General features: G+C 42.6%; 6 protein-coding genes across 12 annotated transcripts; 5 read left to right on the forward strand and 1 right to left on the reverse strand.

Annotated features, from left to right (window-relative positions):
• The first annotated feature begins 13,764 nt into the window (after positions 1–13,764).
• On the forward strand, positions 13,765–46,999 carry LOC108936991 (FYVE, RhoGEF and PH domain-containing protein 5-like). 3 transcript variants are annotated; one of them, XM_018756693.2, is made up of 21 exons: positions 13,765–13,964; positions 17,899–20,689; positions 27,849–27,978; positions 29,551–29,609; positions 29,857–29,887; positions 31,332–31,483; positions 31,717–31,873; positions 35,593–35,677; positions 35,861–35,911; positions 36,400–36,458; positions 37,123–37,194; positions 39,135–39,203; positions 41,364–41,447; positions 41,674–41,753; positions 41,842–41,938; positions 42,060–42,197; positions 42,348–42,450; positions 42,560–42,696; positions 43,044–43,145; positions 43,946–44,100; positions 44,689–46,999. In XM_018756693.2, the coding sequence occupies exons 2-21, from the start codon at positions 17,973–17,975 to the stop codon at positions 44,723–44,725; spliced, it is 4,515 nt and encodes a 1,504-aa protein (XP_018612209.1). In that variant the 5' UTR covers positions 13,765–13,964; positions 17,899–17,972; the 3' UTR covers positions 44,726–46,999. The 3 variants fall into 3 exon arrangements, with proteins under 3 accessions (XP_018612209.1, XP_018612208.1, XP_018612210.1); XM_018756692.2 differs by lacking the exon at positions 13,765–13,964 and adding an exon at positions 13,971–14,069; XM_018756694.2 differs by lacking the exon at positions 13,765–13,964 and adding an exon at positions 15,913–15,994.
• An 8,365-nt stretch (positions 47,000–55,364) lies between these two features.
• On the forward strand, positions 55,365–82,026 carry LOC108936999 (protein kinase C delta type-like). 3 transcript variants are annotated; one of them, XM_018756723.2, is made up of 18 exons: positions 55,365–55,463; positions 69,040–69,171; positions 69,552–69,751; positions 69,859–69,925; positions 72,352–72,511; positions 73,561–73,592; positions 73,825–73,910; positions 74,501–74,630; positions 74,887–74,987; positions 76,077–76,155; positions 76,497–76,627; positions 76,733–76,906; positions 76,995–77,086; positions 78,412–78,474; positions 79,037–79,175; positions 79,538–79,726; positions 79,935–80,063; positions 80,307–82,026. In XM_018756723.2, the coding sequence occupies exons 2-18, from the start codon at positions 69,063–69,065 to the stop codon at positions 80,463–80,465; spliced, it is 2,040 nt and encodes a 679-aa protein (XP_018612239.1). In that variant the 5' UTR covers positions 55,365–55,463; positions 69,040–69,062; the 3' UTR covers positions 80,466–82,026. The 3 variants fall into 3 exon arrangements, with proteins under 3 accessions (XP_018612239.1, XP_018612240.1, XP_018612241.1); XM_018756724.2 differs by having other exon boundaries at positions 69,043–69,171; XM_018756725.2 differs by lacking the exon at positions 55,365–55,463 and adding an exon at positions 57,431–57,491.
• A 7,537-nt stretch (positions 82,027–89,563) lies between these two features.
• Positions 89,564–111,101, forward strand: sfmbt1 (Scm like with four mbt domains 1). 3 transcript variants are annotated; one of them, XM_018756663.2, is made up of 21 exons: positions 89,564–89,615; positions 98,328–98,460; positions 98,714–98,808; positions 99,498–99,741; positions 100,184–100,272; positions 100,762–101,014; positions 101,172–101,269; positions 101,687–101,788; positions 103,520–103,667; positions 103,975–104,057; positions 105,168–105,294; positions 105,498–105,611; positions 106,292–106,334; positions 106,438–106,508; positions 106,691–106,830; positions 106,978–107,087; positions 107,278–107,453; positions 108,808–108,983; positions 109,182–109,403; positions 109,804–109,932; positions 110,036–111,101. In XM_018756663.2, exons 2-21 carry the CDS (start codon positions 98,436–98,438, stop codon positions 110,174–110,176), a joined length of 2,586 nt encoding a protein of 861 aa, XP_018612179.1. In that variant the 5' UTR covers positions 89,564–89,615; positions 98,328–98,435; the 3' UTR covers positions 110,177–111,101. The 3 variants fall into 3 exon arrangements, with proteins under 3 accessions (XP_018612179.1, XP_018612176.1, XP_018612178.1); XM_018756660.2 differs by lacking the exon at positions 89,564–89,615 and adding an exon at positions 91,933–92,043; XM_018756662.2 differs by lacking the exon at positions 89,564–89,615 and adding an exon at positions 97,652–98,130.
• A 1,895-nt stretch (positions 111,102–112,996) lies between these two features.
• On the forward strand, positions 112,997–124,776 carry stimate (STIM activating enhance). The gene is made up of 8 exons (XM_018756664.2): positions 112,997–113,629; positions 119,307–119,355; positions 119,700–119,795; positions 119,929–120,050; positions 120,652–120,764; positions 121,318–121,395; positions 121,755–121,904; positions 122,038–124,776. Exons 1-8 carry the CDS (start codon positions 113,416–113,418, stop codon positions 122,152–122,154), a joined length of 939 nt encoding a protein of 312 aa, XP_018612180.1. The 5' UTR covers positions 112,997–113,415; the 3' UTR covers positions 122,155–124,776.
• Positions 124,777–125,026: 250 nt separating this feature from the next.
• Positions 125,027–126,363, forward strand: LOC108936981 (musculoskeletal embryonic nuclear protein 1-like). Its single transcript, XM_018756665.2, has 3 exons — positions 125,027–125,201; positions 125,428–125,563; positions 126,040–126,363. Exons 1-3 carry the CDS (start codon positions 125,193–125,195, stop codon positions 126,129–126,131), a joined length of 237 nt encoding a protein of 78 aa, XP_018612181.1. The 5' UTR covers positions 125,027–125,192; the 3' UTR covers positions 126,132–126,363.
• Positions 126,364–126,648: 285 nt separating this feature from the next.
• Positions 126,649–131,739, reverse strand: ruvbl1 (RuvB-like AAA ATPase 1). The gene is made up of 11 exons (XM_018756584.2): positions 131,450–131,739; positions 130,888–130,974; positions 130,572–130,704; positions 129,879–130,030; positions 129,648–129,737; positions 128,264–128,413; positions 127,878–127,941; positions 127,472–127,670; positions 127,273–127,375; positions 127,091–127,182; positions 126,649–126,984 (listed from the first exon to the last, which is right to left on the reverse strand). Exons 1-11 carry the CDS (start codon positions 131,588–131,590, stop codon positions 126,825–126,827), a joined length of 1,371 nt encoding a protein of 456 aa, XP_018612100.1. The 5' UTR covers positions 131,591–131,739; the 3' UTR covers positions 126,649–126,824.
• Positions 131,740–142,292: the final 10,553 nt, after the last annotated feature.

Below are 142,292 nucleotides of genomic sequence, written 5' to 3' on the forward strand. Positions count from 1 at the left end.
CTACTGTTTTAAAAAGTGATCTCTATTTATGTTTTCTACATTACCAAAAACTTTGATGGCTGGAGGCTTTTACGGAGTTGCCCCACTTTAACAAAACAAGGAGCAAGAAACATTTGTTCATCTATACCATTCTTGTTCATCTTATAAATCAAGATGAAATAATCTGGTATATTTCAGCAAAGAAGGAAACTCGTTTTGTGAAAAAACATGTTTCAGATTCTATTGCTCTCCTGTAGAATAAATCTTCTAGAAGTTTGAAATCTCAGCTTTGTCTCTTTCCCCAGATCACGCTCTGTATGCTGTGTGCTGCAGCCATTATCTGCTGGACACACTACTTACAAAGGGTCACTCATCCATGCATCAGTGGAACACACTCTCTCTGTTGCTCACAGACTGTGGAGGAACCTGAACAGCATGTCTTTGGACTGTGGGAGGAAACCCCTGCAGATACGGGGAGAACATTCAGACTCCACACAGACTGAGTGGGGATGGAACCCATGTCCTCTCGTACCACCCAGACGCTGTGAGACAGCAGTGCTATCGCTGTGCCACCATGCCGCCCTTAGTCTGTTAGTTCTAGTCGCGATTGTTTATCTTGTTCCCACTAGTGGCGTAAATCAAGACAGCCGAACAGAATATTCATACTGTAAAGGCTAATCTATGAGGCATGAAGTTCAGATAAATGGCCAATAAAAATTTCATAGAGGTGTCTTTTCTTGTGTCATGCTGAGAATAATATTCAACTTGTATATGCAAGAAAAGTTAATAAAATTTCTTCTGCCATGCTATCTTAAAGTAAAACAGCTGTATATCAGTTGATATTAGCCATGATTGTTATGGACCCTGCAGTGGCCAGCTGTAGATATCTCATTCCCATATCCTACTTCAGTATCTCAGACCCACTGAAGCTGTCTGCAGTTTCATGAAATGGCCTTTGTGCATTGCTTGTTTGGTAAACTGACCTTCTACCTGATATGTTTAATTTAGCAGAATTTTCTAAGAAAACACTTTTTTCTGCTGCATTTTCTATGTTATTGCAGAAACGGTGCCATGCTTTTAGTATTACGAGAACAGCGTAAGCAGGAGAACTGAAATCATAACTCCCCTATAACAAAGTACTGTACCAGAGATGTTTAAAAATCACGTTACCCTGCTTGCACAGTGTCAAACTTTTTTTCTTGCTAAAACACTAACATCAATACAGACATCGAAAATAGGTTTATTATACGGCCAAATCAAAGCAAATGTAACCACAATAGGAATTCGATTCTGGGTTTGCCTCCCAGGCAATATATATCCATTTTATGGGCTGCTCTTCTCCTTTGTTTGATGGGGAGATCAGAGGAATGCTGAGCCACGTCGGTCTGCATGCTCATAATGGACTCATAAATCCCACTGTAGTAAAAACAGAGAGATCCCCGCGAGCGAAGGCCTGTGTCAGCTTGTGTTGCGGGTGCGACACTGCCTCCGTCGTTTTAATTGCCCAATGTGCTCACACTGAGCACGCTCAAGCTCCGCTTAAATCATGTAGGAGGAATGGCAAAATTCCAACCGGTCACGCAAACATTACAAGTACTTCTCGGGGAGAAAAATGATGACGTTTCTTTTTCGGTACAGCAGTTTTGCCTGATTGAGCATTTGCGTCAGTTGTCTCATACATAAACTGATGTTTTTTTTTCGTGCAGTGGTGGTCTGTCAGTGAAAGCACATTTTCATTTACTGTCACCTGATGTTTAGAAGTCATTTATCAAACCACATAGCTTAGCTGGGACATAGAACACTTACCCACCTTCTGTTTTTCATTGCATTGCATCATTTCCTTATATGCGGTCCGTAAAACCTGGTACACAAATCACGGCCTGGCTAGAGTCTGGTTTTAAGAAAGTGACAGTCAAGCAAATATCAGTGACTGACTGGCATATACATTTGGTCTGCAAAGACTGTACTTCTCTGGAAACTTCATTGCAAAGTGGATTAGTTGAACAGGGCGAACCAAGGCAGGGAGAAATATTAGAAAGTAAGAAAGAAGGAAGTTAAGACTGAATCTTCTGGGAGACTTTGATGTTATTCCTCCCAGGCTAAAGATAAGCATTTGCTGTATTGATTTCCACACCGCTATCACAGCTTTAGTGTAGAAAGCATTTGATTGTCTTCCCACGGACAATTCATGAGATTAAAAAAACACCTCAACCACTTCTCTGCTGTCTCGCTCACATTCTCTCGCATTCTCTTTCCCTGTGATTTCCAAATGAAAACACAGAAGCGAAATCTTTTCCTTTGCGAGTGTATTTTTGACTTTTTTGCGTGAATCATAAACATGTCTTTCTATGAATATTTAGAGCCCTCCATGTTCAATAAATTGCAGAAATTCAGACACCAAATGTGTGATAAGTACAACTATTGTCAAGGTCTGATACACTATAATTCTGCAGTTGCCTCCTTACTGAAACTGTAACTCTCAGTATGGCTTAAAACCTCTCTTTTGGACCTCAGTGTTCATTTTTACATGATTTAGCTCAAGTTAAATTGTGGAGCAAGCTTCTATTTTTAATGCACTTTTTCAAGTCATGCGAAGTTATTAGTCTTTTCATTGCTGCTTTGTTGAAATAATCAGTGTTAATTAGCTTGGCAGTGCAGCAAGGTCAATTGAACGATTCTGAAACTCTGAGAACACTAAACTATTAATGACCAGGTCAGATATTCTGTTGAGCAGGACTTTGTAGAGTGGCTGATCACTGAAACACAGTAGACATTGTGAGTGAGGACTGAACCGACCATAATGCTGAAAGCTGCTTGGTTTGTATTTTGCTAGTCCTCCAGAATAAAGGGGACAGTTTGGAGGAACTCAAGGACTAAAATTTAAGTGATGGCCATTAAGTTATCCACAGTCACACTGGCTGAATCCGCTTGTATTGAGCAGGGTCGTGGCAAGCCGGAGCCCAACCCAGCAACACAGGGTGCAGGGCTGGAGGGGGAGGGGACATGTGCATGGTGGCGCAGCGGGTTTGGCTGGTGCTTGCTCTGTGGTGGGTCTGGGGTTTGGGTCCTGCTTGGGGTAGCTTGTGATGGACTGGCATCCTGTCCTGGGTGCATCCAGCCCTGCGCCTTGTGTTGCTGGGTTTGGCTCCAGTTTGCCATGACCTTGCTTAGGACAAGCGGTTTCAGACAGTGTGTGTTTGTGTGTGTGTGTGTGTGTGTGTGTGAAATCCATCTGCAGTAAATAGTTACAAAATAATTCATACTTGATCCATTGTGACTCTGGGCCTAGTCATTTATAAATAATGCAATGTACAAATAAACACATTAAATAATAAAATGTGCTGTAGCCTATGCAATATTACAATTTGAACTGAACACTCATCTTCAGTAACTAATGTAAAGTAATGTCAGACCATTCTGAAAGCACACTGCTGGGCTTTGATCATTAGGATTAAAAGAGAACGTAAAATAACAACTTAATAGCATCTGAATGAGGTCATTAAAGGCCAGTTAATGTAGAGTTATATATGAAACTTCCACTCAGTTTAACTGGTGCATGCCTATTATTTTATAGTAGACAATTATAACATAAGAGGAATACATTTATTACTAAATTTATTAATATGAGCTGCAAGACATTTGGCTCAAAGTGAGTACATACACTGCATTATTTATTCAATGAGTCACTGTTGTAAAATAATAAAATTGTATTTTCAGATTTTCAGTGATTCTGGGGTTTTTGTTTTTTATGAGGATGTGGTAAAGGTTTTTCCACATGCATAAAAACAATATATAAATCACACAGTTTAATGAGAGCCACTTTATTCTTCAAATAAGGAACATGCAGAAAATCTCAGAATTTTACGAAGCTCCCGGTAAGCGTTGTGTTCATGTGGCTCTGTCTGCCTTGTCTCAGTGGAATTTCTTTTACCAATGAAAAGCAAGAGAAAAACTGTGTGTTTTCAGTAGGTCGGAAACAAGTTCATCATGTTACATTTAGATTTACATTTATTCATTGAGCAGATGCTTTTCTCCAAAGCGACGTACATCTCAGCAAAAACAGAATTTGTGCATTACATTAAGTGAAAGAGACATAGCTGCAAACATGTGATTCTTAAGTAAACCTGGTTTGTTACTTTCCACTTAATGCACCCATGTTTGTCAATCGAGAAGGTGCATAAAATGCAGGATAGATGAATCCTGATGACCTCCTAGCAAAAAAATTTTATTTTTTTAAGAATAAGGTACACAAACAAACAATCATACGTCACATGTATTACATGTTAATCACATGTTACAATTTACAGTATACAAGTTACAGTCACATGTTAATATCAAGGTGCTGGGTTTAGGCTGAGTACACCCTACACAGCATAAATAATGCTATTTTAAGAAATCCAAGAGGCAAAGCTGTTCATTGAGACTCCCGCATAGATTTAAGTGATATCACCATTAAATAGCATGCTTGATATTCGTGTTTTCAAAAACAGTCAGACAAGTGGTTCGTGAATGCTTACATCAAGATGTTGGCAGACCGACACAGAAAACATTGTGCCCAGAGGATTCCAAGTATCAATATCTTCTGACCTTTCAAAACATAAATAACCCTTGATTATTAAATATGAAGATATCCAAGAATACTGAGACCAAAAAATGAATGGTTACTTGAATTTTTCTTCACCATATCAGATTCAGACGTAGGAATGATCTTGGCGCAACAAACTATATTGAGCCGAAGACCCTGAAAAAAACTGTTCGGGAATCATCATCATATGAAGGAGTTTTCTAAGTCTGAGCAGTTTAGTACACACACACACACACACATTTTCAGAACCGCTTGTCCCTTACGGGGTCACGGGGAACCGGAGCCTACCCGGCAACACAGGGCGTAAGGCCAGAGGGGGAAGGGGACACACCCAGGACGGGACGCCAGTCCGTCACAAGGCACCCCAAGCGGGACTCGAACCCCAGACCCACTGGAGAGTAGGACTGCGGTCCAACCCACTGCGCCACCGCACCCCTGCAGTTTAGTATTTTCATGAATTAATATAGTTATCTTCTCCATAATGTTTAAATAATTCAGTGTTTTAAAGAGAATTTTCAAACTGATCATTCGTCTTATTTTTATTCGCAGATGTAGGTTACAGTTCCCTGTAAAGCATTATATACCCTATATACCCCTGTCAGTTTAAACAACTACGTTTTGCAGCGGCTTCATGTGTCTCTTTGTATTTCTCTATTTCTGCTTTGTGTAGCCTGCAAGTTAGATGGTGTCATTTCTATTTGTATTATTTTTATTTCAGGAACTGTTCTTCTGTAATAATATTTCATAAATCAGACACTCTAGGGAGAGGCCTGATGGTCCTTGTGCTGTCACTCCTGACAAGGGGGCTTTAGAGAACGGAAGCCCCCATTCTAAGCGGCCAAGAACTTGAGCATTCACAAGAGAAGACAAAAACAGTGGGTCACAATCATTGTACAGAGGTCAGGCAGGTCTGCCTTAAGAACCAAAACAACGACCATCTGTGTTTTTTCCCGTCACCGCGATGTGAAAATCAGCTGAGAAATTATACTTAGCAACTTATGTCACGATAAGAGCTCACTCAGCGGTCACTCATTCTTCTCTGCCAGTCTTTCTGTGCACAACAGTCCACGCAGGGGAGCTGTGCACTGGCACTGTGACATTCAGCTTCATTTCCTGTTGGGTTCTGACAGAACAAACATGTTTTCTTTTTGTTGTGATGTTTTTGTCACTGCTTCGTTGCATAAATATTTATTGTTTTTTTCAGCTCAATGAAAATGAACACAATGGATGCGATGACAGAAAATACTATGTTTATACACCCCTTAAGTTAATGTGCTCTCGTGCCATTTACGCACAACAGGAATCAGTGCAAGATTGGATCGAACTCTGTTTAGAACTCAAGTGCAGTTTCTGCAGCTTTAACCTTTTGAACCTGTCAAAAGGTCTGAAAACAAAGTATGTGTTTTCCATATGTGTCTTTAATGTAGTCATTTTATCTTTTACATTTAATGCAGCAGGGGGTGCGGTAGTGCAGTGGGTTTGGCTGGGTCCCGCTCTCCGGTGGGTCTGGGGTTTGAGTCCCGCTTGGGGTGCCTTGTGATGGACCGGCATCCCATCCTGGGTGTGTCCCCTCCCCCTCCAGCTTTGCACCCTGCCGCGACCCCCGCCTGGGACAAGTGGTTTCAGACTCTGTGTATGTGTGTTGACACCTGTATTATTGACTGTCTGTTCATAGCCAATATATTAAATTAGGTACATCTTAATCTCGCTATTTGAAATGCAATTATAGCAGGTGAAAATTACTTTTTATTTAAGGACCATAGACTAAGAATGACATAAAATAATCAGTGAGTAATGAATGTATGGTGAAAGACAACATTTGGAGGAGAACTGTTGCACCTAGTCTTGCCCATGTCCATCTGTCAATCCCAGAATGGCTATAAAAACCGAAGAAACTTTCATGCTCCCACTTGTTCTACATCCAACAACCCACCACCATTCCACCTCCACCTTTCTCTGTTCAATGGTGTCCCATGCAGGGGGGGGGGGGTCAAGAATCTCGCTCTACAGCAGGTATAAATCCTCCAATTAAATACAAACCCCAATGGAATTTAGACTTAGCATTCACCTCAAAATATTTTCACAGTTTTTCTTGTCTGAATATATGTTTTGAGTCATTCTGATCTTGAATTAGCCTTTTGAAGAATACTGCAGGTTATAAAGCACATTGAAGCCACAACTTGGACCTGCAGAAACATCCTGCATAACATCCGTATGTTCCATCCCTATCTAACAACAGACTCTGCGCAACTACTTGTCCAGGCCATGGTGATATGTTGCCCTGACTACTGCAACTCTCTCCTGTCTGGTCTTCCAGCTACTGCCATCAAACCTCTGCAGCTGATACAGAATGCTGCTGCACGATTTGTGTTTCACTTGCCGAAGTGTTCCCACGTATCTCCCCTCCTTTTTTCTCTGCACTGACTTCCTATAGCTACCACTCTGGTTATGGTCTATAAAAGCATAAATAGAACAGCTCTCAGATGTCTATAAGACCTGAGCATCCACTACACCAACACCAACCAGACTGTTGCGCTCCTCCACCTCTGCCCGCTTGATGGACCCATGTACAAAAGATCCAAAAGCAGAAGCACAAAGGTTCTTAGTTTTGGCTCCAATGTGGTGGACTGTCCCCTCTCACTCAAAACTGCTGAATCTCTGTCAACATTTAAAAAGGTCTTAAAACTCACCTTTTCCAGACTCACTTCTTCTATGATCTCTTAAGTTCATGTAACATGTAAATGTTCATGCTCTATAACTTTGAGATCATAACTGCTGAACAACAGATAAGCCTCCTTGCAGCTACTCATGTAATGTAATGTAAACTTTAAAAAACATTAGGAATGTGATTAGGAATTTTCAATACTTGGATAAATTTTTATGCAGCTACTCGTGTGATGTACATTGGTTCATATGGTGAAAAGTAACAATCTAACCGTACAATACTTTAGAATCAGGAGTCTGCATCTAATTCTCGCCTTTCTGTTGATGTAATGCATACATTGTATTTTCTATGAGATGTACGTCACTTTGGAGAAAAGGGTATGCTAAATGAGTAAATGTAAATGCAAACGTAAATAAAGAAGGGACAACCCTGGACAGCTACATTCATAGAGTGACAATTTAGTCAAGAATTCCTCAGAATAACATGTCTTTTAAATGCAGTAGATTAGCACAATTTGCATGGACAGCGGGAAGCATGGTGGTTAGCGCTACTGTCTTTAGATCCAAGGGTTGTGGGTTTAATCCCCACCTCTGGCTTTAGTACCCTTGAGCAAGGTATTTACCCTAAATTGCTCCAGTAAAATTACCCAACTGTATAAACAGGTTAATAATTGTAAACTTGTAATAACTGTAACCTTAACATTGTAAGTCGCTTTGGAGAAAGGTGTAGACTAAATGAATAAATGTAAACTGGAGTACCTGTGTTAAATTTACATCAATACAACAACCCAGATTAAATTTTAGCCTGCCACCCTGAGAAATCTTTTTAGATAAATACAACCCTTGTTAGAAATAGACTGTGTATGTCCTGACAAGGCAAGACACATGCATTTTAAGTAGTCTGTGTAGTCTGTGTCGGTAACTGTGTTGTTTTATGTAGCACCATGGTCCTGGAGGAACCTTGTTTCGTTTCACTGTGTACTGTACCAGCTGTATATAGTTGAAATGAAAATAAAACCTCTCTTGACTTGACTCTTGACTTGACTATGCTAATGTTGAAACATAGTGGCAAACATCTGTGATAAATGCAAAATGATATTTATGTTTGCATTCTGCTCTTTGCCAGTCTGTGTACTTCTCTTGACAGTTTTTAAATTGTTTTTTTTTTATTTCAACATCCTATTGTTTCCTTTGGTTTCCATCCACACAGAGAATCAGGCTACATGGATCATCAAAGCTTCTGCAGAAAAAGCATCACAATACTCACAACCCTCCAATTATGTTTCCAAAATGTGGAAATAATGTAAAAGATTCCATTTCATCATTTGACAGTTGCTTGTATTAGCATGCATAACATTGCATGAGGAGTTTACCGATCTACAGTGTTTGTAATAAAGTTGTGGCACAGGGAGATGTCTGGTATGGTCAATGACCAGGTGAGGGGTTGAAAAACATGGAAGTATGCTTTTTTTACTGTATTTTTAAACTGTAATGACAGTCCTAATCAAAACAAAATTCAGTATAAATAAATAATTAACCAAAATTAAATGGTTTTTCAGCTGCAATGCAACAAAACAAGAAAAAAAAACAGAAATGTATGCGGTACTGACTAAACTAGAAAGGCAAAAGCAGCTATAGAAACTCAGGACTTCATTCAATATAAAGTTTCACAGCCTCAAATTCCATCACATCCCAACCTCTTTCACACTGAAACTGTCTGCCTAACACCCTCTTTAGTGCTATATCTAAAGCTATATTTTATAGCTATATATTCATCCATAATTTAATAAAATACATTAAAAGTGTAACTCTGAACATTACCGCTGTAAAAATAAATCCAAGAGTTGTTTTTTTTTTTTTTTTTTTTTTTTGGTGTACCAAGGAGAATGGGTTATCTTAAGAATAACTGTCGTGGAACTTTTAAAGCTTGCCTTTAAACTTGAAGTACAACAGAACAATGAGAAAAAAAAAATCACATTTAAAAAACAGAAAAATTATTTCCATTCTCTCTAATTAGCTTGGCTCATTCTAATATTATTTTGTATTATGGATAATCCCAGAGAATTCCAGAGGGGCCACAGTTAGTGTATCTAGTAACACCTTTCAAACAGTTGAGGTGACCTGGTTCTACAGACAGTTTCTGGGCCACAGAAAAGCCATGGAGGTGATAACAGGCATTTATCTCATAAAGAGCCAAAGCCCACAACTCCTGTGTGTTGAGAAAAGGCTACAGTATTGATTGGTTTTCAAGGTTGAGCTCCATTGAGAATTCTGCCTTTCCCTGCTGATCTTTAAAAAAAACTGCTTTTTTTAGGCCATTCCTTTATGGTGGCATAGAATATGGAAAAGAATATGGTTCATTAGTGCTCTTACAGCTTTGTCACCTTTTGTCTCTTTTCTTTAAAAAACATGGCGATTTAATTCAAATTTCATTACTGCTGCTTACTGTACTCATTCACATACCTTATACTACAGTACACATAGTAAATGTAAGTTAATTCCAAAGTCCTGTTTAGGCAGCCATTTACCTAAAGAGTTTATTTTATTCTTTTTTTAATTTAATCTGAAATGAAAAAGTTAAGGAACTGCTGCTTTTACAGCCAGTGTAAGTCTAGAGGAACCACACAGGTGTTTTAGCTGTTATTTGTCACTAATATTTAGCCGACACCTTTGTCTAAGGTCATTTACACTCTTTAATATATTATACATACTATGCTACTTAAAATCATTTACCAATTGATACAGAAAAAGAATACTTAGGATAGCAAAATACCTAGGCTCAAAGATGTCTCTGGGCAGCAGGCAGAAACCCATGAAAAAACAGGAAGAACATGCAAACTCCAAGTCGAACCCACAAACTAAGTGACATACAACTCAGTACATTTCAGAACTACCCACTGTGCCATCTTGAAAGACATTTGGAGACACCGTCTCTTGCCTTTCAGTCAAAATGGTTTTGTTTTGAGGCTTTGCTAATATCACAATGATGTTTTTCACGCAAGTCTACCAAAACACTGCTCCAGATCTGAGGTCACTTATTGACCTTCTCTCAGGTCAGTTTCCTTTTTGTGTGTATGGGCACGAGTGGAATGGTAGCAAAGGGTTGTTTTACAATAGTTTGTTTCCCCATATTGAGAGTGAAACAACTGTTTCTTGTAGTTTAGACATATCAGTCCAGAAATATGTTTTTTCAATCTTCCATGCATTGCAATAAATTTAACCATAAAGTCTTTTTCTCTTCAACATTAAAATGTGATTTGACTACCATACACGTAAAACTATGAAAACGGTTGAAATTACGACTGTCAACATTCTTGTGACAAAGGTGCACTGAGTTTATTATGAAGAGAAAAACTTACTGTAATATTACATTTACATTTATTTATTTAGCAGACATTTTTTCTCCAAAGCAACTTCCAATGAACTCTATGTAGTGTTACGAGCCCACAACACCTTTTTCACCAAGGTGACTTACACTGCTAGATACATTACTTACAATGGGGCACTCATCCGTACATCAGTGGAACACACTTTTGCTGTCACTCACACACTATGGGTGAACCTGAACAGCATGTCTTTGGACTGTGGGAGGAAACCAGAGCACCCGGAAGAAACCCACCCGGACATGGGGAGAACATGCAAACTCCATATTAAATTGATTACTCTGAGCACAAATACTTACGTTAATAAAACCTAAGAAAAAAGTAAACTTGTATTCAACAGCTCAAAATAAATACTGTGAGAGATTATTGAAAATTAGGAAATTCTCCTGGCAGCACTGTGGCACAGCAGATAAAGCTGGTGCCCCACTGCGACTGGGCTGTTTGAATGTAGGTTCTCACAACTCTCCCTGTGTCTGTGTGGGTTGGCTCTGGTTTGCTCCCACATGCATTTCAGGTTAATTGATGATTCTAACCTTTCCTATACTGTGTGCATGTGTGGCTACCCTGCGATGCACTGCTGTACTGTCGAAGGTGTACTCCTCCCCACCTAACACCCAGTGATTCCATAGGCTCCAGACTGCTGAAAACCTGACAAGGACAAGCCATTAACATATAGAAAACCATCTTTTGATTCACTTTTACTATCATAGTTATAATATGCATTAACATTATTTCTTAACATACACTCACTCCCTTTTTGTGAAGTGTGCATGAAATTGCTGTACATATTTTATAATTATTTTGTAGTTAAAAGCATTTACAGAGTTTGTGAGAGTTACAAAATGTAACCGCTGAGAATCAGGTGCATGTAGCTTCAACAAGCAAGAGCAAAAAGAGAAGGGTGCTCATGGATCACATTCTGTGCCCTAGCTGTTCATATTTCTCATGCTGCTTTAAATTAATTTTAGGGACTTCTTTGTAAAACCCCGTGACAGTGTCCACTGAACCCCTGTAAAAGCTAATTCTGTAAGAGATACCTATGGGTCTAATTCTTCTTTTACTTATCAAGTTATTTGCTGCTGTAATCTTTACGCTAGTTATGACTAAATGATTTTTTAAATACTTTCCACAAAAAAAATCCACATATTTCAGTGATGTATTGGCATCATTTTCCTGGTCATGTGACTCTTCTCGGACAAAAGAGAGCACTTAACTGATGTGTTTCAGAAACTTTCTTTAAATATGGCATTGAATTATTTCCTTCAGTTTACAGATTGTAATGACCTTTTTCAAAGCTTGAGCCAACAATACCAGGTAAAAACTACAGTCTGCTTGCAGATCTGGTTCACTTGTCTCCATGGGACAGTTTAGACTTAGAAACTTCTTCTTTACTGAAGCAATGGAAGGTTGTGTGTTTTTTTTTTTTGTTTGTTTTGTTATTTGAAAAATCTCTGAGATGAGGGGTCTTAATTGAATTAGGGCATGTACAAATAAAAGTAGCAGAGTCAGTAAATTCTGTTCTGGTGATAATTTACAATAGGCGATATGAGGATTCTAGGGGGCGCGGTGGTGCAGCGGGTTTCACCAGGTTTCTGGCGGGTCTGGGGTTCGAGTCCCTCTTGGAGGGTGTCCCATCCTGAGTGTGTCCCCTCCTCTTCCAGCCTTACGCCCTGTGTTGCCGGGTTAGGCTCCGGCTCGCTGCAACCTCGCTTGGGATAAGCGGTTTCAGTCAATGTGTGTGTGTGTGTGTGTGTGTGTGTGTGTGTGTGTATATGAGGATTCTAATGGGTTAACACATCCATCAGTTGCTAAGGAAGAGGAGCCTGCAGTGCAGGAAATGGAGACCAGTTTCCTGTTATGGCAAAAGGTTTTAAAGGGCTACTTTCCACCAATCAGTAAAGGCAGGAAACCTGTTCTCCTCTGGTATTTGCAATGTGGGTTTTAGCAAGTTTTTTATATTCCCAGGATAATGGGAAGGTTTTGGTGGCTATAGAAATATCTTGAGGTAATTTAATGGCTAATGATTGTGAATGAATCAGAATTTCCCTCCTGGGATGAAGGAAGTACCATCTATTCCAGTTTTATCCTATCCTATCCTATCCTATCTTTATTTACTTTCACACATGGATGCAGGGGGAAATGATCTAATTTTGTAAAAAATGGTAAATGCATCATACAGTAACATGGTGGCCATACCAAAAGAAATAAACACCTTAAAATTGATTAATTTGTTGGTCTTATGATAGAGAACTGAGGAAATATACTAGATTGTTTTGTATATGCATTTATATACATTTTAAATTTTGATTGAAATGGCATTCATAATGGGATCTGATTAATTTTCGGTGGCTGTGCAGATGTGCACCACCATGCTATTCTGCCTCTTATTGCATTATATAAGTGCATATGAGTTGCCCCTCAGCCAGGACAGCAGTTACAGTCCTTTTCATGCTACTTACATGTCAGCTTTGGGAAAAGGATTTTCTTCAATTATTAAAAGTAGAAATTAGAACAAGAGCTGTAGTTTCAATATAAATTGATTTGTTACTTCAGTACTTTATTATCTTCATACAATTAATGTTGAAATAGCAGTGTTGTATTATACAACACTGCTATTTCAACAAATACAATATATTTTCTGTACAATTGCTCTTACAGCTGAGATGACATCTGTACTATATATTTTAATGCAGCGAGTACTTGTAGGTGTCAATGCATTTATGTGATTGGTGGCGATCCTACAGTTGTTGCTCTGCTTTTTGTGTCTTTCCAACATGACTACATAATCCGTTACTGCTCAGAATAAACTGAAGCTATAAAACACAAAGGAGTTGTGTATACCTCCATTGAGTAACCATTCATCATTTGCTAACATTTTTAGTCCCTACGATACCTGAGTCAGTGTCACGTTTTATACTGACTGTTGTGGAACATAACGCCAATATATTTGTTAAAGATTTACATGTTATCTAATAATATTGTTCTATTGTTTGGGCCCCTGGTACAATAAAGGCTGTTTTTGTATTTATGCGACTACGTTTGGTCAACAATCCCTGACTGAGCAAAAGCGCTTCCTCCTCAGGAAACGAGTGGAGATACCGCCCGCATACAACTACAGCTCGCGCCCCCGCACGACAAATCCCAGCGCGCCAAAAGCCTCGCGCGCCAAAGCGTAGCGCACCTCTCGCGCCAACCAGTGTCCGTGCGCGTTCCATTGCGAACGGAGGGAGCTCGCGGAGTGGTGGAAGCAGCGTGGAGTGACGACGAAGAGGTAAAGAGTTCAGTGAGAGGGAAGTGTGCATCGCCGTCGCCGCGTGATCCCGTCTCAGTCCACTGGATTTCTTCTCCACGGAGTAAGTTTTCACCTGGATCCGAATGTCACTGATTAAGTCCATATACAGTTTAGGGCGGCCAGGGAACCGTCATCATGCCATGGCCAGGGAACATGAACACAGCAGGTAGGTCGGAGGAGGAGGTGTATCTGTTAAACTTGTCTTAGTAGTTCAAGTGAAATTATGAATTCAATTCCCACGCGCTCAATCCATTACCTTACTTTTATACACCCAAACGAAATCAATCCATGATCCTGTCGTAAAAAAATGCTATTATTTTAACCAGAACAATTCTTAGCTGCTTTCAAACCTGGCTGAGTGAGGACTGACGACTAAGTAGGTTCAGCGAGAATACCGTACTGATAATAATAATTGTTATTTTTATTATTTGAAGGAAAATGGTGTTTGCAGCTTCCAAGGTTTATTTATTTATTTTATTATTTATATTTTTGTACTGTAACTGTTATCGGTTTTCTCTTTTGATCTTTTTGTCTATTTTTTTTTTTTTTTGTGTTCTGGCACCTTAAAACATTCGTCTGTTGTATGGTAATATTTAAACCAAAGAATAAATCCAAATTAAAATTTCGTGCACACTTTTTCAGTAACAAAAACGTTGTGGGACCTAGAGGTGTACATTCAGGACAAAACCAGTGAGTACAGCGGCGGGTGCTCAACTGTTTGGTTGATTTTAAACTTTACGTTGTCCCAGAGGTTCGAGAAATTTCATCGTAAGGAAAATGACGTCATTTGCGACGAGCTCGTCGTTTATTGACTGTGGTAATGCGGGTAAGATACACGATGAGCACGTGGTGCAGTAGTAGGAGAAAGCGGACCCCCAAGGGCGCACCGGCGCTCCGAGATTCCATGATTGCGCGTTCAACGGATATGCACCGGTTGCCTCGTAGGATCGAGGCTATGCTTTAAAATCTTGTTGAACGTCTTCTCTAGGTAGGTATGGGAAACCTTATACGTCATATAAAAAGCCCAGTTAGGTTTTTATTATGACGATAAATTGTTGCTTAAGTCCCATAAATAAGAGTATAAGTACGGTCACTGTCAGTCATTGGTCGTCGGGTGGTACCAGCAGGATAGAGAGTCCATTGAAATGTCAGGAAACGGCAGATAATACACAATTTAAACTTCCACTGACAATATTTTCTATGTTTCCATAGAAAATTAAAATATTCCCATTACATTTTCCTCTCACTGTATTTTGCTATTTAAAACTACTTCTGTTTCATATAGTCTCAAAAGAGGGAGTGGTGTAATTACAACAGTAGAAGAATTTAGAGTTTAACCCATAGTCAGTGAAGTGAGCTAATAAAAAGTCAATAACAGCTGTCAAATTTCACTGCCCTTCAATGTATTGGGCACTCTACACTGCTACATGTAAACACTGCTGAAAAGACACTCTTGATTCATTAGTGTTGATTAAACAAATCAGATTAGTTATTTCAGACTTGCTACACCTTACAGTACACAAGTGATTTCAGGTGCAAAACATCACATGGGGTAGTCGACTTTAGCCGTAAAGCAGTTTCCGTGCCTTTTTCCATTCCCACATTTTTCTGCATATGACAAGGCTGTGAAATGGAATCGATAATACATAAGCAATCACCAAAGTGTTGTTAAAAGGCTTTACCCTATTTAGGGGAATATTTTAGTAAAAGTTTTGTGCGAGATTGCGATTTGAGTCTACATGCAGGTTGTCCCCAGTATAGTCACAGAAGCTAACCCTAGCTTAGCTAACATATGGCTGGGAAATGAGAAGACCCGTGGTATGTGTTCTTTGTTTGGGAAGTCGGTGATGATGATTCCTTGCAAGAACAACATGGGGGCATGTTGTTGCACCACACGGTAAGGGCAAGTGTCATGATGATGAAAGCCTCACTGAGATTATTGATAATGCGGTTCGGGGCTTTGCCTTCAGCACAGAAAATTAGAATACCGTTCTTTCTACAGACTACGTTGGCGTGGAATATAAACATGTGCCTGGCAGTTCTACAGACCAACAGGAAATTGCACATGTGGACGCTCAGTGATAATCTGATGTAAGAGCACCTTGGGGTATGTGGACAAAAAGGGGTAGTTTCACAGTATTAGAGGCCTTAGTCTGTTGGTGCCTGCTGCGTGGGAGATTAGATTTCAGTTTACCACAGTCTGTCCCCTGAGAAGCTGATAGAGTATATTATGTGGCCATGTCATTTTATAGCCCAAGGCACGTGCCGTGACAAAGGTAAATATAGTTTGTCTTTGTAAACACATCATTTGAGAGATGAAAGATAATCCATAATTTAGAAAAAGTAACAGTAATATTATTACTATTAGTACAATTGTTACTGTAAAAAGCATTAGTTGCCTCTTACACCCATAGGTTTTCACAAAAACAGTACAGCATTTACAAAAATAAAACTGGCAAGAGCTGTAGAATCATAAACTGATGCAAAATGAATTTTAATTGTCTACATGAATGCCAGTACATATTATATACCTCAGTTGTCCTGTGCCTTATACAGTCTTTCTGACGCTCAGCTTTCTTCTGAATAAAACAGCCATATCGTGTTTATTCTGTGGGTGGTGTTGCACAATTTTTTTCTTAGAGTTCAGCTTTGAAATTCATTCACATTTTTTACTTTTGTTAAATTCTTCTTTTTGTATCGGGTAACATGCAAAGGTTTGTGAGGAAAAAAAACTTTTGCTGTTCCTCTATAATATTATTCTTTATTATTACACATTGACAAATGATTCTAGCCATAAAAGGGGATTTTAAGAGAACTTCTTCAAGGTGAATCACAGGAAGGGTCACAGGGAAGTCTATCGGTGTTGTAACATTGTGCTTCTGAGCGACTGTATTAAATGCAAGCCTCTGTTTCTAACATCCTTCCTCTGTGCCTTTCCTGCATGAAGCTTGTTAATGTGGAGCCTGCTGAACTAGTTAAGACTAAAAACAACAAGTCAGCTGAAAATTTGGAAATTAAAGGTTTTTAAAACATACAAAAAGCTGCATTACTTCAGGAGTTTTTGTAAACCGAAAGGATGAAAACTGGAACAATCCACTGCTTGGAATCATTCAGAACTTATTATTAAAATCCTTTTTTAATGAAATAAATAAATTTAATTTATAATTTAAGAAATTTAATTATTTTAATAAGTGAAAATATCTTTTTGTGTTTTATTCCAATTAAATTGGTTTTCAAAGCTGGAAACATTTGCTGCCCAAAGAACAAAATATACTTTTACACACATTTAAAGAAATTGAAGGCATAAAGCACTTTTATCACATATTAGAACATTTTGATTGATGACCAATATTTGTTCGGTCATGCAGTTGACTTTTTTCTTGAGTGACATTTATTTTAAAAAAAAAAAAACAGATTTTAAAAAATAATAAGAAAAAGACTGCACTAGTATTTGCAACCCTGGTACAGGAGTCTGTTTTTATTTTGTCAATTACCGTAAATAACATCCACAAAACTAAAATGAAAATTTTGATTTTAATTTAAATTTTATCAGTGATCACTCCAGAATTAAGTACATATATAAACAATATGTTGACTATTGGGGTTCATAGTATTTATGAGTCATTATGGAGTGGAAAGCAGCTCTGTCATTATCTCAAATGTTAATAGCTTAGGTGATGCATGTCACAAGATAATTAAATAAAGTATGTACATTTTAAATAACATTAACGGTTTTTCAAAACCATTACTCACTGTGCTTGCGGTGGCGCAGTGGGTTGGACCGCAGTCCTGCTCTCCTGTGGGTCTGGGGTTCGAGTCCCGCTTGGGGTGCCTTGCGACGGACTGGCGTCCCGTCCTGGGTGTGTCCCCTCCCCCTCCGGCCTTACGCCCTGTGTTACCGGGTAGGCTCCGGTTCCCCGTGACCCTGTATGGGACAAGCGGTTCTGAAAATGTGTGTGTGTGTGTGTACTCACTGTGCTTCTCTTTCTTTTTAGAGTATAAGCATTCATCTCTAAGTCCAAAACCAAAGATTCTCCTTAAGTTCACTTTTAAGCTGCCTACATCCCTGATGTCAAGACCTTGCTCCTCTGCCCGGGGTCCCAAGCCTCCTATTGCACCCAAACCCAGACTGCTGCATGAGCCAGAAGAAAAGTCTTGCTTGAATACTAGAAACAGTCTGCACCAGTGTAGCAATGGAGGCCAGATATTTTCTGAGGAAGAGCTGGACCAAGATAATGAACCAGGTGGCTTACTAGGTGAGAGTACAGAGGTTGCACCGGAACCTTATTTCAACTGCAATAACAATGGAAATGAGGAAGAGGAGAATGAACAAGAATTCAAGGACAAAATAACTGCCACCATTTGCACAGAAGTTGCTAATTCTGATGGCATGCAAAAAATTTTTGACATTGAATGTAACCCTGAGTTAACTGATGTTGTGGAGACATCTGATATTGAATGCATGCTCGACATCGAGCCAGATAGCTGTGGGGCTGGTGAAGCACTTGCGGACACTGACGGACTGTCAGAGTTTGACATCGCCTGTGACAATGAGATAGCAGACCAATACCCATGTGCTCCTCAGCACAAGAACGACCCTGTAGATCTGGGGATGAATGAGGACAGCCCACCTCAAGAAACTGACACAGCTCAAGAGCAAAACGAAGGCCACTGGTATGCTGACAAAAGCCATACATGTGAGTGTTTTCACCAGCAAGTGCACTTTCCACAGAGCCTTGAATCCGTGGATTCCTTTGCTGATGCTTCATCCCTATACAAAGACTGTCAGCAAAATTTGAATAGGCTTTCTTGCACCTTGTGTAAACCTTCAGAGAATTTGGATGACCAGCAAGTTATCAGTTGTGTAGGTGATGGGGAGTTACAGAACATTACAGACTCATCTGATCTTCTCCAGCATGCAGAGGAGACTGGAGATTTTTTTAAGTTTTATCCTGTCTCTGATGCAGAGTGTACTACAGAGGTGGTTAATGATGTGGACACTGAAGCTCAGAATGAGTTTAGCAGCAACAGCTGCATGGGGGGTCAATCCATTGGTTTTGAGGGGCAAGTGGCTGTGAAATCCAGCACCAGCCCAAAACCCTTCTGTGTCTTATCAGATAAAGTTGATGATGACATTAGTGAAGCTCATCCAAAGGAGGTTGTTTTTAATGAAAATCTGGGGTTTGAAAACCCCAAGACAGAACAATCCTGTATAATGGATGAAAAACATACTGGTGCCAACTATGGTGACATAGACAACGACTCTCTCTGTCAAGACACAGAGGATTTACACCAACTTGAATGTGTGTCATCTGAAGACTATGTTGAAATAGGTGAGGAAGATGATCCAGATAAAATAGGAACACCTCAGAAAAGTATTGTGAAAGACAGCAAATGTAAAAGCAAATGTGCTGATGCCTCTTTCCAGCCGTTAAATAGCAAGCCTTGCTTTAGACTGTGCTCAATCACCATGCCTGTGGACATGGATATGAGTACGACATCAGAACTCACCGACACGCTGGTATTTACAGACAGTGCAGATGTGTTTGGGAATGACATTGATATTGAAGGCCATATTGTACCTTTCTTGGAAGAAACAGATACAGATCAAGACAATATTAGTGATGAGCATGTCTATGAGGAGGCTGGACTTGATTCAGAGGGCGAAAACTTTTTGTCAATGGACAGAAAGAGTATTGTAACACGTTCACGGTCTCTCTCTGGAAAAGTGCCTGGTTACGTTCCAGAAACTGTTCCAGAAGAAACTGGAACTGAATACCAAACTAATGAGTACTGCACTGTAGCCTTAGAAAAAAACAGTCAGAGTGAGGGCAAACAGTTAGAGATAAACCAAATCCTCCCCTCTTCTAAGTCAAGGCATTTTTTTTTCTATCCTCGCTCCTTCTCTGTTGAAGGAGGAGACACAACTATGTCACTTTATGAAGAAAATGACTGTTCAGTGGGAGAAGACAGAATTAAAAGAAACGAAGACAACAGATCACTGCCATGTTTCGCAGGATCATCAGGGAGTTTCTCCCAGAGAAGTCACCTGCCCTCTAGTGGTATGTCCACCCCCACCTCAGTGGTTGATATTCCACCTCCTTTTGAGCTGGCCTACATCACCAAGAAACCCATCACCAAAAGCTCCCCATCTCTTTTGCTTGAAAATGATTCCTTTGACAAGCAGAAGAAGAAGAAGTCCTCCTTTAAGCGTTTTTTTACCTTGAAATTCAGAAGGAAACGAGAGAACAAGATGCATTTGGATGTCAATGTCTCGTCTTCCAGATCATCCTCTGAGTCCAGCCACCATGGGCCTGTACGAGTCCTGGAGATAGACAGAAGGAGTTTGGGAAGCTCCCCACAGCCAATTTTGCGATCTGGTAAACCACAGCGTGCATCAGACTCACCCACCACCTTCCTCTTCTACAAGGACAGCAAGAGAAAAAGTCCCCCCAAGCCTTTTAGCAACAGATGTGTTTCCCGTGTGGAGTCATTCGAGGACCGATCCAGACCTCCTTTCATGCCTTTACCACTCACCAAACCTAGGTCCATATCTTTTCCCAATGCAGACATGTCTGATTATGAGAACATTCCAGCAATCAGTTCAGATTATGAGAACATTCAGATTCCGTCAAGGAGACCCACACGGGGGCCCATGTTTGCAGAGTTCCATGATGACCCCAGTCGTACGCTTTCATCTGCCAATGAGAATGATGGCTATGTGGATATGAGCAGCTTTGTGGGATTTGAAAGCAAAGCACAGACACCTCAACTGGAACCTGAAAGGTACTGTAATTTCTTATTGTTAGAATTTTAATATTTCTGCATTAACATTTACCTTGTAATGAGGGCAAAATGAATGCCTTGGTTTCTCTATCTGAGCATTCTGACCATATTTACACAAAAAAAATATATTTTCTAAAGGCTGTTCCACTATGGGGGGGGCGCATGGTGGTGCAGCGGGTTTGGCTGGGTCCTATTCTGGTTGGTCTGGGGTTTGAGTTCTGCCTGGGGTGCCTTTTGACGGATTGGCGTCCCGTCCTGGATGTGTCCCCTCCCCTCCATCCTTACACCTTCTGTTGCCAGGCTAGGCTCCGGTTTGCTGTGACCCCACTTGGGACAATCAGTTTCAGCCAGTGTGTGTGTGTGTGTGTGTGTGTGTGTTCCACTATATGGACTCTGTCCAGTCAAATTGTTCACATACTTTGTAAAAGAAAACTACTAAAAAGATTTCTCAGCAAGATTCAAAACACTATAATAAAGATTTGATTTCTTGTTGAAAGGCAATGTGGTACAGTCTAACTTATGTAAATTAGTTACAAACTGAGGCATCTAGTATACATAGTATACATAGTAAACTTAAATAAAAATCAAAAAAATAAATGCTAGTTCTTAAATGTGAACAAGTTCAGGTTTGGAGGCTGGCCCCTAATGGAGGAACTTTTTTGTACAGAGATCTGTATTGTAGCCAGTGAAGCTTTTATTAAATTATACATTTCTGCAGTGTTCAGACATTGTGTTTTCTCATGAAATGACTGGTTTGTGTTTTAGTTCAGCATTTCTTGTTTGATGGAAAATGCAGTATGTAATAAAAATCAATTATGGGCTATGATTGTCTTTATGGCCTCTTTAGAGATTAATACAAATGAGCCAAATCTAGAAGACCAATAGCTTTTGGACATGAGCTGGTCTGACTTGGTGTGAGGGAGCAACAGGGGTCAGAACAGATACTGCTGTTGTCTTTTTTGCTATAATTTCTGTCACCACAGTGATTTGCAATGTATTACTAATGTATAGTTTTTGATTGTTTGCCATTGTTTCTGTTTACTATTTGATTTAACAATCTTCCTGGGAAAAAAACAAGACATTTCTCATCTTTAGCACTACTAGTATACTGTAGCTGATCAGAATGCTTGTGCTTTCAAGCGAACTGCAGTTCAGTGCAACTGTGGAAGCGAGTGGAAAGAGAACCGGAGATGAATAAAAGATAACAGTGATTTAATATCTTACAATAAATAAAAACTATCCATTAATGGTAATGGCTTTAGTTGTTGGCCTCTTACATTTCATTTTTTCCAATGTCACTCAATTTGAGCAGTTTCTATTTCCTTTCAAACTATTTATTGTACTGTTCTTTCGGACATTTATAAGGATGTTACTCAATAATCAAATGAATGGTTTATGGACTCAGGTAATGTCATAAGCAGCTAAATATCCCTTTTTTATTTTTTTAAACCTTTATATATGCATCGTTTTACTTAAACATTTTCAGCACTGGATAGGTTTCATCAGCTTGGTAGTTTTGTCATTAACTAAGACTGGGTACTCTATCAAAATAATAAAGTGTAATGCTTAATTAAACAACTAGGTTTATAGTACGCCATGGGCAGGGTGGCGCAGTGGGTTTGACCTGTGTCTGCTCTCTGGTGGGTTTGGGGTTCAAGTCCTGCTTGGGGTGCCTTGTGACGGACTGACATTGTATCCTGGGTGTGTCCCCTCCCTCCCAGCCTTGTGCCCTGTGTTGCCAGGTTAGGCTCTGGTTTGCCGTGACCCTGCTTGAGACAAATATGCAATAGTACTGTACTGTATATTAGCCTGCTGCAGAAAATCACAATAGCTGATAGTGGCAAAACTTCAGCAGTGATGCTTTGGCAAGTATTGTCCTTCTTATTTTACACTAACAGATTGTAAGACTTGTGTGATGAGTAGCTTTTGGCATATAAAGTATGTAATGCATTTTTGACAATGACTAATGGGGCAACTATAAATGAAATGCGCTGTTTTCAGAAATTAAAATTCTTTTAGAAAGTCAAGCTAATTTCTCCTTTATTTTGTGGTTTTATCTATTAAAACAATTATTGTTTATTCCCTAATGAAAAGAGACCAGTGCAACTTTTTTAAAGGAGATCTCATAATTTTCTCTGGATGTCATTATCTTTATTACCTGGTTTGAGAAGCTTTTGTCAGCTTCAGAATACATCCTTCTTCATTGGAGGTGTTTCATGGAAGCACTGGGCTGTTTCTTCCTTTTTCCAAGTGCGCTGATGACCAGGACTGGCTTACTTTCAGTGTAGAGTCGACATTGCCCTTGTCCTAAGCACCTGACTTACTGATTTATTGTGACTGCATCTGGATTTCATTGCTTTTCACTCCATTCAGCTGGAGGGAAGATTTTGCTTTAGAAATATTCTTTGTGTTAGTTGGCTTTGTAACTAAAGGCACCAAAACCCTATGGAGATCGAAGGTAAATTTTATTTTTAAATATTTAAGGTTTTCTTCTTAATAGTATACAAAAAACATTGTAATGGTTCTTTATCTCATTTTAGCTGTTTGTTTTTTAGAATCGGATTACCAAATATGGATGTGGTGAAATATAGAATTTATGGAGGGAGGTTATGATTGTAATGCTAAATTGCCCGTATTGCTTGATTGGGTGACTGAGTGTGTGACTGTGTATCTACCATGCGATGGACTGACATCCTGTCCAGGGTGTACCTCACCTCTGCCTTGTGCCTAATGCTTCTGAGCTCCAGTTCACCACAATCTTGCTCAGCACAAGCAGTTATTGGTATTGGATGGATGGATGGATGGATGGATGGATGGATGGTTAACATTTCTACATATTGGCTCTAATGTACTCAACTGTTGTACTTGTTTTCTGGAAAAGATTCAAGCTCCAGACTGGGTGTTGACTGAGGAACAAGTCTGAGCTCTAGACATTGCCTTAACAATGGTTGGCTGCTCCTTGTTGCTAGCTGGATGGTTGCCTGGGGTGGGGCTGCTGAGGGTCAGCCACGATGAGGTCACTGCCAGGGCACATCTGCAGAGCAACTCTCCTGTCCATATACCAGTTATATGTAGGTTACTGGGAAATGCAAGAAAAGGGCTCTGGGGTGCAAAGATGGACATGTCACACTCAGAGTGTGAGTTTCCCAGGCTTACACTCTAAAGAACACTAAAGAAAGCCATGTCTTTAACAACCTGCTCCAGAGCACATTTACTGATTGTTGTAGTGTCTTTCCTAGGATACGAGATAACGATGTGTGATGTTAGTGTGCCGTGTACTCTTTACATTCGAACATGCCAGTTGTTACATTGTCGTTCATCCAGGTGTATGTATGAGCCTTCCCAGCTTGCCAGAGGGAGAGCCTGTCTTCCCCCTTACCATCCTGCTCCCCATTTTCACTATTGTTGCTGTTACTGCTATCACCAGCGTGGCTATAGGTCCAAGGTATGCTAAATAGGAGTGAGAGACGGTCCACTCTGCCGCTCTGTTCACATTCCAAAAACCCTTGCTGCTGCCTCCCTCTGGGCAGTTTTTCTCCTCAGTTAATGAAAGAATCCATCTGAGGTGCAGGACTCTAAGACAACCCCTGTACTGGGATGTCCAGCCCCAGTGACTTGTACAGGTTGCTGACATTTACATCACATTTATTCATTTAGTTGCCGCTTTTCTACAAAATGACTTCCAACTCAGAGTAAAAAAAGTGCATCAACAGACAGAGCGATAAAGATGGAAGCATGCAGTTCTTTAAATGTAGTCACTTGAAGTCCAGTACCACTATTTTTTCTGTACACATTACAGGAATAGTTGTATACAGAATTGATCAGAAGCCTCTTGCCAACTTCGGGTCACATTCAGCTTATCAACTGTTCTTAGCCTTCTTTAGGTGGCTTTAATACTGGCTCATGATTTTTCCATAAGTAAAACAAAATTCGAATTTACTGAAGTAATAAAAGCATTAAACTGAATAATATGAGTGTATGGGGGTCTGAACACTTTACGTCTATCTGCACAAACAGAGCTAATTTTTTTGTGGTCAAAATGCTTAACAGAACAGTCATAAATTAGATTTACTCTATGTGGGGACGGAGGCGCAGCGGGTTTGGTCAGGTCCCACTCTCTGGCTTGTCTGGGGTTCGAGTCCTGCTTGGGGTGCCTTGTGATGGATTGGTGTCCTGTTCAGGGTGTGTCCCCTCCCCCTCCAGCCTTGTGCCCTGTGTTGCTGAGTTAGGCTCTGGTTCACCGCGACCCTGCTCGGAACAAGCAGTTTCAGCCAGTGTATGTGTTGCAGAGATTAATTCTGATCCACTTGGCCAACCGGGTTTGTAAACTTCCATTAGTTCAAAAAAATGTAAAAATTGCTCATCAGATAAAAAGTATTCCTATCTCAAACATGCAGATTTGAGTTAAAAATAGCAATGAAAACCACACCTTATTATTTCCTTCTCCATGTTTCCACTGACATTTTAGCAGTTTTTTTAATTAGACATGTGCTTATATGAACTGTGGCATTAACAGAGGAGTGGGAAAAGCTCTGTTGTATTTCAGTCAGGAACTGAGGGATATTTATTTGCCGAAGCAGGTCTATATGCAGTATATGTGCATGTTGTGTGTTCCTGGGGATACAGGAATATTGGCCAGATGTAGTCCATTAAACTGGAAAAGCATGGCTTGCTGTTGGTGGGATTTCACACTGATTCACAGAGATCCTATGATATGAGAATAACATTGGTGTACTCAGTGAGATTCCCCACAGAGCAACATCTGGGCTTTAAATGGAATGTCACTTCAGAGTTCTTTCTAATGCTGACATTTTGATTGCTGTTTCATATCTCTTCTTTGTATTATATGTTCTGAAGCACAGCCAAGCAATTACTTTAATGGTTTAACAGAGACAGGTATAAAATAAGAGCAACCATTTGTGTTTATTATGTATCACACAGATAAAGTTTTACGAAGAGACTGAAGAAACTGATGCTGGGAACTGAGCAAGATAGGATAGGCAAATAAAATGTCTAGATGTTGGAGTCCATAGATAGTATCTTGCAGCATTGCCCTTGAAGTTTAGTTGTTCTTCTCCAAACAAAGCTTTTTTTTAATCTCAGAGGGGAGGTAGGCAAGGGCCTGCAATTTTATTACAGATTTATCACCAAAGGACCTAACTGGCTGAAAATTTGGAAAATAAAGCAGATCAGTTCCTGTTCTTTTTTCTTATCGCAGGAAGGTGGCTAGCAGTGGCTGATAAGAGTGGCACTTATAGGTATTGCACAAGCTGCATCTTTTTGCAAATGTCTCAAGTGTGCATGATTTAAAGCTTACTTACACTCAACCCCTAAACATGACCTCTCTTATTTCATGGACTTGGGTGGCTGCCCACTAGAAATGATATTGCTCAATAATCATAGTCGTAAAGTGTCTTTATTTTCTTATTGATGTGAGAGTTTTACTTCTTCTTCTCTGCTGACCAAGTTCTTTAGCTTGACCACAGATTATCAATGCATTTAATTAGATTGTCTTGAATATAAATATGCTGTAACTGTGTATGTCATGTGTAAGATGTATAGTATCAGAAAAAAGACTTCAGTATTGATGCCATATAGAGGAATACCACACCTTTGTTTTGAGGAACTGTGGAGGTCATGTAAGCCCCTCAATTCACATGTATTGATATAAATTACTGGCACTAGAGAAACTCAAAAAAACTTCAGCACAGAAACAGCAAATGACCCTGGATGTTTTGAGACAAAATCAAATGATGGCAACAAACAAACGTGAAATCAGTCTGAGAATTGCTTGGAATGCTACTGAGAAAAGGAGCCCTTTTTCAATAAAATTATTGTTTGATAAAGTGTTGTTACTAATGAGTTTTCTAGGGGGTATCTTTGAATTGAACACTTCTAATCTCCTACTACCCGAGAAGGTGATTAGGTAGTAGGGAAATTGTTATTGTGCAAATTAGGAACAAAGGTAGCTAGAAGGAGATGTACTGTACACCATACATACTTGTGGTTATATTGGATCAGTAATTGTATTATAGTGCCCCCATTCCACAAACGTTACAATTTGACAAAAGATCAAAATTTTGAAAGTAGATCAACAGTGCAGAACTCATTATGAGCATCAACCACTTCAAGGGACAGACAGTGGTAGCGAATTTGGAAGGAGTGTCAGTATCTCTTGTGACTAGAGAAAAGGGCTTATACTAGTCCTCATTTCTCTTTTGCTGCCTGCACCATGAGGGCTGAAGCTTTCTGTATATGGCCGTCAACCCAGTGCCAATATCCTATGCCATTCAGCAGGGCCAGTACTGGCTTAGGTCGCATTGCATTTTCTCTGCTGCCTCCCTTCAGGAAGAGAGGACTGCAAAAATCCACCGGATAACTTCAAGAAAGTTGTGTCATGCAAGATTCCTGTCTTTAGCGACTATGATCTCTCCCCGAACCCTGTGTTGCAGAGGTATATCTGTGATGCCATTGACTGAATAGAATAGCTACCTCCGGGCTTCCTGTATCCCTATAGGGGCCCCTGTGCAACTGTAGCATGGCCAAACAGACACTTCCATTTAGACTCTTAATGTCTCCACAATCTGGCCCCAGTCATCCGTGTTATAACAGGGAAAAGAAGGAGAAGAAAATAGCAGAGGCAGGAGGATGGGCTAACGTGGAAGGGATGGCGGGGACAAGAGCAGGGGCAGCACAATAGAGAGAGAAGACAGTGTAGAAAAGTATAGATGAGACAAAATGTTTTTCTAAGGAAAATATCTGTCTCTTTCTGATGCTAATTTTTGATTGTATATTTAATTATGAGATCCTCCTCTTAAAAAGAGCACCGTATCTGTGCTGCATTGCAAAGTGAATTATTTGATACTCCGGTCAGCAATTCGTGTCAACAGTACTTGTCTAGTTTAACTTCTGTTTCCTTGGACGCTCTTTGTGACAGTTCAGTGTATGGTTATAATGTGGAAAATATGAAACAGTAAATTAATGTCACAATTTAACATCTAAAGATCATCTAATTTGCGACTATATGTGCAGTATATGCAATTCCAAAATTTTTTGTTTTACTTAATGCGTCCTTTGTCCTTAATGTAGATCTCTTGTTTCTTGGTGTATGATTTGTTGTCAGACTGTCTTGTTTTTGTCTATCTTTCCTTGGCTACAGAGTCCACACGCAGCCAGAGACGATGGTCCCTGTGTCTGTAGGATTACCAGGAAAGCCTGAGATTGAAGATGACCAGGGCCGCACATCAGAGGAGGAGGATGGAGGTGCAGAATACACTCAAGACAAACAGGTGAGTGTCAAAGAAGCTGAGAATAAGTCAGTGGCAGCTCTTGGGATACAACACAGCAGCTCACACAGGAGACTGCCCAAAGTGGATTTTGAAATACAGAACCATAGACTGAAGTTTCTTCACTCATTCTATGGATACTTCTTTTAGAAGACACTTGCAAACCTTTCTTACTGACATTATGACACGTTTTGCTGTACATGTACAGTTGCTTTGACTTGACTGGTAATGATATAAGGCGGCATTATTGTACTGCATGTTGATAAAATATTTCAGAAATGTATGGCGAGAAGAGACCTATGACTGGTATAGTGAACTCCAAACTGTAGAGTCTGCTTTCACACGTATATTCGCGGACCTGTAGCCTATGCCAGTCTAATCGAGACCCAAAACACTTGTGTCTGGCTGCTGGAGATACTGCTGTGTGGCATTGTCTCAGACTTCAGGGTTCACCCTGTGGTTATACAAACAGCCATTTAGCAGCAACACAGAAAAAGGACCCCACCCAGGCCCTCCATCTCAGGGATATCAGGCAGACAGGGTCATGTGACTCCCACTTCCTGCTTTTCTTTTTTCCGTGAAAAATATTCAAGGGCAAAAATACTTGAGCCCATCCCAGGAAAGTCCTCAAAAAATTTTAACATTTTGTTCACAAGATGAAACACTTGGGACAAACATTTTTGTTAGGCCTTATTTTGTTTAATAGAGAGTGTGGAATGTTTTGTTACAAATGTGGTATCATTGTGTAATGGAAATATTTATAGTCTCAGCGTATTTCTGTGCTGGGTGTGTGACGTACACATTTATGGTGTTTTCGTCGTGATCACGATATGTATTTCAAAGTAATCTGGGCATGGACTACAAAAACCAGCAATACTCTGTAGTGGTCCACTAGATTTCTGCATGGCATGGGGGGGCTGACAAACTCCAATAGTGTACTGGTGATACCAAACGGGAGCATTTGTTGGGTCAACAAATGCAGCACTCCTGTCTTCCTTTATGCTGTATAAAAGGTCTATAATGTGTTACTTACTGCAGACCTGTAAACACCCAGTGACAAGTTTTTTGGTATAGTTCAAGTCTGGGCAACATATACAAAAATGTGTCATGCATAGCTATAAGTTATACGTTCTTTAGACAGTTGTGTGCTCTGTACTCTTAACAGTACAGCCTGAATATTCAGTTACATAACAGACAATCATGTTCAATCCACTTATTTTGTACTCATGAGGCCTACTTTGAAAGACGATTTCGGTCTTTAGTTGCTTTCATTTAGCTATTATGGCTCATATCAAAAATAGGCCTTATTTGAATACTATCCATGTTGATATCAGTGTATAAGTGTCCTTGTCTTTTGTTGCATTAAGTAGAGCACTGGGGAGCATCAGTAAACACACACTGATGTGAACATCCTGATCTACAGATACCAATACAAACAGTGCACAGTAACAGAAATGAAGAATTAATGCCTGCACTGGAAATACAAACACACTCATACACTGATATCAGTCTGGACAGTATACAAATAATACCCAATACATCTGTACACTGTACAATAATAATATTCTTTCACAGACTGATGGAAGATCCAGAGCTTTCTACATTGCAAAAGACCTGGTCGATTCAGAGAAAGTGTAAGTGCCCTTAATGTTTAAATACACTTTTGTGTACTTTGCAGTGCTCTGTGTTACTGTGCAGGCCTGATTATGCTGAAATTTAATAATGTTTTTTTCTTAGTGAGTCCATATAAATTTCTGTACATTCTTTTTTGTGTTTCATCTACATATTTTCAGTCTGCCAATGCTGAAATATGTTTTCAGTATTATGATCTTGATTGTTTGTTAGAGAGCTAAAGAGAATCTCTTTGCAACTTTTTTACAGACACATAAAAGGACTGAAACTGCTACAGGAGGTAGGACTGTACACACATTAATCTAGCAGATACATTCCCTTCTACCAGTTGTCAAGATAAAGTGTTGGGGCAATAGAATTGGGCTGATTTATATCTTTTTTTTAAGTGTGTACATACAAATACCATGGCTTGTGACTAAAACAATGGGGTTGTGTGACCTTTTGAAAAGCAATTTATCTCTCTGTAGATGATGTTATAGGCCCTTTCAATATAGTGTTCCACTACTTTCTGTGGTTACCATACCTTGGGCACCTTACTGAGGCCTTCTTATATACCAGGCCGCAAGAGTTTTTGTACAATTGCGGTAATGTAGAAGTCTATTTGTTGGTAACACATATACGTCACTCACTTTCTTGGCATACTTGTGATGATTTTAACACAGAGTTAGAAGGGGAGAGATGGTAGTGTAGAGGTTAGAGCTGCTGCCTTTGGACCTAGGTTCAAATCGCACTTCCAGCTGTAGTACTCTTGAGCAAGATGCTTACCTTAAAATTGTTCCACTAAAATTACCCAGCTGCATACATGGGTAAATAATTGTAAGTAGCTTAACATTCTAAGTCACTTTGGAGAGAAGCATGACATGTGTAAAGCAATGTATGTTGTGCAAATGTGTATTTAGGAACCTCACTGAGAGGGGTTAGCAATGATGTGAAAAGCCAGAAAGGTAGATAGTCTCCATCAGGCCACATTGTGCTGTGCACTGCTAGGTTTGCAACTGATGTTGGTTGGTGCACAGCATAACTATGGTTATTCTTGCATCCTTCTTTTTTTAATACTTTAACACTTAAACTACTTTGCACCAGCCAGAATGATCAAGCCCAACGAATGCTGGTGTCAGTGAGACCATATAAAGAGGTTCCGTGAACCAGTGGAGCCGTTCCATGGGTTTACAGTGAATGAGATGTCTCGCTGTCCAATGGCAGACTGAGTCAGAACACACACTGAAATATGTGAATGTGTGCTGCAGGAGGAGGGTCAGTATTTTTGACTGGGCATCTGAGGAAACAAATATGGTGGTCTCATATGAATCTGTTACATACGGACAAATTATCATTTGCAATCAAATTATAAATATGTATTTCCTAAACTGATTTTAAGAAGAAGATAATATGGAAAACATTTGTATTGTCAAACAAGAAATTATGTTAGCCTCCTCTTGAGAAGCAGTAGAATATCTTTTATGTGATGACATTTTGGGGTCAAACCAAAGCAACATATATCCATCAAAGGATAAAAAAATTGAATGTTTCACCTTAATACATAATGGCGGATGGAGGCTTTTGTTTGCTTTGGGGATGTCCTTCAGCACACCTTCATGCTCTGTTCCTGGTGTTTCCTTACTGCCACAGTCACAGCTGGTAGCCATGTATAGTCCTCTATGTGTGCATGTCTGTGTGGATCCCTGCAAGTGAGTGAACTTTGCCCTTCTCCCCTATTTATGCAGGATTTTAGGATTGCCGTGGCAGGGTCCGTGGGGGAGGATGGGGAGCCGGCTGTGCCGGAGGACAGCTTCAATGAAATCGTTGGCAAACTGCCAGAGGTGTATCAACTCCACTGTTGCCTCCTCTCAGAGCTTGAGTATCGAGTAAAACACTGGTGAGCACCACTAAACACACACAGATGTGAACATCTTTACATATACACAGACACAGAGTGTACAGTAACATAAATGAGGAATTAGTGCTTCCACAGAAAGACACAATCATACACTGATATCAACATGGGCAGTACAAAGCAATATATAGCTGAATTATTACATTACAGTTTGAGTATTTGAAGTACTTCCTATGAACTTTAACTAATCAATACATCTTTCCTACCTTGTGAAGGGAGGAGAGCCAGAGGATTGCTGATGTTTTTTTGGCTCAGCGAGCAGAGCTTACAGTCTTCACGGACTACATCAGCCAGTATGATCGAAGTATGGCCTTGCTGGATGAAAGTTGCCAAAGGTCTCCCACCTTTGCCGCAATTGTGAAACAATTTGGGGTATGTACTTCTTAAGAGCCATCTATATAAGCCTTTTAACCACAGCACTGAAGGTACAGCTAAGACCCATACTTTATCAATTTTTCAGTGTCAAGAACAAGTACAGTTGCTTTGAAATGTCTAGCAGTTTATAATGTCTTACCTGGACACTATGTGTTGCAGTGTATGTAATCGTATGCTTATTTAGCTTTTATGAAACAAACTTTAGAACAAGATTATTAAAGTGTTTGTTTTTGTCGAAGTACATCAACACACATGCCTTTAGTTCCTCTGTGGGTGTGTGTTTGTCACATTTACACTTACTACATTTTCCCACTGGGCCACTTCATGGTTGGATTCTGCAGGTCAAATGAGGTGTGCATTCAGAAGTTCAGCATCAGTACCATATTAATACCTCACAATATTAATTATTACCATATTAATAACCACATAATTTAGACTTTACAGCTATTTTGCTAAGTGTTGATTAAACAAGGATGGTGCAGAATCTCATTTGAACTTACTGCATCATTATTACATCATATGTGTAACAAGGAGGGTGTAGGGGACATGTACCCAAATTCTGAAGAAGGCCTAACCCTTGTGCATAACTCCACTGAGTATTATTGCTAATATCCTCCTAGTACCTGCTGTACACTATTGCATAAATACTGCAGTACCTCCAGGTATAACAATACAGCACACAACTCATTGTCCCCCTCAGGTGTATGAATTGACACTAGTTGGTTCAGAGAGTGACTGCAGACAACAAGGACAGTAGGTCCACATATATGTGATGCAGTATGTTTTTCTCTCAGTATGCAAACCTAATTCAATATAGAACATTTGTCCTTTTATTTCTCATAGGAAAATTTTCTGTCTCTTCCCAGACCAATACAACTTCACTCAAGAATGAGCTGAAATGTACAACAATTAACACTGCTCTAGTGAAATCAGCAGAGGTAGAGTGTAGAGATCCATCCACCAAGTCAGGTGTCAGACAAAAACCCAGCAGTATATGCAAAATACTTTTTAGTGATAATAAAAATAGAAATTGAGGTTGTCATTTGCATGTTTTAGGCTTTGCTTCTGTTTTTTTTTGGCACACTTACAAAGCCTACTCTATTAAAGGAAATTTAAAATGCTGGTGGGACTTGTGATGAGACCTAGTGTTTTTTGTAGGCTGGTTGTTCTGTAGAGAGTGCAGCTGGTATAATGTTCCACAAGATGCCCACAGGATTCAGAGGAAGGGCCTGTTTTAGCTCTATGGCAGTTTGTCATTGCTCACTTTGCAGTCTGGTACACTGGAATGGCAAATGCAAAAGGGACTTAGTATCATTTTATGTTCCTCTTTTCCTTCATCAGAAATATCTGAAGCATGTAGCTTCTAATTGGAGCCAGGTGACTGGGTGCTGTGGTGACAGTATTGAAGTTTTTTGTATATACAATGAAATCACTGCAACACACACACACATTTTCAGAACCGCTTGTCCCATATGGGGTCACGGGGAACTGGAGCCTACCCGGCAACTCAGGGCATAAGGCTGGAGAGGGAGGGGACACACCCAGGACAGGACGCCAGTCCGTCATAAGGCACCCCAAGCGGGACTTGAACCCCAGACCCACCGGAGAGCAGGACTGTGGTCCAACCCACTGCACCACCACACCCCCCATCACTGCAACAGTATTGTGCTTTTGGAGTATTTTATTTACAAATCCACTGCTTGGTTCCTTGTTAATAACAGTCACTGTTTGTTACTTGCTATGTGAGTATTGCACAAGTGACAGTGTACATTGCCTACATACCCTGATAGCTATTTAGTTAGCTTGCAAGCACTTATAGTTACAGTATCAGGGTCCCTCCTTAGACTACATTTACATTTATTTATTTAGCAGAGGCTTTTCTCCAAAGCAACTTCCAATGAACTCTATGTAGCGTTATCAGTCCACACACCTTATTCACCACAGTGACTTACACTGCTAGATGCACTACTTACATTGGATCACTCAGCCATACATCAGTGCAATACACTCTCTCTGTTACTCACACACTATGGGAGAACCTGAACAGCATGTCTTTGGACTGTGGGAGGAAACCCACACAGAAACAGGGAGAACATGCAGACTTCACGCAGACTGAACGGGGATTGAACCAATGTCCTCTCACACCACCCAGGGACTGTGAGAGAGCAACACTACTTGCTGTGCCGCCGTGCTGCCTACTAGTACTAGTGGACTAGTACTGGAAACCTTTATTCTTTAAACACAGTGCTAGATGGTGATCTTATGTATGCAGATGAGCTTGCATGTTTGTATGGCTACTTGTTTATAAGTTTCCTAATAATAAGTTTTGTTTGTGATTGTGTATTCTTGTGTGTCTGTTGAGAGTCATTTGCATGACCAGCAGAGAGGCTGATAAAAGACAATTAGTGAAGGGGTGGCCTTTAGAGCTCCCCAATCAAATCAGCGTATTGCACAGACTATGGTTTGGTTGAGTGCTGCATTGATTTGTGAGGCTTCATTAACCGTTTCTTTGCCCTCACGTGTGCCGATGAGCTCTGTGAGGAAACATTGTTGGTTTCGCACCAAGTATCGCGTTGTCGTTTCAGTGGTCAGACAGACGTTGAACACAGAGAGATGCCAGATATTTAGAGAGAGAGCCATGAAGAAGCAGCTTAAGAGAGGGGCACAGAGCGTGAAGAATGCTAGGTGGTGTCACGGGTCCTTTCTACTCTTCTCAATGCCTCATCAAGTCCCCAGATGGTGGCCTCCTGTTCCCACATTCCAAAGTAGGAGACCCACTGATGTTTGGAATCTGGAAATCTCTTCACAGCCAGTGCTGCATGAACAAGGGAGTCCTCTGTCTTTCTTCCTCATTGCCTGTTTCCATCTCAGGCTGCCAATGAGCAGGAGTGAAAGACAGACCATAGTATAGAGACTGACCTGCTGGGCATGGTGTACTCCCTGTGAGGGTTCTGGTTCTTAATCACGAAAGAAGAATCTGCTCAGTTAAGATCGGGGCTGTGTGTATGGACTCATCCACTGCAGTCATGTGCAGAAATCATGAGTGTAGTGTGAATATGTCAGACTCCATATCTCTGAGGTTGTCATTAACTGAGTGAGGAAGGCTTGGCTGTAGGCCAACATCTCTCCAAACTTTCCAGAAGAGTCCGCTTCTCCTTGACATTGTGTGTCTGCGTGAGTGTTTGTGTGTATGTGTGTGTATGTGCTGTAGTCTGATGGGCTGGGCCCTTTGAACTGCAAACCAAAACTGCCCTATTAATTAGGGTAGCTCTTGACAGGGAATTTACAATGACCAACATTTACCCTTCACCAATAACATGAAGATTCTGCAACATGTTTTAAGTCTCATCACAGCAGTGTGTCAGGAGTGTGAACTGACACAATGTTCAAGGTGTTCTTGTTCATTCAATATTCATTAAAAATTCAGTATGCTGAATGTGTCATTTTTATCAGAAGAGAACCATTATGCGTTTGATTGTGATTTTGTTTTTGTTTAAGATGTACAAGGTGTTAATGTGCTTTCTGGTATTTGGCCTGTTTGATTCATGATGGTGCTGTAGGGAAGGTCGTGGTGTCTTGAAGTTGTATACATGAAGTCTGAGACTGGTTTTTCGTAATGGTGTTTGGACACAGAATTTTAAGAGAGGCGTGATGGTGTTAGTAACTTTAATGGCACATCAGTGAAATAACTAAGTTTATCTGTACTCTTGCTGCAGGGTTTGGTTAGTGGAAATGTCACCGTGAAACACCAGCTGCTGCAGGTCATCATCCGCATGTTGCAGTACCGCATGCTGCTCACAGGTACACTCATGAATGGATGGCTGTGATGTGTGCAGGTTTGGAAGTGCGTCTGCTAGTGAGGAAAAGCATGGGCAGAAATGAGGATGTGAGAGTGGAAGTGTTTTCTTCTGCTATAAATAGGAATGTTGGAATTTATTTGATTTTCGTTATTTATTATTTAGTTTTTTCTTCTGTATTTTCCAGATTACCTTAACAACCTTTCTCCAGACTCTACAGAATATGAAGACACACAAGGTATTTTCTCTACCATACTAAAGCAAGTTACGGCATCTCATTCTTGTCATTGGTTGGTCATTAACAGGGTTCTATAGGAACCCATATCACAAGACTCCATTGTAACATATGGTCCTCTGCCCCGAATAAGAGCCCTCAATATTGTGTCAGACCCATCGGTTCCATTCAGAGCAGAGTCCTTTGTTTGTGGAGTTACGGTTTATTTATAACAGAACAAATGTGATGGATAGAAGCTCTTTGATACTGAATCTTTTGCCTTGTAGCCGTCAGTGATGTACTAACTTTAAGTAGACAGCTTCCTTTGTGAGTGTGTGTCGATCTGCCTGACCGCTCTTTACGCTCTTCTGTGTTTTTGTGTTGCTGCCAGCGTGTAAATCAGACTGGAAAGTGTTGCCCTTTTCCACCTATCTCTCGTCATGTCTGTACTCCTTTCTCACCCTTATATGAATTTACCAAGTATTTATTTCTGTTGTACTTCTCATCACCAGCTGCACTGTTGATTATATCTGAAGTGGCAGACCAAGCAAATGACAACTTGAAACAAGGGGTAAGTGTCTGGACTTTTTATGTCCAAAGCTTTTCCTGGACTCCAAGGCGTATGTACAGCTTTCCCTTTCTTTATTTTCCTTTTGCTGTGGGGCAGCATTCATCAGTTGTGATGAGCTAGCATAAAGCATGTGCCAAAGCAGGTAAAAATCAGAAATAATATAACTTTGAGGGCTCGATGTGTGGTACTAGATGCAACTGAAGTGCTTCTGAAGACCTCTCTTGTGCCAATTTGGGAGTCTGAAGCTTCCGTACAGATTATTGTCAATGAATGTTGTACTTCCAGGATACTGCCCACTGTCTCAGATTGGAAGTGGCTTTTTTTACAGTAGGTCTACGTTAACAAAGCTAGTTATTTGAATCACTTAAGAAGCCGTGGGGAAACTGATGATAGGACCAGCAGGAGCAAGGACTGAATATAGGCATCATTACAGTGCCCAGCAGGGTTAGTAAGGGGAGAAAGCAATCAAATTCAGCTCTGCCCATCTGTGTTGTTTAACCATATCTCCCAGTGCCCCATTATCATCCTCTGTCACCAAAATATAGGAACCCACTATCTAATAGTCCTTCTAGTTCAATTCCCAGAAGCTCCTCCTCTTCCGTCATCCTCCCTTTCTCTCAGTCAGAGAAATGTCACTCTCACTCTCAAGCTCTGTGTCTTACAGGAGAACCTGCTACGACTGGTCCACATTGAATACAGCGTTGGGGGCCAGAGTGACCTGATCCAGCCAGGAAGGGTGAGCACTCTTCAGTTTGATAAGGACATTGTTTTTACACCAGACTCAGGCTGTTAACACAGGATTGTCTAGGTGTTCGTACTGCGATATTTACATTTGTATTTATTAATTTAGCATATGCTTTTCTCCAAAGTGATGTACATCTCATAGAAAATTCAGTTTGTCATTACATTAGGAGAAAGCGACATAGCTGCAGATGAGTTACTTTTAAGTACAGTTAGATTGTTTCCTTCACCAAAGGCACCGACATTCATCACACAAGTAGTTGCATAAAACTTTACCAGAATATGGCCGATTCCTAATAACCTTCCTAGTATTTTTTTTGAGATACATATAAACATTTACGTTAAATTGCAAGAATGGCTCTGTAAAGGCTTGATCCGATCATGAACATTTATACCTTACATGAACTTAAGAGATGATGGGCAAGGTGAGCCTGGAAGAGATGAACTTTAAGACCCTTTTTAAAAGTGCATAGAGATTCAGCAGTTCTGAGCGAGAGCGGGAGGTCGTTCCACCACAACAGAGCCAGAACCAAGAACCTCTACGCTTTACCTTTCGTGCGTGGGACCACCAAGCGGGCAGATGTGGAAGAGTGTAGCAGTCTGGTTGGCGTATAATAATAGTAATAAAATACGATTATATTTATAGACATATAAAAGCAGTTCTGACACACATGTGCATGAATATAGAGCATCTGCTGTAAATATGGTAAATGGGGCAGCAGGTAGTGTAGTGGTTTAGGATATGAACTTATAACCCAAAGAGTACTAGTCCAAGCTGCACTGCCCACTACCGCTGTAGCACCCTTGAGCAAGGTATGTACCCTGCAGTGGTCCTGTAAAATATCCAATCATACAAATTAGTGAAATAATGTAAATTGCTTCGGATAAAACATTGTCAGCTATGTAGCTAATATCCCAACTTCTTTCCTTAGCCACCTTAAAGTGAAATCTTCACTTGTCCAATAAGATGTCAGTTACCTCAGGCTATATGGAGCCAGTCAGGTCTCAGTCTGTCTGATGGGAAGCTCACAGTTATTAAAAAGACCTATAAACAATAACCCATGGCAGACTAATGTTCTTTTTTGGTCTGTGTAGGAAACAGGAACTGCTTGACACCAGGGTGTAATTCAGGGCACACTTGGCTAATGGGCTTTTAAAAATGCACAATGGGAAACCCAGGTCTCTACTGTCTGTCACTTTACATTTACATTTATTCATTTAGCAGCCGCTTTTCTCCAAAGCGACGTACAGCTTAGTGAAAATACAATTTGTGCATTACATTAAGAGAAAGAGACATAGCTGCAGACGTGATTCTTAAGTAAACCTAGTTTGTTACTTTCTACTTGATGCACCAATGTTCATCGCTCTAGTAGGTGCATAAAACGCAGGATAATTGATGAATCCTGATAACCTACCTACATTTTTTTTATAAGGTACAGAAACATTCACATACAATTTTGCAGGGTACTTTAGGACAGAAACAACTGAAGAAAAGATGTTTAAACTCCACTAGCATGCTATAGGACACTGTTGCTGGTGTTTACAAAGAAGGCACAGTTTACTTTGTGTTTTTTCCCCAAGATGATTAAATGTTCAAAAACTCAGGCCAACTGAGAAACCTTTGTCTCGTTCTGTCAAGTTGTTGCAGATTAATGCTTGTTGACTGATAGCAATGTGCAGAGAAGACATTCTTCAGTAATTAAAACGTCTGTGCAGTGATGAAGGACTTCTTAGCTTAATTTAGAACATGCCGTCCTTCTGTTTATTAAGTACATTAGCCAGTCCATCTCCATTTTCAATGTCTGCTTTAATATCTCAGCCTTGAACACCTTTTGAAGATTATTCCTTTTTTGTTATACCTCTGCATTCCCTTGCTCACTGCATCCATCTTCCACTATCTCTTCGATTGAGACGGTTGTGTTTTATGCGTTGCAGAAATTTGTGAAGGAGGGCACCTTGATGAAAGTTTCTAGGAAGAGCCGACAGCCCCGACACTTGTTTCTGGTAACTGTTGCTGTTCTTTTTTTGTGACACATCGTGGTTGTCATGTTGTTTTAAGGTGACTCTCCGTAACAACTAGCATGTTGTAGACTTTAATTCAAGGTAGTGTAAATGTGTCAAATGCTCCAATCAATATATTCCAATATTTTTTGTTTTGCCTAACACTGAAAAAATGATAAATATTCACATTCTCACATATTTCACAAATCTCTTTGTGTAGCAGGCTTCCAGTTGCTCTCCAATGGTAAATGATGAAGCAGTAACATCAGTGGAAATAATGGGACCATACTGGTGTGCAGTCCCTGGGGGTATAAATAGTATTTATGTGGGAATTCAAATGTGTGACATGTGTATTACTCACTCACTCACTATCATTAACTGCTTGTCCAAGACGTCTAGATTAGAGCACAAAAAATTCTTGAGAGCAGCATGTGTTTTGGATGCTCTTCAAGCCATTTGTGTGCTGTGACAATAAACCGTGGCGTCTGCACTAATGATACTCAGGGCTCCACATCCCTCGTCTGGCCTGCCTTCCTAATATCTGCTCCTACTGTTTTCCCCTTACTGTTGCTCTGCACACATTCGGTATCCCCCTGAGCTTCGGAGTGCCGGAGAACAGAGGCAGTGTACGAAACAGTACAAACACAGAGCCACACCTGGGAAGCACGCCCAAGGCGAGTTCCCACCCCTGGCCTGTTATGCAGACGTAGCGCCCTTGTGCTGGACCCATAGTGCAGCTGCAGGGAGGGACCCTGCGCCCGTCTCTGAAGGGAAGCAGGGACACCAGGCAGCTCCCACCCAATTCCAGGGCTTCTGCGCCCAACCCTGTTATTGAAAGCTGCGTTTCCTGACAGGATGTTTGGTGTGGATTACTGGATGCCGGTTTCCTGTTCAGGTACTGTGCCGACAGGACTGGGAAGGCCAGACGCTTTCTTAGAGGCAATTGGGGGAACTTATTTGGCAACTAGTGGGCAGGTTGTTGTCCCGTGGAGAGAAGAGATGTTTGTCTAACTAAAGGAATTAGCTTTAAGCATTATTATAGACCTTACAGTTGAGCTGTGAGAGAGGCAACATTAACTCTTTCCCACTTAGCATCTTTTAGAAAGCATTCGTGTGTTAATGATCTGTTCAAATGAATAAATGCAAATAAGCAAAAGGTTTCTTTTAAAGATTGGAATGTGGATAAACTCAATCATGACTTGTTGGATGTTTTATTTTTGCATCAGAAGTTTGTTATGTGTTTGTAAACACATCAAAATCCAACTTCACTTCAAGCTGCAAAAAAATGGACAAGCACTGCATTTTTGCATCTGAGGCACATGTGGGCACAGTGAAAAGCTGTTTGAGATGCATATGTTGTATAATCAGAGTTCTCTATTACTATTTTGCCTCTTTCTGCAGCATACTGAAGGGTTAAGACACTGACTTCATGTCACCACAGTGTCAGCATGCATCTCAAATTCAGACAGCACCACCTGCTCATTTGACATTGTTACTCCATTCCTTCAGCTCAGTAGTATTCACATGCCATTCTGCTGTAGTAATAATGTATACTGGTCACATAACACCAGCGCCACAGATTATTGTGACTTTGTTCCTACATGGCCTTCCAGTCCAAAGACCCATAACACACTACAATTCCTGAATGCTTGTTTTTGAAGGATGGATGTTCAGTGCACATGATCCATTTACACCGAATAATATCGTTTGTGTAGTTTGTATCTAAATTCAGGTTTCAAAGCTGCAGTTTGAGGTGTGTCCTTGGGCTTACAAAATGTTTTGCCTGTGAGAAAAATATGTAACATTCAAGATACACAGGAAAAGATGTTATACCCCGTGCAGATTTTAGCATCTTGGCAAAAGTAAATTATCCAAACTACAGTGCCACCAAAAGGTGACATTGAAAACAGCAAAAGGAATGTATGTCCTGCAACAAAAATTAAGTGGAAGAATTGTTCAGTTCTTCTCAATTTTAATCTCAATCTAGTTTAAAAACTATTGTCAGTAATCTATCTGTAAACTGGTAAAGAGAGATAAATGTGTTCAATTATTCAAGTCTGCATTGTCATCTTTTGGAATGCTTTGTGTCCAGCAGCTGTCAATGCAGTGCAAAAGCCATTTGTATTGATTTTTAGTAAAAATCCACATTGCTTTGTTTTACAGATGAATGATGTGCTGCTGTACACGTTCCCACAGCAGGATGGCAAATATAGACTGAAGAACACGCTCCATCTCACAGGAATGAAGGTCAAACCCTATACCCTAGCTATTCATCTGCCACCCCCTGTATGACCAACTTTTCCCTTTCCGAGCCTACTGCTTTTACAGAAAACCTTTGTCCTTCTAGGTTGTCCTTCATGTCTTTGAATGAATGCCATGTCATGAGATGACAACAGTGACCTCAAATCTTCTATACAAGATCTGCCTGCAGGATTAACGGTGTCCTTACTGATTTTTCCATTTCTGGCTTCAGATCAGCAAACCAACTCTAGAGAATGTGCAGTATGCCCTGAGGATTGAGGTTAATGAGGTCTCCATCACCTTGTCGACCAGGTATGTCAAAAGTACCTCTCTGAAAACAGTGCTTGCTCACATCTTGCATAGTCATTCCAGAACATGAGTCCTGTTTGTATTCATGTAGCTCAAGTGGCGAGCATGATGACTGGTTCCATACCCTGAGTCGTACTGTAGATGACCACTCCAGGGGCCTGGGGGCATCTGGCATCTCTGTTGGCGAGGTGAGCAAGCCGTGTGCTTGTAAAGATTGATGTACATTCCTTAGGCTACGTCCTTTGTGCTTATGAAGCTATGTAGTCTTTCTGAGAAGTCTTAAAAACTCACCCCATCCCTCTCAAACAGGTGAGGGACAAGCTGTGGATGTCTTTGGGGGAGAAGGCGCCGACCCTGGTGCCCGTGTCCCATGTGATGATGTGTATGAACTGCACTTCAGACTTTTCCCTCACACTTCGCAGACACCACTGTCACGCCTGCGGGAAGGTGGGTCCTGGAGCTTGCTCTCAGTCCCAGGCCCAAAGAGAAGAGTCTTTGACCAAATGTAGTCAAAAGTTAATGGTGTTGGAGCTGTGTGTTAGATAGGAAACAACTTTCAGACTCCTTTCACTCATGTGTGTCCCAATATGGCTATAGATTGTGTGCCGGGGTTGCTCCAGGAACAAGTACCCTCTGAAATACCTCAAAGACAGGATGGCGAAAGTGTGTGACCACTGCTACACTGAGTTGAAGAAACAAGGTAGACCACTCATCTACACTCATACACATGTGTGACAGTTGACAGACAGCTGTGTAACAAATGGGTTAAGAGGAATACCTCTTAGCCAGCATTTTATGATGTTCCACAGGGGGTGATGTTGCTGAGGTAAGCCCGGAAGCCAGTCCTCGGACTAAGCGTGTCAGCCGACCTCTCTCCGCCGTCTTCCAGAACATTCACCCCCCCAGCCTTTGGAAGCAGAGAAAGACAACTGCAACTCTAAACCAGGTAAACATACCCATTCTGCTTTCTTTATCATGCTATCAAGCAAACATTTTGCGGTTTACAACCATGACATATATAGCCAGTAAATAAATATATATGTATATATATATAAAATAATATATGCACGCACACAGGATACATATATAAAGTATATACATATATTCATATAGTGAGTCAGTGTGTCCATGTGTAGCTTCTCTGTGATGGACTGGCGTCCCATCTGAAGTGTGACCCCCCTCCTCCTTGGTCCCAGTACTTTTAGGATAGGCCTCTAGGCTGACAATTGGCTTATCTTTGTCTTCTGGTGGTCTTGCCCCAGTAGAGCCTGACCCTCTGTCTGTTTTATCCAGATTCCGATGGAAGCTGAAGGTTCCACCACTAGTGGCACATTGCATCGCTGCAAGAGGAGCAAGAAGAACTGGAAGAGGCTGTGGTTTCTTGTCAAAGACAAGGTACAATGCACCTTCTCAGTCCATTATCGGGAGGGGTATTGAACCTCCTCCCATTTCACCCACAGTACTATAACAGCATGTCTCTCAATGTGTGTGGAGCCACCCAGAACAATACTTGACCTCCAAAAATAACTACTTTCTATACAGAGGAGGCCTGTTGCAAACCGCCATTGTCTTCTTACACAAGCAGTTGCTGACTTTACCGTGATTTTCTGTATATCTCCAACAGATGAGCATTTTTAATGTGTTGTTTTTTTCTTTGGTATAAATAATTTTCTTTTTTCCCTCTATGAGTTTTAGTCTTGTGCACAAAAATAATTATATGTGGAAGTGTGTGTGTGTGAGGAGACATCAGTGCTTTATGTCTGAGATTACAATGGTTCATGTTGTTTTTTGGGTTAGGGATTTGCCTGCTTACGTTTACGTTTACGTTTATGTTACTTCATTTTGCAGATGTTTTTCTCCAAAGCGACTTCCAATGAACACTATGTATTATCAGCCCACATCTTATTCACCCAAAGTGACTTGTCGTGATAGGACTGTGCACTGCTTACAATTACTCATCTATAAATTATTCATCTATAAATCAGTAAAACTCACACTGTGACTTACACACTATGGGTGACTTAAAGTCACCAATCCGCCCGAACAGCATGTTTCAACTGTGGGAGACAACCAGAGTACCTGGAGGAAATCCATACAGACATGGGTCGAACTTGCAAAGTCCACACACACTGAGCAAGGTTTTCTTGCACCACCCAGGTACTGTGAGACAGCTACTTCCTTTTCTCCTGCTGCAGGACAAAATAGCATCTGAGAGTCTTCCCTTGCTGGGCTTCACAGTGAAGCTACCTGAGGGGCCTGCAGGGGAGGATGCCAACAATGCCTTTCCACTGTACCAAAAGAAGAGTCTGTACTGCACCTTCAAAGCAGAGGACAACAGCAGTGCACAGAGGTCTGTCTGAGACAGGGTGCTGTCACCTCAGGTTCTTCTTCATTTTTGTTGTGTTCAGTCTCCCTTTCTCAGCACTGCTCATTGCCAGAGACTCTCTGAATCGTGAAGCCACACTTTGCATCCCTTTGTACCCTCTGGTCCCTGACATTCAAACAGGACAACTAAAACAACAATTAAAAATGTACAAAGTCTTGAAAACAGAAGCACCACTTTTGGGCCATGTTAAAAAAGTACAGTTTAAATTGCATAACACAATCTTTGTGTTTTTTTCTGATTTGCTAATTTTGTCTGACATTCAATGGCTGTTAGTCTAAAGATGTTATGTCAGGTACCCTACTATTTAATTGGTTGGTTGGGTGCTACGGACTGGGCATGGGTTGGATCGTCAGCCTACCAATGACTAGAATTAGTCTCATCATCAGATTATCATCGTGTTTTCCTGAAACTATCCCTTGTGCTATTAAACAGTAATACAAGAATAGATTGACAGTACAACATATACACTCAATCGACTTCATCAATAACTGCAATTAGTTCTCGTAGCAAGGGGGTGAATGTGACATAATGACTGTTTATTCTCCTTTACAGGTGGATCAATGCCATAGAGGAGGCCACAGTTTTATAGCAGTCATCATCACGATCAGTGACTGACCCAGTATGGATTACTAGTCTCTCTCCGACCTACGGCTCACTGCTCCCTTCCACCACATGGTTATGCCTCAGAATGCCTGAATGTAAATATAAGAAAAAAACTTTTTTGTTTGCATATTGAATGGCCACAGAAAGACTGTATGTGTTCTCTCTTGGATTGTTACAGAAAAAACTGAAACCAGTCTTCTGTTATTGCATGCTGATATTATAAGGCTCCCTTAATTTTTCCCCAGCAACCTGAATTGCTTTTTGGATATGAATATAGTGTGGAAATTATGTTACACTAAGCCACAATTTTTTTATTGCTCATGTAGTGTACAACTAATCAAGTTGTACAAATACAATTTAAATACATTGTTTTCTTTTATTTTGAAGCTGCTATTTATTAATTCATTCCAACCTGAATGGAGTCAAAAGAGCATTTTGTTTTGCCTCCTCTGAAAACCCAAGTACTGGTCTCTCCCTGGAGAGCTATCCAGAGCTATCCAAGGAGAAACTCCTTAGTCTCGTTTCTGAAGGAGTCCAATTGTTTCCACATGATATTTGTTCCGGTAATAATTCAGCACAACACATCGCACCCAGTCTGCCTTGGCAGGATTGATCTCTCCCTATGTGGGGTACTTGTGCCAGTGTGGCTCCACTGTCACTGAACTCCTGTATACTGTGAGTGTGTCCTCAGGTAACTGCATTCATTTCTATGAAAGAGTTCCCTTCTGTTTCCATGGCATGCACTCTGTCTTTCACTTTTCTACTGCAATGTCTTCACCGAGTTTGTTCTTACGGATTCTGGATCAACAAAAGCACGTGAAATGGGCAAAGTAGGGAAAAAGCTTGATTGTGTGCATACCCAAAAGGCAGCAGAACATAAAAGAGAGAAATGAAGAACACAGCTCATCTTTTACTGCTCAAGGTGTTGGTGTACAACAGTCCTCAGGGCGCTGAGCAAAGGCAAAAATGGGAGCATATTTGTATTTGCCCTTGGTGTCTGTTTTGGTTCCCATGTCAAATGACAGCTATATAGCTGTTTATTTTTACCTCCACATTTACGGTTCATCAAGCACATTCACATCTTTTTCTCTAAGCTACACTTGTCACTGAATATTTGTGAGTATATTAATGGCCTTGTTGAAGACCTGTGGCCTAGATGATATTCCTCATTCCTTTACCGTGTTGATTTCCTCCGTGACACCTTCTCCAGACTTATTGTTCACGCAGTTTGTGAGCTGAACAAAAACCTGTTTAAAATTCAAGGTCAGGAGTAAGAAAAATTTTTCATTTGACCTTATTCCTGAGGATTGTTATTTTTTTGGTTCCTAACAGTACCCCCCCATCCACTGTTACAGTACCCTTAATCTCAGTTTTCACAATACTTCTACTGTTGAAATCTTGACTGTTTTGGTCGCCGATACTGTGGTGTGATCCCAGCTGACAAGGGACAAAACAGCAGGGGCAAGTTATACATTTTCAGTCAAAGATTATTATTTTTTCAGTGCTATGAATGAATTAGAAAGTTCAGAATGCCTTTTGGAAATATTTAACATGAACAGGATTGCTGTTTCTCCACTCATGGTTGAGATGTTGAGATTACAAGAGTACCAGAGGTAATAATGTTCAACATTTTTCGAGGCCTACGTGAAAAAATATGCGCTACACATGACACACATCCAAAAATCAAAGGGTTTGTCACACATTAAAGCCACAGAGAAATGCAGAGGGGGAAAATTCATATTCTTTTTATATTCCTGGCTACTTTCTCAATCTTTTATTTATGATTTTGCAATTGGTATTAATTGCAAACATGTTTTATACTGTGATTAATGTTTTCTTTTTCCATCAGAAATGACATTTCATTTTTTTTATGTAGTGAGCTGTAGGACTTTAATAGTTAAACACCAGTTGTAGCTACAGAGATACTACACACTATTTAAGGAGTGGTACAGTAGCAAGAAAAAACTACACTTTGCTAACAACTTCCCTTATTAAGGGTACCTTCATTCTTTAAGCAGGAACTCGGTATAGTTTCCATGTTATTTTAATATTAGATGGGGCCCAAAGCATCGTTAGACATTAACAGAAAGCAGCTGCAATTAACTGGGCCTTATTAATAAAGTCTTTATAACACAGCATCTGCTTGGAGGACAATTCTCTTATTTGATGGATGTACTGTACTTTCAAAATGCCTTGCATAATGTAAATATATGCTTATAAAAATGCATTATTGTTATTTGCACTGACCAAAAGAAAATAAAGAAGGATGTAATTAACTGGTATTCGTGTTTTTTTCTGTTTCAATAAATTTGAAGTAGTTTGTCGTTTTTGATTAGGAAAAATGTCTTTTAAATGGTTTTTGCTGGTCAGTAGGAAAATAGCGTGAAATAGCGCAAATTTTGTAGGAATATGGCAAAGTCAATTTTTGTGACTATCTGAAGTGGAGTAAAACTCTAGATGATTGTATATAAGTCGGTTCCTCCAGTGCCAAGTCAGTAACGGTTGGTCCATCATAATTATTCATGTTCGGCCGAATACAGATATCCTACCGAATGTTATTGTAACGACCTGCATTACTGTTTTGGGCGGGAAACTTGGTGCATGTAAATAGTTGCATTATGGGAAAAATGTGGACTGTAAGTGTGCAACCACTGGGGGCACTTCTGGGGAAAATGATAGGGTGACTGTGTCTAGGAGCATTATGAGAGAGAGCTGCTCCTCGCCACAGTATTAAAAGATTGATTGGTTACAATGGGTTAAAGCGTCTGTTATAAAATTAAAATAGTGTCGGGTGGGGAAAAGTATCTGTGTTGTATAATGAGGACTCGCCTCGCTATTATTTTACGTTATTTTTTAAAAAAAGTACCGGACGGCCGGCGGTCTTACGTCACAGATACGTGTAAGTGCAGTACAGTGTGTGTCCGCCAGGGAGCAGCAGCCGTCAGGGCACACGCCGAGTAGCAGCCCTTCGGTACAACGGTCGTTTGTAAGGGTCTCCGATCGACCTGAGCACTTCGTTTGTGTTATTATTTGTCGTCAACTTTTGTTTGTTATGTTATATTTATGAAAGACTAAGAACAAGCAAATCTTCATTGTAAAGTCTACTGTTCCACTGATACTTGGCCTGATTTGGTAAAACATGCAGCGCATGGTACTGGAAAGGAGTGCAGTGATTTGGCAAAATGTAGTGAAATGTCAGTGATTTAATCACATTCGTTACAATTTTCCATTTGTGAAAATAAGGTTCTGGTGTTGTTATTCTCAGCCAACCTGAATTCACATTCAGCAAAATATAAGTAATATATACAGTTCTGTTTGGAAGTATGTGAAGCCCTTGCATCCCATAGTTTTACCATGAAACAATTATTTAACGAGAATCAGTCTTTCTCATATGACATAATAGATGCGTAATGATCGAGTCCATATGTCGCTTTAGAGGAAATCTTGTGTGTAGTAGAAACACAGAAGTAGTTTAGGTCAAAAATAAGTGAACCCCAAGTTGAGTTGGTTACACCAAGTCGGTAAGGAGAATCAGGTGTGTAAATCATCATCAGTTATTCACTTTAACAGTTTATTTTAATATTTTATACAAGAATGACCATCCCAACTGGGTTCACATACTTTCATATGTACCTTTCAATAAAGTATATAGCACACACTGCAGGTCTTATATGCGGATGTTTCGGAAGAGCTCTGTATGAAAATGACAGAGCCGGTGCTGTGGAATAATGACGGGTCCACCTGATCAGCATTTTAATTACTCCATGCCATGCCATTCTAAAACCAGAAAAAAAAAACAGGCTATATATAAATATTTAATATGAAGTAGAAAAAAAAAGCTGTAGCAAAATATTTTTCCCCATTTATTTATATCTCTGCATTATTAATGACTATGAGTTAAATAGGACACAGGAGACAGCTTCCAGGAAATTTCCAATGAAAGGGGACTGGTGGAGGTTTGGACTCGTTGTGGGCACACAAGCATTTTATCCAGGACAGCACGGGGAGGGACATGGAGGGAGAAAAGGTTACGGCTGCTCCGTTTCTTGGGCTCCCTGGTGTTCAGCTGACCTAGAATTGAGGGAGCGAGTAGGAAAAGTGTAAAAGTTTGTTTCCTGAGGTACTTGAAAGTTACGGGCACCTTGTTCCATTTAACACTGGACAATGTGTTCTCTCCCTTTCTCTCTGGCTTTCTTTCTCTGAATCTGGAGAAGGAAGATTTATGACTTGCTTCCTGCTTAGGAGTGCTTCATACTTAACCGTAACCATGAGCCTTGGAGCTTACGCCATTCAACCACTCTTGATCCATTCCTCCTCATCACATCGTTCTGTATAACTTTTTAAAGGTAAATAAAAGTGTAAAAAGGTACACTTGCTGAGATCTCACGGTGGGTTTAAGGCAAGACAAGAGCGTCTTGGCTCTGCCTGGTGCAGCAGATGACATCTTTAAAAATAGAAAAAAAAAATGTCATGACAACCAACGAGAAACGGGCAATAAGGGTAGAAGCAGAAAAGACATTCGGATGTTCGAAAACTACTATCCTTGTTTTTCCACTTCTCGTTTCTTTTTTGTGCTGTTTTAGTATCTAAAATAACTACTGTGCTCTGAACAAACCTGTCCACTCAAGGTTTAAACATGGAAGTATAACACTGATCTGTGTATCCCGTGGCTTCATCGGCATGCAGTCAAGTGCTTCTCGTTTCCATTGGTTCCAACTGTCTCTGCAACATCTTCCTGAGGTCATTCTCTGGTACGAGAAGCTAAGGGTGGAGAGGAGAGACAAGCAAAATATTTTGCTTTCTCACAATGACATGAAGGTTTTTCCCACATATCTTACTAGAACCCAATGAAAACAATGATGTCCCTTTACCATGCTGGGGGGTTCTATAGGATCCATGGTAAAAAGCAGTGTTCGCTAAAGTGTTGGTCAAGTCCATCGCTCCGTTCTGTTCCGTGAAAACATGACTCATTATTTTCCATATGACAATAAACGTGTGCGGCTCAGCCGCATTCCTTTGACGTATTGTTTACAAAAAAAGGTTTCATCAAGTGACTAGCAGGTAAATAAGGTATCGTCTGCCCTGTTTTCTGTTAACCCCAGCCTGCACAGGACCGAAAGGACCAGGCTACGGCACTGGCTTTATACATTAAAACAACATTTACTTTCTTTCCTGGCTTAAAACAGGTGGTTGCAGAAGCAGCAATGCCCACAACTGCCATTATCATCATTGCCAAAGATGAGGAAGTGCTGCTTTTATCATGCTCAGTATCAAAGGGCAGACAGGCAGCAGGAGCAAAGTCTGTGGAAGTGTATTTGTCACCTTGCTTTGATTCAATTCGCACACACATCAGATCATCTGAAACCATTTGTCCCATACGTGGTTGGGGCAAGCTGGAGCCTAACCCAGCAATACAGGGCGTAAGGCTGGAGGGGGAGGGGACGCACCCAGGACGGGATGCTAGTCCGTCACAAGGCACCCCAAGTGGGACTTGAACCCTAGACCCACAGGAGAGCAGGACCCACTCAAACCCAGTGCGCCACCACACCCCCTCATCATCATCTGATTTGATTTCAGTGAACCTGTCTGGGCACACGCCGTGCCCTTTCCCGAAACACACTTTATGGAGTCTGTTTCGTATCCCTGCGTCCGTGGAGTTAAGAGCCATGCCCTCAAACAAACGCTGTGGTTACCGGAATGATCAACACGTTACACTTACATGTATGTGCCACTACGAACTGTTTTGCAATTTCGTATTAACGGTGGTATTCTTAGAAGCAGCCCTTGCCCGAGGTGAGACACAACATTTTCAACAAAAAAAAAAAAAAAGACAGCAGACAATGAAATCGCCAAATATGGTTTGTGACGTTTACTGTATCTTTTCATAACTAGAATTCCGTTGTACCCTCAGGTAGAGTAAAAGGTTGTTTTGATGTGTCTAAATAAAATACGGGTGTAGTTTTACTCAGCTCCACGTCAGGAGTGCAGTACTGGTTCTGTACCGCATAGTGTACAGAAGGGTTAGGTTAACAAAAATACAGTTACTCATACAATAATCATACAATACAGTAATCAAACACATTCATCATTAATGAATTCCAGCTTTCAAATTAATCTCACTAGGGATTTGTGAGAGCTACGACAAACAGATGAATACAATTTTAAGGGAAAGGACAATGAAAGCACATAAGAGTGAGGTTGTGTCTTTTTTTTTTTTTTTTTTTTTAATTTTTATTTCATTTTAATCGGGGGAGTTGCTTTTCTTCCCGTCTCAGGATGACTTACGCTGCCAATTTTCCAATCTCCAAAACTCAGGGTAGGATAAAGAATAAGGCCTGCATCTGAGATGGGCGCAGTCATACATTTAGCTCTACCACGTCTTCAATAAGATATAAAGCTAAACAAATGAATAGAACAAAGGGACAATATGTACAGCACATTTCACTTTAAAGCTCAGAAAAGGGCTCTATAGTCTTGGAACAAAGGACAAAGAGAGAAGCGGGGAATATAAATGATCGGGACTTGACATTTCTGGGTCTGCGCCTCATCTGCACGTGGTGCTGTTCTTCCGCAGTGCAGGAGGCTGGGGGTCGGAACGATGCGGCTCCGATCCTGTGCGCCTGTGTCCCACTTTACCCGGCTCACCCAGCTCGTGCGGCGTCGCAGAGGTCGGCTTGGTTTCAGGCGAAACTGCTGCCGCTTGCAGGGGAGGGCGTTGCCTGTTGACGTTGCACGTCGTTCACACGGGCAGACAGGGAGCTCAGGCACCACGGGAAGAATCCGTGGAAGAAAGATGGTCATTTACATCTTGAATTCGCTTCGAAACGGATGGGCAGATGACACCACAGAAGCGTATTTGGCTGAGCTGTGAACACATGCGTTTACAGCTCCTATAGAGGCGGGGATGTTGAGCAAACAGAAATTCACATGACGGCCGCGCCCAGCGTGCCGAGCCGGCTGCAGCGCTCTACTTGCGGGAACGGTGCCTAAGGCCGGCCTCCTCGGGCACGGGGCCACAAAGGTGAGGAGTGCGACATTGCTGCGTTCACGCTAGGGAATTACTCAACCTTTGAAATCACCTGAGGGATGGGAGTTTCCCACGCCGGTAAACAGTCTCAGCGAAATGCAGACTCAGTCATAGTTTCCAGGTTTCATGCGAAACTTCCCTCATGATTTTCTTCTGGATAATTTAGAGTCAAAGTTCCAAAAGTGTTTCTGGTTGTTGATTGTTGACTTTTCCTGTGGGCGGCGTTCAACGCAACACGTTCAGAACCTTGATATTTTCTATGACAGCGTTTCGGACTCCAAAGGGCCAAACGATACTGCTTACCCAGCGGATGCCGACGCAGGAAGCTGAGCGCTAGGGTTAGAGTATTACAGGAAATATATTTGTGCCTGGAAAGAATAATTCATTAGAAGAGATCACATTTTATTTCACTCACCATATCTTTTTCTTTTTGTTTAACTGGTGTGAGGCTACTAATGAATAAAATATTTTCACCCGAGTGCAAACGATTTTGTTTGTTTATTGGCCAATTTTGTCTGTTATCAAGCCAACAAATTCAAATCAGTTTGAAGTGGTTTCAGATATATGTGATACTGGTGGAAATAAAGTTCAAGTAGATATCTGGGTTTCCTGGAACATGCTGAAGGCCTCGATCCAATATATAAACATTCAGACACAGAGGCATGACAGAAAGAGGAAAGGACATGTTTTTGTCTTCAACAAGCACATGTTCCCAGCCAATGAAAGTCTTGATCTGATGTGTTTCTCCTACACAGATAGCGAGACTTAATCAGCCATAACAGGACATGGTTTCGACATATCAGTTAGAACTTTTGTGTGTGTGACATGAACCGCAGATCAGTAATCAAACACACAGAAAGGTTGTCTATACGCTGTGGGATATCAGAACAGTATGACTTGACCATAAATATATTTACATTTATTTATTTAGCAGACACTTTTCTGCAAAGCGACTTCCAATGAACTCTATGTAGTGTTATGAGCCCACACACCTTATTCACCAAGGTGACTTACACTGCTAGATACACCACTTACACTGGGTCACTCATCCGTACATCAGTGGAACACACTCTCTTTGTTACGCACACACTATGGGTGAACCTGAACAGCATCTCTTTGGACTGTGGAGGAAACCAGAGCACCCATAGGAAACCCACACAAACACAGGGAGAACATGTAAACTTCACACAGACTGAGCAGGGATCAAACCCACCTCACCTCGCACCATCCAGGTGCTGTGAGGCAGCAGCGCTACTCACTGTGCCACTGTGCTGCCCATACAGTATATATAATGTACTATCTTGAAAGGAAGTACTCTCTGTCTTTCTTCTGGCCTACACTTTGGTTAAGTTTTCATGAATATTGATTTATCTTTTCTTGGTTCATCTGATTAAACTCCAGTTTGTTATTTTATATAAGAAGAATTTTCTAGTGTAGTGTGATAATAGCAAAGTGTTACCGTGCTGGCCATTCATCTGTTTACATTTATTCATTTAGCTGATGCTTTCCTCCAAAGCAACTTACAGCATTAAGGTTACAATTATTTACCCATTTATACAGCTGGGTAATTTTACTGGAGTAATTCAGAGTAAGTACCTTGCTCAAGGGTATTATAGCCAGAAGTGGGGATTGAACCAGTAACCTCTGAATCCAAAGGCGGCAGCTGTAACTACATACACTACCAGCTGTTCAGCGTGCAGCGTAACCTACAGAGAAATGGTTGAACTTCCCATTTACTGCTTACAGTAGCTGATTAGCATTGTGAAAGTAGCAGGAAATATCAAATGCGGTGGAGGGGGGAGAATTATTGCTGTTTTGACATCATGGTTCTCTCTCTCTGTGCAACAGATCTTCTGATTCTACTCTTCTGTACAGTGTGAAAATGGGAAGGTTGCACAGATGCACATTTACAGTTATAATTCTATCTGTCTCTTACAATGATAAGCTACTGACAGTAATTTACCCACTTGTAAAGCAGGGTACCTTTACTTCAACAGTTCATGGTAAATACCTTAATCAGCAGTACTCAGATTCAAACTGGGATTCAAACCTGGTCCTTTGACTGAAAGCCATCAGCTCCCGGTTGTCAGATGGTGTTTACCAAAGCACAGATATGTTGGCCTGTGGATATTTAATTAAATGAAGGTGCAAACCAAATGGAATTCAGATCTGGACAGGATATAAATCTTAAAATGTAGTTTTCCATCAAAGGCTTTGAATATTTGCTGTTGCATGGGTCTCACTTCTTGACACTGGCATGTAGTAGAGTGACAAATGAGTTCTTATTTTGGCAGTAAATAAAGTAACTACATTAGACTGACCTCTGTTTTTAGCATACCGTTTAATGTATAGACCGTCCTCGTCAAGTCCCATATTGTCTACACTCTGAGACAATCGCCTTAGCATCAGTATGACTCACTGGAAGGTGTGAACCCACAACCTTCCGGTGTCATTAAGACGTTTGATCCACGAGGGTGGGACACTTTTCTGACATGCAACACTCACAGCAGTTTGCATTGACAGTATGGATATATATTTTGGACCTGACAGAAAAGTGCACTTTTCCCAAAGGCAACTAAAAGGACAGGTGCCCATTCCCATCCATCTCCTCGTCCCCACTTTCTGCATGGTCCTCCTTGAAATAGAGACGCTGGCAGATATTAAGGTCTGTAGGCAGAGAACAAGGGGTGGGGGGGGGGGAAATGCGGTTAATACACATCTGAGGACTGATCGTAACACAGCGGTGTACAAAAAAAGTGTAAAATGAATAAAAAATGTTCAGCTCTGTTTTAATTAGAACGAACATGCTGTGTACTGCATGTCAAACCCATGAAACTAACTTTTAGTATAACTCATCTGCAATGCAGCGTGGTAAAATGTAGGACATCAACATGGATGCTGCAGCTCTATAAATGCTCGTTCAGCAGGGACGTCGGATGGCGGCTCCAGCCTTTGGTGCATTTGGAATTTCCGGTTTTATTTTTTTAATGTCACAGAGAATATTTTACACCCGCTCAGCTGCCCTCAGTACTTTTTGAGTTTTGAGACAATATAAGCTATTTTAAATTTATGTTGAGCTAGTGACCTTCTTATGTTTTAAGTGAGGTTATGGAAAATGTTTTTTTTTTTTTTTTTAGCAATGGAAAACTATAAATTGTGGAAAATGTCTGGGAATCCCTGGATGGATAGGAACACAAAAACTACAGTTAATTTTCATTGCTAACATTACACAAATACTCTGGCCTACTTGATGGAAAGCAGAACGCAGAATCGCATGCACAAGTAACGGAGACCCAAATGGGTGTCACTTTTGTTAGGTATGGAACATGTCCCTGTCTTGGACTACTCCATCAACCATACAGGAGAAGGATAAAAATATTGAAAGTGGTCTTAAGACACCAGGTAATGCACCTTTTGGCAGTGCGTGTTTCTGTCTGCGTGTGTGTGTGTGTGTGTGTGTGTGTGTGTGAGACACAGAGAGAGAGAGAGAGAGAGAGCGGGAGAAAGAGGGAGAGAGAGCGCGAGAGCACCTGGTTGACGTCACGACTCCAGCCCACTGTCAAGCCTGCATAGCGCGCGCTACTTCCTCAAACACGCGGCAGAGTTGTTGAGGCGAGCGCGCGGAGGAGCCGAGGAAGCGCGAAGAGGCAGTCGGAAGAAACACCTCCGGGGGACTCGCTGTTAACTGCAAGAGGGCGTAAGTACAGTGTGTGGAGAACAAAGTTTCCCATCGCCATTACTAATGGCATTACACATTTTTTCCGCGCGGCCAACAACTTAGTGTGTGAAATGAAAGCAGCAGGGCCGGCCAGCTCGCGCTGTGGTGCCAGGTTCGTGGCTGTGTGTGTGTGTGTGGACGGAGGAGGACACGGACGGACACACAAGAACAAGCACGTCAGTCAGTGACGCCTCCTGCTGATGTGTCCAGGTGTGTCCCTTTCCCCGCTGACACTGAACAGCACAACAAAGTTTGTTTTCTTAAAAGTTGATAAGCGCGGCTCACCGGCGCCGGATGACATAAACTTTAAGTTCAGTTTAAAAATCTCGTCCAGCGGCTTAGCAGAAACGTGGCGTCAGGAAATAAGAGACCGCGTTGCACCTCAGGCAGTGTGTGTCCTGACTGTCTGTCTCTCTGTGTGTGTGGGAGAGAGGGAAGCGGTCCGGGTGTGTATTCGCTGAAACGAGGGACAGTTCCGAAGTCTCTTTTCTGAACCTTTTTTTCCTAAATGTGATTTCTTTGTCCAGGGACTTGTTAAACTTTCTCGTTTGGTATTGAGTGAGTGTGTTGGGGCTTCTCAGTGTGATGTGAAAAGGTATAAAAACAACGGTGTTGTGCTGGTGAGCGGCACAAGTTCGGTACGAACACCCACTTCCGTCCCTTTTCCGTGTTTTGACGGATCGCCGAGAAAAAGCGCCTTTTCCCCCCGTCACATGATGCGCGCGCGTGTGTGTGTGTGTGTGTGTGTGTGTGTGTGCGCGCGCGCGCGCTTCTGCCTGAATTCTGCTGTGGTCTCTATCAATCATGGGAAACGCTGTGTTTGTTCTCCTGGAAGCTCAGTATAGAGAGGAGCTGATCCTTGCTGGCACACCCTGTAGAAAACACACACACCCAACTGGCTCCTTCTCACTCACCTGTTTGTGACATGACTTTCCTTTGCTGCCCATCACTTCTTGATGTTTTCTCAAGGTGCTCTGAAACCCCCTGGATAGCTGTGAACACACTCTCTGTGCTGGAGATGTCTCCCAAGGAAATTCAGTGTGGCTCTAGGAAGGCTGCAAGAAGGTGTCATTGTGTCTCCTCCCCATGGCTTTGTCCTCAGATATCTGCTGTCCTCCCTCTGTCAAATAGTGTGTGTTCAGTGCGTGGTGTCGTTTTACCCCCTGCTCCCCAGTGCATAGCGTGGTCAAACTGCTCGATCATGGGCTTTAGTATGCATGCTTTCACTCAGCCTGTACACTTCAGCCAGGACCTGTGGACTGCCACCAGCAAGGTGCCTTTTTCTGCTCGTTTGGTACCACTTTTTGAAGTCCTTTCTCATTGTGACCTTGCAATCTCGGTCAGGAGTTGGGCACTGATACAGTGTCCTAGATTGGATGAATTCTGTCTAATGTCGAGCAATACTAGGCTGCAGTTTAGAGTAATACGTAGAATTGCTCTCCCTCAGCTGCTTACTAGCCTGGAAGATCAAAACCCTATGTTTGAAGTGAAAGTTGGTACAAGGTCTGGTTGAACAACTCTGCTCTTAACGGTACGCTGAATTTTCTGAATATTGCATTAATTATCAGTTGCTTGAGATCCAGGCTTTACGAACTGGTGCATCTTGTTTAATTGCATGTGGAATATCTGAGTAAAAGTTATGGTATGAAAGTCATGTGTCATATCTCAGGCCCTCGGGGCCTCTATCAGATCTCCTTATTTTCCTTGGGCGAAGAAAAAAAACAAACATGGGTGTGTTGCCTGCATTGCTGTGTTACTTGCTTGTAAGATGGTGAAATTTCTGTTACCCAAGAGTAATTAACGTTCCATTAGGAAAATGTACAGCTAAATTGAGAATATTTCTAATTTAATCTCTCTTTATTCTGGTCTAAATACCCCTTTTTTTTTTTTTCTTTTTTTTTTTTTTTTGTAGTTTTAGAGCATGTCTTTTCTGGTGAAATTCTTCCTATTCTTCAGATCTCATCTCATGTTTGCTGGTGACACAAGCAACTGAAAACTCACTGCTAGGTAGGTCACAGGAATGGTGTACTGAGAGTGTTGTACTGTGCCAAGCAGTTCCTGCTGGCCTCACACCTCATGGGACGTTTCCTACGCAGTGCTGCACACAGCTGGTTTCAGGTTGTTTCCCCAGAGCTTGACTTTCATTCCTCTTCCCACACAGGGTTAAACAAGTTTCGGTGTCCTTTGCCACCTGCACCCGTGTGCTTTTGCGTACAGTTTGACCTGCAGGCGCTGTCGGTCCCAAGCATTGCCGCTTTGGTGACTGCTTGAGATTAGATTACAGCACGTGACCCTGGATGACCGTGATAAAGGTAATGAGAGACTGTCAATACACATCCCTAGGCTATTGTTTGCTCAGAGCCTCGAGATGAGCAATTGGGGCGCTGGACAGCACTCTGCCTAAGCGGGTTTCACACTGCAGAGCAGCATCAGGTCATGTGGTGTAACGGGTCCACGGAAGGATATGTCCGTCCATCCATCCTTTGCAGGGCTTGGGATGCATGTGCATCTATGCATTTTAGGGCAGGGCAAGGAAAGAGTTCCTGTTTCTGTTGCTGTGTTTATTTGCATTGAGATGCAGCGTTGGGCCACAGTACTGAAACACCAGCATAGGCTGTGAAAAGGAAGTGATCAGTGGTGATTCCTTTTACTGTGTTACTTACAGTATCCAGCAGAATTGGCCTGTGTACACGTGTACTGAACCCCATCTTGGATCAATTTGGCTTATTTTGCGTGTTGATGGAGCAGGGTGTTGCTTGTCTTTGTCAGAATTCCAAAGAGCTTGAACTGGAAACTGCTTTGAAAACTAAAGAAAGAGGAGCTAAGCCCTCAAACTAAAGGTTAGTTGATCTTGCATTAACCTGATTGACTATTTGTTCAAGATATGGTTATACATTCTAGTCTAAATATATAGGAATTTTACTTAATGTTTTGTTTACATTTGTCATACACCTGTTTTATTAATGAGTTCATTTCTTAACTCATATTGTGACAGAACAGAAATTTGCACAGGCCTTAGGATTGTAATTACATCAGTTCCCTTTGTGCCACAGTGTGGTAATCCCCAGTATGACAAGAATACCACAAACGGCCTCTAGACACAACTTCTAAATGTCATCGTTGCACTTCGCTGTTCAGCCTTTTCCTGCCCTGCTCATATGACTTTACTTGAGGTCTCCTTTGCAGACATTTGGGTGCATGACATTCACCTGCCTTAACTGTGCTTTCCTCCCGGGGATTCCGGCATGGTCTCTGTCTGCCTTTACATGTGCCACGTCTCTGTGTTTGATCTTCCTGGGCTGCAGGTCTGTATAGCAATGTGTGGATGCTGCCGCTTCCATCACGCCTTCTATTTTAGTGTGTGTGCTGTAGTAATATCCTTTGCTTTGAGATGATTTTATTTTCCTTTGACAAAAAAGTCTCAGGAGTTGAGTCACAACTGACTGACTGCTTTTTCTGCCCTCTGTCAACTTAACTGGTAGGAAAATTTATGATGACAAATCATAGTTACTGCCCTCCTTGTGTTTTTAACAGATGTTGCTACAGAATGTTTTACATGGCCCAAACTTCACAACTTATTGATAATCAGATCCTAAACAAAGCCATATTGTTAAAAAAAGGGTCTGAGTTTATTTTGTAGATGTAGGTATCGAAAGATGTTTTTGTACGGTTATTGAATCAGGTGAACATCAACTGCTGTCTTTAAATGCAACTTATGTTTATAGAAAAAAGAAATTCATGAATCGTCATGTGCAACTTAACCTCAGCAGCACATTCTAACGGGCAGAAGGATTCTCAGTTGAACTTTATGAAGCTGCAGAAGGTGAATGACAAGTTTTGAATGTAGATTGCAAGAGGGTCGGTTGTGTTGTGATGCAGAGGGAAAGAATGTGGTTTACCTTTGTCTGGGTGGTTTTTATTTGTTTGTTTTTTTTAAAGCACCAATAGTGTTGTACCTTCAAAGGCTAACGCTGTAACAACAGAAATCAAGGCAAGCACACTTTAATACATACTTTACATAAAGCGTATTGACTGACTGTCAAGCGCTAACCACTGGTACTATCTCTAACTTAGCCATTTACCACAGTGGTCCACTCTCTGGGTTTATACTGGCCATTCGACCCCATGCTTGGAGGTTTAATTACAGACTGGGTTGAAAATCAAGCTGCCAGAATCTAAAGTCATTTAAAATGCATTTATCAGTGTCATAGTAGGTCCATGGTTTCATTTGTGGTGTGAAGTGTAACTCCACTACACTCAAATTAGAAATGTGTATAAAATTATTAAAGCCTCATCTGCTGAATTTAAATCTAATAGTTGAACAGATTGGAGCAGCTGAGATTGATCAGAAAGATTTAAACACAGTTCTCTCTTTTCCCTGTCTGCCTGATGAGAGGGATTGACCCAAGTGCGAGTCTCAGTGGGGTCTGACAGCTGGGAGCTGGCTGAGGACAGCTTTTACCCGATCAATGTGGCTTGGGGATCAATGCCATCCGGCAGCATTGGTCTCTGTGTTTTACAGCACCGCAGGGCCATGGACAGAGTGTGCTCCACATCAAGGTCACATGCTGTGCTCTGATAACCTTGAGACCACTGCCTGCCCCACTCCTGTAGCGCCTGTGTCAAAACTATGGCTTGGAGCAGAGCTGTGACATTTCCAGCGCTCTTTCACAGTTTGGCTGCGACAAACTGGACCAGCTACAAAGCGAGCATATTAACACAATCATGTCTGTCCTGTGATCAGCCTGTTATTATATGACATATAATCCACACCCATTTCCATGCTGTTTCTCTTTTTGTTTTTACTCCACCTTTTCTGCATGCTTTTCATTAATAATTAATTTTTCTACCGGTTCCCATAGTTTGCTTTAGGTTCTTGGTTTTTGCCAGCCTGCCTTAGTCCAGTATTTCTCTCCACCTGCTCATGTCTATTACATTCCACTGCTCTCTTTTTGCACCAGTAATACCTTCCCAGAAAGCCTTGGTATTAGTTATGAACTGGCCCAGGTGCTGGTGTGTTGCTGAATTCAACAATTCATTAATGTTCTTCTCCATAGCAACTCATAACCTGTTTGTTCAAGCAGGTGTTTGGAGTTTTATATGCACCAAGAGTATGCGTTGCACTCATGCACAATACTAAGCATTGGCCCCAACAGAGGCTGCTACCCCCCAACCTTTGACCCAGGGAAAGGGGGATAAAGTTGGTTTTGGTTCCCCTCAGAGCCCAGCACAAGAGTGCTTTGTATGGGCCAACAGTGGTGCACTGAATTGCGGATGTGTTGTGGGGTGTTTCATTTAGACCAGTTAGAAGACAAATATGGTACTAAGGTTTAACTCCTCCTTTCCTTATCCCTTTCCAGGGAATTGCCATTTCAGTCATAAGCCTTTATTTAATTTTGCTTTGTTACTGATAATGCCATCGAGCTGTGCTAGTGCAGCTCCTGGTATGCAGTCAGTTTGCAGCCTCCCAGAATTCCTTGTTTGAACAAGCCAGAACTTGCGTTGAGAAGCAAGTATCACTCGGGGAAATCATTTCACAAGACTTTTTAGAATGACTTTGGTGTTTCTACTCTGTAACCTGTGTAGGCCAATGCAAAGGGAGTGGAAGAAGGACACCAGCTGTCGCTCCTGTAAAAATCTTCAAAGCAGGAATAAGTGCACAGTTAGGGCTGCCTGTTCATTTAAGAGCATTGTTATAATTCTCTTCATGAACTGCTTTGAATAAAAAGCAAGCAATTAAGTTTAACTCAATTTTTTATCCTTATGTACCAAAGAGTTTTTCCTTTACCCAGTCTGCTACCCCAAAATGAGTGATCCTTACACAGTTTGCTGTGTTGTTCAGCAAGCGGCTGATTAATCATAGATTACTGTGGTTTGGCCTTGTATTTTACTGCACTGACAACCTGTCAGCCAGCTGCTGCTGAGGGGTTGTGCGGCCATTTTGTAGTGCAGAAGTGTTCAAGGAAGCTGGAGATGCTTTCAGGCATGTCTGGTCTCTTCTCAGACTGGTTTAGCAACCGGGCATTTACTTTCTGGCCCTCGGGACCACAAAACAACACCCCCTCCTTCCCCTCCTGGACAACTTGTAGTAGTGTTGCAAGCTCTCACAGTGATGGTGACAAGAACTGCTGCTTTGGTGGAGGTGTAGAGCACAGTACCCAATGTGATTCAGTGTATTTCTTGCATGCACCTGGGGTTCTGCCGAAAGGGTGCGAGAACAAGATCCTGTGCGGCACACATTGGCATTGCCCCTAGGCCACCCATTCAACTGTGAAGTTAAATGAATCTTGGATTCACTACATTAATTCGACACCTGATTTGGCAGCAGTGAGCTGCAGGGGAAAATAAATTATATACACACACACACACACACACACACACACACACAGTCTCCCTCCCTTTCCGAGTATGTACTATATAGTCTACTGCCAGAGGAATTTGGGTGCACACTGAAAGAGCCTATTGTGCGTGCATGTACATGCGCGTGCACGATGGCAGCTCGTACTGCTAACTGACTTTGAGTTTTGCCTTTTTGCTCCATGGTCAACGCAGATGCAGCCGGCTGCTCCTGTGGGAGCAATGAGCAGTAACATCACTGAAACAGTTTCTGTTGCCTATCATGTGTCCATGTGCTGCTTTCTGAGAGGTCCAGTCAAACTTTACTGCTGACCTGTTGGTGTGAAAAGATTCTGAGAAATAAGGGGGAGTTGTAAAATGCTAATGATTTCTGTGCTGTGCTACAACGACTTGGTGCTCTCGAGGGAGTAAGTGAAATAGGTTTTATCAGCAGCAGGAAATGGAATTTTAGTGAGTGGGTTTATGCAACCAAAGCCTCAGATTGTGGGCATTGTAACATGAAGGAGTGCACCAGGTTGAATCAGCCGGCTCTGCTGAAACCACTGCTGGTCTCTCATTGGATGTAGACCAGTGGTTTTAAATGCTTTTTTTTTTTTTTTTAAAAAATAAGCACATTTTATAAGGAAATGACTGCAGGTGGTGTTGCGTGCTGCTGTAGACAGCTGGCCTTGTCAGTAGTGCAGAGGTTCAGAAGTCAGCCGGATGCTGTTTTGGAGCACGCCTTTGTGGCAGATGTCAGTCATTGGGTGAGAGGGTTGAAGGTATTGATGAGAAATTGAGCTGTTAAAATGCAGTAACTTGTTTTCTTTTAGTTAATGTCTAGATGTACAGATGTACCTCAGTGTCTTAGCCATGTCCTGCTGTTTTCTACTTTTTGGAGACCAGGCCAAAAAAAAAAAAAAAGAGAAATGTTTCAATTTGATTTCAGTTCCGTCGATCACAACCAGTAACAGGAATGATGGTTGTTGAAGGTTAGGCTCTTACCTTAAGATGTTAACTTTATTTAGAGTTTTATTGGAAAGATTTAGTTGGCAATAGTAACATTACTAATAAATTATCATGCAAGCAATCAGTACCATCCCTCTGAGTTCCACAAACTGCCCTCTTCCCAAAGTGCCCCTCCGTACACTGTATAGAACGAGAAGGTACATGTGGGTTCTTCAGTGAAGCATGAAGGCTGTGTTCTGTGGTTGAAGCATCTGCAAAATACTGCACTTAACTAGATTAATGATAGTACAGAGAGAAAAGTTGTGGCACAAATGCAGTGCTGCTTGAAAGTATGTGAAGCTCTTGTGTCCCTTAGTTTTACCCCAAAATGGTTATTTAATAAGAATAAGTCTTTCTTATCTGACATAATGGTGTGTAATGATCAGTTCCATATGTTGCTTTTATAGGAGATTGTGTGTTGTAGAAAAACAGAAGTAGTGCAATTACAAAAATAGGTGAACCCCAAGTTTTTTTAATAACCAAATGAGTAAGTAGAATCAGGTGTAAATCATAATTTATTAATTTTAAATGTTTATTTTCTTATTTAAGAATGACTACCCTATTTGGTCCACAGGCTGAAGTAACAGTTTCAAATTCAGTCTATGTGCAGTAGTTCAGTAGTAGATCATAAGAGCTCTATGACTTGTGTTTCACAACTATAGGAACACAAGAACAAGTAACACTGAGTATTAGTAACAAAACCCAAATTGTAACTGAAAACAGATATTGTGTACTGCAGGTGCCTACATTTAACTGTAGTATTACATAGAAGAAATGACTGCCTGTTGAACATTTTGATCATTCCTTTGTTTCAAGTTTTAAATGTTTGAGATATCAAAGCTGTGGGTGTGGATATACAGATATACACAGAATGCATTGTGAACAATTGTTCACTGTTACCTTTGCATACTAGTGTATTGAAGGACATTTGCCCAGTGGGAGACAGAAAATAAAGGGTTGAAATATCATCACAGTGCACTGTCCAGATGTTCCCTGACACACAAGTAGGAGGATTCTGAAGAGCACATCTGCCCCTCTAAATGTGGCTTCTGTTGAATTTTGAGTATTTATCTTGCACCATTTCCATGTAAACTGAGTCACTGCAATAGTGTACTGCATGGTAAGTATCAGTCAGTTTTAGTTACTACTCTCCTCATGGCTCAGTGAAGGAGAAGTCAGACAACTTTATTGTCACTTCCACATTATGTTTGGAACATACATCAGAGTGAAATAGCATTTTCTCCAGGACCACAGTGTGACAGAGGTCAACTTATACAACATAGTCTGTTACTACTACAGTACAATTCACAATAACTAACTACTAAACTAAAAACAATAAATGGAAATGTAAACAGATTTTAAAGTTGTAATGCAAAAAAAGTGAATTTTTGTGCAATAATTGTCTGGAACAGAGGGTTGGTGTGACCTAATGTCGGTCGATCTGGAATGTAGTAAAGGAATACAGCAACTATACTTGGGATGGCCCCCAATTTAAGTGAGATGTCAGCAGAGACTGTCAGTGACTAGAGAGGACAATCGCTGCAGGCCTCATGAAAGTGGCTGGTGTCCCTCTGGATGGGGGGGGGGGGGGGGGGTTTGATTCAAGTGGTCGGAGGTCAGGATTCTGGTATATGTTGGGCGGTTATGGGCACAGAGAGTTCAAGATCCTGACAGCTTGAGGGAAAAAGTTGTTGCACAGTCTGGTGGAGTCAACTCGCATGCTTCTGTATCTCTTCCTAGACAGCAGCAGGCTGAAGAGGCAGTGGGAGAGGTGTGTGGGGTCGCCCACAATTTTGGAGGCTTTGCGGGCACAGCGGGCATGGTAGATGTCCTGTAGGGAGGGGAGTGGGGTACCAGTGATCTTCCCAGCTGTAGTCGCCATGTGCTGTTTGCAGTCAGAGACGTTGCAGTTCCCATACCATGCAATGATACAGCTGGCCAGGATGCTTTCGATGGTGCTCCTGTAAAAGGTGTGCATGATGCGTGGTGGTGCACACTCCCACCTCAGCTTCCGCAGGAGGTATAGGCGCTACTAGGCTTTCTTGGCCAGTAACACAGTGCTGGTAGTCCAGGAGAGGACATCGGTAATGTGCACCCCCAGGAATTTGGTGCTGCTGATTCACTCTACGGCAGAACCGTCGGTGGGAGGTCAAGGGGTCTTTTTCTGGCAGCAAGACATGTTTACTTGTCTGTCATAAGCCATGATGACAAAATCAAGTTGTAACTGAGGTGTCTTTTAACTTGCCAAGTTGCAAATTTCAAGTGGTTTGAAATTTTGTTTAAAGTAGGATAGTAAATTTTCATGTTGTAGCTGGACATTGGTAGAACTGAAGGAAGTGGTCTGTTGGAAGAACTGAATCGAAACCAAGTATGTGGAATTGATTCTGCACAACTGTAGGGCCTTTATAATACTGCGACTTTCAAACGTGTTATAGCACACCTTTAAGATGAATGCAGTACCTTCTTTATAGGTAAGCTGTTACTGGTGGTGAAATTTAAAGTGGCCAAAAATACATGTTGTAATCAGTTTTAAACAGGAACTTGATTCTTCCTGCTCTTATTTTAAAGTTGTGCAAACAGACTTTTTTTTTTTTTTTTTTTTTTTCCCCTTCTTCTTCTTCTTACAAAACTACCTTGGTAGGATTGTTGCTGTGTTAACTACACAAAGGCAGTGCAAAATGGAGGATGGGTAGAGTAGTGCTATGCACAGCTCCATTGAGCAGCGTGCCTCCTTGGCACACACCCTGCGACAAAGAAGCAGGTTCAAGGACTTCACCATAAAGCTGCTGCCTGAACCTCTTATTTGTGCCAATGACTGTTGATGACATGGAGCAGGGCGACCTGCCCATCCAGCTCTGTCAGCTTCTTGCATTAGAAACGCACGTCAGTACAGTAGAGGCCCTGCCCCTGCTGCTTGTGTGTCACAAAGGCTTCCAGCAGGATGACTGCAGTCCTGCTCCTGTCAGTCGTATTCCTAGTAACTGCAGCTTACATCTGTGTGTGTCCATACGTGGCCTGCTTGTGACTCAGTGAACTCTGATTGTCATCTAGAGGAGCTGTGAACTCCGTGTGAGTGTTGCTGCTCATGGACGCTACGGTGATCCTGTTCTGTGAAGAGTCTGGCTCTGGGACGAAAGAGTTCCTTGTGTCGAAGAATGCTGTCAGTCAGGCCACTGTGATCCAGTTTTATTAGCTAAGCTGCCTAAACTATTAGAACCTGCATGCCAACTTTAGGACCAATAAATATTGATTTTTCCATTACTTAAGTTTCTCCTTTTGATTTCTAGCTTAGTCTTTGTTGTTTTGGCAAATTTAGTGAAAATGTGTTTCACTGGTGCATCTGAAACCCATGGAGGAAAAGTGTCTTGTTTGCCAGTCAAATGTGATATTAAAACTATTTACAACAAATAGTTTTACCCTCACTAAATTAGTTATGAGGAACTCAATTCCTAACCAAAATGGAATAATTTCTGCTGTGCTATAATCTTTATAGCTTTATCATGGCTTTTTCATTTGTCAGAAATAACTGGAAGCATTGCTTTACTGAAGCCTATTAAATATGGCAGTTGTAAACCAGGATAATGATTACCACTGCCAATGAATAACAACCTTTAGGTCGCCAAAGAGCTGGGTATATAAAGGCAGCACCTAGGCACGCTTTGCATGCGGCAGGGTTGAAAACAGGTAATAAGGCCACTGTCCATCTCATTAGCTGTTCCCAATAGTCCTCTTCTGTCTCACTGTTGGATTTAATTCAGTGGTAAAACACTCTGAAATTATGAAATGTAAAGAAAATGCTTTTGTACTGTGTGGCAGTGCAGTAAATATATAATTTCCTTTCATTGAGGGTACACTTGCAAAAACTGTATTTAGGTCTGTTTTATCAGAGCACAGCTTCATTGCATCCCTGATTTAGGGCAGAGCTTTGTGTGTGTGTGTGTGTGTGTGTGTGTGTGTGTGTGTGTGTGTGTGTGTGTGTGTGTGTGTGTGTGTGTGAGTGAGTGAGACCAAGAGAAAGCTGGGCTTTTTAAAGTGCAAGTTGTTTTCCTGCTTAACTGTAAGGATTGTTCTTGCAGTATGATCTGTCCTGCTGTGACCACTAAGTGCTCAGTGTACCACAGAGCATGTTCCTCTATTGCACTTTAAACTGCACAGACTGAGATAACAGGACTTCCGTTCCTCTTAACTGATGGTTAGAAGGAGCTTTAGAAATTCTGTAATTGTCTGATGTAGTTGAATAAGCATTACTGTCTTGTAATCTTGTAGTAAGTTCACAAATGGTTCCTGTGCATTCATTTCATGAATATGTAATATTGTGATCTTAAAATATAAATCATCTGAATTTATTCTATATAATTTTGTAAATTAAAATTTTGGGATTTCATATTAGCAGCCGTTTGTACCACAACGGGGTACATACTTCTATTTCTCAAAGGCCTCTGAAATGGAATCAAAGAGATGCCAGGGTAGCATCTAACCTTGTGTGTGGTGCCACATGAGTCTGAGATTGATTGATTGTTTCTCACCCCTCTCTGGCTCCCCTTCCTGCTCCATCTCTCTTCTCCTGTATCAATCTTTTGTTCCTTTATTCACAGCCAACTTCATGTCCTTCAGCAGGCCATGAACATCTAAGCTGAGTTATTTGCATCCAGTATGCAAAGGGCTATAAGAAGGCCAAATACACACAGGAGTGTAATATCTGTAAAAAGCAGCTGAGTTTTCTATGTTTTTTGTTGTTGATGCCACTGTCAGTTTGCACCATGGTTCTGACACAGGAGCACTTTGTGCTGTCTGCACTGACTAAAAGTCTGTATTGCATTCAGACTCTTCTGCCATGAAAGAGTTTGCACAGTGTGTTACTGATAAAATGAGCTGAAAATGAAATGCAGTTTGGCTTTACCACAACCTAAGGGTGTATTTGTTATGAGACCACTGCGAGCAATTAAGATCTAGCTAAAGCAAAATAGCATCCTCCATCCCATCAGAGGTTTACACTGGACCTGATCCAGTGAAGCCTCCAGAATGCACAGGCTGTGTGTTAGATTCGGCAGGGGGTGGTGGGCCGAAAGCGAATTCTCTGTAGGTGAAAGAGAGCGCAGGCATTGGGAAAAGGGCACAGCTGCGCTCACAGTGCTATATGGAGGATTTTTTTTGTTTCCATCAGGACCTCCTGCAACGCTGCACACCTTGTTTCACACCACCTCGGTAGTCTTAATGCGATTCACGTTCCCTGCCCTCTACCCATCTCACATACTTCGGTTTGAGGGCCTGAAAAAATTTTAGACAAGAATGCATGTTTTTAATGGATCTAAATTTAACTTGAGGAATTTCAGTAAAAGTTTACTGTTTACTTCATATAGCTGATGCTTCTCTCCAAAGTGACTTAGTGTTAAGCTAATTATAATTATGCACCCATTAATACAACTGTGTAATTTTCACTAGGGCAATTTTTTTAGGGTTAGTACATTGCTCAAGGGTATTACACCTAGAGGTGAGACTCAAACTTGCAACCTTTTGGTTCACTACATCCCTGTTTAACTGGTTGTTATTCTGCTGCTATGCAAGAGGTATGTCCATGGAGTAGAGGTATAAAGTCTTGGGGACTTGACCTTTAAGTTTCTGTGATAAATGTCTGTTGGGGCCAGCAGGTAGCATAGTATTTAGAACAGTTGAAGACTTTGTAATTGAAAGGTTCTTGGTTTAAATCCCTACTCCACTGCAGTGCCCTTGAGCATGGTACTTATCCTAAATTGCTCCAGTAAGAAAAATAACTGCCAAACTATATATAAATATGTATAAAAAAAAAAAGTAACTTCATATATGAACTTGAAATTGTAATTTCCTTTTGTGAAAAGACATCAGCAAAATGAAATTATTGATCATTTTGACAAGGTCAAAAAAACTGCTTATATACTTTTTCAGCATTCTAACAGAGCTGTTTAGGACTCTTGTTGATGATCTAAACATGATTATTTTTCAGTTGGTAGTGCTGTTTTATTTTAAATCTGCGATGAGTTCTAAGTAGTAAGCAGCTCTTCCCGTACTGATATTATGATTAATTTTACCAATAGTCAGGTGTACTTAAACATTAGTGTCTTTTGTGATGTGGTAAAAACTTGAAAGGTTTGTTTTCTTTCAGTGGCCTACCTGAAGTTGTACATTTGTTTGTTGTAATGTAAGTGTGATGTGGTAATAATGGGTTTCTCCTCAGAAGTGTGTGGGTGACTCATCACCATGCCTCCCTTCCTGCGGATCGCCTTCAATGCCTTCGATCTGGGTGCCCTGCCTCCGCTCCCTGATCCTCCCTTCTGTGCTATTAAGATGAAGGAGTCCATCAGCACAGGTTAGGGTCTGGTCCAGCTGCCTTTCATATCACCCTTACTTATTCACACACAACCCTTATGGACACATGGATGACATGTGATGCATGCATCTGAAACTCTTGTGCAAGCACACAGTGAATGTTGCGGACAGCAGGACAATACATGGAACCCTAACTTGCACGTAAATGTGTCTGAAAATTAGTCAGTGATGCTGGAGGGAGATCACATTCAGATATTCTATAAAGAAAACAACAGAAGCATCTGTTAAGTGGCTGAACATCAGGATTGGTGTCTTTCCGATGATCTTTCTGATAAAAAGAGATACTTGCTTTTCAAACCATATATGTATTTATGTATTGTGGTTCTGTGTACTGTGGTTTGTAATGGGCTGTCTCTGTAGATCGAGGGAAGACCTTGGTCCAGAGGAAGCCCACAATGTACCCTGCTTGGAAGTCCAGCTTTGATGCCCACATCTACGAGGGACGAGTCTTGCAGGTGGTGCTCATGAAAACGGCTGAGGAGCCACTGTCTGAGGTCACAGTAGGCGTGTCTGTGCTAGCAGAGCGCTGCAAGAAGGGCAATGGACGCTCTGAGTTCTGGGTGAGTGTGTCTGTGGTGTATAGGTCTGAGTGTGTATTTGTGTGTGAGTAAACTGAAGCATATATCTGTCAATCTTTGTATGTCACATCCTTTATCTGCACCTACAGGTTGACCTGCAGCCTACAGGGAAGGTGATGATGGCAGTGCAGTACTTTCTGGAGGACTCTGACACAGGTGGGCTATAAAATCCCACATGTATGCATGCACATGCACACTGAACACCAGGATTAGGTTTAGGGTCATGTACACAGATAATATTGTGCCCTGAGGTTCAATGGAGTTTTACAAATTGTTTTAGTTTGTTAAAGTTTAACCCACTTTTTTAAATGCAGTACAGCATCTTGAAGAGTGTTAGACTCAGTGTAATATGCTGAACTCATTGACAGCTCATGAGCGAACACAGTTGTCCTTATCATTGTTTTTATGTTACAAATTTTCCAAGTGGTTGCAGGAAACCGCTGTCTATTTGGGGAGGGGAGTAGGTGCGGTTGCCGGACCTGCTATTGACGCAACAGTATGGCCTACATGTAACTTGACAACCGGTCATTCTAGAATGTTCCTCAGCTCTTTGTGTCTGGAGACATTTCGACTGAATCTCAGGAGAGACAGCGGGGATGTCTCTTTCAGTGCGTGAATATGTGTTCTGCGTCTGAATTACTGCAGTGAACAATGGGAATCTGTTGGTCCTGTAGATAGCTTCTTTGTTTGTCAAGTGCAAATGCTAACATATGGTTGGCCCTTTAATCGTGTCCCCACAGTCTATGTGGGATACTTCTGAATGGTGTAGATATCCATTGGCTGTTTACTGCTGCTACTTGGTTTTTGTCAAAATCATAACCTGAAACAGTACACAGGTGCACAGACACAGTTGCAAACGAGGGAGGGACAGAGTGAGGTTTTTTAAGATAGTCACCTGATTAGAGAGGGGGAGGGGTCTTGGAAGGGGCAGAGGCACTAGAATCTGGATTCTTCAATGAACACTCTGCTTTCCTGAAAAGCAGCCCTGAAAAGGGGTAATTTTAGGCACTCATGCCTGGGCATGTTCTCCCTGGCACCTTCTCTACATGTTACGTATTTTGAAATGGGACAACAGTCAGCACACTTGAAGTGTATAGGAGCTCAATGAGCAGAGCTACCATTGCAAAAATTAAAATTCATGTATCCTACATAGTCTAATCTCACTAGCTGATGTTTGGCTGCTGTTCTCAATACTTTTGTTTCTCTAGCAGTACTTACATTTACTTTGTGTCTTTTCCTCCTCTACAGTTATTCATTTAGCAGACGCTTTCCTCCAAAGCAGCTTCTAATAAGTTCTATGTAGTGTTCTCAGCCCACACACCTTATTCACCAAGGTGACTTACACTGCTAGATACACTACTTGCACTGGGTCACTCATCCATATATCAGTGGAACACACTCTTTTTATCACTCAGACGCTATGGGTAACCTGAACAGCATGTCTCTGCACTGTGTGAGGAAATTGGAGCACCCAGAGGAAACCCATGCAGACATGGGGAGAACTTGCAAAATCCACACAGACTAAGCGGGGATTGAACCCACATCCTCTTGCATCACCCAGGCCCTGTGAGACAGAAACACTACTCCCTGTGCCGCCTCTAACTTCATCTGTTTGTGTAGTAAGCCTTCATTTGCCTACTGCTTAATACAAATGCTTTAGACTAGTCTGTGAGAAAATCATTAGTTTCATCCACTGTTTATTGGTCATAACCACAGTTCAAGCTACCCATACTGTACATTTACATTTATTCATTTAGCTGACACTTTCCACCCAAGCAACTTACACTGTTAAGAATCAGAATCAGAACGAGCTTTGTTGCCAAGTATGTTCACACACACAAGGAATTTGTCTTGGTGACAGGAACTTCCACAGCACAGACAGAATGACAGTGGCAAGATAGATGAGAAGATAGAGTATGTGAATAAGGGATGAAAAATACATAAAAATATACAGTACCCAATATTATATACAAAAATAGTCACTAGTTACAAATGCAAGGGAGTGTGAGTAAGAGATATGATGTGATAAGTTATAAATAGCGTTGTATATTGCACTGGTTTACTCTCTTGGGGGGGGGGGGGGATTTAGCTGTTCATGAGGTAGATGGCCTGAGGAAAGAAACTTTTCTTGTGCCTGGCTGTCCTGGTGCTCAGTGCTCTGTAGCTCCGGCCAGATGGCAAGGGTTCGAAGAGGAAGTAGCCCGGATGTGAGGGGTCTAGAATGATTTTGCTAGCCCTTTTACTGACTCTGGACGAGTGCAGTTCTTGGAGAGCTGGGGGGGATGTGCCGATGATTCTTCCAGCAGTCCGAACTATCTGCTGTAGTCTTCTGATGTCTGACTTTGCTGAGCCGAACCAGACAGTTATACAGTTATTCAATTTAAATACCTTGCTGAAGAGTATGACAGCCAGAGATGGGAATCGAACCTGCTCTAACCTCTATGCTGTCCCTCATGTACATGGTGAAAACCAGCGGGCATGATGAAATATGTTCCTGGAGTTGATATTGGGGTGCATCATTGTGGTGGCTCTCCCACTGCTATGGGCATGCTTGAACCTGCCCATCGCCTCTGTGTCCTCAGAGAGTAAGCAGTCTGCTAAGGAGGAGGAGGCAGCAATGACGCTGAACCGTCGCCGAGGGGCCATCAAACAGGCCAAGGTCCACAACATCAAGAACCACGCGTTCATCGCCACCTTCTTCCGGCAGCCCACCTTCTGCTCTGTGTGCAGGGAGTTTGTCTGGTGAGCTCCTCTCGTTACTGTTGTTGTCAGATGGGCCTTTGGATGAAACTAGCAGCACGATAACTGAGTGATAAGAAAAAAAACTTGGGGGTGGCACAGTAAAATTCCTATTTAAGTGCCCCATATAAGGAGAATATCTGTTCCAAAACAATGACCCTTAAATCACCAGTTTCTGATGGATTTACCTGTACATGGAAATGGAAAGGCAAAAGGAGAAAATTATGCCACCACAGTTCAGCATGAAGCAAAGTCTATACAAATCATTTGCCCTCTGTCTCCAGTAGCCAGAAGCAAACTAACTGGTGTTGAACATGACATTTTCCTTACCACACAGGGCAAAGTCAGCAAAATTATGAGACTGTCTTCCTGTGTGCTGTTATGGTGTTTTCCTTAATAAACTAAGGCTGAGGGAGTGTTTACTACCCATCTGCTGTTGGTTTATTCTCAGTTATTGTAACTGGAGGAGGATTTCTAGCACAGTTAATAGCAAGGGGTGGAGGGGTTGCTTCTAATACAATAGTATCTGCACCCGTGTGCTTCGGTGTAGTGCGGACTGTGAATCTTAGCTCATGTTCAAATAAGATATGGACTTAAATACACTTTCCATGTCCTCCTAGACTTCTCACACCTTCAGTACTGGTGTATTTTCTTCAGTCGTTTGCGTGATATACTTTCTAAGTGTGTGTGTGTGTGTGTGTGTGTGTGTGTGTGTGTGTGTGTGTGTGTGTGTGTGAGAGAGAGCAAGCACCCATGTATCATCTGTTGTCATCTGGTTGTTTTTCTGTAACCTGTCTGTTTCACTGACCCATCAGATCTGTGTGTCTGACTTTGGGAAGGGCACTTTCTGAAAAGGAAGCTCTTGCTTCAGCACTTCATCGCATTTTCCTGCTTTTGGGCTCTTTTTCTTATTTCTCTTCTCAGAAGAAGCTTTCTGCCATAGTTTATGTGCACCTCTGGCTGTAGGAGAACATCATGTTATCTGCTGGCATTTTTTGGAGATGTTGCCTCTGAGAAAGTTTACTTTTAAATATTTTTCTTTTTTTGTGCAGGGGACTCAATAAGCAAGGCTACCAGTGTAGAGGTATGTCTGAGACTTATTACATATACAGGAGTTCAGAATGGACATTTGGAAAGATTAAGAGCTCCAGTATACTGATAAAGAATTCCCCCTCATTTATCTTTCAAACTACAGAACTTCTTTAATTTTGGGCTAAGTTCTGTTTTTGTCACCCACATATTTGCCTAGATAATAACATTAATCATCAGTAATGCTTCCACTGCTAGCAGAATTTAAAATGGCTTCTGCTTTTTAGAATGCAATGCAGCTATTCACAAGAAATGCATCGACAAGATCATTGGCCGGTGTACTGGAACGGCAGCCAACAGCCGGGACACTGTGGTAAGTGTTACATTGCAGTACCTTTGTCTCAGTGGGGGTTACAGATGCGTCAACATCTTTGGCAGTATAAAACGTATGGAAGTAACGTAATCTTGAAGGAACAGGGTTTTTTCCCTCCTTGTTAGTATAAAAATGTAGAAACTTCCAAGATTTTTGTGATATCAGTTTCTCTTGTGATTTACAAACTCATTGAATCTTTAATGTCCTTCTGCATGAATATGACAATTTTCTGTTCTTTTTCTCTGAAATATTTGTTATAGAAATCTGGTATGCACCATTTCCTCTTTAAGATTCATGAATCATATACCAGAAGTCACTTATGTTCTTTCAGTTTCTAAAAAAAAGAAAAAAAGAAAAAAAAGGTTTTTAAGCAGAGATGGGTGTAATATCTTTTCTCCACAGAAGTGTCATGTAGTAAGGGGCTGGCTGAATGGAAATGTAATGCTAGTTTGCTCAGTTTATTGTGCTGCTAAAAGGGAGTCAGCTGGTCTTAGAGCCACACAGAGATGATGGAGGTGATACCTGGAGGAGTCTTTTTGTCTCTGAGACCAGTTCAAGATTGTTGTGACAGGCCTCCTGTGTGCTTACAGTTCCAAAAGGAGCGCTTCAAGATTGACATGCCACACCGTTTCAAGACATACAACTACATGAGTCCCACGTTCTGTGACCACTGTGGAAGCCTGCTGTGGGGCCTGGTCAAACAGGGCCTTAAGTGTGAAGGTGCGTCTGAGTCGCATCACTGTGGTTGAACGCAGGGCTTGGACGTGGAGACAGGATCCAGGGTCCAGTATTGCAGTGCCTCCAGGAATGGAGTGCCTTTCAGAGCACACAGTGCAATTGCTTATGCCAGATATGCCACACTCCAAGTGCTTTCTCTGGCCATCTGTGGTGTTCTTCTTTTCATGTACTGTTGCTTTTTTCATACACACGCAGTGTCCCATGCACTGACTCCCTGTTGTCTTTCACTGCCCAACAGATTGTGCAATGAATGTCCACCACAAGTGCCAGACCAAGGTGGCCAACCTGTGTGGGATCAACCAGAAGTTGCTGGCTGAGGCCCTGAACCAAGTCAGCCAGGTGAGGGGTTCATAGAACAAATCACAGAAAAGGCTGTGAAAGGCAGCTATCTACCAACTCATTCCCTTTTTTTTTTTTTTTTTTTTTTTTGAGCTACTTGCATAGCAACAGTGTACTTTAAACAATTCAAGTCTTTTATACAAATGATTAAATATGTTTAATGTTATCACCTCCCATCAAACCTAAAATCATCCACTGCCTTTAAGATGATGATGTACAATCATTGTATGGTCTGGAGGCTGTTGTATTTAGCTTTCTAAATGATGATAGTATTTTTTGGGCTGGCTGTAGATGGCAGGTTATCTGCTTTGGGGCTCTGTGAGGTTTTATCCAGGCTCTTTGTTTCTCCTTGGTACAAATATGGACACCCTGCAAAAAAGAAAATCTTAAAATATCTGTTTTAGTCTCTGATGCCTCACATCTTCTAAGTGTTTGAAAGAAATTAATTGGTGGGCACCTATTTTTCTGACTTCAGTTGCAGATGAACCTTTTAACATTCAAACTCAGCAGAATACATGAACCCTTTTAGTGTGCTGTCAGATTCATCACAACTATTTGTGTCTGTGTTGTGCATGAGCATGATTTGGTGTCCCTTCTCTTATCGCTCCTCACCTGTGTGTCCCTGAGGGTAGAAGCACATTATAGTGATGGTAAGAAGTGGAATGTGCACTGTTAAGTGCTTTGAGTGCAAATTGGCAGGTGGCTCACTGTGGTGGGAGATGCTTCCCCCAGTAGGAGCAAACTCTGTTTGCTTCAAGCCTACTCCACATTTTCTTTCTAGATAGTCTCTTGTCTACAAGTGTACTGTTCCCTCCCTTTGCTGCTCAAGCCCAGCCTGCCTGTTTTTCCCAGTGTATTGTAAAGGGTCTCAGCCTCTACTCTGCACACAGCACTCACTTTCTCGACCTCTCACATGGAAAGAGAGGAAAGAACTTGAAAAAGTTAGAAACGGAACTATTTGTCTCTGTTTGTGTGTAATAAAAGTTGTCTGTATTGTTTGCACTGTAATATGGGGTAACAGTGATGAACTATGTATTACCTAGCTTTTGTTCCTTTCCCTTTATTTTTGATTTTTCTTCTCATCTTTAGAAATCCACGAGGCGCTCAGACCCCAACCTGACAGATATTGGAATCTACCAGCCCTTCGCCAAGAGCCCTGGCCTGGATGGTGAGATATGTCAACAGACAACGATGTGACTGAACACCACTCTAAGTATCACTTTGTTTTACTGAACTCAAACTGAGTGAAATAAGGTCAAATTTCTCATTTTCAAAATGGTAAGGCACTCCATTAAAGCCTTAATGAAAACATAACATTCCTTTTAAGATTCTTGCTGTTTAACTTAAATTTTACAAAAGAGCTCTACTTTTTTCTACTTTTGGTGCTGTACAAGATTTTAGAGGATGTGTTTAATGTTGGGTTATCCATGATCTCTTTGTAGAGGCTGGTGATGGTGATGTTTGGTCCATTTTGATCAAGTGTCTGGTCCTCTATGCGTTTTCCTACAGACAGTTCCCAATATGGGAAGCTTTGGGAGGGAACCAATCCCCGACAACAATCCCGAATCATGCACCAGACACGAGTAAATGTGGATGACTTTATCTTCCATAAGGTGCTGGGCAAGGGCAGCTTTGGTAAGGTAAGTGTGATAATGGTGGCTAATGTCTAGCTGCACCAAGTCTCAGTAGTTCACACACTGGTGTACCTGGTGCTTTAGACACAATGTTCTCTCTGTTCGGTATAGGTTCTGCTGGCAGAGCTGAAGGGACATGGTGAATACTTTGCAGTAAAGGCACTGAAGAAGGATGTAGTACTTATGGATGATGATGTGGAGTGCACCATGGTAGAGAAGAGAGTGCTGGCTCTAGCCTGGGACAATCCCTTCCTCACGCACCTATTCTGTGCCTTTCAAACAAAGGTAAATTCCTCTCACCATCCAGGTCTGTGTGTGTGGTGGAAAAACTCCATTGCAGGGTTACTAGCAGCAGTGCTCTTTGTACCCACAGGAACACTTGTTCTTTGTGATGGAGTACCTGAACGGGGGAGACTTAATGTTCCATATACAAGAAAAGGGACGCTTTGATCTGACTAGGGCCACGTGAGTACCAGACTTCTACACAGATAAAGTCCAACTCCCAGTCCCTACCTAAGCCTAGTTCACCCAGGAACTTAAAAAGCAATGATTTAGGCAAGCAGTTGAAGTTATACATGCTTGAACCAGTGAGCCCGATCTCTCGCTAGGCTATAGTATTTTGGAAGGTGGAGCTTGAGTTGGGAGAACTGTGTGGACTTTGTCCCTCAGAGCCACCAAGTCCAGCCACGGCCCATGTTCAGTCATAAGAGCTTAGCTCTGCTCCGGTATGACATGAGAAACACCATGTGAAATGAACACTTTTATTTATTTATTTATTTTTTTAAAAACTTCTTTGCCTTTCGCATTACTGTTGTGACTGCTTTTCATAAGAAAAAGAACAAAGCCGAAAGCAGTTTTGTCCTGAAGGAGTTAAGTAGTGTTTCTCTATAACTTCTGTAAAGCCTTTGTATACAACCGCTTATGAATGCCAGAAATGGGAAAGCTTTAGTTCCTTGACATTCACCCACAAGGAAGAGAAGTCTTTTATTATGAAACAAGATGTTGGCTCAAACACAAAGGCTCTCTGCAGAGACAATAACCTGTCTCTGCTTCTGCTGTCAACCAACTGGTTGGAGAGGGAGAGCGAACAGACCACCTGCTTCACTCTTCTCACTCTTTGTCCCACTGCCTTGACATTAAATATTAACCAGCTGCTCTGGAGTCCATACAGTGCCAGATGGCAGGAGGAAAATCTCTGAGGTTTGGTTTCCTAATTGTTGTCATGTTGCTGATTGGTAAAATAGGGTAGTTTTGTATTCACTGACTAAAAACATAAAATATATGCCCAAGGGAGAGGAAAAAAATTGCAAGAACCTCCTTTTTCATCTTGGACAATCATGCCTTTCTTGTGCCTATAACGTGTGAAATGCAGTTAAGATTAGGAATGAGTACTGTGCCGACCTCTAGTGGGAGCCCTGTGAAATAAGTGCAGTCATTTATCGTTTTACTTGTAACCTGTTCATACATGTAGAAGTCCACTCCTTCATGCTTTTGTCTTTGTGACTGCTAATTTTTTACCGTTCCCTTTAAGTTGTCCTGACTGGTGACTTAGTGGAAGATGCAATATTACCTGTCCAGCAGGTGGATAATTGTGTGTTCATTAGCGGTGCTCAGGTTTCGTTGAGCCCATTGTTGTGAGCAGTCTCTCCTGTTCACCAGAGAGGAGAAATGTTTCCCATCAATTATTCAGGCTATGAGGCACAGACCTGGTGCTAACAGCAGCCCAGTCAATTTTCTGTTCTTTTCCTCATGCTGTATTTTAAATGATCAGTCCCTGCCCATCTTTGCAGGTTCTACTCAGCTGAAATCATCTGTGGGCTACAATTTCTTCACTCCAAAGGAATCATCTACCGGTAAAACAAGCAGATCTTGCAGTATTTACTATCTGAATGTAAACTATGCGCCCAAACACTCCTGGCAAAGACACTCAGCTCTCATGACTAAAGGCTTCGGTGCATATAGTGTTTTAAGTAGTGTCCCTGTTAAATTCCAGTGTAAACAAAAACAAGTTCAAGCTGCAAAAATAACTTGGAGATGTGCTTATAAACAATCAGTATTTTTTTAGGAAAACTCTCAAACTTATTCCTGTTGAGTTTCAGAGGAAGAACAATTACCTACTTTATTAAACTGAATAGAGTGCCTGATGAACACTGTGCTATGCCTGTGACCTTTGGGAAGAGGAGCAGAGAATTTCTCTGCAATGTAGCTTTTGAGCATCCACAGTATACAATACAGCTTTATTAAACTGAATAGAAAGCTTTAAACAGTACATATGGTGTGTCTGACTCTGGGTTTTAATCTTCAGATGTTTTTAAGATTAACTTTATTCTTCACACTAACAGTGCCTTGGCAAATGTCTCCCTGTTGTCTGTCTGCCTGTCTTACATTTTTCATTTTCTGTGTCTTCCTCTTTAGAGACTTGAAGCTGGACAATGTCATGCTGGACCGTGATGGACACATCAAGATAGCAGATTTTGGCATGTGCAAAGAGAATGTGTTTGGGGACAACCGTGCGACAACTTTCTGTGGGACCCCTGACTACATTGCTCCTGAGGTATGAAAACTAAGCTCTGACCTTCTACAGGTGGTCAGTAAAAATGATTGATACAATATGAACTATCTGTATCCTTGATGGGGGCATGGTGGTGCAGCGGGTTTTGCCGGGTCCTGCTCTCTGGTGGGTCTGCGGTTCAAGTCCTGTTTGGGGTGCTTAGCAACAGACTGGTGTCCCGTCCTGGGTGTGCCACTCCCCCTCCGACCTTGCGCCCTGTGTTATTGGGTTAGGCTCCGGTTCACCAAGACCCCGCTCGGGACAGGTGGTTTCACTGTGTGTGCGCGTGGCCTTGATATATCTTCTTTGTAGTCACTCTGTTCCAGCAACAATGTTAGTCACCTTGTCAATGATCCTGTTCACAGATCCTACTGGGACAGAAATACTCCTTCTCCGTGGACTGGTGGTCATTTGGCGTGCTCTTGTACGAGATGCTCATTGGGCAGTCACCCTTCCATGGGGATGACGAAGATGAGCTCTTTGAGTCCATTCGCATGGATACCCCACATTACCCTCGCTGGATCACCAAGGAGTCAAAGGACCTTTTGGAGAAGGTCTGTCTCGCGTGCTCTGCTGTCTTCTCTACATCTGTTATGTGTTTTAGTGTTAGTCTGGATAAGGTGGCCTTTAAGTTAATCAGCTGCCTGAGCGGTAGTCAGTGTAACAGCCATACACACATTAACAATGCACAGTCATTGCATCATGAAACAATGCCAGCATCCTCTTTTCACATGGTTTTATACGCTTGTTCCCTCCACCAAGCTGTTTGAACGTGACTCCACACGCCGACTTGGAGTTGTGGGAAACATCCGTGCTCATTCCTTCTTCAAGACCATTAACTGGTCTGTCCTGGAGAGGAGGGAGGTGGAGCCCCCCTTCAAGCCTAAAGTGGTAAATCCCATCATTTAACAATTATCTTTGGTTATGTGTTTTTGATGAAGGCAGCTTAAAAACAAAAAGATGCTGTCTGCAGAGACAGTGCAGATCTGATGAATATACTTTAAATCTTCACAGGAAAGCAGTGTTAAATCAGAATGTAATGCTTTTTCCGTAATGATACTGTTGACAAATAAGTCTGTTGTTCCTCTACCATTTGCTGTCTTCCTGACTTGTCTCCCCCCCCCCTTGTTACAGAAAGCTCCAAATGATTGCAGCAACTTTGACCGAGAGTTTCTTAATGAGAAACCCCGCCTTTCTCACAGTGACAAAACATTTATTGACTCTATGGACCAGACTGCATTCACTGGCTTCTCTTTTATCAACCCTAAGATGGAGCACCTCATGGAGAAGTGAAGGATATTCTACAGCCTCATTGCAACACTCAACTAGTTTCAAGGGGGAAATGTGAAACCAGTGTTACGGTTGATCTGTCATGGTCTGTTCTCTCTTGTGATCAAGCTTCAATTCAGTAAAATATTTAGTGTACTGTATTGTCTGTTCTACCATACCTTGTGACGCGCGCGCACACGCACACACGCACCCTTCCTGCTAGTGAAGATTAAGAAATTGGACATTGTACAGATAGTTATTATTGTATGTTTTTTTTTAATGTCTATCTGGGACTGTGTAAGGGGAGTCACTTCAAACAAGGCTCAAGCCATCATTAAGGTGTGTGCCTGGAATGCCCAAGACTACAAAGACCAACATCCCTGTTGTGCCTTTCTTTTGTGAATAAGTACAACATCCCAAAGCAGCTCCTGTCTTCTGTAATTTATGTCCTAGAACAAGTGAAACAAAATGGAGTTAAACTCCTTCAGAATCCAAAGACCGCGTTCAGATGATATACCCATATTCTGATCATGGTGGATCTGATCCTACTCAGTCTAAAATATTCAGACAGTGGTCACAGCCCGAGTCTGTGATTCAGCCAAGATCTAGCCAAAATACTGATTATTCCTGCTGGTAACAAATATGAAAATTATTATTATTATTATTATTGTATAATGTGAAACAATGTCATTGTATTTGCTAAGTTCCTGTAGTGATGTGCAGTACTCCCTGGGCTGTAGTTGGGCTGGTCATGGTCCTGTGGTGACTCTGGTGGTCAGGTCCTACTTTAGTGCTGAGTCTGAGAGTGGGAATCCAGGCTCCCTGCCTTGTATGATTCAGTTCCTGCACTTGTGAGTTAGTAAGTATATTTGTATGTTGCGTAACTTGAATGTAGTTATTTCAAAGAGGCGCAGTAAAACATTGTGTACATAGGTCTAACATTTATTATTATGATCTGCATGTTTTTTACTGTCTTCATATTTTGCATCTTAATAAAAGTCAAACCATTCACTTTCACTGCCTCTGGTTACTACAAACAGTAATAGGTATTTACTTGTTACAGCAATAGCATAATGTTAAACGATATAATTGATGGTAATGTCACTGTGAAAGTAATCACAGGTTGTGGTGAAAAGAATGAAATGGCTTTTTTTTTTTTTTTTTTTTTTTCTTGGGACATTGTTCTTGCGTTAAATTCTCCATCATGATTTCCCCATCCCATTGTGATTTCCAGTAACACCAATTTAGCGTTTTGTGGCTCAGTATCATTCGTAGCTCCCAATTGGTGGAATGTGTTGCTCAAATGAGGTACTTGCACCAAGACCAGCCACTTCAGATTGTACCTGTTGGATGATAGACTGATGATTTGATAACTGGCTCTCACTTTGCACTTGAAAGAGGTACATACCCTGACTTGACACTTAAAAATTACCTTGCTATATGAGTAAATTTGCATGTTAAGCCACTTCATAGAAAAGCAACAGCTAAATGATTAAATAACTGTCGAGCAGTGAATAGCCTCTCCTTTAGATCGACAATATTTGTAAGGTCGTGGTAACTGTTCTTCATGTATATCCTATAATTAAACTGTTTTCTACTGTCTGAGCAGTGCTTACTAAACCTGTACTAAGTTGTAACCAGTGACACTGGTCTGTACACAACACTGTAATCGATACACTAACTTTCTTAGTCTAAGAGGGAGGTCGTAGGTCACCTTTGGTACAACTATTTATGCTTAAGATCATAGAGAACATTGGTGGTCTTTGTATCAGGTTGAGGGTTGAAAAACGGAACCGGTTCGATACCGGTTAGGCCCTCGTTGGTCCTTGCATCGTAGTGGCTCGTAGATGGGGTCCAGATCAATATGTTTGTTTATGGAATTGACTGAAGAGTACCAGGCCAACCAATCACGCCCAAGCTTCAGGCAATCCCACCCATCAAACTACATATAAAGGAGGAAGCATCCAACACAAATCACACAGCTTGCGCACTGATGATGTCACCTCGACTGGTGATGAAACGTTTGCAACCTAAATGCCAACCTCGGTGAACAACCGGACACCTCAACTATTTGTATAATCGTGGTGAAAAACTGATGCTTAAGGGATAGATCCCTACAAGGTTGAAGTTTTTTTAATATATACTTGTGCTTTAATTAGAGTGGAAGTACTACATGAACCGGTATGCTCTCCTGAAGTAGTTCAATAGGGCAAACCAGTTCAGTCTTGTCCACCTTGTGACCAAGGGCCAGAACATTATAGCCTTATTTAAAATAGACATGTAATAACAGATGGCCACATACACACAAGTGTGGGCTGCTGCAAGGCTAATGGTGAGCGGAAACTGGTCATCATTAATGTCAGGGGTAAAATCGCTCATCAGCTGAGGAGGAGCCCTTGATTAATGAATGAGGTTCACATTTGATTAATTTGAACTCGTGTCACACCGCTCGCGATACACCCTCAGGGATAAGGTCACACTGGCATCAGTATCACACTAAACCAGGCCCATGTTCTTTCAGAGTGAATAAGTGAAGCCTTCGAAGGTGCTCTGTGGAATGCAAGGGGTACCGCTGAGATTGTCCCAAAAAAGTGTGAGAATCGTTTCATACCAAGTCAAACCCAAACCGTTCTAGTTCAACACAAATCTAACTGAGGCTGGTGTCGGGGGTCCAGTTAATGAGCGCTAATAGCTTTCACGTTCAAGACTGCCTCATATGTTCGAGGTTTTGCATTTACAGGTAACCCGCACGAGCGCCCCCCTCCCCCCCCCCCCCCCCCCCCCTTAGCCTTGTGGCGCCAATTCGTGTTCGTCTCTTTCAATGGACGGCTGATGGGCGTACGGCGATACTGCGCCCACTAGCGGTGCACTGTGTCATGGCCGCTCGAGGTCCTTCAGTCTCAGAGCTCCGGTCAGCACTGATTCCCAATAAAACTGGGCAGCCGCAAGGAAGACATTAACGGTTTCGTGTGTCCAATCGCTGAAAAAAATCTGCGAAGAAGTGTCATATTTCGGAACCTATTTAGACCAGTCTGATAGATGATTTAATCTTTAACACAGTTCAGTGAAATTTCCTCTGTATATGACCCCATCGAGAGTTAGTCCTTCGCTAACACGTTTTTTGTGTTGTCTTTTCTTCATTGTCAGTGTTTACAGTTCGTGCGTTTACTTAAGCGCGAACCGCGAAGTGTCTCTCTGGCGGCTCGCGCCCACCCTGCCGCACCGGCCGGGCTGCGTTTAAAATGGCCGCACCCTGTTTTCGCACTTTTCCCTTCCTCATCTTGTGCGCGAGCTTCCCTTAAACAACCGTTGTTCGTCCGTCTAAAGCTGCCATTTAGCCCTTTTTTAGTGTTAGCTACAAACTAAGACGAGCATTTCCATCGAGCACAACGAAGCCGAATTAATTGTGAGAGAAATTACCTTCCTCCGTCGATGCTCAAAGAAGGTGTTGAACACCTCGGCTGGTTATGATGTGTAAATATTAAAAAAAAAAAAAACAATGTAAATCATTTGCTGACACATTTGGCTTCACGCTATTTAATTTTACAGGCTGATAAATACTTCGACAGACCTCTATCACTTAACTTCACAGTCATCATCTACCTTAGTTTATGGAACAATAAAATGCTCCAGGAACAAACAGTATTCAAAATTTTGCGTGTTGTCGTGTTCGTAAATGTGAGTGTCCGTTGGCTCAAACGCGATGAACTTTTTAAAGATCAACTTTGTGTAAGATAGCTATGAATATGAATGACCAGTATCCAGCGTGACCCTGAACAGAAGCATTTTGTGTCAGGAGGTGAAGTACCGAATGTGAACTGCTTTGTCAAACTGACAGACTGTACCGATGGACAGTCTTTACAGCGTATAAAGTGCCATGGATTAGGTGCCCCGAAGAAATCCTTTCATTGAGCTGCTTTTTGAGCTGCTTTTTGAGCAGTGTGGCCGGGTTTCCAGGAGGGGGCGCTGTGCTGCTGCGAGAAGCTCATGCAGTGCGGTTATACAGTGCAGTACAGTGTACTGTATACTGGAACAATGAGGAGTACAGAACCCAGCGACGGTCTCAGTAAACCAGAGAGGTCAAGCTGGGAGCACAAAATTACCTCTGAAACGTGTGCCACTAATAACACTGGCGAACAGGTTTTTTTTTTGTCCCGTGAAAAAAATGCCTGTTTCCTTTGTATTTTTGCACACTGAATTCAAATATGTTTTCAGAATTTCTCTATCATCACTCATAGTTTTTATGTACCAGGATATTTACACATCATAGTGTATAGTATGGGGGGGGTGTAGTGGCGCAGTGGGTTTGGCCAGTGCCCACTGTGTGGTGGGTCTAGGGTTTGAGCCCTGCCTGGGGTGCCCTGTGATGGACTGGCGTCCCGCCCTGGGTGTGTCCCCTGCCCCGGCCCACCGCGACCCCGCCCGGGGCAAGTGCCTGCCGACGTTGGTTGGGTGTATTATTGGTACCGGTACCATATGGGGAATTTGAAACAAAAAGTTAGTAAAACACAGCTATTTTCAAATCATATCAAGCTTTATTGTCACATCATCGTCGACATAACATGTAGAGAAGAGTGAAAATCTTTAGTGCAGCTCCAGAAAATGCAGTATTGAGAGTATGTCACAGTATATATACAAATTGTATTCGCAAAATATACAACAGAACGATAAATAAATAAATAAATAAGAAACATAAATTATCTATATTTATTTAATTGTAAGGGGGGCGCAGTGGGTTGGACCGGGTCCTACTCTCCAGTGGGTCTGGGGTTCAAGTCCCGCTTGGGGTGCCTTGCGATGGACTGGCATCCCGTCCTGGGTGTGTCCCCTCCCCCTCCGGCCTTACGCCCTGAGTTGCCGGGTTAGGCTCCGGTTCCCCGCAATCCTGTATGGGACAAGCGGTTCAGAAAGTGTGTGTGTGTATTTAGTTGTATTGTCAGTAGCTTATTTCTGACAAGCATGGAGAAAGATTTCACCAAGACATTCTAGATATGGAAAAACGGAACCAAGACAAGTGGAGTCCTGATATGTTGGCAGACTATTGCTCGACACCGAACGGGGATGTTCCTGAGGGCAAATACGGCCGAGAAGCATACACTTGTACATTTTACAAGTAAGTTTGTACATATTTCAGTTGTCATAACAGCCTTGTTTATGAATAAGGAATATACATTTTTTCAAAACTTAATTGCTTTGTAACTTTTAAACCCTGCATGATAGAAAAATTCCGAAAACACATCTTAATTCAGCATAAAAACTACTATAAAGCACCCATATTTTAGTTCATTTTGTTCAATTCAATTTTGTTGACCAGTGTAATTAGCAATAAGAATGAGTGGCCCAGTGGGTAGCACTGCTGACCTCACAGCACCTGGGTGATGCAGGAGAACGAGGGTTTGAGCCCTGCTCCTTCGGTGTGGAGTTTGCATGTTCTCCCCATGTCTTTGTACGATTCCTCTCACAGTCCAAAGACCGGCAGTTTATGTCAACTGGTAACTCTGTGTGTGAGTGCCTACCCTGCAATGGACTATCATCCCATCCAGGGTGTACCTCTCAACCTGAGCCCAGAGCTTCTGAAATAGATTTCAGCTCACTGCAGCCCTGCCTGGGACAAGTGGTAGATGGATGTAGTTAGAATGTAGACGGACATGTGTTCTTACACAAGCAGTGTGATGGTGGACTACACTGGGGTTCACACTGTGCGGAGAGAGTCCTGACAGTACTTTTACACATTATTGTCAAGTATGGACGCATCTCCAGTTAATGGGCAGCAGTTAGAGTTGGTGACCTGCACTTGAAGGGCTCAGCTTTGAATCCTCCTCCTGCTGCATTACCCTTGAGTGAAGTACTTATCTGAATTGCTCTTGCAAAAAAACACAGAGCTCTATTAATGAGTAAATCGTTGTAAGTAGCTTAACATTGTAAGTTGCTTTGGAGAAAGCTTCAGCAAGACGAACAACTCACTAATGGGATAACTGTGTATGGAAACAAATTAAATGACTCTTTCCTGTTGTTTAACGTGGTATTCAGAGAAAGACCTTACAATCTCAAAACAAGATTAGCCCTATCATAACCACTATTTTCACTGAGAATGCGGTAAGGCTGGAACTAACCTGATGAATGTGTTTCCTCCCTGCTGTGAGACAGGCGACCAGGTGGCTGGACTTGCGTATGTTGGCAGCTGCGCGCTGCAGTGCCAGTGCAGTCCACTTTGTTTGAACCACACAGCTGCACAATCTCGACGCAGCAGTGCACGTAAGGGACAGCTGTGTGCATTAGCATACCTGTGGGAGGATGCTGAGTGCCTTCGGGACTACGACAGGTTCGGTGTGGAAGATGGCAGGTCAAGAGCTTTGAAGCAATAGGTATACCAGTACTCTAATAAACTCGGCACAAGTGTGGCTGTGGGGGGTCTGATGGCCTGGGGACCACCACTCCTTAATAAATTCATTATAGGGCCTATTCTGTTACGTTTCAGCAAGTCAGGAGAGCTACTAATAGTCTTTGCATATCAAGTTATTCTGTCTTTGTGGGATCGAAAGCTGTGGCTGGGTCTAACTGGATGGACTGAAGTGAAACTAATTTGATCCTTGCGCTATATAGGAACAGAAATGGTTTATTAACTTCATATTAAACTGATGCCTGTTTTCAAACAATTTCTAGCTGTTCACCCTTTCATACACCAGGGTGTTTATACTGCAGCAGTTGAGGGTAAGTGCCATGTGCGTGTACAGTACTGCAGTGGTGGGAGTTGGAGTGAATCCTGCAATCCTCAGGACACAAAAAAAAAAATTGGAAAATACTATCTGTCATTGCTTGATAATTAAAATGACTAGAAGAAATTTAGAGAAATGCAGGGCTAAGTTTTAAATATGATATACAGTTTGGTAAGACTGGATATATCATTAACAGTATTTTGCAATTACATTCTTGATATTTAAAGTAAAACACAGGATGTCAATTGAGTGTCACATGCTCATACTAAATCAAACACAGAGATCGGATCATCCATCGCAGGGACTCCTTTGTTCTCCCAAATTCTGTTGTAAGAACTGAGGATATCTTGGGTCATTTGTATGAATCCAGACTGGGGAAGGTAACCCTCCATCAGTTCTCAAGTGCGAAATTTTTTGAAACTCAAAAACACCACGTCTGATTTGTGATATTGTTCTAGTTGTGTTTCTTCTAATGTATGAATAATAATGATAATGATGATGATGATGATGATGATAGCGGCCTGTCTTTGGTAACTGAGTAATGCGCCTCAGAAGTTCCTTACTGATTTGAAGCACCGAGTGCTACTAGAAAAGGGGAATAACGCAGTACTGCACTCGTCCTTAGGAATATTTCAAAATATTTTCCTCCCTGACACACCGAACCAGTAATTATAAGGGCAGCGTTGAGCGACTGCCTGCTCCTTTCCGCTGACGAGGATTTACAAGAAGCGACTGCTGGGAAGGCGGCAACACACACACACACACACACACACACACACACACACACACAGAGTAGTGGCAGAAAGCCTTCCTCGAGTGCTCGGTGACTCTGTGATCTCGGCCCTGGATGAGGTTCACGGCGGCGCTCAACGCACCAGCAGCAACAAAGCCAAGTAGCGGCGCCGGTATGCAGCGCAGCCTCGAGTTTCCCGCCTCCCCCACCCCAGCACAATACTCCTCGTGATGTGGTTGCCATGGAAACGGCGGACTAGACCTACTTCCGCCAGTATCTCTCCGAATGATAGTGTGCGGGACTCCATGCAAAGAGTGGAGCTGCGGTCTTTGTGAGTAACAAAGGAAACCTGTGATTGGTCACATTTACAACTTTGAGGAAACATATTTGGGCTAATTTATACAAGACTAATTAGGTGGCTCTATGCATTAGATAATTATATGCATGAGCATTACAAATATAATCTGTATTTGGATTTTTTCACATTGGGGTTTGTAAGTAATCATTTACAGACCCAAGTGGATTATTGATATAGTAAAAACAGTAACAGCAAGCTTTCTGCATTATTTTATTTATTATCATTAATAATTTTCTGAACACTACATTTCAAAAGCTGTTAAGACAAAAGCACAATTCTATGTTGAAATTCAGTGAAAAATTTAAAATTTATGTTCAGTCAAATTTGGCATATATCATGGAATACTATTTATAACAACACAGCACAGCATCAGAAATTTACTCATTAAGCATAATGCAGATATTTTAAAAGTTATTTTCAAATGAAAAGCCAGCAAACTTTGACATTTTGGGCAAAATTAAGTTATTTTCATTAGTCTACTTTGAGTAAAAGTAAGGTATAATGTGCATTTACAGAGCTATGTGGAAATCATCTTATTATTAAGTATTAACATTTCTTTGTTTTCCCTTACATCATATCTAATGTCCACATTAGCACAAAAACTTAATTATTTATCCATTGATGTGGATGAATTGGGTGCTTTCTCTAAGGCCAAAATGTGGTTGGCATACTTTTGATAGTGATGCTCATAACTCATCCATGTTTACTATGAGAATATGGGTTGCAAAAGGTTACAAATATGAAATAATTTTGCAAGGACATTCATAAGAACCCTACGTACTGTATACTGATGAATATCCTTGCTATAGCTATGCCTTCACATGACTTTTCTCAAGCTACTTTTTCTTTTCAAATCCAAATATCCCGTCAATCCAAATTAAATGAAAGTGTCTCCAAATTGTGCTCAGTATGTGACTCTTCAAGTATATATGTGTGTAAGGGTGGCGGGCTTCCATTCATACAGGTGTACCCTACGCTATACCATATAGCTTCTGGAATAGGCTTCAGATTGGGGAATTTTTCATCACTCCTGTTTTTTTTATAAATATTCTTACTTGTGTATATTTCTCCATTTTATACACAGTAAGAAAGGTTAGATGGAAAAGAATGAGCTGCTGGAAAAGGTTGATGCTGTTTGCTTCAGATGACTAGTGTTGTGCTTGAACTTCAAAGGACATAATGGATAAGTTAACGGACATTGTCAGGACAAATAATGGAAGAATAAACCTCCTGGTTGTCATTTTTGCAGGAATGAGCTCTGACTTCCAGCAGCTAGATGTGTCTGTGAGGCACTGACCAGTTGACACCTGCTGGCTGAATCAAATGTGTACTGTGGTCAATGGGGCTTCACCGCAGTATGGGGACAGGTAAGACATCTCGAGAACAAATCACTGAAATAGCCTTGGACATGAGGGGAACAGCATAAGGACATGATGTATTTCTCCTTATAGCAGCTACTGCTACCTGTGATCTTTCTGAAATTATTTACACTTTATTCAGTTGTGTGAATTGCTGGCATTTTTTTTTTTAAAAAAATACGTAATGGACTATCATAGGTATCAGTTTCCAAACAGCATTGTAAATTTAGTTCTCAACTATTCTTAGGGTATTATTTGTAATTAAATTGTACACTTTATTCAAATGTTGAGGTCAAGTAGGTGTCTATATCCCATATATTGTGCTGTTATAATTCATGTAGGCCTACTGAAAGAAAGGCACTATAAATCATCTTAAGAGGTGAAACAGCACCGACGAGTATCAGAAAGTTCACTATGTTGCAGTAGCAACCGCAGTACTAAACCTTATTTATCCGTTTGCGCGGAAAAACTATTTTTTAATCTTTAAAGTCTCTATAACGTGTACAAATGCAGTATTTCCTTAGACCAGTTTCACATGGAAACTTGTCAAAAAGACAGTTTTTGGACACTTGGTTTGTCTACTGACAGCACCCAGGCTGCTTCCCCTAGATTGGCTAGGATTCCCAGTCTTCTTTGAATTGACTTCACTACCAGTGTTTATCATTTCGAGTTCATTTTCGATTTTCCAGCGAATTATGTCGAACAACTGTAGGAAATGTACAAAAAAAGGGGGAAAAAAATCTGGAAAAATATTCTGCCTAAATCCTGTAACCGTCTCCCTCAGGCAAACACTGGCCCTGCCCCTGGTCCGAGGACATAAACAGCAGCGCCGTTTCGTCACTGCTGCTGCACGCGGACACGTCTCGTTCCGAATGTCCCTAGTTGGACGTTTTTGTCTCTGTCCTTACGTCAGATTCCCGTATTTTTCCACACAAGTTTATCAGAATTTCTCACAATGAACGGAAAACGAAACGGGGAATGACGACTTAACAACGAAACTTTTACTTTCGCGTTTGTGGTATCTGGTCATTGACTGTGGTAAAGTCTAACGACACACTCCATGCATTCAGTTACCACTGAAGCGTTAATAAATTGATTATTCAAAATACCCTACGGCTAAGTTGATAAAGCTTAGCACCTTGATGAAACCTTACAATAAGGTATTATCTTTTTACAAAACGTTATCAATGAGTGTTTCTCGGACTATTTTTTGAAAAAATTGGACTCTTCTACCACTTGCACTGCGTTGAAGTTAAAATTGATTGTTACACTAGTCTGCCCGCTGCCACAATTTAACTGAAAAAAAAAAAACCGAGTAATGCGGTTATAATACACGGAATGTACGCTGTGGTGCTCGTCGTGGTCTTTTGTTACACCGTGTTACAGTTCATAGATAAATTTCGCAGGAGGTTCTCTTTAAGCCCAGTTCTTGAGAACGATCGAAGCGATTGTGGGAAGGTTCTAGAGTGGTGGAAAAAAAAAAAAAAAAAAAAACAGAGCGGGCGGTTATAGTGAAAATGAAACAGGACTTGCTTCTTAAATAACACGTGCTACAATAGACACACACATTACATTTTATAGTATAAATAAACCTCGGAATCCGCACTGCCAACAAATGCAGTATAATTAGTGTTAGACTGGTTAAATTTGTACTGCACATTGTACTTTTAAGATGTATGATCATTTATCTTGCTGATTATGTAACACATGCCTATGGTTTATTACCATAAATCACCAAATATTTAATAAATTAATGTTCGAAAAACACTTAAGTCAAACGTATGGTCATGTAATTCTAGCAGCGCTGGGAAAATGTCGCCCGAGTGTTATTTTTCATATGTTATGTTTACTTGCAAATTCATTTCATGAGATGGGCCGGCCTAAAGAAAATTATAACTGGACAAATGTAGGGCGAATGTGCCACGAATATATGAAGCAAAGCAGGCAGCAAAACAGCAGACAAGACGATATAACAAAATGTTCTATACTTAACACTGGTTTTTATGATAAAAAATGGTACTGTGATAACACCTCATTGGTCATTTTCGTCACGCAACACAATTTCATATTTACTGTAGATGTTTGATATTTGGAGAGTGGCTACTTCACTCCAAGAACAGGCGGCGTTCTAACAAACATTTAATATCGAAATGTGTTCTCCGTGAGGACAGTGGGCATCGTGTGTTTGTTCCTTTGTTAAAATGTAGCTTACTGATTTGCTGTTTTACACCGTGCGTAAGAGAACGCGCGGAAGTGCTGCGGCGCGCGGTAGCCCCGCGCGCGCTCCTCACAGCCGCGCTCTCAGAAAGTCTGCGAGGGGGGGTGCTGTTGCCCATGCGCAGTGGCGCATCGTGCCATATTGGAATGAGGCAGTGATCGGCGAAGCGAGCGGACGCGAAGCATCTGAGATCCACTTGGGGGAAAAAACTCGGAGCAGGTCAGATACGCCTCCGGGAAATAGTTTCCTTAGCAGAGTTCAGCGTGTGCTCATTGATGAGTGTGTTTTCGCGCGTTGTTCGTGATCCGTGTTTCTTTTTTCCCCGCCGCTGCGAAGCGGCGGCTCTGACGTTCCGGTAACTTGGTGACCAACGCTGAGCGGACGCGCTCCATCGGGGAGCTCCCGCGTCCAACGCGACCCGTGGGCAGAACGCACACAAGTCCCGTGCCTGGCGTCCTTCCTTGTCCCTTCTCTGCTCTTTTCTTTTCAGCATTCAGTGCGCGTGGCTTTGTGGCGCCTTGCGGTGCGAAAGTTGCGCGTTGGAAGATTTATGCAGGGTGCAGTTAGGTTAAAATGAAGTGTTCGTAGTAGTGTCATCCGCGTGTGCATTGGTCAGCAGACACTGGGGCACTTCCCTTGGAAGTCTAACCTTACACACGCTTTTGTGCTTTTTAACCATTTCATGAAATCAGTACATTCAGGCAAATGATATATACTTAACACAGCGGTCATGGTTTACAAAATTTATTGACAGTAATGTCCTAATAATTACAGCGCTGAGAGATGTCCCGTGCGGGTAGTATCTTAAGAAGTCTTTCTGCCGTTTAACTTAAGACTGATCACTTTGTGACTTTACGCAGATTTGATGTAAACGAATATTTGTTCAACAAGAAACACAACTTTTTATTACATTTTTTCCATTTTTTAAAATGGCGTCTTGGGATGTCATGACGAATCCGTACCCGAACGAAATCACGAATTGGAATTGTCCGAATGGTGGGACTAATTAGTGTCACTTCCATTTCATGGTTGGACGCAGTGGCCTGTCATCACACCTTATTTACATAAGCGACATTGAGCTTGATTTTCATTGGTTTATCTTTGGGTGTTTAATGGCATTTTATCGGCTCACGATTGAATTTTCACTGACTTCACCCGGCTTATCGTTGCCTTTTCACTCACTTAATTTTCTTTTTCATTGGTTTTTAATAGCTTTTAAATTACTTGCCATTGGTTTTTCATGGTTTTTCAAATGAATTTTCATGGTCAGTATGGAATCTCACAGGAAAGAAGGAAATTAAACCTTCAGGCGGGAAAGTTGCAAAGCAGTCCCAACTTTCGCGTGATAATATTGGTGAATTCTGTTGTCTTGACATGTCCGGACCATTCGCAGTGGACTTTTCCAGCAGCCCTTGTTGTATCTGGAGGTTAATTTCATATCAACTCGGTCATTTCTGGTATTTGCAGCAGGGCTGAGATGACGTGTTGTCTGACGTTACTACTGGACGTTAACGTAGGAGGCCGGTTACGCGGTGTTCACAGGAGCTTTGACTCGCGGTGTGGGCTGAGGCGGGACGAGTTCCCGGGGCACCTGTCCGCGTGCGCTGCGCGCGCACCCTCGTTGGCCTGCTGTCGATGCGGGATCGCTGCGGGACGCGTCGCGCGGGCAACAAAATTGGAGGCGCGTCTGAATCATGAATGTGTCGTCAAATAGCAGATTTAATAAGTTTACTCAGAGTTCAGTTTTCATCTGTGTATGCACTTTTACGCCTTTTTTAGTATTAACATGATTTTTGATAAGGACACGTTCTGTCTGCTGTTTTACACAACAACTTAAACTTATGACGATGATGATAAAAAAAACTGAAGTCAGCAGCGCGTCTCCGGAGATGCACACTTCATGTCTCCGCTAGGAAGTACAGGGACCGTTCACCTGTGTCCCGGTGACGTTCTAGTGAGTGTCAGTGTGTGTGTGTGTGTGTGTGTGTGTGTGTGTGTGTGTGTGTGTGTATGCATGCATGCGTGCGCGCGCGCGCAAGAGTTGGGAGATGAAATGGATGCGTGTCTTCTCTTCATTTCGGGAACCTACTATATGACACGATGACGGCGTTACTAACGGGCCGTTTCTTCTCTTCGACGCCACCTAATTTAAGCCCTGGTCCCCGAGACCCGCAAGGCATACTGGGATTTTATGGCAGCTGAGCTCTTTATTAATTATGCTTAGCTGCTTAGTTGACTGAATTCCTGCCTTCATCAACCACATTTTGATATTCCTTTGAAAAAGCTCTTAAATATATTTTGTAAGTATATTCGCACAAAGATCTTGTTTGTCTGTGTTGTCTTGCCTTTGAGTGTTAAAATAGTCAAGCTCAAGACCTGAAAATAATTTTATACGAGCCTTTAGGTTGGGAAGAAATTGTTTGATAGGAAATAGAATTCTCTTTTTTGTGAAATAAGCTTAAGTGAATATATTGCATGTATGCAGACCGCAACAAGAATGCTGCACATAGCATGTAATCCTTTTTGCGTGGAGGCGCGGTGAGTAGCGCTGCTGCCTCACAGCACTGGGCTGGTGCGAGAGAACGTGGGTTCGATCCCCGCTCAGTCTGTGTGGAGTTTGCATGTTCGTGTGTCTCCGTGGGTTTCCTCCGGGTGCTCTGGTTTCCTCCCACAGTCCAAAGACGGGCAGTTCCGGTTCCCCCATAGTGTGTGAGTGACATCGAGAATGTGTTCCACTGATCTATGGATGAGTGATCCATTGTAAGTAGTGTATCTAGCAGTGCAAGTCACCTTGGTGAATAAGGTATGTGGGCTAATAACGCTACATAGTATCCATTGTAAGTCGCTTTGGAAAAAAGCGTCCAAGTAAATAAATGTAATGTAAATGTGTAGACGTGACATTTGGATAAGAGGTTAGGTGTTACAAAAATGAAGGAATATCATTTGTTTGGAAGACCTGAGCCACTGCCCTGCTCAGCACTTTCCCCTCATCACTTCATATATTATTGTCAAGGTCAGGGAGGACTCGTTATTTTAGGTGATCCTAAATCAGACGGGGTTTCTCACCATGCGCCGCATTTCTTTTCGTCCTATCCCTTCTTCCTTAACATTTCGCTAACACAGTTGTGACCCATCTGACAAAATCAGAACCTCATGGAAGAAATATCGTAAGATTTCAGAAGAGATTTAATTTACTCATTCCTAAATGTAACATAGTTGCTGGAGCTGCTACCTTGCAGTCTGAAGGATTTTGGTTTCATTCCCCCTCCTAGTATTATACCCTTCATCCTGAATTGATACAGTAACACCTTGCTATGTAAATTGATACATTACTATAATGATTAATTGGACAAAGTTTAATTGCATCAGTATTACTACACTTCAGAGGGAATGTTATTCTAAACTCTGTGTTGTCATTTTGTTGGGCAAAGTTTCAGTAACATTTTTTCCTCTTTTTTTCTACAAAGTCAGGCTTTATAACGTGAGATGCTTTCTGGTGTCGTCAAGGTAAATTATGTCCCGTGTACTCTTTGCTTATGCTGCATTATTCAGCATTTACATATAAATTAGAATTTAGACTTGTCATTGTCCCCATGATTTAAGTGCAACTTGTGACTTGAAGATGTCTTGAATACAAGATTTGTTTTTCTTGAAATATTTAGAAGAGCAACAGAGGGCACAGTTTGTCTCAGTGGCTCCGTATGTGTTCCCTTATGTCAGACCAGACCTTTCAAGCACAAAGTCTTTAATGGAGAGGAACTTTTCCCTGCGTGGTGCTCTTCCTATTCCTGGCTCATTGTTTAGAGAACGTGCGCTGAATGGTAGCCGACTAGGGGCAAGCTGCCTGAGTCTCATTTCAATGTTAATAAAGATATCAGGCCTTACAAAGGCCACTTGACGTGCCGTTTGAATGGACGGACGCACTGTTTACGTGTGGTATATGAGCACTCTCTGCCACTCTTTCGTCTGCGTGTGCGCTGCGTTTATATTTCCGTGTGCTGTTATTCTTCTCTCTGTTGTGCTGGCAGCCGTGTTCTATGTGTGCGAATGGTTGAGGACTTGTGGGCCAACTAATGGAGGCCGATCGAAGGGCACCTGATTTCGGGCGAGGTGATCTGTATTTGCGTGTGTGGTGGAATGCTGGGTAACCGTGAGCAGGTGGGGTGTCTGAAAAGGTATTTGTGAGACTGAAGTCTTTATGTCATGTTGCAAAGTGCTCTTTTTGAGGATCCTGCAGTAGACATCTTGTACTCCTTCAAGACCCCTGTTGTTTTATTCATTTTATTCATTTAGCGATGATTATTCCTAATGCATACGTGAGGTGCTATAGTATAAGAGTATAATTTTTGTTGTTTTACTCCTTTGTGTGACTCTGCCAGTTATGGCTGAGGCCTCTTTGTGATGAGTATGCCTTCATTCCTCAGGTCCCCGTTTTTTGAGGAGGGGGGAGGGGAGCACCGTCTGGTTTTGGGTTTTCTTTTCTAAACAAGGCTGTGGGGTCCATTCTTTTTTCGGGTGAGGGGTGTTGCGCCTCTTCGGTTTTGGCTACGTCAGGGGGTGTCTAAAGCCCCCCTAGAGGGCTGAATTTAGTGGAAAATGGGGAGGTGTTAGCAGCGGGTCTAGGAAGGGAGCCGTCCTGTCTAATCCTATTGCCGTCACTCTTTGGTGATGCCGGGAGCCCCTGATGCCCCCCACACATCTCAATTATACATACTCTCCTGTTAGATGGCGCTGCCCACTCTTAATAGTCATCCATTGTCCACCTCTATCTGCTTTTTTTGTTTCATTCCATCTTGTTCACATCCCTCCTGCGCTCCTGCCATCACTCCTCCCTCTTCCTTTGCCCTCGGTGTCCCTCTATCATCCCTTTGTTCACACGGTTACTAACAGCCTTTCAGAAAGACACTGCAGGGAAGGGCACCTCTGCAATTCACTTAGTCTGTCGATGCTGAGTGGATGCACCGCGAGCCCCCTCCCTGTGTTCGAACTCCACTATGTGCCAGACCTGTTGCATCCCCTTGGTCACAGTCCAGGTCAGAGCTAGCGGTGTGCAAGTTACCGCAGGCTGTGTTGACCTACGGGCTGTACAAAGTAACGGCTCAGTTGAGCTTATAAATGGATGTTTTCTTTGTGCAGAGAGAGACCAAATGTGAGACTCGGAACTCGGAAGGCAAGTGTGATTTGATGAACTTTGACCTGCTGCTCACAGATGCTGCAGGAAGAGATTTTTTCTGTGTTTGTGTGTGCGCCAATGGCAGCAGGCGGTGACGCAAACGGCTACTCTTCCCCCTGGACCCCGGTCACCTGAATCTGTCAGCAGTGACCCTCGCACTCAGTGTCTCCCAGGGCCTTGTCCCACACACATCCCGCTGTTGAAGTGGACTTCTGCCTGTTGCAACTGGAGCAGCATGAGTTCACGGACAAGATGGAGAAGGGATGCGATTGGTTTTACTCTTTGTCTGTTAAAAATCATAAGCAGTTTTTTTGTGAACCAGAGAGGTTTAATTCCATAATATAGTGAATTCTAAAAAACTTGCTAATGTTTGGATGCCTTATGTTCCTGAATTGTCTGTGTGATTCAGTAACTCGGAGATTAGTCAGTTCCCAGGTATTGTCATAATTTGCTTAGTGACGGTGTTCCCCATGATCCCACAATACACACTGCCATTGAGGAGATTTATTCATTTAACTGAAACTTTTCTCCAAAGCACAGTGTTAAGCGACCCACAGTATTTACCTGTTATTTTTTTACAGCTGGGTGTTTTTTTTTTTTTTTTTTTTTGAACACCAAAGCGATTCAGGCATAAGTACCTTGCTCAATGGCAAAACAGCAGGAGGTGGCATTCAAAGGCAGCAGCATTAACCACTATGCCATCTACTGCTCCTATTTCTCCTTCTGCTAGGCTCATGGCCAGGTGAGGTCATTGTAAGTCACAGGAGGTGAGGTGTCAGTGAAGAGCAGTGTGTGCTCTACGGGTAAAGTACCCTTTGGTGTAAAGACTGTGAACGGCCCGGTGCTGCTGCGGCCCGGAGGTCTGGATGTCCCAGCGCTAAGCAGGTCCCTAATCCTGCCAGACGGGCTGTGCGCTGATCAGCTCTGACGGGGTGATGGAGGGCGGTGAGCGGGCATGTGTGTCACATGCAGAACAGGGAGGACGCATCTCTTCAGCACCGATCTTTTCGGTACGCTGCATTCGGCCGGAGAGGCACAGGAAGCAATTCAAAAAGTCCACGCTTTCCTCTGGAGGTGTTACAGGCACAGCTACGCAGCATTCGTACAAGAGCCTTCTCATCGGTGATCTTCAGGTACTTCTGGACATTGTCCAACTCTGGACCAGAAACGGAAGGTGGACAGCAATCTGTAGCAAGAGTGCGGCCCAAGTGTGTTTGGTCTGTCCACGTGGCTGGCTGTAGAGTGCAACATTCTTCGTCCTGATGACATGTGCTTGTGTTGTACAAATGCTGAAAAGCAAGTGACCTTTGTCTTTTTTTTGTGTCTCCAGCAGCCCGACAGCTCCAACAAACGTGTGTTGGAACGAGTGTCTGAGGGGGGGGTATCAGATAAGCTGAGCCTGGGGCAGCGAACGTGACCACCAGGGGGTGGGGCCACCATGAACCTTGAGCCGCTGGAGTCTGGTGAGTCAGCCGATTTTACACGTGTGTGCGTCTGTGTGCATGGGTGCTCTAGCAGTCACTTGTGTGTGCGCGCGACACATTACTAATATGCATCCCTGAATGCTGTCAGAGATAATCTATTTATATATAAATGCAATTAATGTATTACAGCTTTGGCTGCTGTATAGCACCCTGTCTGAGTGTTGTTACAAACTGTGCGGTGTGTGAGGTTTGCAGGGGTGTTCGCTCACCTGTGAGGGGCTGCGTGTTTCAGATGAGGGTTCTGGGCAGGATGACTCGGACTTCAACTGGGACGAGTACCTGGAAGAGTGCGGCGCGTCGGCTGTTCCACACCATGCCTTCAAGCACGTGAGTCCCGAGCCCTGGCTCTCTGCCCACACCAGGGAGCGCCGTCACATTCGCAGAGAGAGCGTCCAGGCAGATCTCAGTGCCCAAAAGAGACATTGAGTAACAACAGAGAGTCAGGGGACAAATCCTCATCAGAGGAAACAGTCTGGGATCAGGGCCAGGATGGTGGCTCAGCTGTTGAAACCTACAGCATGCAGGGTTCTGGGTTCAAATCCATCCCCGGCTCCTCGTTCTGAGTCGCCGCATGTTTTCCCTGTGTGTGTGATATCCCCCCCCCCACCAGGTATTTTGGGGCCTTCTCACATTCCAAAGACATGCTGCTCTGATTTGCTAGTGACTCAAATATTTGTAAGACCAGTGGTTTTTATCTGCCAGTGGTGTTTTAAGGACAGGGTGATTTAAAATTGGTGGTGTTTGTTTTTTTCTTTTTTTCTTTTTTTTAGGTAGCAATACAGTTTTCCCAGGCTGTTTGGCAAATAATGCTACAGGCCTGCATGAATGGCTTTAGAACATGGACATCTGGTTAATATAAGTAGTTCTACAGCAAACAGAGTAGATGGCTGTAAAGCGTAGCTTTATTGTGCCATCAGGATCATTCTTAAAACATTCTTGCTCCTTGGCTTCTGGTGTCTGAATCTGCATTTTCACATGGTATATTGTGTGTTGAACTAAACCTGCCTTGACCCCAGGTGGACCTGAGCTTGCAGACTGGCCTCACCCCGGGGATGAAGCTAGAGGTGTGTGTACGGGGCGAGCCAGAGGGTACCTATTGGGTGGCCAACATCATAACCACCTGCGGCCAGTTGCTTCTGCTACGCTACGAGGGTTACCATGACGATCGACGAGCAGACTTCTGGTGCGACATCATGACTGCTGACTTGCACCCCGTTGGGTGGGGCAAGCAGCAGGGGCGAATTATGAGACCCCCAGAAGGTGAGCAGAATGTGGTGAAATGGCAGTCCATTTTAACAAACAAGGTTTTCTTTTCTATGTGTATTTTAGCATGTTTCCAAAGCCACTATGGTGTAATACTCACTTGCAGGCTGTTTAACAGGCAGGATTTAGTAAGGTATGTACGTACATAGTTTTTATGTGCACTTAATGCCTACGTTATGTTCTTGTAGTGGTTTTTGATGTAGTTGCTAAGCGCATCTTGCAGTTGGCAGTTGTGTGTGCAGCCTTTGATTAATTTATCCGCATGTCAATTAAAAGACACAAGTATCATATATTGAACTAAAGATAGACATAGTTCCACATTCCTAAAGGGTTTGTCAGCAGCTCCTACCAAGCACTGCGGTAAACCTGTATTAAAGAAGAAATGGCAAAGGGGAAGCGTTGCGTCGACTAATAAACGAGTCTCTGGCCTTCCTCCTAGGTGTGCGAGAGAGGCGTGAGGACTGGGAGGCCCTCCTGGAGAAGGTCCTGTCAGAGGGCTGCAGTGCTCCAGCCAACTTGCTAGAGGGGGTGAGTGTGCAGGGGGTAGTGTCTGTGGGAGCTGTGTGCTGGTGTTCTCCATAGAGCCATTGAGCAGGTAGCCCAGTTGTTGGTCCTGGTCCTGACCAGCAGCTCTTTCAGACCAACAGGGAACACACTTGTGTTTTGGAAGTATATGGTGATGGTACCGTTTAATGAGAAAGGTGGTAGTAAATTGCCAAGGTTCAGAATAAACTTTTATTTGACCTTGAACGTTTACATTTAGTTGACTTCAGAATATTCATGTCATTTAGTTCACGTAAGTGTTAAAGATTTAAGTATTTTCTATAAAATTGTGCTTTGCAGGCTCATCTTTTTCCACTACTATATTTAAAATTTGATAAACTTTAACTCTTCTTTTTGGCAGTTTCTGGGGTACATTCAGTATATTTAAAATGTTTATTGTGGATAACTTATTTTTCTATACAACGTTTGGTTAATATTCCAGTTTTGTTTATAACCTCCCCCCATTGTGTTCAGCCCCACCGGGGGAAGAATCCACTGGATCTGTTGTGCCCAGGGTCAAGTGTGGAGCTCCAGGACAGCGAGGACCCAGGATTAGCCTGGGGAGCTGTGATCAAGGAGAATGTGGGGGGACGCCTGCGCCTAGTGTACTCTGGCGCTGAGGGACTGCCCCAAATGTATGCCCAGCGCTGGGTCTTCTACTTGCACCCCTTCTTACACCCTCCTGGCTGGGCAATAGAGAACGGCTGTACCCTGACCCCCCCTGCTGGTGAGTGCCTGGGACTCTTGTGAAATAGCCATTGCTCCAGTGTGATGGATCACCATCGTCTTCATTGCCTTTGTGCTGTTTGTGATATTGGACTTTGCTGTTGTCCTAAACTGTGTGGCCATTACCAAAATCCTTAACAGTCCTGTGTGTATCTCAGTGCTACGTGGACTGCGCAGTGAGGAGGAGTGGAATGAGGTTCGACAAAGGATTGGCGCACAACCACCAGACGGAGCCGTCACCAACGAGTTGTTCAAGGTAGTCCTTGGGCAGAAGGGTCTGCTTTCTCTCTTCCAGTTAAAAAAAAGTCTCTTGGACGTTAAGAATATTCCACTGCCTGTTTCCAGTGTTTTATCTTAACATGTCTCAGCACTAAAGAAACCAGCCATTTTACCAAAAACTCACAGGGTTTAAGTCTTTGTATTGTTCTGAGACATGCGTTGCTTTGCAGAAAAGCGTCTGCTAAATGAATGAATTTACATGAAAGTAATCAGCATTTAAGTCATTGTAAGACAGTATCGAAGGCCTAAATCTTCAACACTGCGGGTCTGGATGCTTAATTCTAGTATTATGCTGGATTGGTTTTAATCTAAGCCACTGCTACAAACTGTATCAGAAGTACCAAAGTGGCCTACACTTCCCAAATGTGTTCCTTTTCCTCTTCCTTGTGCTTAGGAGAAGCCGACCATCTCTGCTCACTGCTTCACTGAAGGAATGAAACTGGAAGCTGTCAATCCTGCTGCACCCTTCTCCATCAGTCCTGCCACAGTCACCAAGGTAACTCAGTCCATCCACCCATGCACTGCATGGCAGTTAAATTACAGTACCTGCTTTTATTACAGCCAACCTAGGAGAAATTTAATTTATTTTTGTGTAACGGTGCATTCGGTTCTCAGTCACAGCCTTGTCACTGTGTGGCACCATTTCTCCTTTGGAGCTTGCAGAGGATTTTTCCTGCTAAAATGAAGAAAGATCTCTTAAACACATTCATGTATACGTTACATTTACTTGTATAATTTTGTCTCTGCACATCTTACTTATTAAAAGCGTTGCTGCGTTGTGAAATCCAAAGTGTATATTTCACTCTCATTTTCACTCATTTAAAAATTTTTGGGCCAAGATCATGTCCGTCTGGTAGATTCCCGAGTAACTATGTGAGACTAAGATGAAATAACATTGAACCTGTGACTCAGTTTTAAAACTATTTCTGGTACGGGTAATTCTCTCTAACAGACATCAGCAGTGTCTTTTCTGCAGAATAGGAATAGTGTTCAGAATGTCACTTACAGGTATTAAGTTTTTGAGGAAATGCACGCAAAGAGACAGTGGTGCTTGCGAGCTAGTTTTTTTTATTAGGACTGATATTAATGGCATTGTGGAACGCTGAAAATGAGAACGTTTTTCTCCTATATGTGTTAATTTGCATTTATTTAGGAAGACCAGTTTAACAGGGTATTTAATTGGATTACATGAACATTTGAAAACATGGTAACTGCAGTAATTTTTAAAACTTGAGACAGTTGCCAAGTACCCTTGTGATCTGTTGGTGTGTGTGTTCTAGATTATTGGCAGATCTCCCACATGAAGTGGACTGAAGATTCTTTCGTAGTGTATGAAAGGCAAAGGCTTTTCTCGGTGTACCACTTGCTCTCAGTGTGACGAAGAGATTGGAAATTCTTATAAACTAAGACGCACTGAATATGCACTTGTAGTTCAAACAGAAAGAACAGATTTTCTCTTCTATTATGGAAAAGCAGTATGGTGCATATTTAAAATTTCTAATAATATGTTTTGTTTTTGTCTTTGTTGTTTCTAATGGAAAATTTATTATCCTGTGTGTTCAGGAAGCGGAGTGGTAAAAAACATCAAGGGTTTTGTCCACAGTCGGTCTTTACAAAAAACATTCAGGACATCACACCGGTGTAGCGGGTATCAGTAGTGCCTCACAGCTCTTGGCCTGTGGGTTTGGAAATGGCTTTGAATCTGGTTTAGTCTAAGTCAAGTGTGCGTGTTTTCCATGTTTGCTTGGTTTTCATCTGGGTGCTCTCATTTCCTACCACAGTCCAAAGATATGTGTTTTAGTTGAACTGGTGACTCTTACTGTGTGAGTGATTGAGTGTGTGTGTGATTGCCCCGTGATGGAGTTGTGTACCGTTCAGTATATCCGATTCACCCTTATGCTCCTTGGATAGGCTCTGGACCACTGTGACCCTGCTAGACAGATGACAGTGAGTGAATGAATTAATAAATGTCAGTCTTTTCCATGATGGGTAGAATTTCAACGGAATGGAATTTTTTTGCGGTTGCAGATTTACTAGCACTTTATGCTAAATTTACTCCTTGACTAAGACTAAATGTGTAAATGAAGTGCCAACTCTCGAAACTGAAACTGCTGCTTCTTTCCTTCACCATTAGTTTATTGTTGCAAGTGTGCATTTTATAAAAAAAATCTATTTTAACATTAAAGTTCAGGACCTATGCTGACTGTAAGTGATCAATGGATCACAGGTATTCAGTGACCAGTACTTCCTGGTGGAGATGGACGTCCAGGGCTGTGTGGCAGCTGGTCCCTCCTTCGTTTGCCATCGTGACAGTGCCGGAATCTTCCCGACACAGTGGAGCTTGAAGAATGGGGTGCAGCTGAGCCCCCCTCCAGGTGAATGTTCCTGCCCACTACACATAGTATCCACACCCCTCAGCGTATTTGGCTGTCAGCTGCATATAAGACACGTCAACATTTTAAAATGTACATCTCATGTTACAACTGGCTCAATAACCAAAAAAGGGGTGAATAGAACTAAAATATTTTAACATCACTCCACATTATGTTTGACATAAGACTGGGCTTGAAGTGTGTTTGGTGTGTTGATAATTCTGTGATTAAAATGCCTGTGCAGATCTGTCTGTGATTTCAGTCTGGGAACATTAATTACTTGTGTGTCCATGGCCTGTCCGTGTCGTAGGGTACCAGGGCCAGGACTTTGACTGGGCTGACTACTTGAAGCAGTGTGGGGCAGAAGCGGCACCACAGCACTGCTTTCCTCCAGTGAGTCGGGCCTAAGGGTGCAGACACATGCACGCTATCGCATGTACCATGGCCAGGCCTCAAGCGATTAGAGGACCTGATTCACTCTTGACAGATGATGAGCTAACACATTTATATCGATGCATTTAACTGATGCTTTTCTCCAGAATGACTTGCAATGTTAAGCTACTTGTAATATTTATACAGCTGATAGTTTTTTCCACTAGAACAATACAGGTAAGTACCTTACTCAAGGGTCCATCTGCAGGAGGTGGGATTCGACCCTGTGACCTCTGAGTCCAGATACAGTTTCTCTAACCAATACAACACCCCTTCCTTCACCTATGAATTTAGCATAACTCGTTAAAGTAGTAGGATTTGCTGCTATTCTGTGTAGTTTGTCCCAGTAACAATGCCCTGGTGACTCTTCTTTTCTTCAGTGTATATCTTTACGCTGTTTGGAATGAGTGGAGAGAAGTCTTGTACAGGGATTTTAAACTGAATTTTTGATAATAGGTCAAAAACAGACAATTTCTGCACTGAAAATGATCAACATTAATTTTGTTAAATCCCAGTGGATTAAGGTACAATTCTGATAAAGCAATGTTGGTGCTGCATTACCTTGTGTTTAACTACAGAAGGCCATATGTTAGGTCTTAACTTTTAATATTTTTATAAAATGTACACATGTGCTGCCATGTATTTTTAAATATTAAAAACACAAGGTACAATTTTTTTTTTTAATGGCTATATATTCTTTAAATTTTTATTACGATTCTTTCTATAGGACTTTGCAATATTTTGGCACGCAGTTATTATTCCATACCTCATACTAACTCTTTTATGAAAGTGGAAAGCAAAGAAAGTACTTAATTTAAATTATTCCTTTCATGTAACCCCTTTCCGTAGGTTATATAAAAATATGAACATGAAACCTATTCACAAAGCGGCTGCACTTGTGTATGTTTTTGTGAGGGACATCTCCCTGTGTCCCCATTTGCCACACACACACACACACACACACACACACACACACACACACACACACACACACATACATTACACATGCATGTGTCACATGGGCCACCTTTTCCTCTACTGGTCCCTCACGCTTATTCCTCCTCTGCTCAGGAGCAGCCAGATCATGAATTCATGGAGTCGATGAAGCTAGAAGCAGCGAACCCGCTGTCCCCCGAGCACATCCACGTGGCCACGGTGATCAGGGTCAGGGGTCAGCACATCTGGCTGCATTTAGAAGGTAAAAGGAACAGCTGTGCTGGGAGTTAAATGCTCTCCTGACTGCTCCCTGGCATATAACATCTAGGCTGAACTTTATGATTGAAGCTGAAAAAGAAATACTAAACCGAGTAAATGTGAGAAACAGTCATGCATGTTATAACATATACCATTGCAAGTTCTGTTGAGATTTTACTGTTTGCTTCTGCATGTCTCTCTGTTCAGGTGTGAAGCAGCCTGTCCCAGACATTATTGTCCACATTGACTCCATGGACATCTTTCCTGTCAGCTGGTGCGAAACTAACGGCTATTCCCTTCGATACCCCACCAAACCTCAAGGTCAGTGGTCTGACTCGATTAATTCAGCATATGGTTTCCCCACTGCTGCAGTCTCTAGTTTTTTAATGATTACTTCTGTTTTCCTGACGGAAAGGTAAATATGTGCTCGCCGGAAATGTGGGAGAAACTGCTACAGCCGGTGCTGAAACCTCCAGAAAAGATTGAATTAAAGTATTCTAAGGCCAGCACTCACAGTGGTAACTCTATACACACACACTCTTTCTGAACCGCTTGTCAAATACGGGGTCGCGGGGAGCCGGAGCCTAGCCCGGCAACTTGGGGCATAAGGCTGGAAGGGAAGGGGAGACACCCAGGACGGGACGCCAGTCTGTCGCAAGGCACCCCAAGGGGGACTTGAACCCCAGACCCACCGGAGAGCAGGACCCGGTCCAACCCACTGCGCCACTGCGCTCCCCCTTTTATATACACACACTTCTTTATTTGTGAAATTTTATTTGTGTACACATTAAATGAAGTCGTTATCACTGTATGTTCTGGCCTTAACACTACTGGTTTTCCTAACATGAATAAATAGAAACTGACAAGTGAAATAATTCCAGTAAAAGGCAATAACAATGTACTTATGTATGTTGCAAGATCTCCTTTTTACTCCTAACTTTGGTATTTTTATGCAAGTTAGAAGGTGGTTGTGGCTGTAATGTTGATGTCTGACTTTGCAGTTCAGAAGCAGAGGCGAGTTGCAGTGGTTCAGCCAGAAAAGCAGTAAGTGTTACTCACAGAGTGCCCCGATACAGGTCCCCAGAGAGCCATTCGTATTAAAGAGTAAACCTGGCCAGACCTGATTGTTCTCTTGTGTTCGGTCCAGTAACAGAACTCCGACCAGGGCCACACTGCCTGAAGCACTGAAACAGCAGGAGAACATCCAGTCAGAGACTGGTTAGTGTTTCCTTAATGAAAATGAAGTACCATTTGGTGAATTTATTTTTTAAGTCCTCTAATTAGAATGAATGAATAACAGATCTTTATTTATCCCAAAGATTTTGCACCATTTGGTAAATCTCTCTAGGTTTTGCCTGGTGAGAATTTTATAGTAAAGGCACATCTGTACATATCTGCAGGACAAGGCAATGGAAAGTACTCTTGCCCCAAGATCTACTTCAACCACCGCTGCTTCTCTGGGCCTTACCTGAACAAGGGGCGCATCGCAGAGCTACCCCAGTGTGTTGGGCCTGGCAGTTGTGTCCTGGTCTTAAAGGAGGTGAGAACCCAATCAGGCCAGACACAGGATGCTTTTCACAGTATCTTGATTGGCTATAACACCTTTTTGCCTTTTCCTTTTCTCCCCTTGTCTTCTTTTTCTCTATTCCTCTCCACAACCCTCCTCTCTCAACCCCCCACTGCCCAGGTGCTGACACTCCTCATCAACGCAGCCTACAAGCCCAGCCGTGTCCTTCGAGAGCTGCAGCTGGATGAGGAGTCTCGCTGGCAGGGTCACGGAGAGACACTGAAGGCGAAGTAAGTCAGTCACCCTCTCCCCAGCTGCTGCTCCTAGAGCCTTTGCAGTGCCACTACACACATGTACAACTGTGTTACTGTGCACTTTTGACGTGTCCAGCACCTCGTGTTCCACCATCTACATCTTCTGGGTGTGGCATTACTGTGTTGGATGAGATAGGCTTAGTATACGTTCTGTGCATGCTGGCAGATACAAGGGGAAGAGCTATCGAGCCACTGTGGAGGTTGTGCGGACAGCGGACCAGGTGGCAGAGTTCTGTAGGAAGACCTGCATCAGGCTGGAGTGCTGCCCCAATCTGTTTGGACCGCGCATGGTTCTGGGCCGCTGCTCGGAGAATTGTTCTGTGCTCACAAAGACCAAATACAGTCAGTAACGCCGCCTGCCGTGTCTGCTAACTTTTCAACTCTACAGATGATGTCACCGTGACCATTCATACCATAGCAATCAAAAGTTTGAGTACATGTGCTGGAAACTTTCTCTCACTAGGCATTTAGTAATTTTGATCAAGAAATGAGCTGATGTGTCTTCCCAGCTCTTCTGCAGCACTTCTGAGGTATAGGACTCGTGTGCGTTGCTTTGCTTTTGTTCTGTCCAGCTCCTCCCATACAAGTATTGCCCAGGTGTACTCACTTTTCACTAGTACTGTACATACTTGGTGTCTCCCTTTCTTTCTGTCTAATGGTTTGTTTTCTGCTGCTTAGTAAAATGTTACTCAAATGAAACCTTGAGGCAGTTTTCAAGCCCATTTTCATTGTCTTGTCTCCTCTGATAATACTGGCATGATCCCAACTTGGAATGCCACCAAGCTCAAACAGACATCCAGCCATATTGTACCAGTTTCATGAAGAACAGTGTACTTATGACGGGTGCTGATAAACTCTCCTGTTTGTGAATGAAGGAATTTTGAGTTTTGAGAAACTGATGGAAAATAAGAGGGGGCGCGGTGGCGCAGTGGGTTGGACCGGGTCCTGCTCTCCAGTGGGTCTGGGGTTCAAGTCCCGCTTGGGGTGCCTTGCGACGGACTGGCGTCCCGTCCTGGGTGTGTCCCCTCCCCTTCTGGCCTTACGCCCTATGTTGTCGGGTAGGCTCCGGTTCCCCGTGACCCCGTATGGGACAAGCGGTTCTGAAAGTGTGTGTGTGTGTGTGTGATGGAAAATAAGAGACATGAAGGTATTCCAAAACCAAATTAGAAATAAAAATCACAACAAAAGAGGAAAAAAAGATTATTCTTAATGATTTTTTAAAAAAAGTTATGCTTTGTTTTGCAAGCACAGAGCTTAACACGTCCTGCAGTAGTACCCTTGATCATCATACTTACTCTACTTGATACAGTATCATTGGGAAAAATCGTTGTGAGTAGCTTAACATTTGGAGAAATGCCTCAGAGGAACAAATAAATGTGTGTAATATTCAGGCATGTCAGCAACAGATGAGTTATTTTAGTTTTTCAGAGATTTTTCTTCTACAATATGACTATATTTAGACCTCTGTGGCACAGTTATTAATGATCAAGACTGTCACTATGCCATTCTCTATATAAATTTCTGACAAAAAAATTGTGATTATTTACATAAATACAGAAAGATCAACTAAATATAGTAAGAAATCAAATGGCTCATTGTTCTGTTAAATGTGACTAAGGTACTTTTCTTAGCGATGTGATTATAAGTCTAATTGTGGGAGTACCATGTCTGCTGACTGCACGTCTGTGCTCCACAGCTCATTACTATGGTAAGAAGAAGAGCAAGCGGATTGGGAGGCCCCCAGGAGGACACACTAACCTAGAGAGTGGGGTGAGGAAAGTGGGGAAAAGGAGGAAAAGGAAGAAGCACTTCTTTGTGCACAAAAAGAAGCGCTCAAACTCACTGGACAACACACCTGCTGGCTCACCTCAGGTATTCTACACTGACAGAGCTTCCTGGGCAGATGATTTTAAACTGGGAGTCATTCTGCCTTCTTGCTGCTTTCCCTGCTTTAAGGAATCACTTGCTCTTTCTTAGTCCCATTAAACCTCTTGTCTAAGTCAGGGTTGCAGAGATCTGCAGTCTATCCCAGTAGATTTGTTTCCTAATCTTCTCTCTCTCTGTCCCTAGGGCAGTGGTGAGGAGGAAGACCTTGATGAAGATGATTCTCTGAGTGAGGACTCTGGCTCAGAGCTGCAGGATGAGCTGCTTGATGATTCTGAGCACTCAGAGAGGAAATCTCAGCCTCCCTCACCTACCCACAATGAGAGTCCCCGAACTCGTCGCAGACGTAAACGCAAGACCCGATCTTCCTCTTACTCTGATGACGAAAACCAGCCCCCTTCCCCAAAGGTGTGTGTATGTACTATATTTACACACACGCACACACCTGTGTTCCCCTTTCACACATATTTTTCACTATACTGTCTACCTGATACAGTTTGACTGGCCACCCTTTCGTGCTACTGTGGTTGCAGTTCAGCAGCACATGAAGTAAAGCAGTGTCACACAGTGGCCAGTCTTAAAACTTGCCTGCACCAGGTATTGTGTGTGAACAAATGGCCGGTAGACAGGTTGCAGGTTCTGTATTCTTGTACCCTTTAGCAATCTACGTATCTTCCACTCACATAATTATATTGTGTTGCCTATGGAGTTGTTGACCCTTTAGTTGTTTGAATGAATGATGTAATTCAGCTATAACTCATTCTGTAGTGTTTCTCATGGTTTACAAACAAGTCTGCTCTGGTCCCAGGGACAACGTGTGGAAGTGCCAGAGAAGTTGCAGTTGGACACCAGCCCACTTGAATGGAGTGTAGCTGATGTAGTGCACTTCATCAGGACCACAGACTGTGCACCGTTGGCACGCATCTTCTTAGATCAGGTAGCACAGAGATATGGAGGAATGTGACTGTCGGAAATGAAAACCCAGTTCACCATGTCTGTAGTATTGTCTGTCACTAACCCTACTTTGTGTGTTTTGCTAGGAGATTGACGGTCAGGCCCTGCTTCTCTTGACTCTGCCAACAGTTCAGGAGTGCATGGGCCTTAAACTGGGCCCAGCTGTCAAGCTGTGCCATCACATTGAAAGGGTCAAGCTGGCATTTTACCAGCAATTTGCCAGCTGAGGTCACTTGAAAGACTGTGTGGAGCAGATCAGCCACCCAGCAACTGGATGGGTCTATAAGCTCCAGTACCAACTACACACTATTAAAATTGGAACTGGTGGGACTTCCATTACTTAAGTTCTTCCTGTTGTTTCATTTTATTTTTTTTATTTTTTTTTTTCCTTTAGCCGGGCACTGGCAACCATATGGTATTTGTACATTGTGGCATGGAGGCTGTTCTTTGTGTAGGAAGCAAGAACAGCTGATGACTTTTAATAAGTTGTCAAATTTTTAAAGTTTGTGCAAGCACTATGGGTGTGTACCTGCTGTTTGATTAATGGTATGTTTAATTAGCTTTGAAGTGTGAAAAATAAATGCGGTGCAAAAAGCTAAGCACAGAAAGAATGAAACTAAGACAGGAAAGATGCTCTCGAAAAGGGACAATTTTTTTTCTTTAATTTTCAGGGTATAATTATTCATTCGATATGCATTTCTTTTTGTTGCTGTACATGTAAGGGGCTCTGCAATGGCACAGTGTTTTTGTTGAAACCTGAACTTGATCAGATTTTTCTGCAATTTCACACATTTTTTGATAAATTCACTGTTGGCATTGTGCCAACAGTAGGTTATCAGGGTACACAGAATGTTCAGTTTTGCTTAGCGCTGAGCAGTGGGACATCTAGTGTTGAATATTTAAACATTCATAGCCTTTCCCGTCGTTTTGCCTTATGTTGCGAAATACGATCAGTAAAAAAATATTTCAAGGAGGTTCAGGTATTTTTTTCAACTATGGATACGGATAACTTTTGAACAAACCTACTTGAACTTAGTACAAAGTGAATGACTTTCAGATTGCAATGCATTTTTAATTATATAATCTGACTGGTGAACAAGTTCTGTTTGACGTTCTTTAAAATGCCTTGTTATTAATATGAACAGACGAAAAGCAATATAAATTATTAGCACAAAGAGTTTGATACTCACTTTGTCTTATACCCACCCAGTCAATCCTTATTGACATAATGGGTCTTTTAAGAAATGTTCTTTATTTTAAAAGTTTATGTGATGGTGATTCATTAAAGGTATTGATTAGATGTGAACTTTAAACCTTTTTTGACAGGAAAAAGGAGCAATTACCATAGATCCAGCTGAGAGCTTTAAAGGGTACACTTTCTTCTTTTTTAAGAAAATCTATATTGAAGTTGGATTTGGGTATTGTGCAAAAACTGCAAGAATTTCTCTGGTGTGGCAGAAATTAATAACTTTGTTTATTCAGGTAACAGTATTATAGAAGCTGTAAATTTCATAATATGCAGTGTAACTTCCTGGCTGTCCCAACATTTATTCTTTGTTTAGCATTTGAGCTGACTCCTGTAGATAAATCTGCATTTGTCTTTCAACTGTTCGTTCTATTTAAGCAACGTTGGTGAAGTTGTCTCTTAATTAACCCTCTCTTTCATAGAAGTCACCGAAAAATCAGTTGTCCTGCATGTTGATTTTATTTTCCTTTTCTGGTATTTGAGGTGAAAATAATCGCAATAGATAAAAACTGGCTATGGGTTTGTTTATGTAAATTAAATTGTATATACTTTTGTGGAATATGATTGCTATTTAAAACCAATGATAAATAAACCACATTTTGGGGAAATGACTCCTTTATTTTCAAGTGTTGTTTTTCATCTGGATAGTAACAAATAGAATTTTCCAATATTAGATATGTTATATCCTACTTTTTTTAAATAAAACTTGGAGTGTAACTTTATCAGCAGACTACTCAAGGGGCCATGCCACTTAACCGTAAAAGCGCTACACTCTCCACCTTTCAACGTAGTTTCATATTATATCAAGTGAAGTGGCATTCTTCGAAAAAGTTTTAAACGGGCCATTTCGGTAGTTGAGTGTACGAAACACTTATGCTAGTGTCGCTTGACCTACAAATCCCAGAATTCAGTTCGATCAACAACGTGATTACATACGTCATGGCGCCGGAGCTGGGAATGAGTGTGCACGGAAGCAGCTGGAAAGGCTGGTGTCCAACGCGAAAAGAAAGAGACGTGGGAACGTTGGAACTGTGTAGCGGGCTTGTTCACAGCGTGTAGCAAAATCAACCTTTTTGGAATCTGTAAGCTCTAGAGCATCATATTGTTAGAGCTTTAGCGTATTTACTCAATCAATGTGGCTAACCTAAGCTACGCTGGCTAGTAGTGTCACACACCACCCCGCCTGGTGTTTGGCTAACCGAACCGGCTAGCTCTGCGTTGCAGTCCCGAACCAGGAGAGGATGGCGCCGGTGTTAACACGTCGACGGTCGTCATGACCTCCGCTTGGTGTTTTTAAATCAAGTTTTATTTTGTTCAAAGAGAAGAACGTTGACCTACTACACAACAGAGAGAAAGAGACAGGAGCTGCCTGCTTACATCATCTTCTTCTGAGGTGAAACAACGAATCTAGTAGTACTTTGCTTGCTGCGACTTAGTCAAACGAACGGGAGAAGATGGGAACCGTAGTGAACTGTGTTTGTGGTTGAGGAGGTTCTTTTGAACTTTCTCTCTGCGTTCTGTTTGTTTTTGGAAAAGTTAGACACATGATGATGATGTGTGTGTACGCGGTGTACCTCAGCAGTTGCTAACGTCAGGAGCCAAAAATGGAGCACTCGCGTCTAAACTGCAAAGTGTTTGTACCGCTGCGAGGAACATAACCGGGCGCAGCTGGTGTCGCTGAGAGCCGCCAGCGGGTACAGCACGCGAGCGTGACGGCGCGCTCGAGGGCCAGCGGCGCGAGACACGTGACGTGACCCCATTAGCTGGATACAAAAGGTGTCGTTTTTTTTTGCGAATGTGTCGTACTTGCCCCGTTCTGTGCTGTCTCAGCAACTCAGTACCGCTTGAGAGGCGAGGTTTTTTGTGGGAATGTTCACCTTAGAGAGCTGGAATCCATCATGTTCAACCGCTTTTGAAGTTAAACACAACTGAACTGTCATAAAGCATTGATGTACGTAAAAGTAACTGAAGACATTCTCCGCTTCCTAAACAGCAGATAATATGAGTCGACTGGAAGAAGAGGAATTGATGTTCGTCCATCAAGCTGAGGTCAAACCCCCAGTCCCTGGCCTCGGAGGTGTCCATGCACTGTCCACCTAAAGCAGAGTCTCCCGTACCGAGACGGACGCTCTCGCCAAGTTGTTTAATGTCTCAGCTGCCTCGCGCTGACTTTGGGTTGCTCTCTGCGGTCCAGTTTTCCCCCTGACTCATCCTTTAGCCATGGCGAACGATGGGCTGAGGATGGTGTCCCATCCCGGGGACGGGGACCATTTGGGCATCGTGCTCGCGCGCGTTTCGCCCATGAACTCTTCCTCGTCGTCCGGCTCCACCCAGGAGAGCGCGTACCGAGGTTGCGAGAATGGTGCGCTGATGGACTCCTTTGGCATCTTCCTGCAGGGCCTCCTGGGGGTGGTGGCCTTCAGCACACTAATGTGTGAGTATATTATGCCAGTAGCCAAAACGCTGTGTTTTGTCTGCAGTATGATGCTATATGTTGCTATATCAACAGTGTTTTGTGTTTGTTTTTATCTTGATGGTGGGGAAAAAGTGTCCATTTTGCTAAAATCGCAGGATTCTATCTTTTTTTAGGGGCAGGAAATGAGAAATTCTGTCTCTGTTGATACCCTCTGTAAACAGTTGGGTATTTTGCCCTTTCCAAGTCCTGGGTCGTTCAGGTCCTGCACAAGCCCAGTCACTTGGTTTTATCTCTGCCACTCCAACAGGAACTTACGGTAAACCGTAGCAGTTTCTTCTTTGTTCCTAGAGTGAAATTAAATCATTATTAAATGATTGTCCCTGTTACAGCACAATAATCGCTGACCATATCTTTGTGTTTGTGACTAGTTCTTTAACCCAGCCCATATCCTCATTACCCAGTAACTCTGCCTTACAAAATATGAACTGCACTGACAGAATAGAGAAGTGGAATGTGAGAATCGTGTAAAAAGTTCACATTCGTTCCTTTTTACATTTATTTTCATGCGTCATTTTAAACAATTGATTTCGAAGGGTCAAGCGAATTCCAGACTCGGGACATGGAAAACAGGCACTCTGAGAGCTTGGGTCACATTGTGAGGTTCCCTCAATGTTTCGGAAGAGGGGTAAGAATATTTTAATGTAAAGAGTGGCATCTGAAAATATTTGTAGAATACATGACAGTATAATTTTATTTAGCTTTAGGCACTTGGGCTCAACTGGTTTGTATATTATGTTACAATGCATCTGTGGATGGGGTGCTGCAAAGGCCAAATGGCCCTGCTGGCTCCACACTCATTGGGCCTGGTTGAAATTAATACATATATACCGATAGACTGTCGCAAACTAATTTTTGAAGAGTTTGACAAAATTACATTTATGAATTTGTCTTTGTTTCTCATCCACAGTAATTTCTATTTTGCAGTTTGCTAATGGACAATTATTACTCAAACTAGTATGATTATGCAGCATAACTTTTGAGAAGCTGCACATTGGTCCTGACCAGTGTAGCACTATATGGATAAGACTTAATTAATACTATTTTAGTGAATGAGTAGTTATAATTAATGGGATGCAGGCAGTTAGTTCAAAGATTCTCTTTACTTAACTTTTTTTCCTACAGAAGATGAAATCTTGCAGAATTGTTAATAATGGAAGGGCAATGACCTCTTTGTATGACATTTTAATTATAGCCATATATTGTTAAACTTGATTCAGTTATCACTTTTGATTATTTTGGAGGAATCGGGTGACTTGTGCTTGAGTGAGCCAGACAGGAAACACTGTGTTGTAATGAAATTTTGCTGAAATTCCTTCCTCCGTGTAGAACCATACTGGGGTGCCATGTCATTCCGCCTCTCTCCTGTGCATGTTTCAGCTTGTTCTGTGTGCATCTGCTACTTAAGTCGGTGTGAGGGAAATGTAGGTTGTAGGTCCACCTCATGCTGTCTTCAGGCCCTGTCTTCAGATGTAGCTGCCCACTCTGGCCTGGACATGAAGCTCCAGCTGGTCTGTGAAAAACAACACTATTTCACACCACATAGTTCACCAGCATGCTTTTCTTATGCTCTGTATGGTGTGCAGGTTATCTGAGCTGTTCAACATAAGGTTCCCCATTGTTCCCCTCTTCTGCCTCAGTCATCACTTGTGTATAAAAACAAAGAGAATCATGTAGGCAATAGTCCGAGGGTTAAAGGTGACAGTAGGAAAGGACATATTGTCAAAATATCAGCGGTACAGTTAAGAATGTAGCATGAGTTGGCTTAGTTTTAACAGGATGTTGGTCAGTTGTAAGGGAGTTTGTGTCTGGCAAAGGGCTTTTGAGTCAAATACAATCGGTGCCAGAAGTATAATTTACATTATTTTGTTGTGTATCATATTGATTTGGGAATTTACCTAGCGTGTAGTCTTGCACCTGAAGCAGTTCCAGTTACTTTTGGTTAAATGACTGGCAGCAGGTCCCATCCACCAGGTTCTGTTCTGTGTTCGATAATACATGCTGCTTTTGTAACTCTGAGTTTCATCTCCTTTCCTGTGACTTTTTTCATTGTATATCTCTACCAGGCTGCCTGGCAGCTGATCATCTCCAGAGACACTCAGTCACACTGGTAGCTGCAAGACCATATACCTTGATCATTCAGGTCATGAAAAGAACCTGGATGATGATTGCATCACATGGTGTCCTGTACTGTTTAGTTAGTAAGTACACTAAACTGCATGGGTTCGAGCATTTGTTGTGGCACAGCGGTTCTTAGCGCCGATGATGACAATGGAATAGAAATTAAGTGGTTCCTTGAATGAGTTATTTGCCTTGGGTTCAGTCTACCTTATTAACCACAGCAGGTCCTGCAGTTATTTAGATTAAATCAAGTGAATAATATTCCCAGACATATTATGTGACTCGTCATAATGTCTGTAGCTTATAGCATATGAACAACGCTGGCACATTGGAGGTAGTGTTTGTATGTAACCAACTGACAACTTGGACTGTATATCAAGAAGATTTGAAAGCCCCTTTCAGGGAACTGGTGTTTGGTTTTGTTCCTGTAAATATGTGCAGGACTGAAACAGATCACTTTCAGTTCTGCATTGTAGCAGGCTGCAGTTGAGCACATTTCTCGGCAGGCCACAGCACTGCCAGCTCTGCGTGAGCAGTAACCACATACCGTTTTACGCACAGTTGGAGTGCTGATTTATTGTAGGGGTCTCTTTGTTTCTGCTGTCATGGGTTTTTGCTAATAAAATTATACAGTGTGAAAATGTAACATTTAATTAACTCTCCCTCTGAATGCTGAATTGAGATGTTTTTCTAATTTTGAATCCAGATCCTACTGAGTTCTTATTGGCAAATTTAGCAGCAGGACTTGAATCCAGTGCACACTGATCACAAGGCACCAAAGGGTCTTACATGTAATATTCTGCTTTATCATAGCCATGCTTCATCGGTTTATGAATGTAGACGTAATGCAGAGGATTATAAAACCAGTGTTACGTTACTGTTAAGTACTGTTGGATAGTTATAAGGAAAAAGAGCAAATGATTCTTTTTTTGGTATAACACTAACAGGGAAGAAAGACTAAACATAGTTTACGTGTAAGAACATGTCCCGGTGTCTATAACTTGAACCACCTTGATTGTACTACTTAATTTTATAATATTATAGGACTGGGTTTTTAATGCTCTGTTTAGTATGGCTGGGTATTAAATTGAACTGTAAGCACATACATTTTAACATCACACGAGCATTTCCAAGCTGTCATTCATACTGAAGTCTTACCAGGTTGCTCAAATGAGCCTGTTCTTTTGCTTCTCCATATATAATTGGCCAAATAGTATCTCTTGCTGTGAGATCATCTGGTTTTGAAGTGTGTCAGGGTCTTGGGTGTTTACTGAAGATACAGTAAAAACTCTTGGTTCTTATGTAGGGTTTTATAAATGTGCTTTCAGTTTGTAGTTGAATGGTTTGTGTTTCTGTAATCGGGTAGGTGCAAGTTATGGCAGCCAAACCTGTTTATCCTGAGTGTTTTTTTCCTTCTGTGTGAGAAGTGTCAAATGTTGTAGCCTCTCTCATGTTTATCCCCATTGTCCATCTTGCAGGCTTCCAGAATCTCCTCTACATAAGCAGGGAATTAGCTATTCACTTCTGTGTAGCCACAGGTTTTACCCAGTCATATCCATTGATTTGACTGGTGAAATAACCTAGCAATCATCTGTTCAACATAAAAGGATGGCATTGCCAGTCCCGTCCAGGGTGTACCCCCCTCAGCTTTGAACCCAATGCTTTCGGGATAGTCTTCAGTTGACGATGACCCTTCTCAGGACAAGTGGTTATTGAAATTGGAAGGAAAGGTGGATGGTCTCTTCATTGAATTTTGGAGTCTATAAACATACCATTTATTCCTGCACAGCAGTATTAGTTTTAACTGATTATTTTTTCTATGCTGACTTAGTGAAAGAATAATATGTTTGGATATTAAGCTACTTTTAAATTATTCACAAATTTTTTTTAAAGCAGGTTAATTTCTTTATCAGTTTGTAGTGGGTACCTTGACCAAGGATACTAAAGCAGAAGTGTGTGTTCCATTCCAGGTTTTTCAGATTGCAAGTCCATGGCTCTGACACTTAGCACCGTGAACAAAGAAATTTTCTCTTTCCTCATCTCACAATAAGAATAACATACCATGCACTTTTTCTATGGTGCAGATCTGCCCTGCACTGGGCAGTAAACACCAGTGCAGGACAGAGATTTCTGCTTCAGCTGGATTTCCAGGATGGACTCCTTGCAAATCTGAGAGTGACCAACGAGTTGTTTCAGCTCTTTTCATACCCTGTTGGAGTCCCTCATGGTTGCATATTTTTGCAGTTGACCTGAGCATTGACGTCAGATCACCGTTTCCTTTACTACTGTATTGAAAGAAATGGGTGCCCTATAAAAATGTAGAAGCAGAGTGGTGCCATTATGTTACACTTACTGTGCCTCCCTAGGTAGTAGGAACTTCCAATTCATGAATGAAGGTTACTGTGTGTTGCTTGAGATGTGTCCGTAAAGCATAAACTGTTTTTCTTTCTCTTTATCCTGGAGGATGTGTGTATAAACTCTTCTTTCTTTGTATTCAGAATGAAAGCTCAAAAAATTAAGTGGCTTACAGCTGCAGTACTGGAGGACTGTTATAGCCACTGGGTAGAGTATAGCTGGGTGTTCTGGTTGATGTAGTTGCTTTTACAGTGCTGGTTTTTTAATTTTTTTTAAGTGAGTTTTTCCAGTTATCTGCTTGCTAGGACTTTGATCTCGGGGTTCAGTCTGCAGTTCGCAGTGTAAAAATCGGTTTTCTTAGTGGATTTGACTGGAAGTTTGGCATATGCCCCAAGGCCTTGATAAAAAGAAAACCCTAAATGCAGTCATTTCACTTAGTTCTGAACTAAATGTGTTTCTTGGAGCCAGTAGGAGATTTGGTTGTGTGTGTTGTCATGGAAACAAAGCAAGGTGTTGCATCAGATGACACTGTTCTGTTTGTAACAGATGAGACCTAAACCAACATGACGATGATACCTGGTGTCCTTATAACTTGAATGTCTGTAGACAGTGTGATGAACATGCAATCCCATAGACAAGTGTTCTATTCATTTTCATTTAATGAGTGTTGGCCAGAAAAAAGCCTCACAAATTCAGTCTTACTGGAACAAAAATATGCAGTACAGCCTTTTCAAAATGAAAGGCGCTCAATGCAAAGCATGGAAATTAGCACAGGCAGCAGGAAGAATATAATTCATATTGAGTGTTTTAACTCTGATACTAAGTCTGGATGTAGGAGCCAAGTATTAGCAGGGTTCTTTTTGACTTATGCCGTTGAGATCCATCCTTCCATCCATCCATCCAGAATTGCAAGTCACCAGTGTCTTATGGATTTCAGTAATTGTAGATATATATGCTATAATGTTTTGATATGTCCAAATGAACAAAACGGAGTGTAAATATATTTCTTTGTATGACCAATGAGTTATAAACATTTACATCTAAGGTGTTGGTAAATAATGGAGAGAGAAGCTCCTCGGTGTTGCTTGTTTGGCTGAGCTGAGAAGTGAAAGTGAGAAGCAAAAGGGTTTGGATTTGACTTGCATCTCTTTTTCCTTGGCAGTGAAGCGCTTCAGGGAACCTAAGCATGAGAGAAGACCATGGAGGATCTGGTAAAGCACTAGTACATCTTTAACACTCTGCAGCTTCATTCAGTAAAACCATTTACTTCCAAAGGATAATTCACCACCCTGCTGAAGACACAATTTGTTTGTACTAATATTTTTTTCTTCCCAGTTGTGCTGGAAGCAATATTATATATGCAGTTTTTGTTGCTTTATTTCACATTAGAAAACTACATCTGTTCTGGTTGTACATTGTAACCACGTCCATACTGTATGTGGGTGCGAAACAGTCTGCAAATGAAGTATAGACAAGTCATTCATTTTATTTTTGGTTCCTTCACTACTCCTGAGTGTCTTTATATTGTAACAAAGGTAAACTCTCTCCCCCTCAGGTTCCTTGACACCTCTAAGCAAGCCATAGGAATGCTCTTCATTCACTTTGCTAATGTTTACCTGTCTGACCTCACAGAGGAGGATCCGTGCTCGCTGTGAGTGCATTTCTTTGAAGTATGTAAACTCTCATCCATACCTTAGAGTTTGTTGTTTGCACTGGGGCATTAAGTATATATGCACTTTTATGTTTTGGCTGGTTGTTGATGTATACATCTGATTGGCTGTTAGGTACCTCATTAACTTCCTCCTGGATGCCTCTTTGGGTATGCTTCTGATTTATGGGGGTGTGCGTGCTGTCAGCGTGCTGGTGGAGTGGCAGCAGTGGGATTCGTTGCGCTTTGGAGAGTATGGTAAGGGAAGCTTTTCAGTGCCCTTTTCACATGTGTTGCAGTTATAAATTAGTCGTCTTGTATTTAATAAGATTTAAAAAAAAAAAAAAAATTCTTTTGTCCCACTACACATTTTGCAAATAAAAGGCGGGGGGGGGGGGGGAAACATTCATGAACCTGTGTATGCTGCTGTATAATGGGGGGGGAGGTTTATGTTAGATGATTCCACCTGGTGTATGACCCTTAGTGGTCCACCAGGTGGCATCATTTTACCAGCATGTGTTCAGGGAAGTCTCCAGCCTGGGCAGTGTAGATACATTTTATATCTGCTGCATTTAGCGCAGAGAGATGAGAGAATGGAGACAATTCATGTGTATAGTCAGTGTCAAAGGAGACTCTTAACAAATTCCCCCTATTATACAGCAGATATCAAAGAAGGAATATGTCCATATGAGAAACAGATGCAGCTGCAAAAATGTGTGCTGTTTATTGTGTAGTTCTGGTTTGTAATCAAGGTGGGATATTATGGTTACTTTAGCTGTGGAACTTGAAGGTAAAGACAAACATTGTGCAGTATATCTCTCACATTGATGGCAATGACTCTTCATGTTCATGGCAACAGGGGAACCAGCGCAGTGCTCAGCTTGGGCGGGTCAGTGTGCCCTGTACATTGTCATCATGATATTTGAGAAGGTCCTTATCATCCTAGTCCTGCTCATTCCACAGTGGAAGCAGGTTAGTGGGACATGCTTTTGCCCAAGCAAATGATGTGGGGATGTAGCTCTTGGGGTTTGATGTGATGAGTTGCACATAAGTGAACACTGAATAACTGTACCATCACTGTACCATGTGCTATATAGCTACATACCACAGTACAATCAGTGTATCACACACTGCATACCATTGTACCATGCACTGAAACACACTGCACCATTGCTGTACCACACAATATTGTACACATTGTGTTCCACTTTACCATGAGTACCGCACAGTAAAATCTGTTAGTACTATTAGCTTTTGTTTTTAACCTGTCAACACCACTGCATGTTTTACTAATAACATAATTTAAAAAAATGCATAATTGTGTGCATATTATATTACTGTAGTATTTGTCTGAATGATTATTCAGAAATCTCCCTGTTACTCTGCTGTCTTGCAGTGTAAATATTGATAAACTGCTGCCTTGTGACTTTTATCAAAAAAAAAATGTATGGAGTGTACTAATATATAATTTGAATGAAATTTCTTTGGTCCATTCATGCTCTGTGTGTATACATGAATATTCCAGCTTGCTCTTTTGAACCCAATCGAGAATCCACAATTGGAGCTGGCCATTGTTATTTTCATCGTCCCCTTTTTTGTTAATGTAAGTGACTATTATCTGCCGTATACCTGTTTACATTTATCTAAAGTACTGCTACCAATATTGTCATTGTGAGACCTGTCAGGCTGATTTTCGACCATTAGGATGGATGAGCAACAACCTTACACATATATTCTGTCATCATACATGTTTGTTCATGAAATTGTGTATGTATTTATATATTTTATATCTTCTCTAAGTCCACTAATACGGCTGTTGGGGCGGGGGGAGTCATGAGTAAGGAGTGTTCATTAATGGAAGTCCATTTAAATACGTCTGTCACTTTAAATGTGTGTCTGTAGTTTAAAAGTCTATACTGTCTAAAATGAATTTAGAATGAGAGCTTTTTCACTTTTTACCAGGCTCTCATGTTCTGGGTTGTTGATAACTTCCTGATGAAGAAGGGCAGGACAAAAGCCAAGCTAGAGGAAAGAGGGGCCGGGGATGACCCACGGGGCGGCAGTAAAGTACGCTACAGACGAGCACTCTCCCATGATGAGTCTGAATCTGAGGTGAGATAAGCAAAAAAGTAGTGAAATGGTTTGATGTGGTGTTTAAAGCTAATAGAAGATAAAAACATTTTAGTAATGAGCCTATAGTATGTCACAGAAATAAGATTCATGATTTTGTGCTCCTTCTATCCAGATTCTGATCTCAGCTGATGATGAGATGGATGACTCGGATGTAGAAGAGGACATGCGCCGCCTGACAGGCCTCAAACCCATCAAAAAGAAGAAGCATCGCTTAGGCCTTCCTGTCTGACTGTCTTGTCTCTGTACCCCTTGTTGCCCTTAAACTTTTCCTTCCTTCCTGGTTTTAGTGGAAACTAGAGCCTTTCTAATCTTAAACTTAATGCCTAGCTGTCGGTGGGCAAAGGGGCTGTGTTGAGGACTACCAGTGCTTCAGAGTGTCGTTTTGGGAGCACTTCCTGCCTCCAGCTCTTAAAATGGATTCTGTGCAGAACGGATTGCAAATCCAGTATAGAAGACCAAGGAGAAAAGAACAAAGCAATGCTTTGTGCCTGATAAACAAAGGAACATTAACCATATGCTGTTAAATTAACATTCTCTCCTGTTGTTTGGCTAAAAGGTGGGGCATTACAGATTGCCTTATTGTGCTATGTTGCTGTAAAACCTGCAAACCAATTTCCTGTGATTGAGTGAGTGATTTTGGTGTGTACCTGGGGGTTCTTTTGGGTATGGGATCTTTTTAAGCGTGACTGTGCATCAAGGCTGTTCATTGTGGACTAGTGTACAGGCAAGATGACACTAGATGGTGATCGAATTTATTTTTAGGGAGGAAATCTTGGATTCATCTGAAAATCATGGGAAGTTTCTTGTAGTCCTTAAAATAGTAGTGTAGTCACGTGTGTCCTTTACCTGTTAGCAAATTAAGTTATTTCTTTTGCAGCCTAGTACTGTCAGTGTGAACGTATTTGCCCATGTTCTGTGAGTGTCACTGCAGGCATGTCTGGTCCTGAGACATGAGAAAAGGGAAGGACAGTGCTGCTGCTGCTGTTACCAGTCTCTGTGTGGTTACTTTGAGGACACAGGCTAGGTATTAAACTGTGAATGACCACAACGGTGGATGTGTCTACTTCTTCTGGAGAAGCAAACGACTGTAGAAGGTATATTGTGAGCTCATTTGATACTCAACAAATGTAACTTTAATTTACTGACATGTCAATTCCTTCTTCCTTTGTGAGTGTTAGCTGTTAATGGCTTAGCGGTCAGTGCAGGCTCCTGGTCATTTGGGAGCAAGTGTTCAAATTCACACTGGCTTCCATTGGACAGCTCATGGGAAATTGATCAAAATCTATTATTTATTGTAATTGTTAATGCTCATCTTGTTTTATGTCATGAAATTGCTGTTGTATTTGTGTTGTTTTGTTCTTTGCCAAACAGTGAGATTTCCTGAGATTCTCTTTTCATGCTGTGTGTAGATTTGTGGCCAAGGCTTTCTCTCTCCAGAAAACAAAATCTTCTGCAGTTCTTGCCTCATTTGAAATATAGTGATGCAGACATGTCTCTGTATTTCTCCTGGCCAGACTTTTGCTGTCTGCCTGTCTTACATTCCCATGTGTCAGAGGGAGGTCCATGTCACATGTGTGCATCCTGCTTTGTTCCACATATGAAAATTTGTGTTCATATCTCACAATACACATTCCTTAAGGAAACCTTTTATTCTGAGGGTTGATTTTTATTCTGGTAAATGGTTATCCTATATAGCCATGACCCCATGATTGAGAGAATATCAGCAATTAATGATGTCTCTTTGCTGGTGGCAAAGAGTGCCAAAACTTAAGTATCCTGACTGGCATCTGGATTCTGCTTCTGACTTAGAAAGCAAGTACGTTACCACACAGACTTGTACCTGCTGTCATTGGGGAGGAATCTGTAATGTTGTAAACTAGAAGAGCATGTCTGTTCAGGCAGCGATTTCTGGGTAGTGGATCCAGCTGGTGGTACTTACTAGACACTTCATTGTGGAAGAATACTGTATATCTCCGTTAGAGTGCAGAGTTCGCACTCTGATAAATAACACGGAAGTACACACAAGGGACAGACAACAGGCATGCAACACTGGCACTTGGCCTTTTCCATTCCCCCCCCCCCCCTTTATTCCTCTGGATGTCAAACTTTTAGAGACTGATACTTTTCCTCTGTTTCTTTTCTTTGTTTGTTGTGTTAAAGGGACCATGGTGTTTCTCACATCAGCTATGTTACACTTTAAACTTATGTGGTTGGACCATGCTAGATTGACAGGTCATGGCAGGGTATGGTAAAGGTGAGATGAAAGAACTAGAAAGTGTTCTGTGGTACTATCACTTCCACCTGCACATATTGAGAGATTGCAATTGCAACTAGGACTTGCATACTTATACATACATATTTACAATAAAGTTTATATAATATTAAACCAAATGGTGAAGTTCTTACTTGACTATGATTGTCTTGATTTTTGTGTGCATTGTTTTCTGGGTCAATATTAGACATTCTTGACCTGATATGCAAAGTAAGTGCTGGAATGAGCTACTGTAGATGTTTAGGCTGGGGTCATAAAGCTGCGAGATTGTCAATAGAACTGTTTTAAATAGGGAAGTGTCTTGTGAGACTTATTTGTGTTTAAAAAGGTGATTGTACAATAGTTCTTCCTGATACTTTTTCAGCAGACAATGTGTGATTAAAAAGGGGAATCTAATAGTTTCACATGGTTTAAATTTGTTTGGTTTTCCCAGAAAAGACTTTTTATTTTTGCCCCCCCTGCTCCCATGCAGACTGTGCAATTATATCTAACACTAAAGGAATGTGGGTGGACACAGCACTGTTAAATGCAAACAGAGGGAAACATTAAACAGAACCAGGCACAGTTACCATGTGACCACCTTTGTCAGGGTGTCAAGAGAAATTTTCAGGAAACAGCTGAAATGTTGAGACACCAAAGGTGCAAAAGAGTATTAAACTTCTTGGCTTGGAGAAGGTGGGTGGGGGTTGTTTTTGTCCTGTTCAGTGGTTCACTGTAAGTTTGTTGGAAAAGTGGGCAACACCACTTCAGGCAATCTTGTGTGTCACGTCATACCTAATAATACTCCATGAGAACAGGCAGAGAGGGGGAGAAGGCGGGGCTTACAGACTGTTGAGATCGCTAACAGAATGATGGCCCACCAGAGAGTCACTGTGTATATACTGGGCTGGGTCGGGAACTGGCAGTAGGAAGAGAATATCGGCAACAGACTTGGTCCGACGTTTGTGTCCTCTTTACAGACCCCTGTGGATCTCTTACTCGGTGCGGTACAAGCCATGTCTCAGGTAAGTCGTACATGTGTAAAGTAGGAGCTGGGGGGGGATTCATGCCAAGGTTTGCAATTTTCAAGTTCTTTGCAGTTGCAGGATGAAATCAGACTTAAAAATTGTTTTATCCAGGGTAAAGGTATTTATGTAACAGAAATCAATATAGGTTAGTCTACTGAATCTGGTAGGCCATGGGGGGGGGGGGTATTTTTTTTTCCCATCACTTATTAACTATCCTCCCCAGCCTCAATCTGAAGAGGAGGAAATGGCCAAGAAAAATCGTCCTGAGATGAAAGAGGAGGACTTGATTGAAGCCAGAGAAAAACTAGCGTCCAAGCCTGAACTGAGGGGTAAAACCTTTGAGGTCATGAAGGAGTGTGGTGAGCAAAGTTCTTAATTTTGGCTCTATAGCAACACATCTGAGAACTTTGTCCTGTACTGTCATAGTTCCGCACACTCAGGTTTGAGATGTGTATTGCAATTGTAGAAAGTTTTTTAAAAAAAACAAAATGATTAACTAGAAAGTTGACACTGAACACAAATTTACACTTACTAAATTTGAATCTAGTCAAATGTCCACCATGTATCATTTACTGTTGATCCACACAGAACTACTGTTCAAATACTCTAGTCAACTCAGTTTTCTTTTTCTTGTCAAGGAGTTCATTCTCCAGTGCCAGTTTCATGTTATCAGTTACTGTACATATCTCTACAGAACTGTTTTTGTGTACCTGCTGTTCACTTGTCACCGTAAATGGGGCATTGTGTTACTTACCTGTATTTGCTTTCCTGTTGCCAGTTTGCTGTAGTGGCCAATCAAAGGGTTAAGTTGCTGACTGCTTGTCGTCATCTACAGAGCAAATGGGGAAGGTTGCACCCTCCGTGTTCAGCAGTTTACGCTCTGGAGGGGAGACTGCTATCCAGAAACCACCGGCCCGAAGAAAGTAGACTTCTGGAATAGGGGAAAAGCTAACAGGCTGACTGAATTTATGCTAAGCTACTTTTTTTTTTTTTTTTGTAAAGGGCTGGCTTTGTGTTAGCGTATTTTCACTAGATTACACTTTTCCCCCCATTAATGGTTGTGTTCGCACTGAATAAATGTAGCAGAGATGGTCTTTTGTAGTTTGCTCTGAATAAAAACATGCTCTGGGTGTGGCATTTTGGTTGTTAAATGAGCTACAGGGGCAAAGTTCTTTGACTATCGCAGGTGACCCGAGACAATGCTAACAGACTTGTAGAACAGTGATTTTTACATTAGTGTTAAAATGCACAGCACTATTTGTTCAAGCCTATAGGTGGTTGTGGTGCTCTGTCAAGGGGTAGTTTAGAAACAATGCAAATACAAATCTTTCTACTTTCGAATGCATGAAAAATTACAAGGTTTCTTCAGGAGATACGCAAGAGGATAAACTGCTGCATATAAAAAGTCATAACTGTCAAACTTAGCTGAAATTGGAAAAAAAAACACATTTATTAAACATCTTCGTCAGGCTTTCTAAACAGTCACTTTCAAAAATAATTAACATGTTGCTGAACTTTGAAGAAAATCATGGTGAGGGAAAGGTCAAATAGGTAGGAGAGGAATGGCACTAGCGAAAATCAAAGTGGAAAGGATGGGTAACAACAGGGCACAGGAAGAGATCATTTCATGAACTTGTCATGTTGGTCTTGAAGGATCTTGGCAGAAGACTTGGCATCATAGAATAGCTCATTGATCTCTTCCACCTGCTCCCTCTCTACACTCTCCTTCCCCTGGACACGAGCAAGCAGACTTGCTGGGGTTAGCAGCTGCACAGCATACCTGTAGAATAGATAGAACAAGTGAGCATCTCATTTTCTAGGAACGAAAATAAGAGCACTCTGGACCTAATAACCCCAGTTTATTATTGTACACAATGTTTTCTCACCTAAGGGTTGTTTTGGTACCAATCTCTCCAAGGTGAGAAAGTGCCTCCTCGCTGATGCTGATCCCCTCAGTCTGAGCTCTGATCTTAATGATCTAGACACAGGAAACAGCGTATCAGTCAGCCAAGCTAAACGTTATACATATTGACCAAAGGGAACTCTAGTGTGGGGTGGTATTAATTACCTGTTTCATCTCCTGCGGTGTGTAGAGCATGGTGCGGATGATCATAACTCTGTCCAGCAGGTCTAGGGGGATCCCATGGGGAGAGGAGATGTCCTCTGTGCCCCTGAAATAGAAAGATAAGGGGAATGTTTTATTAGTCCACACAAGAGCGGTATGCAGTAGTAGGTCTAGCCAGTGGCTCTTCCCTAGTAGCTCTCACCTGATAAGGCAGTTGCCTCGGTTGGAGGCAAATACTACAATGGGGGAGATGGAGCTTTCCAGGGCTCGATGCAGGTAGGTGAAACACTCAATATCTAACATATGCACCTCATCCACAAACAGCACACCTGGAACCAGCTCTGCCACACCCTGGTCGATGTAGCGGTTCACCACTTTGTTGATCTCTCCGCGAAGCTTATCTGGAAGAGAGGTAAAGCAAGAGAAAGAAAAAGTGGAACAGATTAGTCCAACTGCAGAAGTGCACACAAACAGGCCCAATTTAAGGACAGTTGCCTAAGCTTACTAGAGAGATTTCCTATGCATGAGACGAGTTGACCGAGTTACAGGAAGTCCTAGCACAGAATGCACTTCATTAGCAGATATGCAGTGGCACAGCCTAGTTTTACCTGTGATCTCTGTTTTTTTGGGCTTCATCAGCTGTCCCATCATAGACAGGATGTCCTGACCCCCCTGTAATCAGATATACCATTAGCCACACACCTTCTCTTGGGTAATATAATTACTAATTTTAATAATTAAACAGTACCCTGTCACAGATAATTGTCTAGTGATAGAACAATTCTTTAAAACAAAAAATAAAAAATGCATTCTTTATCTCTACCAGAAAACTATATATGCTTAGATAGTCTGTTTTTGGCATTCAAAAACCCTGAAACATAGCGCAACACAGGGAGGTTTACAAATGTGCATGGGTCTGGGGGTATGAGCTGTCTGGGGGATAATGACTGCCTGGACATAGCTACAACAGGAACGTGGAATGAGAGATTCACACCTGTGGTCGAGCATTGGCCACATCTAGGTCGTGCAGCGTGACATCCTGAACAATCTCTTTCTTCTTGTGCACATCACCCTTAGGCAGGGGTACGTACTCCTCTGCCTCAAGGTCAAACTCTGTAGCAAAGGTGTCACAACGGCCTTGTCTCTGTAAAGAGATAACAAACGTAAAGGCACATACACACAATGGTACAGCATTTAAATACATGGCACGCATCCAGTGCAAAACACTGCTGCAAGAAAAGGTTTACACCTGGGCTAGTTAGAGCACTACCTCAAGTCAAGCCAGTAAGTAACAATTACAGAATCCACCACATGGATTGAAGCAGGATTCATATAAAAACATAATGCTTCATGGGTTCATCGCATCCTCCTCCTATCCCATCAACTTCTCAAAGGGATTCCTGCAGCAGACATTTGCCCATAGACAAAATTTTATCCCTCATTTACATTCAGTAAATCCATCAGCCTTGTCTATAAATGCATTAACTGCATGACTTCTTTCTATAGGACAATGGAGTAATCAGTTCCATCACAGATGCAGTTATAAAAGGATGAAAACATTTTGTTCAAAGATGCCATGAGGAAATGTAAATGTCTTCTTGTCTGAGATAAAAACACTTTAAAAGGCACATTTTCTGGCACAGAAAAAAATCTCAGAGGTGAAAGACACGCAGATTTGCTGCTCTGCTTGCTTGCAGTAGCCTGCCAACACTGGCAGGGATGAAACTGCTACCAGCTTGGAGTCTGACAACACATTGAATATCCAGCAGTGGTGGATGAAAGAGAGGGGGAAATCGCAAGAGGGCCGTCAACAGCAACAAATGTAAGGTCCGCCTCCTCCTTCCCCCTTACTTGGCCACCTGCGCTGATTAAAGAACCTGTCAACAAGCACCTTTCAACACATGTTGCAGAGCACACTGCAAGAAGAAAGAGGCCAAAGCTGAGATGGACAGATAGTGGGAATAAAGTCAGGCAATGAAAAATGAAGGAATGAGAAATCCAGTCCAAGGCACAAGGAAGAGCTGACAGATTAGAAAGAGAAGTGAGCTGACCGAGGCACAAATGTGTCATTGGCTACACAGAGTAGAATGTGTTCAGTAGAAGACAAGGGCTCAGTATGGAACTACCGTGTAACCTTAGCACTGGGCATGTCACTCGGTACACGGTGTAATTTGAGGGACACAGGTGCTGCACTTCACCCACACAATAGCTGTATTGTACAACTAGCTCTCACACTTCCTGTCATCCTGCACTGAATGTGGAAACGCACAAGTTTAGTTTGGGAGTGCGTGTTAAGTGCATTCGTTCATTTTGTTGTGCAACATTAAGCGTTCAATGCGTGCACGTTGCTGTTGAGGAGTACAGGAGTATTTCATTACCTTCACAGCTCCGCTATTAGCTTCAATGTAGATGACGTCACCAACCTCAACCCGCTCCTTCTGCAGGCTTTCATAGATACTTGGATCTAGCTGTAGAGAACAGTTACACGTTACAGTAGCTCATAACTCAAACCACAGCATGTGCATATATCATGTCCGTGGTTAAGTGTGTTTGAAATGTTTAATTAACGTGGTTATTTTCATGGTGTATTTCACTGTATTTCTTCAAACCTTGAGCTGCTTGGTGCCCTTGGCAGTCTTCAGGCCAATAATGACATGGCTGATGGTCTTGCCATAACCTCCCATTGGGTTCTCTGTCTCACATGGAGTGAGCTCCGTCACCTCGCCCTCATACACTTCCTTGGTCTCCTTTATACGCAACCCTGACAGAAGGGAGAACTACGTTGAGGCTAAATGGATGAACACCAACTATGCATTCAACAGGAGACATTTCTGAGAGGTGTAGACGAATTCATTTACGTATATGTGATAGCGGAGTAGTTTGGGTGACACTGGGTTCAATGGGAAGGAGAGAAGAAATCTCAAAGACCTGGGATACGGTGTCTAAAGACTGCTGACTAGCTGAGAATGTTAAAGACCTTCCCCAGCTTATACTCACAAATGTGCTCAGGCACTGGTGCAAGTGCTTTATCTATCTATCCATCCATCCATCCATCCATCCAACAAACACCAACGACCCCTCAAGTTATATTAACACACAAATGATCATTCTCAACTTGTGCACTCCACTAAATTATCTGTGGACAGATATAACTGATTGACACGACCCCTTTTTGTAGGGGTGATGGAATAATCTTCATTTTCCCATACAATTTCACTTTGTTAATTTTCTCTGGGAAAAGCACTCTAAAGCAATTTGTTGTAACGTCACCAAAAAAAAAAAACGATAGCCCCGCCACACACCAATAGCCCGTCGAAAGTTCTCCATCAGAACCTCAGTCTTCTTGATCTCAGAGGAGTAGACTTCACTGCCCACCATCGGACAGAACGGGACCTTGTTACCCAGCTCCTGTGCCATGGCGAGGGCCAACGCTGTCTGAGAAGGAGCAGAAGCACAGAGTGACGCAGAGCCGTTGGCATTACCTCATTACCTTAGAGATGAACCCAACAGGATGGTGTCCTTCACTGATCTTTCATCATCAGCTGAAACAGCTGCAAGTACCTAAATGGTTTTGAGTCCCTGCTGGACATGTGGAAGACTCCTTGTGATGCCGCTCACCTTGCCAGTTCCAGGGGGTCCGGCCAGTAGAATTGCCCTCCCTGCCATCTTCTTGGAACGGATGAGCTCCACGACAATGCCACAAGCCTCAAAAACACACAACGCGTGCGTGAGCAGGGAGGACCGCAAGGAATGAGCGATGCCACCCGGACTGACCCTGCTCACCCAGTAACCAGAGACTGTGCAGGTGATTCAAAATTAGATCTACAAACACTCAACCATTTCAGTGCCTATATAGTATATACAACACATCTGTACCACAAGTCACCTTTTTACATGAGTGAACTTCACTGTGAAGTACATAATTTTGAAGATGGGTGGTTCTTTGGCTCATATGATGAGACCCGGTTGAATTAAGCACTTATTAGGTATTCTAATTTATTCAGGAAAAAAAATAATAATAATAATAACAATAATAATATTTATTACTTTACTGCTGTCATGTAACGCACTTCCCTTCAAGTATTACGTTTACTTTAGCTAACGTCTTTGCCCAAGGCGACTTACTGCGCTGGACAAGCAACTTTCTAGTATTTTACAGTAATTTTTTATAACTCAGTACCTCTCTGGCGGCCTCCTGACCCACGAGTCCCGACGCGGACTGCTTCGCGTTCCCGGCCTCGTCCAGGCCGAGCCCCTTAATGTGGCTGTGGGTGGCGATGCGCTGCGTCTTTGTCGTGCTTTTCACCTCCTCGATCTTCATGGCTGCGACTTAGGAGGGTGCAGGGCAAATGGAAATTAAATAAAATACAAAAAAAATATATAATTCTACCCGTCAGAATAGCGGTAACTCCACTGTTTCAAACACACCGGAGCGCGTTTCCATGTGGGTTACTAAGGCAATACAGGAAGTACCACCCTAGACTTTGCAATAGACGCTTACGATTGGGCTATTGGATCCAAAGAAGCAACGCCATTGGGCCAAACTAATCTTTCTCTCTCTCTTTACAATGTTGGTCATTTCCGCTGGTGCGTACCTAAATGTAACGTTATGGAAACAGTTTTAACTTCAGCAACGATCCAAGCGTAACATTGGCTTTTTGGAGTTTGTTTCGGTGAAGGTCAGTACTGCAAAAATGCTAAGATTTTATAGTGATTACAACAACCGTCTAAATGACTCACTATTTGATGCGGGGATTTGTCATAATTGAAATGTATAATAAAACACCGAATTATATATGTTGCGTACTTGGGAATGCTGGCTGATGTTGTAGTGAAACCAAATGGTTTGCAAAGAAATAAATGTTTAAGATGTGCTACAATGTATTACTTGGGTTTCATGACCGGAGCGCCTTACATGTTACACCGGAAGTGTGTGTGTGTGTATTTGTCGGGAAGTATCAATACTGCGTTTATTTCAAGAATTAAACTATTTAGAGCAATCAGGAAGGCTACCTTGTTCATGGAGTTAAGCGCATAATATATATTAATACATATTTCAGGTAGCTGTTGTCGTTTTAATTGTTGTTTAGGGAATTGTCACTGACCTTCCTTGAGGCATTGACTAGTGGTGGGAAGTTGTCGGTTTCTAATGTAAATTAAACTTGATTATAAGGCTGGGTTGGTTCGTTTACTGGTTGACAGCAGCGCAATAAATGTCACTGGACGTAACCAATGGTGTATAATGTGTTTTAATTAATCTCCAGTTTGGTAGCTGAAATAATAAGGAGCGGAAAGACTGATCCTGCATAGTAACAGCGCCTCCCCGCGGTCATTGTTATTATTGCTCAGTCTTTAGCAGGTAAAGACTCAGCCACCACCCAACGCTGTGAAGCTAAGTCATTCCAAAGGGAATAAAGAGAATAAAAATGTGTTATAATGTGCTGAAAATCAGTTTGACCTAATTATGAAGGTGAATTGCAGAACCACACTAGATAGAGTTTTGTGAGCCCACTTATTCTGTCAACATGAGTTAGAGCCCAATCTGTCCAGCAGATGGCGACAGACTGATACTTAAAATATTCCATTTTGAAGGGTTCGAAAGGTCTCTGAAGTTATTCATACGAGTTGTGTAAAAATTGTAATGGCTACAAACAGCACTTTGGCCTTCCTTCTTCAGTTTTAACTTCATATTGAGTCACATTTTGGGCATAAATTAAAATAGCATTTGTCAGAATTCAAACCCTGTGATGGACTGGCATTCCGTTCAGGGTGTCATCCCTCCCCCAGCCTTGTGGCCAATGCTTCCGGAATAGACTCTGAATCACCATGGCCCTGCTCGAGTTAAAGCGGTTATTAAAACCAGATGGATGGATCAAGAGGATTTCAAAAGATTGCTATGAAAATATCTCTTTGCTTATAATTACACAGTATGTCTAATCATGTAAGTAGTGATTTCATAGGAAGGCACCTTTTCTACAGAGAGGGCTCAGGGTGGGGGGGTAGGTGGGGTTAGGCAAACCTCGAAAAAGGAGGAGAAACTGGGGAGAAGCAAACACAGGAAGGAGAGGCGAGCTGCGAGCCCTGAGGGAGCAGCAGCACTTCCTCACCGGCAGAGCCTTGCAAATTCAATCCCCCTTCTCCCCTCTGTGCTTCCTGCCACTCCAGCCCAGCCCCCCCTTTAATCCACTCTTATTATTTTTATTAATGTCAGGAATAGACAATATATCCTGTAAGAGGAGACGCACGCTTGGCAAAGCAGATAGAGCGGTAGAAGGAGAGAGGCAATGAGGTGCAGGGAAGGGGGCGGTGATGAAAGATGAGAGAAAGCGGGAGGAGGATGGAGAGCCGCAGCGGTGGAATTTGCCAGCTGAGGCGTGAATGGCAGCCTTTTGCTCTGGATGGCACATGATGTTGATTAAAACAGGAGGAGCAGAGATGGAGTTTTTGGGCTTGGGGTCCACAGTAAACTTCCTTTCATGTCCCCTATGGGAAGTGTACAGGAAGGAGAGATTGCCAGTGAAAGAGAGCGGGCGGAAAGACATTCAGCAGAGCTTGCTCTCTTATTCCATTACACTTTTCTTCTCCTTGTTTTAGTTTTTCCACTTTTCTCTTTCTTTTGGGATTTTCGTCTCTTGCTCTTTAATTCCGTGTATTCTTCAGTATGTTCTGTTACTCTATATTGGTTTTTTCTTTCTTACTCCATACATGTTTTGAGGTTTAATCACAGAAAAGTTTCTTTGACTGCATCTATCCCTGAATGATGGGACTTTTTTTTGGCAGTGAAAGGTATGGCACCTGCCTTTGGGGCAACTCCAGGCAGCCTGTAGTGATGGAGACGTGGATGGCATTTGACACTTTGGAGGTACTGGCTGCTTGAAACGTTGCTCCGTGAGCTAGAGCGCAGACACATATTTTCGGAGAGGTTGGAGAAGCACCGAATGGTACGGCGCTTTTGCCAAGCAATGTTTAAGCTTATAATTGGATCACATTTGTTTTTGCATTTTGGGTTCTGTGGACACTTGCAAGTTGTCTTGAATCAGTTCGATTGGATGTTAAGTGCAACATTGGATAAGCGGTTATTGATGATGGATCGATGGATGAAGTGCCATTGCAGGACTCTTTCCTCCTCCTCCTTCTTTGGAAATAGTTTGCTGCTTCTTGGGTACACGCAGTTTTTTTTTTTTGGCTGTTGTTTACTGAGTGATTCCCTCCTGGTTTGACCTCTGTCCCTGTGTTTCCATCAGTCTGGTTCTGGCCCAAACATATGTGCACATGAGAGAGCCCATGAGACCCGTCCTCGCGTCTGGGACCACGGCTTTTTTTTTTTTGTACCGAGGGAGGGCAGAGTCGTGACAGGTGCCACACTGCAGGGGGCACTGTCCCTCCCTAACACCTCAGCCACATCACGGGCTTCCTCAAATGCTGCAGGGTTAGGGAGAGCTGGTCAGAAGCTGCCCGGTAGGCAGGGGGTACCGCTGGCATTCGGCTCATTAGGATTTGTTGCTGCTGGGACTGGGGAGAAGTGGCACTCACTTTTCTGATGACATACTGTTTTACATAGCTCAAAAGTATACAATAATTATTCTTCTCTCTAGAAACGTTAATTTTCCCTTTGCATAGAACTTACACTCTAGACAAGAAAGAGTCAATTGTATCAGTGTATGTTTGGCTCAGCGTGACTGCAGCGCTGAATTGATATGCTTTGGCGCGCTTCGCCTTGTTTGAGATCAGACCTCAGAGTTTCAGCGTATTGCTGGGTGAGACATATGTTTATGATCATTCTAAGTATTAGGGTGTAAGTGTGTGAGTACCCAATTGTCATTAGAGGGCAGTAACATGTTTCCTAATGGGCCAAAGGCGGGAGTGTTAACTCCAGTGCAGTCGGAAGTTCAGGAGTTGACATGGATCTTTCGGTGAGGGGGATGTGTGTGTGCGGCGGGCGGGTGGGGGGGGTACAGCAGAAATGAGAATAATTCAGACCAGATGTAGCCCTGCAGACATAGGGGACAGTTGGCATTGAGTGTTTTTTTTTTTTTTTTTTTTTTTTTTTCTTTTTTCTCTCTCCCCCATGTCTTGTTGCTCTGCTGTCTGGATGTCACTTACAGCCTTCTCTGCTGGGTGAGCTGACAGACTGTGGTGCTGGGAGGCTTTCGGTGCAGCGGTACCTCGCCGAACCCTTATGTGAGTCACCAACTCTCTTCATGGAGGAAAAGCTCAGGCTCTAGAGGGGCCTGCAGTCCTCGAAAGGCACAGAAACACCAGCAGAGGGCAGCAAAAGCATTGAAAAGAAAGCCGCTCCCCTTCCATCAAGGGATGCTCAGTGCATTACCACACTTCAAAGTCTTAAAACATGGTATGAGCGATACATATACAACAGTTCCAGCCCAAGCTTTGTAAGTAAATGTTAATTTTCTCCCCATTTAAGTTTGTGTGTCTATTGACCGTCGCTCAGGTGTGCGGGTGAGAACAGTTAATGCTTCTCCTGGGTAACGCTGTGCCAGGGAGATGCTCTCTAATCCCCTTGAGTGAATCCCCCACTCGCTAGGAAACAATGGGTGTTCACACACCGACAGATGTAAGCGTTTACCCTCAGGCCGGCAGTTACACGCTCAACACGTGTGCACCCTCTTCGTTCACATGTACTTTAGAGGATGTACCTCTGCACATGTGTGCCAAGTTCCAAGGGAAGAGCAAAGGCTGAAATCCCTTTTTGCTCTGAAACTTTTAGGCCAAACTTCAAACGATGACCATTTACTATGAAATTTTCCCTGTAATGTTTGCTGGTTGGGGGGCGTGTGGTGGTGCAGTGGGTTGGACCGGGTCCTGCTCTCCAGTGGGTCTGGGGTTCGAGTCCCGCTTGGGGCGCCTTGCGCCAGACTGGCGTCCCATCCTGGGTGCGTCCCCTCCCTCTCCGGCCTTACGCCCTGTGTTGCCGGGTTAGGCTCTGGTTCCCCGTGACCCCGTATGGGACAAGCAGTTCAGAAAGTGTGTGTGTGTGTGTGTGTGTGTGTGTGTGTGTGTTCAACGGATGTTAAATACTAGTAGTTTAATAACTGTAAACATTCGATAGTGTGAAAAGCTGATTTAGATGTGAGACTAAAAAGTGAAAAATGTATTACCCTAGTATCACTGTGTTCCTTCCTGAATGATTATGTATACCAGAGTAAAAATGACAAGGTGAAAACAAGATTACGGTAAAATAAGAAATACTATAGGAAAAGCTGCAAGACTGGGCTTAATGGGTGTCCAGGAAGCGCCTCACAACGTAATAGACTCATAAACATCATTTTAGCTGGCTGAGGAGTAAAGTGCTGACTCGGAACTCAGCAGATTCAGCGCATCGATCGACTGCGAGTCGCATGCGGAGGTCGCCTGTCCATCAGCTTTCCGGGGCACCTGCTGAAGGCGTTTGAAGGTAACGGCTACGGCAAGAGCGCTCTCGCACGCTTTGGAGCGGGTGAAGGCAAGAAGAACGAGAAGCAGGGCAGTGCGAGCGCACGTCCTTTCTGAGATGAAGAAGGGCAGGCTGGGAGTGGCACCCCGGGGGGGCGGGTAGAGAATGCGGCCACATTAACCTGGGGGTCTACGGGGCACGGCTAATAGGCGTTTCGCTGTCACCTTTTCATTCGGACGCTGTCCGTTGTGAAAACTGTGAACGCCGTGAGGGAAATGACTGAACGAGCCCAAAAAACGGATGTAATACGAGGACGTTTCGATTCTTCGTTCCGCACGTGCCGTAACCCATTTTCAGAGCAGACTGATATTCCCGTGCCAGACGTGTAAATGTACCAACTGCCCCGCAGCGATATTAAAGGGCAGATGAAGGAATCGCTTCGGCACAATGAGGATGTCACGATTTGATTTGCAGTTGACTTTTCATGCGAGCGTGATGAGAACTGAAATGTGGGCTTTGACTGCGGGATGCTGCGTTCGGCGAAGGCGAGGGAGGTGCGGGAAGGCACGTCGGCGCAGCGGTTATCTTCCTGTCTCGGCTCGGGGATGCAACGGGCCTCCGTCGAACACGGCGGGGTTTTATTTGAGAGCCTCCAGGTTTAAAGGATATTGATTTAGTCCATATCTTCGTGCACCTCTTTGCTTCGGCGTGCTTCGCTCGACCTCGCCGCCCTGCTGCCAGCGCTCACCTCTGGAAGCCGAACCCCTCCCCCATTGTCATGTCTTTATCTTTGTTTGAATTTTTCACATTTTTGGTGCTCGTGGTGCGTGTCACAGAGACTGAGCTCCCTTTGTGTGTGCGTGAGGGAGGCGTGGAGAGGCATGCACCGGGACACGCGCGCGGACCCTGACGCCAGGCCGGCGGGCCGTCCGTCTGACACCGGCGCTGTTTGGACGCACCTGGCTGCCACACAAGCCGCTCCTGCGTTGTCTTCCTCTCTTTCCCTCACCCTTCGTGTACTCTATCTGTCCCCCCTCCTTCCTTCCTTCTCCCCGCTGCCCACCTCATATCTCTTTCTTTTTCTCTTTGTCCAAACGGTTTCTCTCTCGTCTCATCTTTGTTTTTTGCTCCTCTCCTTCCCATTCCGGAAAGACGGAAAAGCTCCACGGGAACAAGCCAGTCCGTACTGTGACACGCTGACGTCAAGAAGGTTTCGATGTGGTTTGAAGTTCGGCGCCGTGACCAGCAGGCACAGCAAAAAAGCCCTTCCTTGCCCGGACTGCTGAGTGTCTCGGAAGGCGAGGCATGGTGGCGCAGCGGGTCGCACTCCTGCATCGCGCTTTTTTCTTCCCTGCCCGTGTGGCATTCGCAGACGCGGCCGAAAAACGAAAACACGAAGCGATACGATTTCCCAGATGAATAATGGAATCTATGCAGGTGGAGTTGGGGAACTTTGTGAACGAGGAAATGACCCGAAATGACATGTTCTCATCTCTACGTATAAATCCCACTGGGTTAAAACGCAAAAAAATCACTGTGTCTCACTTGCATGAAGAGCAGCCTGTAGGATTTGGTGTTGCGCTTGTTACTGTTGGGGGTCAGGGTTCAAGTGTGGGTCGGATAGAGCAGAAGAGAGTAAGTGCTGTTTTTATTGCCGGTGACACCTGAGGCTGCTTCTGGCTCTACAGACGTGAGGTAATGTTGACCCGGGGTCTGACCTCAACACGTGAGCGTGTAGCCTGGGTGTCCGACGTCAGCACGCGCACGCCATAACTTTCGGGCACGCAAAAGGCTTTGCATTTCTAGCATTTTTACAGCGATCGATGCCGCGACGCAACCCTGCTTCTCATAACCGAGTTATGCTTTTTTCACCTCTGATGGCCGGGACGGGTCGTGTCCCTGCTCGGCGCGGCGGGAGGTGAGAGGGGAGGGGCACGGGAGCCCGGGGCAGGCCGAGACGGAGCGGTGCCCTCTGTTTATCAGTGCCGTGAGGGTGAGAGAGCGTTCCAGACAAAGCGATAAGGGGAGCGAACAAACAAAAACAAAACTCGAATGAAAGAGACACAGCAGACAGCCAGACGGACGACGGGAGCGCTGGAATGCAGAGACAACAATGGCCTCCGCACAACCGGTCACTGCGGCACAGGGCTCCGAAAACGACCATCTGGGTGCGGGGAGTCCACCGCTCCCAAGGTGTTTTGACAGAAAGACACGAGTTAAAAATGTTTCGGGGTTCGAAAGGTTCCACATCCTTGTGCGGCGCCGACGGGGTGGAGCTTTGTGTTCCGAGCAGTCGGTCTGCTGTCAGGTGGCCCGAGCCACTTTCGGTGACAGTACGGACTGTGGGCCGTTTATAGTGAGTCAGCGAACGGTGTGAAGACATCTCGGGGAGATGTTGGACAGAGGCGTGATGTCAGTGTGGGGGAGGGCATGGTGGGAGCATATTTAAAGTTGGGGCTTTAGGAAGAATATGGAGGTTTTTTTTTTTTTTTTTTTTCCCCCTCTCCCCTCCGTTTGTTGAATTGCCCAAGGGGTAAAATTGTCATTTTGCCAGAGGATGCCAGTGGAATCACTGTAGTCCATCAGTTCCTCCACTTCTCTGCCTTTCTGCTTACACCCTGCTCCATGTTCCTCCCGTTCCTCTCCGTAACGTTCTCTCTCCACGTCTCCGTCTGGGTCACAACTCTGTATGAGGATGTGGTAAGGGTGGTGGGCTCAGAACCCCGACCGGCATTCCGGCAATTCCGCTGGGGGGGTTGGGGGGGGGGGGTTCTCTGCTTCTAGCTGTGTTTGTTTTACGCATTTGTCTCTCCATCTCTGCATGAGGATGAAGGAAAATCTACTAAATGACCACTGTTTCCGTCCTGCAGTCCCACTCTGTCCCACATCCCCACACATGCCTTTAACACTCATAGCATCACCAGTTATGACCCAGCGAGAACAACAGACGGAACTTATAACACGGCAGAACGGCGGCGTTCGCGGAGGATGCTGCGGACCCAGCCATCCTTCGTTGGCAGATTAGACGTTTGGTTTCAGCTGCTTCCCCGACGGCAACGCAGCCTTTAGTCATCGGGTGCCGTTTACACAGCGCGACGTTCGGTGCGACGGGCGCAATGAGCGAGGCCCCTGGATTTGCACATCACAGAACGGGCGCCGACGCTTGGCGCCGGAGAGTGTTCGGTGAACGTAGAGCTCGCCGGTGCTTTCGCCGTGTCGGGCTTGCCCGTGGGCTCGCTGTCGACAAAGGAGAAGCCTGCATTCAGTCCAGTTTCGTCGAAATTTCCGTGTTTTGTGCACGCGAGTCAAAGGGAGCGCGCAGACTGGATGACTGACAGCAGTTATTGTTGGGCATTGTTGCACTGTGCTGTCTAAGAGCGCTCTGTGCTGCGCGATTTTGATTCGAAGCGTCTTGTATCTGAGGGCTGAAGGAGTGCCAGCGCTGAATTGCTTGTGTTGGAAGTCCTGCGCTGCGTGCGCAAATTCTCCCTTTGGCGAGGCACAAAGGGAGACGCGGGCACCCAGAAGAGGCCCGGTGACCCCACTTCATCTCTCACTAAGAGGGGAAGGGGCACGGAGCGGCAGAGAGCCGTCGGACCCCGAATCGCAAGCAGAGCCTCTCCGGGACGAGACTCGCCCTTCGCCTGCCTGCGCGTCTCGGTCCGCGCCGCGGTCGCCGTGCACCGGTTTATCCGCGCGGACCCCGACGCGGGTGCTACGTCCAGCAGGACGAGGGGTCCCCCTCCCTTCGGTGGCACCCCAGCTATCTCCGTCCGCTATCTCCGTCCTGGCCTCGGTGTGTTTGTTTTCTCTGTTTTCATCTCTTTGCTGGGCCTCGTCGCTGTCCTCCGGGGCGCACGATCAAAGGTGGGGCTGCCAATTGAAAGAGGGTGGTGCAGAAGGACGCGCGGAGCTCCCGCACTTTACCGAGCCTTTGAGGTACAACCCCCACCCGACGCGCGCGCCACACCACGCCCACCGCGTCCTTTTTTGCGGGGACGCCGGCGCCGCGCCCCCACGACCTTCTGCTGACCCCAGCTCACCCCCCAGATGAGCCCTTTGGCCGAGCAGCCTGGCACCAGACGGTTATTCTAGCCCTCGGCGTCCATGTTACTGTAGGTCACAGAGGGGGAGGAGGAGGAGGAGGAGGAGGAGGAGGGAGGGCCGCGGAGCTGAGGCAGCGGGGGGTAAGAAGAAGCGAGGAGGGGCGACTGCCTCGTTATTTAATGTGCTTCACACATGACCTTGTTTGTCCATGGTTTGTCCATTGCCGACCGTCTCCGCACTTCAGAGGACGCCAGCGTGTAATCGCCGGGCCTTTGCGGAGGCCGGGGTTCCGTAGCATAGGTCACAAGCGCGTTCGCTAGAAGCGCGCGCGAAGCTGAGCGCCAGCTCTCTGGCGGACTCCTTTAGTTTGCTCTTTTACTGCTGTAATTTAATGATAGTGTTTATTTCCCCACTATGCGGTTTCATGTAATGAAATAAGTCCTAATTAATTTGAAGATCTCTAAAGAGACAGAGAAGCCACAAAGGCTAATTCTCCGACTGCATTCTATAATGTGCTACAAAGGCCGTGTTTGTTGTGTCGTGCTTTCTGTGCGCGGATATCTTTCCGTGCTCCCCCACAATAGCGGAGCACTCAGAAAGCAGCAACTGTGTGTGTGTGGGGGGGAAATGTATTTTAGAAATAAATTAATTTTATTTTGGGGGGATTTTAAGCAGATTAAAAGAGTTGGCTTGCGCTGTGATTGAATTAAATTTCCTCTTTGTAAATGTTGACCCAAGCTTTTGACAGTCTTCTCGTCTTCATGTTAATTAAGCTTTTGCGTAACGGAACAAAGGCGAGACAAAGGCGACGTTGAAAGGAAATGTTTTGCGGATTTTGAGTCCGTTTCTACGCCTCAGAGTCTGTATGTGCGTGTGGGGAACGGTGGACGGAAGGGGCAGAGGGAGCAAGAGACGCCGGATTCCTCGGCACGCGGTCCGCTGCTTGCAGAACCACAACAAGCACCGTGGCCGACGTGACGCGCGGGGGCACGTTTCTTGCCGCCACCCGTGTTCCATCTCAGATGCGAACAAACGAGCAGACTACGGCACGCGGAAGCTCAGCGCGGCACGAACGCCGCCGCCCCTTATCTGCCGGCTCTATCGGGCTCGGGGTTCGAGCCGGAGCCGCCGCGGCTGCTCCGCTTGCGGGCGCGAGACAGCGGTGGCCCTCGCTTTCGCGCCTGCTGGAAACGGCGCTGGTGCTGGAGGGGCTGCGAGGACCCCGCTCCTTTGAACAGGAAGTTCAGGTTGCGCAAGCTAGAGAGCGCGCCACTCGTCATGTCGCACGCGGACACCCCGCACGGAACGGAGTTCCGGCTTCCTTACGTTGTTCCTCGTCACAAAGTTCCTCTCGCTCCGATGACGACGTCGGCGCTTTCTTTGGCTTGCTGAACTCTGCGTGAAAAGCGATTTCTTTATTTAATAAATATTGCGGCTATAATGGGCATTGTGAATGCGCAAGGCTCATCTGGAAAAGTGGTTCACAAGAATGTCTCAGGACACTGCTGTGCTGCGCAGGCTTTGGAACTTGAAGCCATACTTTCTATTCTGTTGCTTAGCTGATGATTTTTTTTCTAGAAGA

Source organism: Scleropages formosus, chromosome 2 (genome assembly GCF_900964775.1).
Source record: "Scleropages formosus chromosome 2, fSclFor1.1, whole genome shotgun sequence".
Classification (NCBI taxonomy): domain Eukaryota; kingdom Metazoa; phylum Chordata; class Actinopteri; order Osteoglossiformes; family Osteoglossidae; genus Scleropages; species Scleropages formosus.

What these genes read in the sequence shown, in the direction of transcription:
- LOC108936991 (XM_018756692.2), top strand. Translation starts at nt 14,039, where the DNA reads ATGCCATGGCCAGGGAACATGAACACAGCAG. An exon ending in GACTGAAACTGCTACAGGAG is followed by an intron (nt 29,888 to 31,331) that starts GTAGGACTGTAC and finishes CTATTTATGCAG; the next exon opens with GATTTTAGGATTGCCGTGGC. An exon ending in TCCATCTCACAGGAATGAAG is followed by an intron (nt 41,448 to 41,673) that starts GTCAAACCCTAT and finishes TTCTGGCTTCAG; the next exon opens with ATCAGCAAACCAACTCTAGA.
- LOC108936999 (XM_018756723.2), top strand. Translation starts at nt 69,063, where the DNA reads ATGCCTCCCTTCCTGCGGATCGCCTTCAATGCCTTCGATCTGGGTGCC. An exon ending in TCTGTGCCTTTCAAACAAAG is followed by an intron (nt 76,907 to 76,994) that starts GTAAATTCCTCT and finishes TTGTACCCACAG; the next exon opens with GAACACTTGTTCTTTGTGAT. An exon ending in CTGACTACATTGCTCCTGAG is followed by an intron (nt 79,176 to 79,537) that starts GTATGAAAACTA and finishes TCCTGTTCACAG; the next exon opens with ATCCTACTGGGACAGAAATA.
- sfmbt1 (XM_018756663.2), top strand. Translation starts at nt 98,436, where the DNA reads ATGAACCTTGAGCCGCTGGAGTCTG. An exon ending in TCACCAACGAGTTGTTCAAG is followed by an intron (nt 101,270 to 101,686) that starts GTAGTCCTTGGG and finishes CCTTGTGCTTAG; the next exon opens with GAGAAGCCGACCATCTCTGC. An exon ending in GCTCACAAAGACCAAATACA is followed by an intron (nt 107,454 to 108,807) that starts GTCAGTAACGCC and finishes TGTGCTCCACAG; the next exon opens with CTCATTACTATGGTAAGAAG.
- stimate (XM_018756664.2), top strand. Translation starts at nt 113,416, where the DNA reads ATGGCGAACGATGGGCTGAGGATGGTGTCCCATCCCGGGGACGGGGAC. An exon ending in GTTGCGCTTTGGAGAGTATG is followed by an intron (nt 120,051 to 120,651) that starts GTAAGGGAAGCT and finishes TCATGGCAACAG; the next exon opens with GGGAACCAGCGCAGTGCTCA. An exon ending in TCATTCCACAGTGGAAGCAG is followed by an intron (nt 120,765 to 121,317) that starts GTTAGTGGGACA and finishes TGAATATTCCAG; the next exon opens with CTTGCTCTTTTGAACCCAAT.
- LOC108936981 (XM_018756665.2), top strand. An exon ending in TGAGGTCATGAAGGAGTGTG is followed by an intron (nt 125,564 to 126,039) that starts GTGAGCAAAGTT and finishes CGTCATCTACAG; the next exon opens with AGCAAATGGGGAAGGTTGCA.
- ruvbl1 (XM_018756584.2), bottom strand. Translation starts at nt 131,590, where the DNA reads ATGAAGATCGAGGAGGTGAAAAGCACGACAAAGACGCAGCGCATCGCC. An exon ending in CAAAAAAACAGAGATCACAG is followed by an intron (nt 127,671 to 127,877) that starts GTAAAACTAGGC and finishes CCTCTCTTCCAG; the next exon opens with ATAAGCTTCGCGGAGAGATC. An exon ending in CGAGGCAACTGCCTTATCAG is followed by an intron (nt 127,376 to 127,471) that starts GTGAGAGCTACT and finishes TTTCTATTTCAG; the next exon opens with GGGCACAGAGGACATCTCCT.